Genomic DNA, 144,179 nt, shown 5'->3' with positions numbered 1-144,179 from the left:
GCATTTTATCATTTCCAGTTCAAATACAATCTTCTTACTTGCTACAGATATTTACATGCTCCAATTTAGATCTGGTGGAAACATTCTCAACAGTACCAAACCACCTTTGCATACACTGTATAGGAGTTGACTGTATCACCAATCAATGAGTGTAGTAGAGATATCAAAGGGTGTCAAAGGATGTTACTTAATAATCTTTGACAGTCAGTCTTTGATGTCAAGTCACATATAAGAACAATATCAAATGCTCATATTTGACTGTTGTTCCCTTATATGGGTCCCAAAAGAGGGAAGTGAAGTGGGTCTTTTCAGTGATTCAACCAGCTGTCACTCAAAAACTCAACCAATCAGGTTCATTAGGAGAGATGTGGGCTGTGGCAAATTATGTTGCCATCTCATCCTCACTGGTTAAGACTACCCACCCTCAAAATCCACTTGGAGCAGTTTGTACTGTCAAATCTATTGTATGAACATGATAATGACCCATGTTTGTAGTCCTAGACCTCCTGAACATGTGGATGTATATTTGGGAGTAAACAAATTGTCCAAATCAGCAGAAAGGAGAAAGGAATAGGGTTTTCTGGAAACTCCCTGAATTATTTTGGGGCTGTTACATATGATATTTAATATATGTTAACAGCTAGCCTTTGTTCTCCACTTCCCCTGTATGATCTATATCTTCCTGGTATGAGAGTCTCCTGTCCATCATCACAAATAGCAAGTCCCATTCCCTGGGCAGGAGAACTATGTTGAGATATTCTCTGGTCAAGATGACCATGTAGAGATATGGAATGATTTATATTGTGCTGCAGAAAATTGTTTAACAATAACCACTGTAACAATCTCTCACAAGTACACGTGAACACAAGCACAGACACAGTATGCAAACTTGTTGTATTTTTTGTATTAGCATAGCCACAACTACCCGTGTCATTTTGTTGATACTTCCCTAGAGTTAACACCTACAGCAGTCCCACAGACAGCGACACACAGATCACTCAGAGACAGAGATATCACAAGAAGCAGAGACTTAACGTATAGAGGGCTTGCATTTGATGTACGACACCTCCTGGTGGCCATGTTGGTTGGAAGACCACCACATTAATTCTAGAAGCAGAGACTTAATGTATAGTAGACCTACATAGAAAGAAAGACCCAGGCATTGTTAAAGATGTCAAATGTCATCTATGCTGAGCCAGATATGAACAAGAAGGTCAAGTTTGACAGAGGTGAGATGGAGGAGAGGATTGTGGATATCTACGTCAGTGCAGACACCCTGAGAGATGGTGAGACCAGCACCAAGAGAGAAGAGACAGCAGACACTGCTCCTAATAATGGACCAGGAGACCATCAAACAGGTAACACACACACACACACACACACACACACACACACACACACACACACACACACACACACACACACACACACACACACACACACACACACACACACACACACACACACACACACACACACTTCCTAGTTGCTACAGTGTGTCTGGGGCTGCTGTGTGCTCTCCTACTGGCTGGGATCATAGGCCTGCCTGTCTGTCTACTGTGAGTTTGTGTCCAAGTTCAACTAGTGAAAATAAGTGCTGGTTACTAGGCCTGTTTACCTGGTGTTTTACCTAGTAACTATGTGTTTATACTTTGTAGATAACAGAGCAATTAAGGATTCTGAGGATAAAAGGAACACCTTGTTTCAGAGTTTCTCTCTCTATAAAATTAACTATAATTAACAATGTATTTGGTCTGTAACTGCAGACAACAACCTGACTAAAGAGAGAGACGAGCTTCAGACCAGATACAACAACCTGACTGAAGAGAAAGGCCATCTTCAGGCTAAGCTTTTTGTGATAGGTGAGATATAAACCGTGATAAATTAGAAGTAAAATCAACAATAATTATGTATCAATGGGTTTATGAGTATAGAGATACTGGCTAAGTTTCTGAAAGTGTTCACATTTGCTCTTCAACAGAGCAGCATTGCCAGGAGGGATGGAGATACTTTGACTCCAGTTTGTACTTCCTCTCTACTGAGAAGAAAACCTGGGAGAAGAGCAGACAGGACGAGAGAGAGGTGGAGCAAGTATAATTTTCATCAGTACATGTCACGGCTGCCAAAAGGAGAGGACCAAGGTGCAGCATGTGTGTAGTTCCACATTTTATTTAATCTGTGAAACTTTGCAATACATAAATAAACTGAGTTGACAAAACAACAAACCGTGACAGGAGAAAGGAGAAACAAACACTACTCAAAAATAATCACCCACAAAACCCAGGTAGAAAGACCCCTACTTAAGTATGATCTCCAATTAGAGACAACGAGGACCAGCTGCCTCTAATTGGAGATCATTCCAAACAAACCAACATAGAAATACAACAACTAGAACCTAAGAACATAGAAATAGAAAACATAGAAAAACACAAAACACCCCCTGTCATGCCCTGACCTACTCTAGCATAGAAAATAACATCTTACTATGGTCAGGACGTGACAGTACACTAATATGTGTGCAGTGTTTTATAAATATATAAAAAGTTACATTATCTTTATCTTTCTCAACAACATTCTTCATTCTTCATTATTTTTATTAGAAACATGTCATGTGATTTGCCATAGACTTATGCTTAGTGAAAAATAATAAAAATTATTAACCTATGATTATCACTTTAATAATAAGAATAACAAAGTCACAGATTTTTGTTAAAGGAATAATGTCCTTTAACAAGGTCTACCAGCTTCCTGATTGAATGTGATTGGATACTTAAAACAGTGTCACCTGGATACACACAGAGGACAGAACAGTGGGAAAGAGGAAACACACACACACTTCCAAAAATATGCTAATGAAAGGTGATAATGACTCGCAACCTTCACTGTACAAGAGACAATGTGTAGGTTACCAATAGCAACACCAATCACAATGCACCTTTGGACCTGCCTGCTACATACCCACACACTCATCATGGTGTCTATCTGCTGTTGTGTCTCTTCCTGGAGGTTGCTGTCTGTTCAAACCACTGGTTAAGGTATGAAGTCCTCCCTACACCTATAACACTGTACGTTCTCAGGCACAACAGACTGTTAAACTAAAGCAGTTGTATAACAGGATATACAACATAATATACTGTTGTATATGCAGATCCATAAAGTACCAAAGTATATTTTAAGGGGGCATTTAGAATGAGCCTTTATATGGAGCAGTCTGAGGAGATTTATGCTAATGTTGACAGGAAGAGCTGTGGACAGGATACGGTGTACAGGAGCTCAAATCAACAATCTGAATCTCAGAACACTGGTAAGTACACTGAAGTCATAGAGACACAAACATGGAAGTTTAAACCAATGGTTATTATCCCTCCACAAGCCACACAAACTATTAACCTTAAGATAATGAGGTTGTTTGATGTCCAATGCCACAAACACAAGTCTTCCAAACTCAACTGATGAAAATAATAAACTGGAACAAACAGATTACTATTTTTTTTTAAATAGAATACAACTTGTCTTCCAAGTGATGGTGTCTTACTTCACAAGGGAAAGGTTTTGAAACAGTCATTAAAATGATTTATTTGTGGATATTGATACATGAAATGCTACATGCTATGTGTCCCAGGTTAAATGTTCTGAAATGTTGGAGGCTCCTAAGGTGTATTTTAGGATGTATACTAACTGCTGAAAGTTATTTCAATGTTCATATAATCCTATTAAACTGGCCACTGTCTACTTCCTGTTGCTGTGAAAACCTGTATGGTTTAACAACCACATGCATGTCCCCTCAACAGGAAGAGAGATGTGGGTGAGAAACCAGCATTTTAAAAGTGCAGCTATTTTTTTTTTCATTAACAGATGATACAGAAGAGAATCTTTAAACTTCACTCATTATGGGGTGAATTCTATCTTCTACTTAAGTCACATTTTAACTTAATGATACTGGGAGACTAAGTGACATTTGACTAAAGCTGAAGTTAGGGTTCACCCCTATATCAATCACTATAGTTCATGTTTGATTGTGTCTCATTGATGATGCTATGTACTGTACCTGTCTCCACAGAGCCTGACAGCTCATGGAAGAGACCCTTCCCATTTGCTGCAGTGTGTCTGGGGCTGCTGTGTGTTTTACTGGCTGGGATCATAGGCCTGTCTGTCTACTGTGAGCAACTCAACTTTATGTTACACTAAACCTCACATAGACTGTGTCATATCAGTATGTGATTTCTCTGGAGCAGTGTATGTTAGTGGTTAGGGCTGTTTGTTTGGTTATTATTCCTCTCCACCAGTGGTGGTCGGTGCCGTTTAAGATAAGGGAGGACGATATTATTTTTCATGAGCATGGCCTTTTTCTATTTCAGAATACTGGATGACTGTCATTCATATTCCATTCACCCAGTTCAATGTAACAGTGATAGGTTTAGGCTACTACATGATACTCAAAATGTCCCTTTACCCATCATGATGTTGCTACGACCTAGCCTATAAATGAAAATGTACAACGTAGGTGCACGCAGGTCGAGAGAACATTTTGAGGTGACAGACACATTCAATACCGCTTTGCACACTCTTGCCTGTATCTAGCTTATCTAGGTTGTACTTATTAGTCCAACAGTTCTGTTGGACAAATTCAGGTATGTTTTTCCCCATTTCTTCCATTTGCTTCCGTTTAAGAAAAATGTTTCAACAGAATCATCAGAATGAATACACCCCTGATCACTTGTAAACACAGTTCACTTTCATATCAGCCACTTTGTATTCCTTCTCGCAACTATGCGCTCTCCTCTTCTCACCATTTCCCTTCGCTTGTGGACTTCAATGCACATCACATCAGCTGTATGTGACCAGCCGAAAAACCTTTCCAAGCCAAACCATATCATAACCGCTACAAACAGCCCACATCGTTGTCACCATATTAGCTAAAGTAACGTCATAGTCAACATCAGTGGTGATTTTGCAATGTAAATCTTGGTGGGAAACATCGAATTCAAACTCCAGCAAATCCAATACAAAACACTACACAACACTAAACAATACATTAATTGGACTATAACGGTGACAAATGGTGCCCACAAATTGTTAGGGCCTACATAAAGCTGTCCCAACAGCAGTCCCAACACCTTACCACTACTACACCTGGCTATCAGCAGAGCCTTGTCTGGCAGTGAAACAGTTAATTTCGCTGGCTGCCCCACCACCACAGAAAGCTCTGAGCTAGGCTGAAACACCTGCAGTTTGGATCTGCCTTACTCAACAAACCATGTTTGTATGCGGCTTTATGAACTCATTGCTTTCTTTTTTACATTGTTTGCAAACTGATATGCAACACGAATGAATGCCACAGTAACACTAACAAAATAGGCCAATTACGGGTCACCACTGCAACAGAGATAGTTTTGTATTGTTCATCTTCAGGACTTGTGTTTGCAGACTGTCTGCTAAAATCTACTTAAACCTGGTCAGACATCTGACTTTACAAGCAGACATGACTACAAACCATGTTCCGACACTGAAACACCACATACTCTCACAAAGTCATACAAACCATGGCTGCACATCAGTGGTGGCTGGTGGGAGGAGCAAATGGATGACGGGCTCATTGTAATGGTTGGAATGGAATTCATGGAACAGAGGCCAACATGTGGTTTCCTTATGTTTGATGTGTTTGATACCGTTCCAGAAATTCCATTCCAGCCATTACAATGAGCCCGTCCTCCTATAACCAGCCTCTTCTGCTGCACATGTACACACACACACACGCACACACGCGCACACACATGCGCACGCGCGCACGCACATACTCACGCAAACACACACACGCACACACACATACTTATGCATGCATGAGAATGTACACAGCTCTACCTTGGTTCACCACAGGCCCATTTCAACTAAAAATGATGCTGCTGAGAAAGAGTTAACTCTCCCCCGTTCTGTCTTTCTGACACTCCCCTCAACCCCAAGTCAACCACTACACCGGTTGGTCAGTTGTCATGGTCACAGTCTCTCGGGTTGTGTGACTGGTAGTGGATGAGTTCTAGCTATTTCTCAGTAACAGGTTTTATTTAAAAATGTTGTGGCAGTATCATAATTTCAATAGAATAACATGGAATATTGTCCATTAAAATATTTTATAAAAATATCACATTAGGTACATATGGAATGATACCAGTCATCAGTCAGTCATCAGGGGGACTTCACTCATAACCTCTGACTGCTGTTTATCTCTTTCCTAGCCTGAGTCCCAGATCTGTTTGTACAGTCTTGATAACTCCTATATTGTTGAAACATCAAACACTGACAGCACATACATTTCTGAGACTCAGGCTAGCTGTTTCCAACTAACAGGTATATTTTTCTGATGTTTTCGAGCTCAGAACCCACATTAAAGTTTGAGGCCCTCTTGTTGGTGTGACACAGTCATCATCAGACTGAGTTTGATACAAACCACAACCACAACACAAACAACCTGACAAAGATACATGTCATTCAGACTCCCAGATGTAACTATGCAGGTGTCATTATTGCTGTAACAGATATAAATGATAATTTCCATCTCTTAGAGATAGTGTGTTTTATAGTAGTGTCAAAGTAACCTGTGGATAGACAGTAGATGTTATGACAGTTAACCTGTGGAAAGACAGTAGATGCTATGACAGTTAACCTGTGGATAGACAGTAGATGTTATGACAGTTAACCTGTGAATAGACAGCATATGTTATGACAGTTAACCTGTGGATAGACAGTAGATGTTATGACAGTTAACCTGTGGATAGACAGTAGATGTTATGACAGTTAACCTGTAGATAGACAGTAGACTCTATGACAGTTATCCTGTGGATAGACAGATGATGTTATGACAGTTAACCTGTGGATAGACAGTAGATGCTATGACAGTTAACCTGTGGATAGACAGTAGATGTTATGACAGTTAACCTGTGGATAGACAGTAGATTTTATGACAGTTCAATGCCACCATATGACCTCTGTTGTCTCTGCTAGTCAGCAAGATGGCTGCTGAAAGCTTCGTTCATAACCAAGTCCAACTTCCTCTCTCCTCCAACCCCACTCATGACAATGGCCACGTTCCAGGCTGGCTACATTGTTGTTGCCTGCCAGATCTCACAACGCCTGAATTGGTGTTTAACACATCAAATCAAATATTATTTTTCACATGCGTTGCCATACCAGGCAGTTTTGCAACCAGTCAGGATGTTCTCGATGGTGCAGCTGTAGAACTTTTTGAGGATCTGAGGACCCATTCCAAATCTTTTCAGTTTCCTGGGGGGGAATAGGTTTTGTCTTGCCCTCTTCACAACTGTCTTGGTGTGCTTGGACCATGATCATTTGTTGGTGATGTGAACACCAAGGAACATGAAGCTCTCATTCTGCTCCACTACAGCCCCGTCGATGACAATGGGGGTGTACTCGGTCTTCTTTTTCCTGTAGTCCACAATCATCTCCTTTGTCTTGATCACGTTGAGGAAGAGGTTGTTGTCCTGGAACCACACGGCCAGGTCTCTGACCTCCTCCCTATTGGCTGTCTCATCGTTGTCGGTGGCCTACCACCGTTGTGTCATCAGCAAACTTAATGATGGTGTTGGAGTCGTGCCTGGCCATTCAGTCATGAGTGAATAGTGAGTATAGGAGGGGACTGAGCACGCACCCCTGAGGGGCCCCCGTGTTGAGGATCAGCGTGGCGGATGTGTTGTTACCTACCCTTACCACCTGGGGGCGGCCCGTCAGGAAGTCTAAGATCCAGTTGCAGAGTGAGGTGTTTAGTCCCAGGATCCTTAGCTTAGTGATGAGATTTGAGGGCACTATGGTGTTGAATGCCGAGCTGAAGTATATGAATAGCATTCTCACATAGTGTTCCTTTTTTCCAGGTGGGAAAGGGCAGTGTGGAGTGCTATAGAGATTGCATCATCTGTGGATCTGTTGGGGTGGTGGGTCTAGGGTTTCTGGGATAATGGTGTTGATGTGAGCCATGACCAGCCTTTCAAAGCCCTTCATGGCTACAGACGTGAGTGCTACAGGTCTGTAGTCATTTAGGCAGGTTACCTTAGTGTTCTTGGGCACAGGGACTATGGTGCTGCTTTGAAACGTGTTGGTATTACAGACTCACTTAAAAAAATAAAGGAGAGCCGCACATTCTAGGAGCTCAGATGCAAAAAAATGTTATGTCCAACGTTTTGAAAGACAAGCTGTCTTCATCAGGGTATTACAGACTCAGACAGAGAGAGATGGAAAATGTCAGTGAAGATACTTGCCAGTTGGTCAGCGCATGCTCGGAGTACACGTCCTGGTAATCCATCTGGCCCCCCTGCCTTGTGAATGTTGATCTGTTGAAAGGTCTTACTCACATCGGCTACGGAGAGAGTGATCACACATTCATCCGGAACAGCTGATGCTCTCGTGCATGTTTCAGTGTTACTTGCCTCGAAGCGAGCATAGAAGTAATTTAGCTTGTACAGTAGTTTGTCTATTTTATTGTCCAATGACGAGTTGGCTAATAGGACCGATGGTAAAGATAAATTACCCACTCGCCTCCAGATCCTTACAAGGCACCCCGACCTTCGTCCTCGATATCTCTGTCTCCTTCTCCTGCGGATGACAGGGATGAGGGGCTTGTCCGGTGTCTTGAGTAAATCCCTCTTGTCTGAATCGTTAATGAAAAAAAACATCTGTCAATACGAGGTGAGTAATCGCTGTCCTGATTTCCAGAAGTTATTTTCGGTCATAAGAGACAGTGGCAGATACATTATGTACAAAATAAGCTACAAATAACACAAAAAAATGCACACAATAGCATTGTTGGTCAGGAAACAGTAAAACATATTGAATAACATTGTCCACATTCCAGGCTGACAGATCTCACAACGCCTGGATTCCTGTTTAACATATCAGTTAACCAAATCATATGGTATAGCAATCAAATGGTCATTGGTTGCTGTGTGCAACTCAACTGCAATATAGTTGGCCTGGAACGAGACCGCTCTCTCCTTGCTGTAGTTGACAGATTGAGCGGGTATGGAGCTCTGACCTCACAAACACAGGAAACTACTAACCCTGCTACTGTTCTCCCTCCCATCTCACTCTGACCTCACAGATACAGGAAACTATTAACCCTGCTACTGTTCTCCCTCCCATCTCACTCTGACCTCACAGACACAGGAAACTACTAACCCTGCTACTGTTCTCCCTCCCATCTCACTCTGACCTCACAGATACAAGAAACTACTAACTCTGCTACTGTTCTCCTTCCCATCTCACTCTGACCTCACAGACACAGGAAACTACTAACCATGCTACTGTTCTCCCTCCCATCTCACTCTGACCTCACAGATACAGGAAACTACTAACCCTGCTACTGTTCTCCCTCCCATCTCACTCTGACCTCACAGATACAGGAAACTACTAACCCTGCTACTTACTGCTATTCCCTCCCATCTCACTCTGACCTCACAGACACAGGAAACTACTAACCCTGCTACTGTTCTCCCTCCCATCTCACTCTGACCTCACAGATACAGGAAACTACTAACCCTGCTACTGTTCTCCCTCCCACCTCACTCTGACCTCACAGACACAGGAAACTACTAACCCTGCTACTGTTCTCCCTCCCATCTCACTCTGACAGCCACAGTTTCCTCTTCTCTCTCTGGTTAGACAGCCTTCTTGTTACTATTTGGCCTCAAGTTTATTTCAAAGCCATGACTAAGTGTTACTTCTCTATAAAACTATGTCTAATGGTTAATCTGAAAGTTAACAATGTGTTTTCTGTATTTGCTACCTGCATGTAAATGGAATGACAGTGTTGATCAGATTAGCCATATAGCTAACTAGGTGAGGTTGTTGCTAGGGGCTGGTGCAGCTGCTGCAGTGAAGTTGTGAAGTTGTTTTTATTGAGATGGAACATATCCTCTGTAGATGGCCTTCTGCGTGGTAACACATAACGGATCAAGAGGACATGAGATGTAATTGTAACATATACACAGGGAGTCAGGAAGGAGGTGCATTAGGTGAGTTTAATAATAAACATCAAGAAAATACACAACAGGAGAAGCGTACTGAACGTAACCAGAACCAATACTGCCTGATGATTGAAGCTTACTGAGAGCTATAGGAAGGGTGTGTAATCAGATTAAGTCTAGGTGTGCGTAATGATGGGGAGCAGGTGTGCACAATGTGGGTTGCCAGGACCGCTGGTTAGTAGACCGGCAACTTCGAGCACCAGAGTAATACCGTCTTTGTTTGTTTCAACACAAGATCCAGTGCACATGATAACCAATCAGAACTTGCCAATATATTATATTTACAAATGGCCAAACAATGTCAAGAGGACAAAATTAATCAATTCAGGTTAAGCCATTTTACACAGTATCTGTCACGCCCTGACCTGAGAGAGACGGTTTATTTCTCTATTTTGTTAGGTCAGGGTGTGGGGTGGGCATTCTATGTTTTATATTTCTATGTTTTGGCCAGGTATGGTTTCCAATCAGAGGCAGCTGCCTATCGTTGGCTCTGATTGGGAACCATACTTAGGCAGCCCTTTTTCCCTCCTTGAGTTGTGGGATATTATTTTTGTACTGCTCGGTAAGCCTGCAAGACGTGACGGTTGTTTACCATTGTTTATTATTTTGTTTAAGTGTTCTGAGTAAAAATAAATATCAAGATGAACACTTACCACGCTGCACCTTGGTCTACTCCTTTGGACAACCGTTACAGAAGATCCCACCACCAAAGGACCAAGCAGCGTGGTCAGGAGGACTGGACCTGGGAGGAAATCCTGGATGGGGCAGGACCCTGGACAAGGCCTGGGGAGTATCGCCGTCCGCAAGAGGAGATAGAGGCAGCGAAAGCGGAACGGCGATACTATGAGGAACAAGCACGACAACAACGGAAGCCTGAGAGGCATCCCCCCCAAATTCTTTGGGGGGGACACACGGGGAGATTGGCAAAGTCGGGGTTGAGAGCTGAGCCAACTCCCCGTGCTTACCGTGGGGAGCGAGTGATGAGGCAAGCACCGTGTTATGCGGTGATGCGCACTGTGTCGCCAGTGCGCACTCACAGCCCGGTGCGCTCGGTGCAAGCTCCTCACAGTTGCCATGCTAGAGTTGGCAGTCAGCCAGGAAGAAGTATGCCGGCTCAGCGTTCCTGGTCTCCAGTGCGTCTCTTCGGCCCAAGTTATCCTGCGCCAGCTCCACGCACGGTACCCCCCGTTCACCAGCATAAACCAGTTCATCCTGTGCCAACGCTCCGCCCTTGCTGGGCTAAAATAAATATCCAGCCAGGACGGGGTGTACCAGCCCTAAGCTCCAGACCTCCAGTGCGCCTCCACGGCCCAGTATACCCTGTGCCTGCTCTGCGCACCCAGTCTCCTGTGCGTCTTCCCAGTCCAGTGAGACCGGTTCCAGCTCCACGTAGGAAGCCTCCAGTGATGATCCATGGCCCGGAGACTGTAGGGATGATCCATGGCACGAAGCCTCCAGTGATAATCCATGGCCCGTAGCCTGTAGGGATAATCCATGGCAAGAAGCCTGTAGGGATGATCCATGGCCCGGAGCCTGTAGAGATGATCCATGTCACGAAGCCTCCAGTGATAATCCATGGCCCGGAGCCTCCAGTGATGATCCATGGCACAAAGCCTCCAGTGATGATCCATGGCGCGGAACCTGTAGTGATGATCCATGGCATGCAGCCTACAGTGACGCTCCCCAGTCCGGAGCCTCCAGCCCACCCGGACCCTCCCCTATAGGTTCAGGTTTGCGGCCGGGAGTCCGCACCTTTGGGGGGGGGGGTACTGTCACGCCCTGACCTGAGAGAGACAGTTTATTTCTCTATTTTGTTAGGTCAGGGTGGGGGGTGGGCATTCTATGTTTTATATTTCTATGTTTTGGCCAGGTATGGTTTCCAGAGGCAGCTGCCTATCGTTGTCAATGATTGGGAACCATACTTAGGCAACCCTTTTTCCCTCCTTGAGTTGTGGGATCTTTTTTTTGTACTGCTCGGTAAGCCTGCAAGACGTGACGGTTGTTTTCCATTGTTTATTATTTTGTTTAAGTGTTCTGAGTAAAAATAAATATCAAGATGAACACTTACCATGCTGCACCTTGGTCTACTCCTTTGGACAACCGTTACAGTATCATTACAATGGAAAGAAAGATAGTAACAAATATCAACAAATTACCTACCTATTAGATTAAATGTAAAAAAAGATATATATTAAATCCCTCCCACCCATCGTTGTACATTGATGGAGTGGAGGGAATCATTAACATAATGATAATTACAAACACAATATTGACAGAGGGAATCAGTAACATAATGGTGAATATAAACACAATATTTATGAGTGGAGGGAATCAGTAACATAATGGTGAAAATAAACACAATATTGATGGAGGCAATCAGTAACATAATGGTGAATATAAACACAATATGGATGAGTGGAGGGAATCAGTAACATAATGGTGAATATAAACACAATATTTATGAGTGGAGGGAATCAGTAACATAATGGTGAATATAAACACAATATTGATGGAGGGAATCACTAACATAATGGTGGATATAAACACAATATTTATGCAGGGAATCAGTAACATAATGGTGAGTATAAACACAATATTGATGTGGTGGAGGTGTCACGGTTGTCGTCGGGAATGGAGGACCAAAACGCAGCAGGAATGTGAATACTCATCTTGATATTTATTTTAAACAACAAGAACACCAAAAACAACAAAATGAAATCACGAACAACAAAAGTCTTGTAAGGCTCACACAGGCAAAACAAGAAACAATCTCCCACAAACACTAAACCAAACAATTACCCATATCAGAGGCAACGAGAAAGCACCTGCCTCCAATTGAGAGTCCAACTCCCCATTAACCTAAACATAGAAATACAACTAACTAGACTAAACATAGAAATACATTAACAAGGAACAGTGCCCAAAAACCCCGGAATACATAAATCAAATACCCTTTGCCACGTCCTGACCAAACTACAATAACAAATAACCTTTATACTGGTCAGGACGTGACAGGAGGGAATCAGTAACAATATGGTGCATATAAACACAATATTGATGGAGGGAATCAGTAACATAATGGTGAACATAAACACAATATTGATGGAGGGAATCAGTAACAATGGTGAATATAAACACAATATTGACAAGGGTTAATCAGTAGCACCAGTGTGTAGATGACATCACAGAACAGTTTATTCTCTGTTGACTTCGTCTGGATGTTGGATACTGTGAATACCTCAAAGGGAGGAATTAAGATTTTTCTCTCTTCAGGAAACCGTGAGTGATATGTATAGATCTCAAGGCAGGATGTGGATCCAAATTCATGTCTGCTTATTTCCCTGCCTAGGTGTCGGAAATCTTATTTTTGTTGACCGTGTTTTGATCAAAATACACTTTGGCTCTATGGTAGGTGGTCCTACCAACTCATTGTACATGTAGTTACCGCAGCCATCATATTGATAATCAACAGAATCAGGGGCCATGTTCAGTGGATAAAGTTACTGTAAAAGTAACATTCAATTACAGTACATTACCTTATAAGACTTACTAGTCTGAATCTCCAATTGAGAACATACTGTAGTCTGCTAACTCCTTTGTGCATTAGATTAGTGTCGTTCCACGAATAAAGTTTAATTTATGTCTTTGTAATATTATGTATATTTTGATAAAACAATATCCCCATCATAAGATTATAAAGGTCTTATAGTTTTAACTTACCAGACTCGAGCACAATAGAGCAGTGGTGATTTTAACATGTAAAATTTGGTGGGACAAACTCAACCAATTTTCACAAAAGCCACTACACAACACAAAGAAATACATGAATTGCACTATAACGGTGACAAACAATGCCCACAAACTGTTAGGGCCTACATAAAGCTGTCCTGACAGCAGAGATTTTGTTTCAGCACCATGGAGTAAATCCTTACCACCACTACACCTGGATGTCAGCGAAGCTTCGTCTGGCAGCGAAACAATTAATTCAGCCTCATTTACTGCCTTTTTAAAAACAATAGCTGATACGGCTAACTTGCTCAAATAAATATGGTTTCTCTTTGTGGATTTCTACTGACTAATTGTGGATTTGTGTAACTGGCTTTGAACTGAATTCTTCTTCAATACTAATGAATGCCGACGGGAGTTTGAACCATACACCAACAACATTACATTTACGTTCAGGAGATTCATAATGTTTGTTCTTATATAATTAACACTAAGCTCTAAGTATAATGAACAAAAATGTTAAATCAACAAGCAATAATTTCAAAAATTTCACTGAGTTACAGTTATATGAGGAAAACAGTCAATTGAATTAAATGCATTAGGCCCTAATCTAAGGATTTCACATGACTGGGAATACAGATATGCATCTGATGATCACAGATACCTTTAAAAATAATGGGCCTCACAAAGGTCACAAAGGTCCTCAAGATTTCTTCACGTTATTTTTGTGCATTCAACTTTTCATCGATAAAATGCAATTGTGTTTGTTGACCGTAGCTTATGCCTGCCCATATCATAACCATGGGGCACTCTGTTCACAACGTTGACATCAGCAAAACCACTCGCCCACACGACACCATGCACATGGTCTGCGGTTGTGAGGCCGGTTGGACGCTTATGGTAGAGAAATGAACATTCCATTTTCTGGCAATAGCTCTGATGGACGGACATTCCTGCAGTCAGCATATCAATTGTACACTTCCTCAAAACTCAAGACGTTGTGTTGTGTTGTGTGACAGAACTGCACATTTTTGAGTGGCATTTATTGTCCACAGTACAAGGTGCACTTGTGTAATGATCATGCTGTTTAATCAACTTCTTGATATGTCACACCTGTCAGGTGGATGGATTATCTTGGCATAGGAGAAATTCTCACCAGAAGGATCTAAAAAATGTGTGCACAGAATTTAAGAGAAATACACTTTTTGTGCATATGGAAAATTTCGGGGATCTTTTATTTCAGCTCATGAAACATGTGACCAACACTTTACATGTTGAGTTTATATTTTTGTTCAGATTATAAGCAAGTTCAAGCAAATGAGCTGCAACAAGGTAGGCTTCTTTCAGGACTTTCAAAATTGACACGGACAGAAATTCAAATAGGTGTGAGTTAAGATAAATTCAGCAAGATGTTGAAGCCTTAACTTTACCCCTCTTTAAGTCACCACAGAGAGAGAGAGAGAGAGAGAGAGAGAGAGAGAGAGAGAGAGATGCGTGGTTAGCATATCAAGTCAAATCAAATCAAATGTATTTATATAGCCCTTCTTACATCAGCTGATATCTCAAAGTGCTGTACAGAAACCCAGCCTAAAACCCCAAACAGCAAGCAATGCAGGTGTAGAAGCACGGTGGCTAGGAAAAACTCCCTAGAAAGGCCAAAACCTAGGAAGAAACCTAGAGAGGAACCATGCTATGAGGGGTGGCCAGTCCTCTTCTGGCTGTGCCGGGTGGAGGTTATAACAGAACATGGCCAAGATGTTCAAATGTTCATAAATGACCAGCATGGTCAAATAATAATAATCACAGTTGTCGAGGGTGCAACAAGTCAGCACCTCAAGAGTAAATGTCAGTTGGCTTTTCATAGCCGGTCATTGAGAGTATCTCTACCACTCCTGCTGTCTCTAGAGAGTTGAAAACAGCAGGTCTGGGACAGGTAGCACGTCCGGTGAACAGGTCAGGATTCCATAGCCGCAGGCAAAACAGTTGAAACTGGAGCAGCAGCAAGGCCAGGTGGACTGGGGACAGCAAGGAGTCATCATGTCAGGTAGTCCTGAGGCATGGTCCTAGGGCTCAGGTCCTCCGAGAGAGAGAAAGAAAGAAAGAGAGAGAGAAAGAAAGAAAGAGAGAATTAGAGAGAGCATACTTAAATTCACTCAGGACACCGGATAAGATGAACGTTGTTGTTGTTCTGACAGATTATGGGGTTTCTATGAGCTTCCTAGCCTATAAAACCAACTAATCTGCAGAGAGAGACCAGCTACAGACCAGCTACAACGCCCTGACTACTGAGAGAGACCAGCTACAGACCAGTTATAACAACCTGACTAAACAGATAGACCAGCTACAGACTGAGAGAGATTTTCTTAGTGGGAGGCTTACCAACTGCAGTGAGTACACCTACAGTAATACATTATAATTAATACCACACACCTGATAATGAGTCTGTATTCTTTCATTAACCTGTTAGGGCTAGGGGGCAGCATTGACACGGCTGGATAAAAAACATACCCGATTTAATCTGGTTACCACTCCTACCCAGTAACTAGAATATGCATATACTTATTACATATGGATAGAAAACACCCTAAATTTTCTAAAACTGTTTGAATGGTGTCTGTGAGTATAACAGAACTCAAATGGCAGGTCAAAACCTGAGAGATTCCTTTACAGGAAGTGGCCTGTCTGACCATTTGTTGAACTTCTTTTCCATCTCTATCATTTACTAAGGATCTCTGCTCTAACGTGACACTTCCCACGTCGTCCATAGGCGCTCAGAGCCCGGGAAAAAACAGAATGTCGTCATTCCAGCCCCAGGCTGAAACACATTATCGCCTTTCTCAAGTGGCCGATCAAGAGACACTGGCTTATGCGCGTGACCCCGACCGCCCCCGCCTTTGGGATTTTTTCCTCTGTTTGCCGAAAAGGAGATTCCCTGTCGGAATATTATCGCTTTTCTACGAGAAAAATGTCGTAAAAATTGATTTTAAACAGCGGTTGACATGCTTCGAAGTACGGTAATGGAATACTTAGAATTTTATGGTCACGAATTGCGCCATGCGCGTGACACTTCTTTACTATTTCGGATAGTGTCTGGAACGCACGAACAAAACGCCGATATTCGGATATAACGATGGATTATTTTGGACCAAACCAACATTTGTTATTGAAGTAGCAGTCCTGGGTGTGTATTCTGACAAAGACAACAAAAGGTAATGAAACTTTTATAATAGTAAATATGATTATGGTGAGTGCTAAACTTGCCGGGTGTCTAAATAGCGAGCCCGTGATGCCTGGGCTATGTACTTAGAATATTGCAAAATGTGCTTTCACCAAAAAGCTATTTTAAAATCGGACATATCGAGTGCATAGAGGAGGTTTGTATCTATAATTCTTAAAATAATTGTTATGCTTTTTGTGAACGTTTATCGTGAGTAATTTAGTAAAATGTTAGCGAATTCCCCGGAAGTTTGCGGGGGGGTATGCTAGTTCTGAACGTCACATGCTAATGTAAAAAGCTGGTTTTTGATATAAATATGAACTTGATTGAACAAAACATGCATGTATTGTATAACATAATGTCCTAGGGTTGTCATCTGATGAAGATCATCAAAGGTGAGTGCTGCATTTAGCTGTCTTCTGGGTTTTGGTGACATTATATGCTGGCTTGAAAAATGGGTGTCTGATTATTTCTGGCTTGGTACTCTGCTGACATAATCTAATGTTTTGCTTTCGTTGTAAAGCCTTTTTGAAATCGGACAGTGTGGTTAGATTAATGAGAGTCTTGTCTTTAAATGGCTGTAAAATAGTCATATGTTTGAGAAATTGAAGTAATAGGATTTTTAAGGTTTTGAAAATCGCGCCACAGGATAGCAGTGGCTGTTACGTAGGTGGGACGAATTCGTCCCGCCTAGCCTAGAGAGGTTAACCTCTCTTGGGTAGGGGGCAGTTTATTGAAGTTTGAATGACAAACGTGCCCAAAGTAAACTGCCTGTTACTCAGGCCCAGAAGCAAGGATGTGCATATGATTGGTACCTTTGGATATAAAACACTCTGAAGTTTCTAAAACTGTTAAAATATTGTCTGTGGGTATAACAGAACTGATTTGGCAGGCGAAACCCCGAGGACAACCCATCCAGGATTCTTTGTTGTTGTTGAGGCATTGGAATTTTCAATGCTTTTCTATGGGGAAAGTCTAATTATTAAGACACCGTTTATTCCATCGTAAATTGTATCGATTATTTAAATATTAGGGTATCTGAGGTTGGATTAGAAACATTGTTTGAATTATTTGGACGATGTTTACAGATAACTTTTTAGATTAGTTTGTTGGCATGTTGGGCGAATTGGAACAGGTGGATTTCTGAATCAAACGCGCCAAATAAACTGACATTTTTAGGATATAAAGAAGGACTTTATCGAACAAAACGATGATTCATTGTGTAACTTGGACCCATTGCCTTGCAAAAAGATGAAGATCTTCAAAGGTAAGTGATTTACTTTATCGTTATTTGAGTTTTGTGACACCTGTGCAGGTTGTGAATTTATGTTAATGCAGGAAGTATGTGAGGCGCTGTCCTCAGACAATCAATGCTATGCTTTCACCATAAAGCTTATTGTAAATTGGACCACGTGGTTTGATTACCAAGATTTTAAGCTAAAGAATGGTGTATAACAGTTGTATTTTTATGAATGTTTAATATTACTACTTTTGCTTTTTGAATTTTGCGCTCTGCAATTTCACCGGATGTTGGCCAAGTTTATTCTTCCCAGAAGGTCAATACAGCTGCATTAGACAAAAACAATTTCACACAAGCACTGATACAGTGCCTTGCAAAAGTATTCACCCCCTTGGCATTTTTCCTATTTTGTTGCATTACAACCTGTAATTTAAATGGATTTTTATTTGGATTTCATGTAATGGACATAAACAAAATAGTCCAAATTGGTGAAGTGAAATAAAATTTAAATAACTTGTTTAAAACAATTTTTAAAAATGGTGGTGCGTGCATATGTATTCACCCCCTTTGCTATGAAGCCACTAAATAAGATCTGGTGCAACCAATTACCTTCAGAAGTCACATCATTAGTTAAATAATATCCTCCAGTGTGCAATCTAATTGTCACATGATCTGTCACATGATCTCAGTATATATACACCTGTTCTGAAAGGCACCAGAGTTAAAAAATGGAAAGAATATGGCACCACAACAAACCTGCCAAGAGAGGGCCGCCCACCAAAACCCACGGAGCAGGCAAGGGAATTAATCAGAGATAACACTGGAGGAGCTGCAAAGCTCCACAGCGGAGATTGGAGTATCTTTTATATTTTATTTTTATTTTACCTTTATTTAACTAGGCAAGTCATTTAAGAACAAATGATTATTTTCAATGATGACCTAGGAACAGTGGGTTAACTGCCTTGTTCAGGGGCAGAATGACAGATTTGTATCTTGTCAGCTTGGGGATTCAATCGTGCAACCTTTTGGTTGCTAGTCCAAAGCTCTAATCACTGTCCATAGGACCACTTTAAGCCGTACACTCCACAGAGCTGGGCTTTACGGAAGAGTGGCCAGCCATTGCTTAATAATGCATGTAGGAATAATTCGTCCACAAACAGTGTGTGTGAACCTCAAAACCCTCCCTAACCGGCTGAAGAAAGAGCAACAAAGACGTTCAATGCGACAGTGATTTTTAATCACTCCTATCTGAGTCCGAGCCAAACCTGGGTAAGGGCGGCAGGAGTGCTGAGACTGCTCGTGTGGAGTGAGCGTGGCGCGAGATAATGGCTCAGCTGAGAGACTTGGGTGTACGTGGGAGAAAAGAATGTATCTATTTAGATATTGAAGTCAGGACCATCAAATGTGACAGGTAAGAGTTACATGTGCCGTTGGGAAGATGAACTGTAACGCTACCTGAAGAAGACATGCTAGAATGATAAGTGCCAGGAGAAGGGGGGGGGGGGGGCTACACACTGCAAACAATGTGGACTAAGTATGCATTAAGATACTGATCTTTCATTACCAGGCTACTCACGACAGGAAAACAGGGACAAAGGGGGTTTGTAATGAGAAGAGTTATTACAGGCAATGATAGGTTCCGTTTATAAATGTACAGTGGCTTGCAAAAGTATTCAGCCCTCTTGGCATTTTTCCTATTTTGTTGCCTTACAACCTGTAATTCAAATGGATTTTTTGTGGGTTTGTATCATTTGATATACACAACACACTTTGAAGATGCAATATATTTTTAATTGTGAAACAGACAAGAGATAAGACAAAAAAAACAATTCACCCCAGAAAGTCAATACTTTGTAGAGGCACCTTTGGCAGCAATTACAGCTGCAAGTCTCTTGGGGTATGTCTCTATAAGCTTGGCACATCTAGCCACTGGGATTTTTGCCCATTCTTCAAGGCAAAACTGCCCAAGCTCCTTCAAGTTCGATGGGTTCTGCTGGTGTAAAGCAATCTTTAAGTCACAGATTGTCAATTGGATTGAGGTCTGGGTTTTGACTAGGCCATTCCAAGACATTTAAATGTTTAACCTGTTAGGGCTAGGGGGCAGTATTTACACGGCCGGATAAAAAACGTACCCGATTTAATCTGGTTACTACTCCTACCCAGTAACTAGAATATGCATATAATTATTGGCTTTGGATAGAAAACACCGTAAAGTTTCTAAAACTGTTTGAATGGTGTCTGTGAGTATAACAGAACTCATATGGCAGGCAAAAACCTGAGAGGATTCTATATGGGAAGTGGCCAGTCTGACAAGTTGTGGTTCATCTTGGCTCTTTTTATTGAAGACTGAGGATCTTTGCTCTAACGTGACACTTCCTACGGCTCCCATAGGCTCTCAGAGCCCGGGAAAAAGCTGAACGATATCGAGGCAGCCTCTGGCTGAAACACATTATCGCTTTTGGCAAGTGGCCGATCAGAGTACTATGGGCTTAGGCGCGTGCCGAGTCGACCCCATGCTTTATTTTCTTTCGTCTGTTTACCTAAACGCAGATTCCCGGTCGGAATATTATCGCTTTTTTATGAGAAAAATGGCATAAAAATTGATTTTAAACAGCGGTTGACATGCTTCGAAGTACGGTAATGGAATATTTACAAATTTTTTGTCACGAATTGCGCCATGCTCGTCACCCTTATTTACCATTTCGGATAGTGTCTTGAACGCACGAACAAAACGCCGCTATTTGGATATAACAATGGATTATTTGGGACCAAACCAACATTTGTTATTGAAGTAGAAGTCCTGGGAGTGCATTCTGACGAAGACAGCAAAGGTAATAACATTTTCTTATAGCAAATCTGACTTTGGTGAGTGCTAAACTTGCTGGGTGTCTAAATAGCTAGCCCTGTGATGCCGGGCTATCTACTGAGAATATTGTAAAATGTGCTTTCACCGAAAAGCTATTTTAAAATCGGACATATCGAGTGCATAGAGGAGTTCTGTATCTATAATTCTTAAAATAATTGTTATGCTTTTTGTGAACGTTTATCGTGAGTAATTTAGTAAATTCACCGGCAGTGTTCGGTGGGAATGCTAGTCACATGCTAGTCACATGCTAATGTAAAAAGCTGGTTTTTTATATAAATATGAACTTGATTGAACAAAACATGCATGTATTGTATAACATAATGTCCTAGGTGTGTCATCTGATGAAGATCATCAAAGGTTAGTGCTGCATTTAGCTGTCTTCTGGGGTTTTGTGACATTATATGCTAGTTTGAAAAATGGGTGTCTGATTATTTCTGGCTGGGTACTCTGCTGACATAATCTAATGTTTTGCTTTCGTTGTAAAGCCTTTTTGAAATCGGACAGTGTGGTTAGATTAACGAGAGTCTTGTCTTTAAAATGGTGTAAAATAGTCATATGTTTGAAAAATTGAAGTTTTTGCATTTTTGAGGTATTTGAATAACGCGCCACGGGATTACACTGGCTGTTGAGTAGGTGGGACGCAAGCGTCCCACCTAGCCCATAGAGGTTAGTTATTTATGTCCCAATAGCTCCTTCTTGTTAGCGCGTTCCCGAAGGCTACTCAAAATGTACTGTAGCGCGCGGGACTTGTCGTCATGAATGTGCAAAAGAAATATATTTAAGTTCGTTCAAACATGTCAAACGTTGTATAACATAAATCTTTAGGGCCTTTTTCAACCAGAGCTTCAATAATTTTCAAGGGGGACGATTGCATTGTCTTACTAAACGTTTCGGAAGGGGAGGGTACCCATGGGCGCCCGTGTCATAGTAGTAATGGCCCTCCGCCTTATGACCAACTTTCCAAGCCTCTCTTTCGGTCAGTTTCTACCATAGAAGACTCAAACCACTTTGTAAAGACTGTTGACATCTAGTGGAAGCCTTAGGAAGTGCTCAATGAATCCTAACTCACGGTGTATTTCATAGGCAAAGTGTTGAAGGTGATTCCACAATTCAGATTTCCACTTCCTGTTAGGATCTGTCTCGGGGTTTTGGCCTGCCATATGAGTTCTGTTATACTCACAGACAGCATTCAAACAGTTTTTGAAACTTTAGAGTGTTTTCTATCCAAATCTACTAATTATATTCATATCCTAGCTTCTGAGTTTGAGTAGGAGGCCGTTTAAAATGGGCACATATTTTTTTCAAAATTCGCTGTAGCGCCCCCTATCCTTAACGTGCGTCAAGAGGTTTTTTTAAGAGTGATATCTTTATCTTTCTCAACAACAGACATGTGTCTTCAACCTCCACCTGAAAGCCTGGAGGCCTGGAGGTTGACTCTGTTACTGAGGGGACCTGGAAGTGGGTGGACGACACATCACTGACCACAGGGTGAGAGATTTGACCATTTTACCAGGTGATATGGAGATCCAAAACAATGATATATGGCTTCTAATCATGTTCATCAAAATGTGTGTTTCTACTCATTGATTTAATTCCATGAGAACTATAGATGTATCATAATATTTTGATATTAAAATGTCAATATATCAATGATATTGTTAATGGCCTATTCTTGATAATGGTATGATCATCTTACAGAGTGTTTCTTTAAAACTGTAAAAACATAGGACTATGTATATAATTGAGGAGGATGTTTGTACCACAGTGTCTGACTGTCTGGATCTCTGTGTTGTTTAGGTACTGGGGGACAGGACAGCCTGATAATGGTCGTCTGTTCTCTGGGCAGGAGGACTGTGTTGAGATATACTATGGACAAGATGACCCTGTAATGACATGGAATGATGACAAATGTGGCACAAATCATAACTGGATCTGTGAGAAAGTGGTGTGACAATAACCCACAGAAACAATGTCTCTCTTGCGCTCTCTCTCTCTCTCTCTCTCATTATTATGTTTATGGTTGGATACAGTACCTGAATGGTTAAGTGATGATTCCACCGACTGGTTAAAGTGAGAGATGAACTCACCATAGAGGTGAAATAGTGGTATTACAGACTTGTCTATGAGCTCTTTTTCAATTCAGATTTACTCGATTCCTCACATCCTCTCTCCTCCCCTCCTTCTCAAAACACATTGGAGAATACAATCCTAAGGGAGGGACCTTGGACCTTCTCCTATAATAGGGTTGAGAAGGAGGAGAGAAGAAGTGAGGAATCTATGAAAACTAATTGAGATAGAGCTTTAGTGTCAAAGAGAGACAGAGGAAGAAGAAGACAATGAAGAGAATAAATAAAGATATAAAAAATTAAGAGATAATTAATAAGACAAATCATTGTTGTGTTTAGATTTAGAGGGGAGTATGTAGACATACTGTACTCTGTAAAATGCTTCTTCATTATTTTTATTAGAAACATGTCATGTGATTTGCCAGGCTTATTGTAATGATTTCAATAGGAGAAGTATCAGAGTCAGGCGCAGGACACAGGGATGAGTGCAAACAAAACGTGTTTACTCAAAACCACAATAATCTTCTCCCACAGCAAAATAACAGGGTTGGGAGAAACACCAACAACCACAAAACAGGAAACAATCACGGACAAGACAAACAGGGAAGCCAGAGGGTTAAATAATGAACATAATCAGGGAATCATAAACAGGTGTGTATAATTAAGACAAAAGCAAACGAACAGGGAAACATAGATCGGTGGTAACTAGTAAGCCGGTGACGTCGAACGCCTCCCGAACAAGGAGAGGGGCCGACTTCGGCGGAAGTCGTGACACTTATGCTTAGTAAAAAAAAGTGGGACCAATTATTAAACTATGATTATCACTTTAAGAATAACAAAGTCACAGATGAAATAAATAAAGGACAATGTCTAGCAGCTTCCTGATTGATAGTGATTGCATACTTAAAACAGTGTGACCTGGACACACACAGAGAGCAGAAAGAGTACTGAGAGGAAACACACACAATGCTAATGAAAGGTGAGAATGACTCACAACCTTCACTGTACAAGAGACAACGTGTAGGTGACCAATACTAACACCAAGCACCAGAGGACCTGTCTGCTACACACTCATCGTGGTGTCTAATGGGGTCTCCACCCTCTCCCTCTCCTTTCTCTGTCTGTGGACCACAGCAGGTGACAGGATGTTTCAAGGCTCTATCCACAAATAAGAAGGAGACTTGATATGTGTCCATAATGGCACCCTATTCTCTATATAGTGCATTATATCTTCTCACATAAACGGCAGTAGCGTCCGAACGGTTCGGTCTACACCTCTTTGGAAAGATGACTCTCACGAAAGCGTACATGTTGGTTGCTTTGCTCTAGAACGCCCACAAGCCTCTTCTGAATGTAGCCCAGTACAAGTTAAAAACAATTCTGGAAGTATACAAAACATTAAGGACACCTTCCTAATACTGAGTTGCACCCCCTGCCCTTTTGCACTCAGAATAGCTTCAATTCAGACTCTACAAGATGTCGAAAGCGTTCTACAGGAATGCTGGCCCATGTTGACTCCAATAATTGCCATAGTTGTGTCAAGTTGACTGGATGTCCTTTGGGAGGTGGACCCTTCTTGATACACACGGGAAACTGTTTAACGTGAAAAACCCAGCAGTGTTGCAGTTCTTGACACAAACCGTTGAGCTTGGCACGTACTACTATACTCCATTCAAAGGTACTTCAATCTCTTGTATTATCTATTCAAACTCTGAACGGCACATGTACACAATCCATGTCTGAATTGTCTCAAAGCTTAAAAAATATTATTTAACCTGTCTCCTCCCCTTCATCTACACTGATTGAAATGGATTTAACAAGTGACATCAATAAGGGATCATAGCTTCCACCTGGAATCACCTGGTCAATCTATGTCATGGAAAGAGCAGGTGTTCTTATTTTTTTGTATACTCAGTGTACATGTGTGACCCGATTCAGGAAACTAGGCATATGTCGCAAGTCACGACTTCACAGGTGAGCCGTTTGAACGTAAAATATATATTTGTTATCAAAATGCAGTTTTTACATTTACATTTTAGTAATTTAGCAGACGCTCTTATCCAGAGCGAATTACAGTAGTGAATGCATACATTTCTTTTAATGTATTTTTTTTTGTACTGGCCACCTGAGGGAAATCGAACCCACAACCCTGACGTTGCACACACCATGCTGGCGTTGCAAACACCATGCTCTACCAACTGAGCCACAAAGTGCAGAAATGCCTCCTCTAACATGTGAACATTCTAATTGACCTTAATAACAAACTTGTATGGCATCTGTCAAAACAAATAAAACTGTTTACGAACCTTGTTGGTCCACAGAAAAAGCCAACAGCCTTCCCAATAGCCATGATTGGCTGAGCTAATGAGTGGGCTGGACATGCCGAGTGATGAGTTCGTATTGGACTTGGTAATCCTGTTAAACATGGCTTTTTTTATTATATACTGGAGCAGCATAAGTCTTGCTCTCCACTTTCTGGAGGATCTAGTTTTGAAATCAGTGGCGTTAGAGTATGATAGCTAAATAGATGGAGAAAACACCTGTCTCCGGATTACATCTTCAAACTAAGGGCAAAGGTGGCATGGCATTCCTGACAGGGAGACATTGTTTACCTAGGTAGCAAGCTACATGTCTTAACCTCTCTGGGCTAGGTGGGACGCTTGCGTCCTACCTACTCAACAGCCAGTTGAATCCCGTGGCGCGTTATTCAAATACCTTAGAAATGCTATTACTTCAATTTCTCAAACATATGACTATTTTACAGCATTTTAAAGACAAGACTCTTGTTAATCTAACCACACTGTCCGATTTCAAAAAGGCTTTACAACGAAAGCAAAACATTAGATTATGTCAGCAGAGTACCCAGCCAGAAATAATCAGACACCCATTTTTCAAGCTAGCATATAATGTCACATAAACCCAAACCACAGCTAAATGCAGCACTAACCTTTGATGATCTTCATCAGATGACCAATCTTAGGACATTATGTTATACATGCATGTCTGTTCAATCAAGTTCATATTTATATCAAAAACCAGCTTTTTACATTAGCAGGTGACTAGCATGTGACTAGCATTCCCACCGAACACTTCCGGTGAATTTACAAAATTACTCACGATAAACGTTCACAAAAAACATAACAATTATTTTAAGAATTATAGATACAGAACTCCTCTATGCACTCGATCTGTCCGATTTTAAAATAGCTTTTCGGTGAAAGCACATTTTGCAATATTCTAAGTAGATAGCCCGGCATCACAGGGCTAGCTATTTAGACACCCAGCAAGTTTAGCATTCACCAAAGTCAGATTTACTATAAGAAAAATGTTATTACCTTTGCTGTCTTCGTCAGAATGCACTCCCAGGACTTCTACTTCAATAACAAATGTTGGTTTGGTCCCAAATAATCCATTGTTATATCCAAATAGCGGCGTTTTGTTTGTGCGTTCAAGACACTATCCGAAAGGGTAAATAAGGGTTATGAGCACGGCGCATTTCGTGACAAAAAAAAATCTAAATATTCCATTACCGTACTTCGAAGCATGTCAACCGCTGTTTAAAATCAATTTTTATGCAATTTTTCTCGTAAAAAAGCGATAATATTCCGACCGGCAAAGCCTGTTTACATTCAACGAGAGAGAAAGTAAAAGCATGGGATCCCCTCGTGCACTAGCCTTAGTCTGATGGCCCTCTGATCGGCCACTATCCAAACGCGCTAATGTGTTTCAGCCAGGGGCTGCCTCGATATCATTCAGCTTTTTCCCGGGTTCTGAGAGCCTATGGGAGCCGTAGGAAGTGTCACATTACACCAAAGATCCTCAGTCTTCAATAAAAAGAGCCAAGATGAACATGAACTTGTCAGACAGGTCACTTCCTGTATGGAATCTTCTCAGGTTTTTGCCTGCCATATGAGTTCTGTTATACTCACAGACACCATTCAAACAGTTTTAGAAACTTTAGGGTGTTTTCTATCCAAAGCCAATAATTATATGCATATTCTAGTTGCTGGGCAGGAGTAGTAACCAGATTAAATCGGGTATGTTTTTTATCCAGCCGTGTCAATGCTGCCCCCTAGCCCTAACAGGTTAAAACTGAAACTATGGAGATATTGTCAGAACTTCTGCTTTTTCATTCTGAGTAACTCTTCATAGTCAGCATCGATAGACCAAAGAATCCTATGTGGTCATCGGTGGCCGGTCACACTTCGGGGGGAAGTTTCCCCTTGGTACAGATCTAGGATCAGCTTTCCCTCCCCCAATCTTAACCTTAACCATTAGTGGTGGAAATGTAAAACCAACCTAAGACCAGCATCTAGGGGACACTTCTCCCTACACCACCGTAGGGAGCCATAATGTGTTCTCCATTTGAAGGCTGGTGGTGCTGTAAACTCAGTCAGGATATATGTAGTGTATATGTCAATTAACAGGATCCCAATTTATTTTAGCACATCCAAAATTCAGACCCTGTGAATTCACACGTACATCATATAGCATGATATATAGTCATTCAATGTAGTTTATTATCAAACTAAGGCTGGTGGGAGTCATATCATGTATTATATTATCTAACTAAGGCTGGTGGGAGTCATATAATGTGTTATATAATCAAACTAAGGCTGGTGGGAGTCATATAATGTATTATATTATCAAACTAAGGCTGATGGGAGTCATATCGTGAAGTATATTATAAACTAAGACTGGTGGGAGTCATATCATGTAGTATATTATCACACTAAGGCTGGTGGGAGTCATATCATGTAGTATATTATCAAACTAAGACTGGTGGGAGTCATATCATGTATTATATTATCACACTAAGACTGGTGGGAGTCACATCATGTATTATATTATCACACTAAGACTGGTGGAAGTCACATGGTGGCCAGTGTTGTGTTGATTTCACAATGTATCATTCACTGTGGTTGACTGATAAAGAGTTTCACTACCTAAAGTCACACAAACACAGGACAATGCAGGGAGAAGACACAGCTACAGACGTATATTAGAGTTTAGGTTAGAAGTAGAAGTTACTGTTCTTGATCACAAGTGTGTTAAGATGTCAGAGGGAGTCTATGAAATCCCAGATAGATTTGAAGATGATGAGCCTGATGCAATGAAGAACACAGACATTGATGGCCAATTATATTCCAACATAAATGCCTTCAAGCCCAGTCGAAGAGATGGAATTGTTGCTTCAGGTAAGATTGCACGAACACACACACACACACACACACACACACACAAATTACACACACACACACACACACACACATTAAACAGGTGAGATTACCCTGTAGTACTAGACCTTTGTGTCCCATTCCTGGATGATACAGTACAACACATTACCAAAGATTTAGCTTTAATAATTTGTGATACAGTACATTTTCAGTGGTGGAAGAGACCCTCTGGAGTTGCTGCAGTGTGTCTGGGGCTGTTGTGTGATCTCCTAATAATCTTTGACAGTCAGTCTTTGTTGTGAAGTTATATATAAGCACAATATGAAATGCTCATATATGATTGTTGTTCCCACATATGGGTCCCAAAAGAGGGAAATGAAGTGGATCTTTTCAGTCATTCAACCAGCTGTCACTCAAAATCTCCTCGACCAATCAGGCTCATGAAGAGAGAGGGCTGCAGGACATCTAGCAGTTAAGATTGCTAGGCCAGTAACAGAAAGGTTGCTGGTTAGAATTCCTGAGCCGACAAAGTGAAAAATCTGTCGATGTGCCCTTGAGCAAGGCACTTAAACATAATTGCTTTTGTAAGTCACTCTGGATAAGAGCGTCTGCTAAATTGGGGGGCTGAGTGGCACAGTGGTCTAAAGCACTGCATTGAAGTGCAACAGCCGTCACTACAGACCTGTGTTTAATCCCAGGCTGTATAACAACAGACCATGATCGGTAGTCCCATAGGGTGGCGCACAATTGGCCCAGCGTCGTCCGGGTTAGGGGAAGGTTTGGCTGGGGTAGGCTGTCATTGTAACTTGTTCTTAACTTACTTACCTAGTTAAATACGTTTTTTAAATAAAAAACATTTTAAAAAATGGCTAAAGGGTAAATGTAGAGGAGTTACTGTTGTCATCTCATCCTCACTGGTTAAGACTACCCACATTCAATATCTACTTGGATCTGTTTATAGTGTCAAATCTATTAAATGGACATTATAAGGACCCATGTTTGTAGTCCTGGACCTCCTGAACATGTTGATGTATATTTGGTAGTAAACAGAGGGTCCAAATCAGCAGAAAGGTGAAAGGAATGTGGAGTTCTGGAAACTCCCTGAATTATCGTGAGGCTGTTACATATGATATTTAATATATGTTAACAGCTAGCCTTTGTTCTCCACTTCCCCTCTATGATCTATATCTTCCTGGTATAATAGTGTCCTGTCCATCATTACAAATAGCATACATACATACACATACACACATACACAAGCACGGACACAAGAAGGCAAACTTGTTATATTTTTTGTATTAGCATAGCAACAACTACCCGTGTTATATTTATGATACTTCCCTAGAGTTAACACCTACAGTAGTCACACAGACAGAGACACACAGATCACTCAGAGACAGAGATATCACTGGAAGCAGAGACTTAACATGTAGAGGGCTTGCAGTTGTCGTACAACGCCTCCATGTGGCCATGTTGGAAGACCACCACATTAATTCTAGAAGCAGAGACTTAATGTATAGTAGACCTACATAGAAAGAAAGACCCAGGCATTGTTAAAGATGTCAAAGGTAATCTATGCTGAGCCAGATATGAACAAGAAGGTCAAGTTTGACAGAGTTAAGATGGAGGAGAGGATGGACCAGGAGTGGAACAGGAGACCAGTACTCGGGTAACACACACTCAACCCTATTAGAGCAGAAGGTCCAAGGTTGCTCACCTAGGATTGTATTCTCCAATGAGTTCTGAGTAGGAGGGGAGGAGAGAGGATGTGAGGAGGAATTGAGGAAATATTAGTTGAGAAAGAGCCCATAGGTAAGTCTATCATACCGCTATTTCACCTCTATGGTGACTTCCTCTCTCACTTTAACCACTAGGTGGAATCATCACTTAACCATTCAGCACTGTATTCCACCATCAACATGACAGAGAGAGAGAGAGAGAGAGCGAGAGAGAGGGGGTGAGGGGGGTGGAAGAGAGGGACAGAGGGAGAGAGAGAGAGAGAGAGAGAGAGAGAGAGAGAGAGAGAGAGAGAGAGAGAGAGAGAGGACGTTGTCATAGTAGGTTGATGTTACATCACTTTCTCACAGATCCAGTTTTGATATTTTCCACAATTGTAATCATTCCATGTCTTTACAGGGTCATCTAGTCCTATGGTTTTACAGCATTAAAGACACTGTCAAAGATGAGCATACCATTATCAAAAAAAAATGTATCTCTCTCTTAGCATTACATTTTCAAATGCAATTAGTACTTGGCTTCTATGATACATCTACAGTTCTCATGGAATGACATCCATGAGTCAAAACATATATTTTTAAGAACATGATTGGAAACTCTCACTCTCAGTGTTTTTCTTGGAGTCTAGTAATTACTATGCTGATAAAGTCCTACAGTATGTACTGTAACTCGCCACTCTGTATTTCCAACCTAGTCTCAAAACATTTCGTATTATTCTGTATGTAAATCAGAGACACTCCATTTGAATATGATACATTACCTTTCATATGGTATGTATCAATTTGTGGATGCCCGTCATCCATTTTGTATGATATGTTACAAATTACAATGTGTATGATATGTTACGAATTTGCAAAAACATACAATATGCTACGGAATGTCCTAAACATTTGAATTCTACTAACATTAGCTAGCTGGTAGTAATTACTATGTTGACGGTTGCATTCAGTGATATGGAGGAGAGGAGATAAGAGGAGAGGAGACAGGAGGAGAGGAGATAAGAGTATAGGACGAGAGGAGATCAGAGGAGAGGAGATAGGAGGAGATATGAGGAGGTGAGGAGCTAGGAGGAGAGGGGAGACTAATTGAGATAGAGCCTTAGTGTCAGAGAGAGACATAGAGGAGGAAGAAGAAAATTAAGAGAATGAGGAAGAGAGAGAAAAAATAAGACAAATAATTGTTGTGTTTATACTGTGAACCATCAGATCCTCCTCTCCACCCTCTCCGAGTTGGGTATCTCCGGCGCGGCTCACTCTTGGATTGCGTCCTATCTGACAGGTCGCTCCTACCAGGTGGCGTGGCGAGAATCCATCTCCGCACCACGTGCTCTCACCACTGGTGTCCCCCAGGGCTCAGTTCTAGGCCCTCTCCTATTCTCGCTATGCACCAAGTCACTTGGCTCTGTCATATCCTCACATGGTCTCTCCTATCATTGCTACGCAGACGACACACAATTAATCTTCTCCTTTCCCCCTTCTGATAACCAGGTGGCGAATCGCATCTCTGCATGTCTGGCAGACATATCAGTGTGGATGACGGATCACCACCTCAAGCTGAACCTCGGCAAGACGGAGCTGCTCTTCCTCCCGGGGAAGGACTGCCCTTTCCATGATCTCGCCATCACGGTGGACAACTCCATTGTGTCCTCCTCCCAGAGTGCTAAGAGCCTTGGCGTGACCGTGGACAACACCCTGTCGTTCTCCGCTAACATCAAGGCGGTGACCCGATCCTGTAGGTTCATGCTATACAACATTCGCAGAGTACGACCCTGCCTTACACAGGAAGCGGCGCAGGTCCTAATCCAGGCACTTGTCATCTCCCGTCTGGATTACTGCAACTCCCTGTTGGCGGGGCTCCCTGCCTGTGCCATTAAACCCCTACAACTCATCCAGAATGCCGCAGCCCGTCTGGTGTTCAACCTTCCCAAGTTCTCTCACGTCACCCTGCTCCTCCACACTGGCTTCCAGTTGAAGCTCGCATCTGCTACAAGACCATGTTGCTTGCCTACGGAGCTGTGAGGGGAACGGCACCTTCGTACCTTCAGGCTCTGATCAGGCCCTACACCCAAACAAGGGCACTGCGTTCATCCACCTCTGGCCTGCTGGCCCCCCTACCTCTGCGGAAGCACAGTTCCCGCTCAGCCCAGTCAAAACTGTTTGCTGCTCTGGCACCCCAATGGTGGAACAAGCTCCCTCACGACGCCAGGACAGCGGAGTCAATCACCACCTTCCGTAGACACCTGAAACCCCACCTCTTTAAGGAATACCTGGGATAGGATAAAGTAATCCTTCTAAACCCCCCCCCCCCCCCCCCCCCCTTCCCACCGAAAATATATAGATGTACTATTGTAAAGTGCTTGTTCCACTGGATATCATAAGGTGAATGCACCAATTTGTAAGTCGCTCTGGATAAGAGCGTCTGCTAAATGACGTAAATGTAAATGTTTAGATTTAGAGGAGAGTATGTAGACATACTGTACTCTGGAAAATGATTCTTCTTTATTTTTATTAGAAACATGTCATGTGATTTTGCAAAAAAAGCGTGACCAATTATTAGCCTATGCTTATCACTTTAATATTAAGAATAACAAAGCACAGATTAATAAATGAAGGAACAAAGTTCTTTAACAAGGTCTACCAGCTTCCTAATTGAATGTGATTGGATACTTAAAACAGTGTGACCTGGACACACACAGAGGGCAGAACATTACTGAGAGGAAACACACACACTCACACAAAATCAATGCTAATAAAAGGTGAGAATGACTCACAACCTTCACTGTACAAGGGACAACATGTAGGTTACCAACAGCAACACAATGTACCATACACCAGTGGACCTGTCTGCTACATACCTACACACTCATCATGGTGTCTATCTGCTATTGTGTCTCTTCCTGGAGGTTGCTGTCTGCTCAAACCACTGGTTAAGAAAATGTTGAGTGGTCTGAATACTTTCCAAAAGCACATAGCATATATGCTTGGTATCTAACTGTGCATCTCTGAGGTTAACTGAATAATTGAATGCTAGACATTGATTGCAAAATATTAGCTCCTTGTTCCTCAGCCTCTTAATAATTGCATAACGGTAAACCTAGACACGTGCATTTTATAGTATTCCGAGTGGTGACGCAAGGCTTGCAACCTTGGCTATATTCCCTCTGGATACCATTCTGGGCCTATAGCATTCACATGATAATGTAGTCAGATTGACTAATGTAGTTTATTATTATTATATTCAAATAATGTTTGGATAATTTCCATCCACCTACATAATAGTGACTCATCCAATTGATGGGGATTTTCTGTATTACACTACAATGTTATCAGCATCAGCTCTTTCTCCCTATTCTTCACATTCATTTTAGAGCACCGGGGTTGGTGACACAAAGGGTTAAGGTGTGAAGTCCTCCCTACATCTATAACACTGTACGTTCTCAGACACAACAGACTGTTAAACTAAAGCAGCAGTTTAACAGGATGTATGAGGTGTGAAGTCCTCCCTACATCTATAACACTGTACGTTCTCAGACACAACAGACTGTTAAACTAAAGCAGCTGTTTAACAGGATATGCAACATAATATACTGTCTGTTGTACTGTGTGTAGATACATAAAGTACCAAAGTATACTTTAAGGGGGCAATTAGAATGAACCTTTATACGGAGCAGTCTGAGGAGATTTATGCTAATGTGGACAGGAAGAGCTGTGGACAGGATACAGTGAACAGGATCATAGATAAACAACCTGAATCTCAGAACACTGGTAAGTACACTGTAGTCATAGAGACACACACATGTAAGTTTAAACTAATGGTTATTATCCTTCCACTTGCTGCATAAACAATTGTGCCTATGTTAATGTGATGAGGAAGGCCGATGCCCTACGCTCCAAGGCTTCAAAATTCAACTGAGTAAAATAAACTGTAACAAACAGATTATTAAATATTCAAAAACGGAATACATTGTGTCTTCCAAATATAGGTCTTACTTCACAAGGGAAAGCTTTTGAATTGATATACTTGTGGAAAAGGATACATGAAACGTTGTTCCTTTAAGACTAGAGGTTAAATGTTCTGAAATGTTTGAGGCTCTGTATTTTAGGATGTATACTAACTGCTGAAACATTCATTTCCATGTTCATAAAGTCCAATGCAAATCGCCACTGTGTATTTCCAACCTGGTCTCAATGCATTTTTTATTATTATGTACGTAAATCCGAGTCACTCCATTTAGTGTAATATGATAGGTTTAATATGACATGTATCAATTTGTGGATGTCCATGATCCATTTTGTATGTTATAAATTACAATTTCTATTATGTTACGAATTACATTTTGTATGACATGTTACGAATTACAATTTGTATATGTTACGAATTTGCAAAATGTACAATACGTTACGAATGTCCTAAACATATAAATTCTACTAACATCAGATAGCTGGCTAACGTTAGCAAGGCTAGGAGATAACTGTAACTGGTCACTATATCTCCTGTTAATGTGTGAAGCTGTATCTTTAACCTGTTGGGTCTAGGGGGCAGCATTTGCACGTCTGGATAAAAAAAATGTACCCGATTTAATCTGGTTACTAATCCTACCCAGTAACTAGAATATGCATATACTTATTATATATGGATAGAAAACACTCTAAAGTTTCCAAAACTGTTTGAATGGTGTCTGTGAGTATAACAGAACTCATTTGGCAGGCAAAACCCTGAGACATTTTCTGACAGGAAGTGGATACCTGATGTGTTGTATTGACTTTAAACCTATCCCATTGAAAAACACAGGGGTTTAGGAATATTTTGGCACTTCCTATTGCTTCCACTAGATGTCACCAGCCTTTACAAAGTGTTTTGAGTCTTCTGGAGGGAGATCTGACCGAACAAGAGCCATGGAACGGTGATGTCCCATTAGACACCTGGCGCGCTACTTCATGTTGGGTACCCTCGTTCCAATACGTTATAAAAGACTATGCATTCGTCCACCTTGAATATTATTCATGTTCTGGTTAAAAAAGGCCCTAATGATTTATGCTATACAACGTTTGACATGTTTGAACGAACGGAAATATATTTTTTCCCCTCGTTCATGACGAGAAGTCCGGCTGGCTTACATCATGTGCTAACGAGACGGAGATTTTTGGACATAAATGATGAGCTTTTTTGAACAAAACTACATTCGTTATGGACCTGTGATACCTGGAAGTGACATCTGATGAAGAGAATCAAAGGTAATGGATTATTTACATAGTATTTTCGATTTTAGATCTCCCCAACATGACGTCTAGTCTGTATCGCAACGCGTATTTTTCTGGGCACAGTGCTCAGATTATTGCAAAGTGTGATTTCCCAGTAAGGTTATTTTTAAATCTGGCAAGTTGATTGCGTTCAAAAGATGTAAATCTATAATTCTTTAAATGACAATATAATATTTTACCAATGTTTTCTAATTTTAATTATTTAATTTGTGACGCTGACTTGACTGCCGGTTATTGGAGGGAAACGATTTCCTCAACATCAATGCCATAGTAAAACGCTGTTTTTGTATATAAATATCAACTTGATAGAACTAAAAATGCATGCATTGTCTAACATAATGTCCTAGGAGTGTCATCTGATGGAGATTGTAAAAGGTTAGTGCATCATTTTAGCTGGTTTTATGGTTTTGGTGACCCTGTCTTTGACTTGACAAAACATTACACACAACTCTTGTAAATGTACTGTCCTAACATACTCTAAATTTATGCTTTCGCCGTAAAACCTTTTTGAAATCGTAAAACGTGGTTAGATTAAGGAGATGTTTATCTTTCAAATGGTGTAACATAGTTGTATTTTTGAAAAATTTGAATTTTGACATTTATTTGGATTCAAATTTGCCGCTCTTGAAATGCACCTGCTGTTGATGGAGTGCACCACGGGTGGCACGCTAGCGTCCCACCTAGCCCCAAGAGGTTTTAACAACCACAAGTCCCCACCAACAGGAAGAGAGATGGGTTGAGAAAACATAACTTTAAAAGTGTGATTGTGTCTCATTGATGATGCTATGTACAGTACCTGTGTCCACAGAGCCTGATAGCTCAGGGAACAGATCCTCCAGAGTTGTTGCAGTGTGTCTGGGGCTGCTGTGTGTTCTACTGGCTGGGATCATAGGCCAGTCTGTCTACTGTAAGTCTTAAATTACAATTCCTACAATTCACCAGCATTCACCTACAATTCACCAGATTATCTATTTTATTGATACACTTGGTTGTTGTTATAACAGATGATGGGGTCTCTAAGAGCTTCTTAGCCTATAAGACCAACTCATCTGCAGAGATAGAAGAGCTACAGACCAGCTACAACAACCTGACTAAAGAGAGAGACCAGCTACAGACCAGTTACAACACCCTGACTAAAGCGAGAGACCAGCTACAGACCAGTTACAACACCCTGACTAAAGAGAGAGACCAGCTACAGACCAGTTACAACACCCTGACTAAAGAGAGAGACCAGCTACAGACCAGTTACAACACCATCACTAAAGAGAGAGACCAGCTACAGACCAGTTACAACACCCTGACTAAAGAGAGAGACCAGCTACAGACCAGTTACAACACCATCACTAAAGAGAGAGACAAGCTACAGACTGAGAGAGATTTTCTTAGCGGGAGGCTTACCAATCTCGGTGAGTAAACCTACAGTAATAAATTATCATTAACAATACACAACTGATCATGAGTCTGTGTTCTTTCATTAAGTGTCCAGTGTGATAAATTGAAGGAAATTCGTATTTTCATCAATATTTTCAAACCTGTCCGGAAGGCTGGCAGAAGTTTGAATCCAGTTGGTACTTCCTGTCTACTGAGTCTAAAACCTGGAAGGAGAGCAGAGAGGACTGTCTGAAGAGAGGAGCAGACCTGGTGATCATAAACAGTGATAAGGAACAGGTGAGAGGCAGAGGGAGAGGGATGAGTGTGCAGGGGTAGATATGATCAAACCAATACATCTCTATATTTATCTTTATGAACAACAGGAGTTTCTCTTCAACCTCAAGAGGAGAGTCTGGATTGGTCTGACTGACTCTGTTAATGAGGGGACCTGGAAATGGGTAGACGACACCCCACTGACCACAAGGTGAGAGATGATAACTAATCTGTCAATAAGGCTCCATTCAACCTTTTTCTATGCAGGTTACTGATATTGATGATAGCAGTCAACAGTTAACTATCAGATGACAAATGTCTACATATTATTTAGTATTATGATGTTGTAACTGATGTTTGACTGTTTTTAACCCTGTAGCTACTGGTATTCACCATGATATCTGATTGTTTTAACCCTGTAGGTACTGGTATAAACCATGATATCTGACTGTTTTTAACCCTGTAGGTACTGGTATTAACCATGAAATCTGACTGTTTTTAACCCTGTAGGTACTGGTATGAACCATGATATCTGACTGTTTTTAACCCTGTAGGTACTGGTATTAACCATGATATCTGACTGTTGTTAACCCTGTAGGTACTGGTATTAACCATGATATCTGACTGTTTTTAACCCTGTAGGTACTGGTATGCCAAACAGCCTGATAATGCAGGTCCTAATGGGGACGAGGACTGTGCTGAGATACACAAAGATCAGAGTCCTCTAAAGGCATGGAATGACATGTCATGTGGCAGCAAACTCAACTGGGTTTGTGAGAAAGTGTTTTAAAATCACCATGACAACATGCTGTAACACATACAGTAGACTACAGTGCACAGAACTTCCTCCTCTGTCTCTGTCTCTCTCTCTCTTTGTCTCAAACTCATGCACACAAATGTTGTATTTGTTTGTATTAATATATTAATAAAAGTCCTACTTGTTTCCTGACGTTGTAGCTTCCTGTTTACCAGAGTCAACATGAAGATAGTACATCAGACTCTACTATATGGGTCTCAAAAAAGGGAAGTGAAGTTGTTATTTTCAGTGGTTCAACTAGCTGTCACTCAAAACCTCCTCGACCAATCTGGTTCATTAAGAGAGAACAGAGCTGCATCCGTTTCTGTCGCCATTTCCTCCTCACTGGCTAAGACTACCCTACCTCAATATCCACTTGGAGCAGTTTGTAGTCTCAAATCTATTGTATGGACATTGTAATGACCCATGTGTGTAGTGCTGGACCTCCTGAACATGTTGATGTATATTTGGAAGTAAACAAACGGTCCAAATCAGCAGAAAGGTGAAAGGAAGGGGGAGTTCTGGAAACTCCCTGAATATATTTGTTAGCAGCTAGCCTTTGTTTTCCACTTCCCCTCTATATCTTCCTGGTATTATAGTGTCCTGTCCATCATCACAAATAGCAAGTCCCATTCCCTCGGCAGGAGGACTGTGTTGAGATATATTCTGGACAAGGTGACCATGTAGAGACATGGAATGATTTATATTGTGCTGCAGAAAATATTTTAACAATAACCTCTGTAACAATCTCTCACATGCACACTTCCACAAAGGTACACACACAAGTATGCAAACTTGTTATATTTTTTATATTAGCATAGCCACAACTACCCATGTCATCATGTTGATACTTCCCTAGAGTTAACACCTACAGCAGTCACACAGACAGAGACACACAGATGACTCAGAGACAGAGATATCACTGGAAGCAGAGACTTAACGTATAGAGGACTTGCAGTTGACGTACGACAACTCCTGGTGGCCATGTTGGAAGACCACCACATTAATTCTAGAAGCAGAGACTAGTTGACCTACAAACAGTGGGGAGAACAAGTATTTGATACACTGCCGATTTTGCAGGTTTTCCTACTTACAAAGCATGTAGAGGTCTGTCATTTTTTATCATAGGTACACTTCAACTGTGAGAGACGGAATCTAAAACAAAAATCCAGAAAATCACATTGTATGATTTTTAAGTAATTAATTTGCATTTTATTGCATGACATAAGTATTTGATCACCTACCAACCAGTAAGAATTCCAGCTCTCACAGACCTGTTAGTTTTTCTTTAAGAAGCCCTCCTGTTCTCCACTCATTACCTATATTAACTGCACCTGTTTGAACTCGTTACCTGTATAAAAGACACCTGTCCACACACTCAATCAAACAGACTCCAACCTCTCCACAATGGCCAAGACCAGAGAGCTGTGTAAGGACATCAGGGATAAAATTGTAGACCTGCACAAGGCTGGGATGGGCTACAGGACAATAGGCAACAACTGTTGGCGCAATTATTAGAAAATGGAAGAAGTTCAAGATGACGGTCAATCACCCTCGGTCTGGGGCTCCATGCAAGATCTCACCTCGTGGAGCATCAATGATCATGAGGAAGGTGAGGTATCAGCCCAGAACTACACGGCAGGACCTGGTCAATGACCTGAAGAGAGCTGGGACCACAGTCTCAAAGAAAACCATTAGTAACACACTATGCCATCATGGATTAAAATCCTGCAGAGCACGCAAGGTTCCCCTGCTCAAGCCAGCGCATGTCCAGGCCCGTCTGAAGTTCGCCAATGACCATCTGGATGATCCAGAGGAGGAATGGGAGAAGGTCATGTGGTCTGATGAGACAAAAATTTAGCTTTTTGGTCTAAACTCCACTCGCTGTGTTTGGAGGAAGAAGGATGAGTACAACCCCAAGAACAGCATCCCAACCGTGAAGCATGGAGGTGGAAACATCATTCTTTGGGGAGGCTTTTCTGCAAAGGGGACAGGACGACTGCACCGTATTGAGGGGAGGATGGATGGGGCCATGTATCGCTAGATCTTGGCCAACAACCTCCTTCCCTCAGTAAGAGCATTGAAGATAGGTCGTGGCTGGGTCTTCCAGCATGACAACGACCCGAAACACACAGCCAGGGCAACTAAGGAGTGGCTCCGTAAGAAGCATCTCAAGGTCCTGGAGTGGCCTAGCCAGTCTCCAGACCAGAACCCAATAGAAAATCTTTGGAGGGAGCTGAAAGTCCGTATTGCCCAGTGACAGCCCCGAAACCTGAAGTATCTGGAGAAGGTCTGTATGGAGGAGTGGGCCAAAATCCCTGCTGCAGTGTATGCAAACCTGGTCAAGAACTACAGGAAACATATGATCTCTGTAATTGCAAACAAAGGTTTCTGTACCAAATATTAAGTTCTGCTTTTCTGATGTATCAAATACTTATGTCATGCAATAAAATGCAAATGAATTACTTAAAAATCATACAATGTGATTTTCTGGATTTTTGTTTTAGATTCCGTCTCTCACAGTTGAAGTGTACCTATGATAAAAATTACAAACCTCTACATGCTTTGTAAGTAGGACAACTGCCAATTTTATAGGTTATCAAATACTTGTTCTCCCCACTGTAGAAATAAAGACCCAGGCATTGTTAAAGATGTAAAAGGTCATCTATGCTGAATCAGATATGAACAAGAAGGTCAAGTTTGACAGAGGTGAGATGAAGGAGAAGATTGTGGATATCTACGTAAGTGCAGACACCCAGAGAGACGGTGAGACCAGCACCAAGAGCGAAGAGACAGCAGACACTGCTCCAAATAATGAACCAGGAGACCAGCATTCAGGTAACACACACACACACACACACACACACACACACACACACACACACACACACACACACACACACACACACACACACACACACACACACACACACACACACTCACAAAACTTAAAAGTATGTTGTATGTGTCCACAGAGCCTGATAGCTCAGGGAAGAGACCCTTCCTAGTTGCTGCAGTGTGTCTGGGGCTGCTGTGTGTTCTACTGGCTAGGATCATAGGCCTGTCTGTCTACTGTGAGTTTGTGTACAGGTTCATTGCTTTTCACATAGTTGTACTAAGTGCTTGTTACTAAGCCTATTTACCTGGTGTTTTACCTAGTAACTATGTGTTAATACTTTGTAGATAACAGAACCATCAAAGATTCTGAGGATGAAAGGAACAACTTGTCACAGAGTTTTTCCCTTTATAAGACCAACACAACTGCGGAGAGAGACCAGTTACAGACCAGATACAATAACCTGACTACAGAGAGAGACCAGTTACAGACCAGATACAACAACCTGACTGAAGAGAGAGACCAGCTACAGACCAGATACAACAACCTGAATACAGAGAGAGACAGGCTTCAGAATTTCCGTTGTGGTCAGTGAGTTGGTTTTCATACCTTTCTTCATTATGAAGTACATGTGTTAATTGAGATCGAATCCAGTGAATCATGGAAAATAAAATGTGATGTTTATTGTATTGTATCAGTGTTGTGTTGTCATCAAACAGAAAAAACATGTTGTTCTGACGGATGGAAGAAGTTTGACTGCAGTTGTTACTTCCTCTCTACTAAGAAGAAAACCTGGGAGGAGAGCAGACAGTACTGTCTGGAGAGAGGAACAGACCTGGTGATCATAAACAGCAAAGAGGAACAGGTGAGAGGAGAGAGCGCGAAAGAGAAGGGGGAGGTGGGGGGAGGGGGATATAGGTCTGTCGGGGGTAGATATGGTCAAACAATGAGCTCAAAGTATTGGGACGTTAACAAATGTTTTTTGGTGGGGCTTTGTGCTCCAGCACTTTGGATTTGGAATGATACAGTGTCTATGAGGTTAACGGGCAGACTGACAGCTTTCACTTTATGGGATTTGTGCATCTTTAACTTTCTCACTCATCATTATTGACAATTCATTCAGCACTATCCATGATCATGGTAGCATCCACATTTAAGTAGAAGTGTTTAGTAGACATATTATATACTTATTTACATGTAATGTTACTCCAAATTGACACAATACATTATTAACCATTCATTTCTATTGGGCACAAAATAATCTGAAACACAACCAAAACAAAAAGCAAATTCATCCAACAAGTTTGTAGAGTCACAAGCTAGATGTAGTCATTGCGGAATATGGGACCAAATACTAAACTTTGACTGCTTTAAAACACATATGTGAATTTGTCCTAATACTTTTGGTCCCCTACAATGGGGGACGATGTACAAACAGTGCTGTCATTTCTAAACCGTTCACTCGATATGGATGAAAAAACCCGAAACTGAAAGCTGATGGTCCGCACTTTAACCTTTAATGTATCACTTCAATTCCAAAGTGCTGAAGTACAGAGCCAAAACAACACAAAATGTGTCAGCGTCCCAAAACTTTTGGAGCTTACTCAATTCAGTGTATATTGTATCTTTCTCAACCATAGGAGTTTCTCTTCAACTTCAAGAAGAGAGTCTGGATTGGTCTGACTGACAGAGAGACAGAGGAGACCTGGAAATGGGTGGATGGAACACCACTGACCACAGAGAAGAGATGTTAACTACTCTGACAATAAGGCTCCAATAAAAATGTTTCTATACAGGTTATTGTCAATGATTGCAGCAGTCAACAAAGATATCTTTATTTATGTATATTAATATGTATATTATTTAGGATTGTAATGTTCTAACTGTGATATCGCAATTATTAACCCTGTAGGTACTGGTATTAACCATGAGATCTGACTGTTTTTAACCCTGTAGGTACTGGTATTAACCATGATATCTGACTGTTGTTAACCCTGTAGGTACTGGTATTAACCATGATATCTGACTATTTTTAACCCTGTAGGTACTGGTCTCCACCATATCAGCCTGATAATGGCGATGGCAATCAAAAATATGGTGAGAAGGACTGTACTGAGACACTTAAAGATAAGAGTCCTCTGGAGGCCTCAAATTACTTGTTATGTGAACAGAGGCGGAAATCCCAGGGGGGACGGGGGGGACACGACCCCCCCATCCTGGTAAAAATATGATTTGTCCCCCCAATATATCACTGTAAACATAACTATGTCATTTAAATAATATTGATAATACACAGTGAAAGAACTTGTGCTGATTATAGACACTTAATAGCTCATTTTTAAGTTTCAAAAGATTGAGACCCCCCGACTTTTGCCTCACAATGGTTTGATCCACTGCCAGTGGCACATGATACAGGTACTGCGCATGTGTGGGAATGTAACAGAGCCTGTCGTTGGTGGCTGACCTACAGTAAGTAGTTCAAATAAAGGGGTGCTAGATGATAGAAGCCCATATAGAAGATAATAGAAACCCATATAATAGATAATAGAAGCCCATATAGAATGATAGATGATGATAGAAGCCCATATAGAAGATCATAGAAGCCCATATAATAGATAATAGAATCCCATATAGAATGATAGATGATGATAGAAGCCCATATAGAAGATAATAGATAATAGAAGCCCATATAGAAGATAATAGATGATAGAAGCCCATATAGAAGATAATAGAAGCCCATATAGAAGATAATAGATAATAGAAGCCCATATAGTAGATAATAGAAGTCAATCTCTTACTGTAAATAACCTGCAAACTGTGTGTATGTAGCCAGCCAGGTAGAAAAATGACATAAAAAAGACGAACATCAAGAGTATTTTCAGTACACCAAAACGCAAGGTAAGAACCCTAGTAGCCTAATATCTCAAAGACTAGTTGATAAAATGTTCATAAGAAAGAAGTGAAATGCTAATGGTAATGTTTCACAATGGTGTCATTAGGCAGAGCAGGCAACAAATGGCACAGAGACAGCAGCACTGGGGACAGATCGGCAGGGATAGACTGGCAGAGACAGGGAGTCTCAGGTAAGTTTGAGTCTTATGTTTTTTTAGACTTGTAAAATAAGGACATAATTGGAAAATGCCATGGATACCCCCACTCTCAACTTAAACTGGTGACTGAACTAAGATTTGTTTAACTTTTTAGTGACGGGGCAGTATTCTGAAATTCAGACGAATGAAGTGCCCAAATTTACCTGTTAGGGTTAGGGTGCAGTATTGACACGGCTGGATAAAAAACGTACCCGATTTAATCTGGTTACTACTCATGCCCAGTAACTAGAATATGCATATAATTATTGGCTTTGGATAGAAAACACCCTAAAGTTTCTAAAACTGTTTGAATGGTGTCTGTGAGTATAACAGAACTCATATGGCAGGCAAAAACCTGAGAAGATTTCATGCAGGAAGTGGCCTGTCTGACAAGGTGTCGTTCTTCTTGTCTCTGTTTATTGAAGAGTGAGAATCTTAGCTGTCCCGTGACACTTCCTACGGCTGCCATAGGTTCTCAGAAGGCGGCAAAATGCTGAATCGTGGCTTTGCAGGCTCTGGCTGAAACAAAGTAGCGCGTTTGGGTAGTGGCTGGTTACAGTACTGTGAGACTCAGGCTCGTGCCCGCGTCGACCGAAAGCTTTGTTTTCTTTCCTCTGTTTAGCTAAATGGACATTCCCGGTCGGAATATTATCGCTTTTTTACGAGAAAAATGGCATAAAAATGGATTTTAAACAGCGGTTGACATGCTTCGAAGTACGGTAATGGAATATTTAGATTTTTTTTGTCACGAATTGCGCCATGCGCGCGACCCTGATTTACCATTTCGGATAGTGTCTGGGACGCACGAACAAAACGCCGCTATTCGGATATAACGATGGATTATTTTGGACCAAACCAACATTTGTTATTGAAGTAGCAGTCCTGGGAGTGCATTCTGACGAAGACAACAAAAGGTAATCAAACTTTTGTAATAGTAAATCTGATATTGGTGAGTGCTAAACTTGCCGGGTGTCTAAATAGCTAGCCCGTGATGGCTGGGCTATGTACTTAGAATATTGCAAAATGTGCTTTCACCAAAAAGCTATTTTAAAATCGGACATATCGAGTGCATAGAGGAGTTCTGTATCTATAATTCGTAAAATAATTGTTATGCTTTTTGTGAACGTTTATCGTGAGTAATTTAGTAAATTGTTAGTGAATTCGCCGGACGTTTGCGGGGGGTATGCTAGTTCTGAACGTCACATGCTAATCTAAAAAGCTGTTTTTTGATATAAATATGAACTTGATTGAACAAAACATGCATGTATTGTATAACATAATGTCCTAGGGTTGTCATCTGATGAAGATCATCAAAGGTTAGTGCTGCATTTAGCTGTCTTCTGGGTTTTTGTGACATTATATGCTAGCTTGAAAAATGGGTGTCTGATTATTTCTGGCTTGGTACTCTGCTGACATAATCTAATGTTTTGCTTTCGTTGTAAAGCCTTTTTGAAATCGGACAGTGTGGTTAGATTAACGAGAGTCTTGTCTTTAAATAGCTGTAAAATAGTCATATGTTTGAGAAATTGAAGTAATAGCATTTCAAAGGATTTGAAAATCGCGCCACAGGATTCAACTGGCTGTTACGTAGGTGGAACGAATTCGTCCCGCCTGCCCCAGAGAGGTTAAACTGCCTTCTACTCGGGCCCAAAAGGTAGGATATGCATATTATTAGTAGATTTGGATAGAAAACACTCTGACGTTTCTAAAACTGTTTGAATGATGTCTGTGAGTATAACAGAACTCATATGGCAGGCAAAAACCTGAGAAAAATCCAACCAGGAAGTGGTTTGTAGCTTTTCAAGTGATAGGCTATCCAAACTAGTGTCTGTGGGGTCATTTTGCACTTCCTAAGGCATCCGCTAGATCTCAACAGTCTTTAGAACCTAGTTTCATGCTTCTACTGTTACTGGGGAGAGAATAAGAGCTGACTCAAGCCTGAGACCTATGAGTTGTTTACTGCGCGGTCACGCAGGCCCGCCATTCCTTCTTTTTTCCTCTGTAATGAATATTGTCCGGTTGGAATATTATCGAAGATTTATGTTAAGACCCTAAGGATTGATTGTAAACATCGTTTGACATGTTTCTACGAACGGTAATAGAACCTTTTGACTTTTCGTCTTGGGTTTTGCGTTCGCGCATTATGCCTTTGGAATAGTGATCTGAACACGTGAACAAAACGGAGGTATTTGAACATAAATATGGAGTTTATCGAACAAAACGAACAGTTCTTGTGGGAGTCCTGGGAGTGCAATCCGACGAAGATCAGCAAATGTAAGTGAAGATTTATAATACTATTTCTGAGTTTTGTTGACTCCAGAACTTGGTGGGTAACGGTATAGCTTGCTTTGATGGCTGAGCTCTGTACTCAGAATGTACTCAGAATATTGAACAATGTGCTTTCGCCGTAAAGCTATTTTGAAATCTGACACAGCGGTTGCATTAAGGAGAAGTGTATCTATAATTCTTTCAATAACTGTTGTAAATTTTATCAACGTTTATGATGAGTATTTTTGTAAATTGATGTGCTCATTCACCGGAAGTTTTGGGAGGCAAACCATTTCTGAACATCACGCGCCAATGTAAAATGGGGTTTTTGGATATAAATATGAACTTTATCGAACAAAACATAAATGTATTGTCTAACATTGAGTCCTGGGAGTGTCATCTGATGAAGATCATCAAAGGTTAGTGATTAATTTTAGCTGTATTTGTGGTTTTTGTGACGCCTCTCCTTGCTTGGAAAATGGCTGTGTGGTTTTTCTTGTTTAGGCGCTGTCCTAACATAATCTAATGTTATGCTTTCGCCGTAAAGCCTTTTTGAAATCGGACAATGTGGTTGGATTAACGAGAAGTGTATCTTTAAAATGGGATATAATAGTTGTATGTTTGAGAAATTAGAATTATGAGATTTTTGTTGTTTTGAATTTGCCGCCCTGCTATTTAACTGGCTGTTGATTAGTGTGTCCCGCGCATGTCCCAGAGAGGTTAAGGCAATGGTATTGCTGTTGTGATTAATTGTGTAGTTTTGGGTACCAGTAGTTAGGAGTATGGCAAACACCTTATTTATTTTCTAGGAGACACACTGTGAGTCAGTGAGGGTGGTGAAAGGGAAAGAACCAGGGAGAGAGACTTCAGAGGACAGTGTTACAGCCACGCAGGACCAGGTTTCAACCTTGTTGCCAGCAGCACCAGTATAAGGGACAGTGGCAGAGCATTGTCCAGTTACCTCAGTGATGGTACAAAACCATATCAGCCACACGCACAATTTATAGAACCGCAAACTCTTGCTAGCAGAGTGTTGATGTTTCAAGAGAGATGGTATCACGATTTCCCCTGGCTACATTATAATACATCAATAAAAGGAGTGTTGTGTTTTCACTGTAGCCAAGGGTTTTCAAGCCATCCATCTTTTGGCCAAAGAGCAGATGCTGCCTTCATTAGTGCAGGATTTAGGAACTGGAGAAAAGCCATTGAAAAATTCACAGCACATCAAAACTGCCAAACCCACTGCCACTTTATAACTGTAACAGCACACCAGCTAAATCCAGTCAGTGTCCAGTTATCCAGAACGTGGGGTAAACTGCAGAAATGACGAAAGCTACCTTGCACTGTATGAGAAAGCAACAACATTGATTGAATCCATTGAGACACACTCAAGCCGATTTGCTGGCAGAATTTTTTTAGTGTTGGACGGTGTGGAGGTTCAGTTTGGCGACCGTTTTGACCAGGACAGTCTAAACGTCCTGCAAAAGTTGGAAAGAGTGCTTCTCACGGGGGAGTTGGATGTGTCTCTAAATTAGTACCCTGAGCTGAACATAGATTCTCTTTCAGTGCAGATCCCTCTCTTTCGCAACAAATACCCCTGTAGCAGCAGTGGAGAGGCAGCAGAGGTCCTCAGGAGGCTTCCGGTGGAGGTGCAGGGGGTTGTTTGACCAAGTTGAGGTGCTGATCAGAATTTTGTCTGTAATATACATAAAGACAGGCTGACAGTCTCGAGGGAAAATATCTGCCAGCAATTTGTTGGATCCAGTGAAACCCGCAAACATATGTTCTGTTCAGTAGTGTGTATAGCAGTGGTTCTCAACCTTTTTTGGGTACTGGTGTCACGTCCTGACCAGTATTAGGGATTATTTGTAATTGTAGTTTGGTCAGGACGTGGCAGAGGGTATTTGTTTTATGTGGTCCGGGGGTTGTGTGTATTGTAGAGGGGTGTTTTATTTATGTGTTCCAGGGTTTGGGTGTATGTTCTGGTTATTGGTATTCTAGGGTTTTCTGGTTTGTGTATTTCTTTGTTGTCTGTGTGGCTCTCGATCAGGAACAGCTGTACTTTGTTGTTCCTGATTGAGAGTCATATATAAGGACCTTGTTTTCACCTGGGGTTTTGTGGGTAGTTGATTTTGCACTGCTAGTTGTCATAGCCTGCAAAACTGTCCCCTGTCGTGTTGTCTGCATTTCTTGTTTTTTCCGTATTCAACATGTTTAATAAATATCATGATGAGCACGCAACCCGCTGCATATTGGTCCGAAGTGATTTCTCTTTATCATCAGACGACGAAGAATGTGACAACTGGAACCCCTGCATATTTTAAGTCAAGGCCTGCAAGGTTTTGAGCTGTCCTCAGGGACCCCCACCCCCTCTATTATATGTAAAGTTAATGGAATCCTTGTGGTGCTGAATACGTTCATTACACTTTCACGGACCCCTTGCAATTACACCAGGGACCCCTAGGGGTCCACGGACCCATTTGAGAACCCCTGGTGTATAGTATGATATTTGTTCTTTTGTTTAGTAGTTTTCACTTTCTAGTACATGACAGTAGACTTACTAATTATTTATTTTATGTTATTTTATTTAAAATTGCATACTTTGTGACATGCTTGTCCATAGCTGCTGTTTGAAGAGTTGAGACACTGACTGAACAATAAATAAGTATTTTTGAGGATATTTTGGTTGATTTATTTGGGTTATTCATTGAAGTAGTTCTTTCGCTTTTAGAACTGTACTTATTTTGAGCTTTTGTTCTTGTAAACTATTGTAGTAGACTCAGGCCAGTGGCACATATTTATTGACTATATAAATGTATCAGAAAAAGTAAAATAAAAAGGTCAATTCAATGCGGAGGCCAACTTTGTGATGGTTCTCAATGGAGATTATTTTAGATGAGAACGCGAAAACTGCACCCATACAGTGTACAGTACCATTGTCACCTACGGGCCTTTCTTGGTATTGCTGGTTGCGATTACAAATACCTGCATACATACTGGACTGATAAGGAACACTGCTATAACTAATATTATTATTATTAGTATTATAATGATTTAAACATTTGAACAAGTTGTGACAACCCTTCAGTTAGCTACTATACCTATCAGTTATCCAGTTGTAGTAATTATGGTTCCTCAATATACACTTAACATATTACAACATAGGCTATGTGTTACAGCAATACTTTTGGTGTCCCCCTCAGGAATTGCTCTTGAGAGAATTTCATGTAATTGTCCCCTCCAAAGTTGATATCAGATTTTCGCCCCTTCATGTGACAACAAAGGAAACTGGATTTGTGAGAAATTGTTTTAATTTCTCTCGCATTGTTTCGCTATGTTGTCATTTGTATCATTAATGCAATGACGATTATTTTATCAACTCAATTAACTACCATGTGCAATTAAATTAATCATAACTAATTAAGTAGTAATCTTGGGGCACCATGGAAGTTTGTTTGTTTAATGAGTTACCGTTTCCCGAATTCACTTAATATCAGAATTTATCATTTTAGTCATCCATGAATTATTATTTACCTCATCAGTCTCATTCTGAATGTTGCAAAATTATTGGATATCTGCACAAACCCTAGCATAAATGATGAATCAGCGATATACAAATTGGCTTAACGTTTTACATTAAAGGGCTTGACATTAATGTTTTTTTTTTTTTTTGTCTGTAACACCATGGGCCAAATAGGTGACTGTAAATGGCATTGTGTTGTATTATGCAAGACACCACTCTACAAAATAGTGTTACTAACATAGAGAATTACACAATGTAGGCAGAGGGGACACCTATTGGCTTATTTGCATATTCAAACATGTCTCAAAATACAACATCGCCCCTTTAATTAAGACAAGCTTTTTACCTGACTGGTTTTTCAAAGACAGCTTGAAATGTAGCCTACACGTTGTGTGCTCTTGTAGGAAGCAGTAACTCCCCATTACTGACCTATACTAATGCATAACTAATGAACACGAGGGGAGGCAGAGAGCTGGTTTCAAACGCAGGGCGCAGCAGGTGTTTATTGCAACGGACCACAGGAGGAGGCAGGTAGCTGGGTCAAGGGGCAGCAGAAGGTCATACACAGGGGGTTCAAAAAGGCAACAGTACAGGCAGGGAAACGGCTAGTGACGTAGTCCAGGAGATCAGGAAATAGGTAGGTAACAGGAAATCAGATAGGCTAAAGTACATGCAGGGAATAGGCAAAAGGCATTGTTAGTGAGGCAGGCAAAATATATATGGGTTTGAGAGTATAACGATACTTGCTAACTTTCTCAATGTGTTCGCCTTTGCTCTCCAACAGAGCAGCATTGTCATGAGGGATGGAGATACTTTGACTGCAGTTACTACTTCCTCTCCTCTGAGAAGAAAACCTGGGTTTCCACCAGCCTTCCACCATTTCAAAGTAGTCAAGGTTGTCAACTGGGTTGCGTTTTCTATGGATTTTAGCTATAATGGGACAGATAAAGATGAATCCTCTATCTATCTCTAAGGGTCAAGGTCACGGTAATAGAAGGAAGAAACTGAGTTTGTAGAAAACAGCCAGTAGGGGAAGACAAACACTTATAAAAGTAGGTATTATACCCAACATGAGGGACTTTTCTGACCAGCATCACATTGACAAGCAGATTATAGACAAAACCTAAAACTGACCCCTACCTTAACCCTAACCTTCACGAAATTTGAACTAATTCAGAAACTGAACAGATGATGAATGTATGATTAAATAAAATGATGTTCTTAAAGTTTAAAATGAAGCATTTTCCTTTCTAGATGTCCTGTTGTACTTATGGTGACCTTATATCCATGGATGAAAAGTGGCCTGTGTTTTTAGGACAGATGCAGTGCATAAGGCCTACATAGAATGTGAATAATGACATGACCAGAATCCATCAATATGTAGGAAAAAGGGTTCCATTTGGGATACAGTAAGTTTAGGGAAGTTTTTGCTGCAACACCTATTGGATTGTAATTTCAGTTGATTCAGCATGCGTTGCTGTGCCAACTCATATTTAGCCATACCACTGACTTCCTTTAATAACAGCTTCCTGTAGGTGTGTCTGTCTGTCAGTGGTTGGTGGTTATTAGCAGACCTGCGCCACTGTATTAGGGCACACCATAGCAACAGCAAATGAAAACACATTCTTATTGGACAGGTACAGTTAGTCCCACCCTGTTTCAGTTTGCTTTCTTCCGTTTGTGCCTAATGAATATGACCCACATACTTTAGCTGTGCTTGGTTGACCTTGCCTGGCTTAATGGAATCAACAGAATTGTCCCAAATGTTCAAAGTATTTTATAGATATTAGATCGTTTTTAAACCCAGGTCTGGTTATTAGTTATTTATTAAAGCATCCAGAGATATTATTAAGCTGTATAAATTCAATATGTTAATCAGTGATATAGAGTAGTAAGAGACCATATAAGAGGGTGTGTGTGTCTGGTCTATGTATTTGTATTTATTATGGATCCCCATTAGTTCCTGCCAAGGCAGCAGATACTCTTCCTGGGTCGAGAAAAATTATGGCAGTTATACCATTTTAACAACATTACAAGACATTCACAACAGATTTCATCACAAATTAAGTGTGTGCCCTCAGGTCCCTACTCTACTACTACATATCTACAACACAAAATCCATGTGTACGTGTGTGTATAGTGGTGAATGTTATCGTGTGTGTGTCTGCATGTGTCCGTGCCTATGTTTGTATGTGGGTGGAACAGTAAGTGGGTGGAACTTCCCCCAGTAGACCAGGCAGTTTCTCAGGAATCAGATAACAAGGTGAAAAGAAGAAGAAAGTGTCCCAACTATAACCAGCCAGGACATGTTACTGTATAACCAGCCAGGACATGTTACTGTATAACCAGCCATGACATGTTACTGTATAACCAGCCAGGACATGTTACTGTATAACCAGCCAGGACATGTTACTCTATAACCAGCCAGGACATGTTACTGTATGACCAGCCAGGACATGTTACTGTATAACCAGCCAGGACATGTTAGTGTATAACCAGCCAGGACATGTTACTGTATAACCAGCCAGGACATGTTACTGTATAACCAGCAAGGAAATGTTACCGTATAACCAGCCAGGACATGTTACTGTATAACCAGCCAGGACATGTTACTGTATAACCAGCCTGGACATTTTACTGTATAACCAGCCAGGACATGTTACTGTATAACCAGTCATAACATGTTACTGTATAACCAGCCAGGACATGTTACTGTATAATCAGCCAGGACATGTTACTGTGTAACCAGCCAGGACAGGTTACTGTATAACCAGCCAGGACATGTTACTGTATAACCAGCCAGGACATGTTACTGTATAACCAGCAAGGACATGTTCCTGTATAACCAGCCAGGACATGTTACTGTATAACCAGCCAAGACATGTTACTGTATAACCAGCCATGACATGTTACTGTATAACCAGTCATGACATGTTACTGTATAACCAGCCAGGGCATGCTACTGTATAACCAGCCATGACATGTTACTGTATAACCAGCCAGGACATGTTACTGTATAACCAGCCAGGACATGTTACTGTATAACCAGCCAGGATATGTTACTGTATAACCAGCCATGACATGTTACTGTATAACCAGCCAGGACATGTTACTGTATAACCAGCCATGACATGTTACTGTATAACCAGCCAGGACATGTTACTGTATAACCAGCCAGGACATGTTACTCTATAACCAGCCAGGACATGTTACTGTATGACCAGCCAGGACATGTTACTGTATAACCAGCCAGGACATGTTAGTGTATAACCAGCCAGGACATGTTACTGTATAACCAGCCAGGACATGTTACTGTATAACCAGCAAGGAAATGTTACCGTATAACCAGCCAGGACATGTTACTGTATAACCAGCCAGGACATGTTACTGTATAACCAGCCTGGACATTTTACTGTATAACCAGCCAGGACATGTTACTGTATAACCAGTCATAACATGTTACTGTATAACCAGCCAGGACATGTTACTGTATAATCAGCCAGGACATGTTACTGTGTAACCAGCCAGGACAGGTTACTGTATAACCAGCCAGGACATGTTACTGTATAACCAGCCAGGACATGTTACTGTATAACCAGCCAGGACATGTTCCTGTATAACCAGCCAGGACATGTTACTGTATAACCAGCCAAGACATGTTACTGTATAACCAGCCATGACATGTTACTGTATAACCAGTCATGACATGTTACTGTATAACCAGCCAGGGCATGCTACTGTATAACCAGCCATGACATGTTACTGTATAACCAGCCAGGACATGTTACTGTATAACCAGCCAGGACATGTTACTGTATAACCAGCCAGGATATGTTACTGTATAACCAGCCATGACATGTTACTGTATAACCAACCAGGGCCTGGTTTCCCAAAAGTATCTTCAGGCAAAGTCCATCGTTTCAATGATGTTCTAAGATTAACTTAGCCTTAATATGCTTTTGGAAAACTGTGCCCAGGTCTCTGTCACCAACTCTACAGCTGTACCTGTAGTTAGTACTACATCCACCCAGGTCTCTGTCACCAACACTACAGCTGTACTTGTAGTTAGTACTACATCCACCCAGGTCTCTGTCACCAACACTACAGCTGTACCTGTAGTTAGTACTACATCCACCCAGGTCTCTGTCACCAACACTACAGCTGTACCTGTAGTTAGTACAACATCCACCCAGGTCTCTGTCACCAACACTACAGCTGTACCTGTAGTTAGTACTACATCCACCCAGGTCTCTGTCACCAACACTACAGCTCTACCTGTAGTTAGTACTACATCCACCCAGGTCTATGTCACCAACACTACAGCTGTACCTGTAGTTAGTACTACATCCACCCAGGTCTCTGTCACCAACACTACAGCTGTACCTGTAGTTAGTACTACATCCACCCAGGTCTCTGTCACCAACTCTACAGCTGTACCTGTAGTTAGTACTACATCCACCCAGGTCTCTGTCACCAACTCTACAGCTGTACCTGTAGTTAGTACTACATCCACCCAGGTCTCTGTCACCAACACTACAGCTGTACCTGTAGTTAGAACTACATCCACCCAGGTCTCTGTCACCAACACTACAGCTGTACCTGTAGTTAGTACTACATCCACCCAGGTCTCTGTCACCAACACTACAGCTGTACCTGTAGTTAGTACTACATCCACCCAGGTCTCTGTCACCAACACTACAGCTGTACCTGTAGTTAGTACTGCATCCACCCAGGTCTCTGTCACCAACACTACAACTGTACCTGTAGTTAGTACTACATCCACCCAGGTCTCTGTCACCAACACTACATCTTTACCTGTAGTTAGTACTACATCCACCCAGGTCTCTGTCACCAACACTACAGCTGTACCTGTAGTTAGTACAACATCCACCCAGGTCTCTGTCACCAACACTACAGCTGTACCTGTAGTTAGTACTGCATCCACCCAGGTCTCTGTCACCAACACTACAGCTGTACCTGTAGTTAGTACTACATCCACCCAGGTCTCTGTCACCAACACTACAGCTGTACCTGTAGTTAGTACTACATCCACCCAGGTCTCTGTCACCAACTCTACAGCTGTACCTGTAGTTAGTACTACATCCACCCAGGTCTATGTCACCAACACTACAGCTGTACCTGTAGTTAGTACTACATCCACCCAGGTCTCTGTCACCAACACTACAGCTGTACCTGTAGTTAGTACTACATCCACCCAGGTCTCTGTCACCAACTCTACAGCTGTACCTGTAGTTAGTACTACATCCACCCAGGTCTCTGTCACCAACTCTACAGCTGTACCTGTAGTTAGTACTACATCCACCCAGGTCTCTGTCACCAACACTACAGCTGTACCTGTAGTTAGAACTACATCCACCCAGGTCTCTGTCACCAACACTACAGCTGTACCTGTAGTTAGTACTACATCCACCCAGGTCTCTGTCACCAACACTACAGCTGTACCTGTAGTGACTACTACATCCACCCAGGTCTCTGTCACCAACACTACAGCTGTACCTGTAGTTAGTACTACATCCACCCAGGTCTCTGTCACCAACACTACAGCTGTACCTGTAGTTAGTACTACATCCACCCAGGTCTCTGTCACCAACACTACAGCTGTACCTGTAGTTAGTACTGCATCCACCCAGGTCTCTGTCACCAACACTACAACTGTACCTGTAGTTAGTACTACATCCACCCAGGTCTCTGTCACCAACACTACATCTTTACCTGTAGTTAGTACTACATCCACCCAGGTCTCTGTCACCAACACTACAGCTGTACCTGTAGTTAGTACAACATCCACCCAGGTCTCTGTCACCAACACTACAGCTGTACCTGTAGTTAGTACTGCATCCACCCAGGTCTCTGTCACCAACACTACAGCTGTACCTGTAGTTAGTACTACATCCACCCGGGTCTCCGTCACCAACAGTACAGCTGTACCTGTAGTTAGTACTACATCCACCCAGGTCTCTGTCACCAACACTACAGCTGTACCTGTAGTTAGTACTACATACACCCAGGTCTCTGTCACCAACACTACAGCTGTACCTGTAGTTAGTACTACATCCACCCAGGTCTCTGTCACCAACACTACAGCTGTACCTGTAGTTAGTACTACATCCACCCAGGTCTCTGTCAAACACTACAGCTGTACCTGTAGTTAGTACTGCATCCAACAGAGGGCCACCTTTGACTCTGTCCCTGTATTTAAAGATCTTTGTGATGCTTTCTCTCCTCCTGTGGAGTAGAGTAGAGCTATAGAGTTGTATAATAGTTAATGTAGGTAGATATCATGTGGAACAGTGGAGTCAGAGCAGAGAGAGTTGTGTCATTAGATGTAACCAGTATGTGTATGTTATGTTGTAGTGAAAGACAGGGTGGAAATGTATTTTTATCATAAAACATGTGAAGGCTTTTTATTCTTCTTTCTGTTCTCTTAAAACCGAAACTATGGAGATATTGTCAGAACTTCTGCTTTTTCATTCTGAGTAATTCTTCACAGTCAGCAAAGATAGAACAAAGACCCCTACATGGCCATCGGTGGCCGGTCACACGTCGGGGGGATGTTTCCCCTAGGTACAGATCTAGGATCAGGATTCCCTCCCCAATCTTAACCGTAACCATTAGTGGTGGAAATGTAAAACCAACCTAAGATCAGCATCTAGGAGCAACTTCCCCCCCACACCACCAGTCACAGAGTGAGAGCCATAATGTGCTCTCCATTTGAAGGCTGTGGGTGCTGTAAATTCAGTCAGGATATATGTAGTCTATATGTCAATTAACAGGATCCCAATTTACTTCATCACATCTAAAATTTGGACCCTGTGAATTCACACATACAACATATAGCATGATATACAGTCATTCAATGTAGTTAATTATCACACTAAGACTGGTGGGAGTCATATCATGTATTATATTATCAAACTAAGGCTTGTGGGAGTCATATCATGTATTATATTATCACACTAAGACTGGTGGGAGTCATATCATGTATTATATTATCAAACTAAGGCTGGTGAGAGTCATATCATGTATTATATTATCACACTAAGGCTGGTGGGAGTCATATCATGTATTATATTATCAAACTAAGGCTGGTGGGAGTCATATCATGTATTATATTATCACACTAAGGCTGGTGGGAGTCATATCATCTATTATATTATCAAACTAAGGCTGGTGGGAGTCATATCATGTATTATATTATCAAACTAAGGCTGGTGGGAGTCATATCATGTATTATATTATCAAACTAAGGCTGGTGGGAGTCAAATCATGTATTATATTATCAAACTAAGGCTGGTGGGAGTCATATCATGTATTATATTATCAAACTAAGACTGGTGGGAGTCATATCATGTATTATATTATCACACTAAGACTGGTGGGAGTCATATCATGTAGTATATTATCACACTAAGGCTGGTGGGAGTCATATCATGTAGTATATTATCAAACTAAGGCTGGTGGGAGTCATATCATGTATTATATTATCACACTAAGACTGGTGGGAGTCATATCATGTAGTATATTCTCACACTAAGGCTGGTGGGAGTCATATCATGTAGTATATTATCACACTAAGGCTGGTGGGAGTCATATCATGTAGTATATTATCAAACTAAGGCTGGTGGGAGTCATATCATGTATTATATCATCACACTAAGACTGGTGGGAGTCAAATCATGTATTATATTATCAAACTAAGGCTGGTGGGTGTCATATCATGTAGTATATTATCAAACTAAGGCTGGTGGGAGTCATATCGTGTATTATATTATCAAACTAAGGCTGGTGGGCGTCATATCATGTATTTTATTATCAAACTAAGGCTCATGGGAGTCATATCATGTATTATATTATCAAACTAAGGCTGGTGGGAGTAATATCTTGTATTATATTATCAAACTAAGGCTGGTGGGAGTCATATCTTGTATTATATTATCAAACTAAGGCTGGTGGGAATCATACCTTGTATTATATTATCACACTAAGGCTGGTGGAAGTCATGTGGTGACCGGTGTTGTGTTGATTTCACAATTTATTATCCACTGCGGTTGACTGACAAGGAGTTTCACTACCTAAAGTCACACAGACCCAGGACAGTGCAGGGAGAAGACACAGCTACAGACGTATATTAGAGTAGAGGTTAGAATTAGAAGTTACTGTATTTTACCACAAGTGTGTTAAGATGTCAGAGGGAGTCTATGAAATCCAAGATAGATTTGAAGACGATGAGCCTGATGCAATGAAGAACATAGACATTGATGGCCAATTATATTCCAACGTAATAGCCTTCAAGCCCAGTCCAAGAGATGGAGTTGTTGCTTCAGGTAAGATTGCACGAACACACACACACACACACACACACACACACAAATTTTCAGTAGTGGAAGAGACCCTCTGGAGTTGCTGCAGTGTGTCTGGGGCTGCTGTGTGTCCTAATAATGTTTGACAGTCAGTGTTTGTTGTCAAGTTATATATTAGCACAATATCAAATGCTCATATTTGATTGTTGTTCCCCCATATGGGTCCCAAAATAGGGAAGTGAAGTGGATCTTTTCAGTCATTCAACCAGCTGTCACTCAAAATCTCCTCGACCAATCAGGTTCATGAAGAGAGAGGGCGGCAGGACATCTAGCAGTTAAGATCGCTAGGCCAGTAACGGAAAGGTTGCTGGTTCGAATTCCCGAGCCGACTACGTGAAAAATCTGTCGATGTGCCCTTAAGCAAGGCACTTAAACATAATTGCTTTTGTAAGTCACTCTGGATAAGAGCGTCTGCTAAATTGGGGGGGCTGAGTGGCGCAGCAGTCTAAAGCACTGCATTGAAGTGCAAGAGCCGTCTCTACAGACCTGTGTTCAATCCTAGGCTGTTTAACCTTTCTGTGACCGGTGGTGTATTGAATAGTTTGGATGAAAAACGTACCCAAATTAAACGGCCTACTACTCGGGCTCAGAACGTAGGATATGCATATTATGCTTTGTTTGAACTACTTATTGGAGGTCAGCCACCAACAACAGACTCTGTCAGACTCCCACACATGCACAGTACCTGCATCATGTGCCACTGCTGGGGGGTGGGAGGCAGTGGATCAAACCATTGTGAGGCAAAGGGCGGGGGGTCGCAATCTTTTGAAACTTAAAAACACGCTATTACTGTTTGGGATAGGGGGCAGTATTTTCACGGCCGGATAAAAAACGTACCCGATTTAATCTGGTTATTACTCCTGCCCAGAAACTAGAATATGCATATAATTAGTAGATTTGGATAGAAAACACTCTGAAGTTTCTAAAACTGTTTGAATGATGTAGCTCAGTTGGTAGAGCATGGTGCTTGCAACGCCAGGGTTGTGGGTTCAATTCCCACGGCGGGCCAGTATGTAAAAATGTAATAAAAATGTATGCACTCTACTGTAAGTCGCTCTGGATAAGAGCGTCTGCTAAATGACTAAAAATGTTGTTTTTTTTAATTACAGAACTCATATGGCAGGCAAAAACCTGAAAAACATCCAACCAGGAAGTTGGAAATCTGGTGCTTGTAGTCTTTTCAAGTCATTGCCTGTCTAACACACAGTGACTTAGGGTTAATTTTACACTTCCTAAGGCTTCCACTAGATGTCAACAGTCTTTAGAACCTAGTTTCAGGCTTTTGCTGTGAACACAGAGCGAACAAGAAGGCCGGGAATTTGGTGACATGAGTTCATTGGCGCGCATTTACATGATGAGGTTGCTATGTTCCATAACATTTTTCAAGACATTGGAATCGTCCGGTTGGAATATTATTGAAGTTTTAAGTTAAAAGGGCCCTAAAGATTGGTGCTAAACAACGTTTGATATGTTTCAACGAACGTAAATATAACTTTTTTTGTCGTGACATTTTGGCTGCGCTTCCTACATTTGGAGTAGCTTACTGAACGCGTAAACAACATAGAGGTATTTGGACATAAATTATGGACTTTATGGAACAAAACAACATTTATTTTGGACCTGGGATCCCTGGAAGTGCCTTCTGATGAAGATCATCAAAAGGTAAGTGAATATTTATAATGCTATTTATGATTTTAGATGACTCCAAAATGGCGGGTATCTGTATTGCTTGATGTCTTTTTCTGAGCGCCGTACTCAGATTATTGCAGTGTGCTTTCCCCGTGAAGCTTTTTTGAAATCTGTCACAGCGGTTGCATAAAGGAGATGTTCATCTATAATTCCTTGAATAACAGTTTAATAGTTTAATATTTTATCAACGTTTATGATGAGTATTTTTGTAAATTGTTGTGCTGATTCACCGCCAGTATTGGAGGCAAAATATTTTCTGAACATCACGCGTCAATGTAAAATGCTGTTTTTGGATATAAATATGAACTTTATCGAACAAAACACACATGTATTGTCTAACATTGAGTCCTAGGAGTGTCATCTGATGAAGATCGTCAAAGGTTAGTGATTAATTTTAGCTGAATTTATGGTTTTTGTGACCCCTCTCCTGCTTGGAAAATGGCTGTGTGGTTTTTCTTGTGTTATCACTGTCCTAACATAATCTAACTTTATGCTTTCGCCGTAAAGCCTTTTTGAAATCGGACAATGTGGTTACATTAAGGAGAAGTGTATCTTTAAAATAGTGTAAAGTAGTCGTATGTTTGAGAACTTTGAATTACGACATTTTGTTGTTTTGAATTTGGCGCTCTGATTTTTCACTGGCTGTTGAATAGTGTGAACCGTGGGTCTGATGGTAGCTTCCCACGTAGCCCTGAGAAGATAACAACCGACCATGATCGGTAGTCCCATAGGGCGGCACACAATTGGCCCAGTGTCGTCCGGGTTAGGGGAAGGTTTGAACGGGGTAAGCCGTCATTGTAAATAAGAACTTGTTCTTAACATACTTACCTAGTTAAATACATTTTTTAAATAAAAAACATTTTAAAAAATGACTAAAGGGTAAATGTAGAGGAGAGCCACGGTGGTTACTGTTGTCATCTCATCCTCACTGGTTAAGACTACACACCCTCAATATCCACTTGGAGCAGTTTATAGTGTCAAATCTATTGTATGGACATTATAATGACCCATGTTTGTAGTCCTGGACCTCCTGAACATGTTGATGTATATTTGGGAGTAAACAGAGGGTCCAAATCAGCAGAAAGGTGAAAGGAAGGTGGAGTTCTGGAAACTCCCTGAATTATCTTGGGGCTGTTACATATGATATTTAATATATGTTAACAGCTAGCCTTTGTTCTCCACTTCCCCTCTATGATCTATATCTTCCTGGTATGATAGTGTCCTGTCCATCATCACAAATAGCAAGTCCCATTCCCTGGGCAGGAGGACTGTGTTGAGATATACTCTGGACAAGGTGACCATGTAGAGACATGGAATGATTTATATTGTGCTGCAGAAAATGGTCTATCAATAACCATTGTAACAATCTCTCACACGCACACACACACATTCACATACACACACACACAAGCACGGACACAAGAAGGCAAACTTGTTATAATTTTTGTATTAGCATAGCAACAACTACACGTGTCTTATTTATGATACTTCCCTAGAGTTAACACCTACAGCAGTCACACAGACAGACACACAGATGACTCCGAGACGGAGATATCACTAGAAGCAGAGACTTAACGTATAGAGGGCTTGCAGTTGACGTACGACGCCTCCTGGTGGCCATGTTGGAAGACCACCACATTAATTCTAGAAGCAGAGACTTAATGTATAGTAGACCTACATAGAAAGAAAGACCCAGGCATTGTTAAAGGTGTCAAAGGTCATCTATGCTGAGCCAGATATGAACAAGAAGGTCAAGTTTGACAGAGTTGAGATGGAGGAGAGGATTGTGGATATCTACGTCAGTGAGAAGACAGCAGACACTGCTCCTAATAATGGACCAGGAGATCCGTACTCAGGTAATACACACTCAACCCTATTAGAGCAGAAGGTCCAAGGTCACCCCCCTAGGATTGTATTCTCCAATGAGTTTTGAGTAGGAGGGGAGGAGAGAAGATGTGAGGAGCAATTGAGGAAATATTAGTTGAGAAAGAGCCCATAGGTAAGTCTGTCATACCACTATTTCACCTCTATGGTGACTTCCTCTCTCACTTTAACCACTAGGTGGAATCATCACTTAACCTTTCAGCACTGTATTCCACCATCAACATGACAGAGAGAGAGGGGGGTGGAAGAGAGAGAGAGAGAGAGAGAGAGAGAGAGAGAGAGAGAGAGAGAGAGAGAGAGAGAGAGAGAGAGAGAGAGAGAGAGAGAACGTTGTCATGGTAGGTTGATTTTACATCACTTTCTCACAGATCCAGTTTTGATATTTTCCACAATTGTAATCATTCCATGTCTTTACAGGGTCATCTAGTCCTATGTTTTTACAGCATTAAAGACACTGTCAAAGATGAGCATACCATTATCAACACATTTTTTTTCTCTCTCTCTTTCCATTACATTTTTAAATGCAAATAGTACTTGGCTTCTATGATACATCTACAGTTCTCATGGAATGACATCCATGAGTCAAAACATATACTTTTAGGAACATGATTGGAAACTCTCTCTCTGTGTTTTTCTTGTAGTCTAGTAATTACTATGCTGATAAAGTCCGACAGTATGTACTGTAACTCACCACTGTGTATTTCCAACCTAGTCTCATTGCATTTTTTTATTATTCTGAACGTAAATCCGAGTCACTCCATTTAGTGTAATATGATAGGTTTCATATGACATATATCAATTTGTGGATGTCCATGATCCATTTTGTATGTTATAAATTACAATGTCTATGATGTTACGAATTACATTTTGTATGATATGTTACGAATTACAATTTGTATATGTTACGAATTTGCAAAAGGTACAATATGTTACGAATGTCCTAAACATATGTATTCTACTAACATTAGCTAGCTGGCTAACATTAGCAAGGCTAGGAGATAACTGTAACTGGTCACTATATTTCCTGTTAATGTGTGAAGCTGTATCTTTAACAACCACAAGTCCCCCTCAACAGGAAGAGAGATGGGGTGAGAAAACATCACTTTAAAGTGTGATTGTTTCTCATTGATGCTATGTACAGTACCTGTGTCCACAGAGCCTGATAGCTCAGGGAAGAGATCCTCCAGAGTTGCTGCAGTGTGTCTGGGGCTGCTGTGTGTTCTCCTACTGGCTGGGATCATAGGCCTGTCTGTCTACTGTACGTCTTAAGTTACAATTCCTACAATTCACTAGCATTCACCTACAATTCACCAGATGATCTATTTTATTGATGCACTTTGTTGTTATAACAGATGATGGGGTCTCTAAGAGCTTCTTAGCCTATAAGACCAACTCATCTGCAGAGATAGAACAGCTACAGACCAGCTACAACAACCTGACTAAAGAGAGAGACCAGCTACAGACCAGTTACAACACCCTGACTAAAGAGAAAGACCAGCTACAGACCAGTTACAACACCCTGACTAAAGAGAGAGACCAGCTACAGACCAGTTACAACACCATGACTAAAGAGAGAGACCAGCTACAGACCAGTTACAACAACCTGACTAAAGAGAGAGCCAACCTACAGACTGAGAGAGATTTTCTTAGCAGGTGGCTTACCAATCTCGGTGAGTAAACCTACAGTAATAAATTATCATTAACAATACACAACTGATCATGAGTCTGTGTTCTTTCATTAAGTGTCCAGTGTGATAAATTGAAGGAAATTTGTATTTTCATCATTATTTTCAAACCTGTCTTGAAGGCTGGCAGAAGTTTGAATCCAGTTGGTACTTCCTGTCAACTGAGTCTAAAACCTGGAAGGAGAGCAGAGAGGACTGTCTGAAGAGAGGAGCAGACCTGGTGATCATAAACAGTGATATGGAACAGGTGAGAGGGAGAGGGAGAGGGTGTGCAGGGGGTAGATATGATCAAACATAAACATCTGTTTATTTATCTTTCTCAACAACAGACATTTCTCTTCAACCTCAAGAAGAGAGTCTGGATTGGTCTGACTGACTCTGTTAATGAGGGGACCTGGAAATGGGTGGACGGCACCCCACTGACCACAGGGTGAGAGATGATAACTAATCTGTCAATAAGGCTCCTTTCAACCTTTTTCTATGCAGGTTACTGATATTGATGATAGCAGTCAACACAGTTAACTATCAGATGACAAATGTCTACATATTATTTAGTATTATGATGTTATAACTGTGATGTCTTATTGTTGTTAATCCTGTAGGTACTTGTATTAACAAGGTAGGTACTGGTATTAACCATGATATCTGACTGTTGTTAACCCTGTAGGTACTGGTATTAACCATGATATCTGACTGTTGTTAACCCTGTAGGTACTGGTATTAACAATGATATCTGACTGTTGTTAACCCTGTAGGTACTGGTATTAACCATGATATCTGACTGTTTTTAACCCTGTAGGTACTGGTATTAACCATGATATCTGACTGTTGTTAACCCTGTAGGTACTGGTATTAATCATGATATCTGACTGTTTTTAACCCTGTAGGTACTGGTATTAACCGTGATATCTGACTGTTTTTAACCCTGTAGGTACTGGTATTAACCGTGATATCTGACTGTTTTTAACCCTGTAGGTACTGGTATTAACCATGATATCTGACTTTTTTTAACCCTGTAGGTACTGGTATGCCAAACAGCCTGATAATGCAGGTCCTAATGGGGACGAGGACTGTGCTGAGATACACAAAAATCAGAGTCCTCTAAAGGCATGGAATGACATGTCATGTGGCAGCAAACTCAACTGGGTTTGTGAGAAAGTGTTTTAAAATCACCATGGCAACATGCTGTAACACATACAGTAGACTACAGTGCACAGAACTTCCTCCTCTGTCTCTGTCTCTCTCTCTCTTTGTCTCAAACTCATGCACACAAATGTTGTATTTGTTTGTATTAATATATTAATAAAAGTCCTACTTGTTTCCTGATATTGTAGCTTCCTGTTTACCAGAGACAACATGAAGATAGTACATCAGACTCTGCTATATGGGTCTCAAAAGAGGGAAGTGAAGTTGTTATTTTCAGTTGTTCAACCAGCTGTCACTCAAAACCTCCTCCACTAATCAGGTTCATTAAGAGAGAACAGAGCTGCGTCCGTTTCTGTCGCCATCTCCTCCTCATTGGTTAAGACTACCCACCCTCAATATCCACTTGGAGCAGTTTGTAGTGTCAAATCTATTGTATGGACATTGTAATGACCCATGTTTGTAGTCCTGGACCTCCTGAACATGTTGATGTATATTTGGGAGTAAACAGAGGGTCCAAATCAGCAGAAAAGTGAAAGGAAGGGGGAGTTCTGGAAACTCTCTGAATTATCTTGGGGCTGTTTCATATGATATTTAATATATGTTAGCAGCTAGCCTTTGTTCTCCACTTCCCCTCTATATCTTCCTGGTATGATAGTGTCCTGTCCATCATCACAAATAGCAAATCCCATTCCCTGGGCAGGAGGACTGTGTTGAGATATACTCTGGACAAGATGACCATGTAGAGACATGGAATGATTTATATTGTGCTGCAGAAAATATTTTAACAATAACCACTGAAACAATCTCTCACATGCGCACTTGCACACAGGTACGCACACAAGTATGCAAACTTGTTATATTTTTTGTATTAGCATAGACACAACTACCCATGTCATCATGTTGATACTTCCCTAGAGTTAAAACCTACAGCAGTCCCACAGACAGAGACACACAGATCACTCAGAGACAGAGATATCACAAGAAGCAGAGACTTAATGTATAGTTTACCTGCATAGAAAGAAAGACCCAGGCATTGTTAAAGATGTCAAAGGTCATCTATGCTGAACCAGATATGAACAAATCTGATTTTGGTGAAGGCTAAACTTGCCGGGTGTCTAAATAGCTAGCCCGTGATGGCTGGGCTATGTACTTAGAATATTGCAAAATGTGCTTTCACCAAAAAGCTATTTTAAAATCGGACATATCGAGTGCATAGAGGAGTTCTGTATCTATAATTCTTAAAATAATTGTTATGCTTTTTGTGAACGTTTATCGTGAGTAATTTAGTAAATTGTTAGTAAATTCCCCGGAAGTTTGCTAGTTCGCTAGTTCTGAACGTCACATGCTAATGTAAAAAGCTGTTTTTTGATATAAATATGAACTTGATTGAACAAAACATGCATGTATTGTATAACATAATGTCCTAGGTATGTCATCTGATGAAGATCATCAAAGGTTAGTGCTGCATTTAGCTGTCTTCTGGGTTTTTGTGACATTATATGCTAGCTTGAAAAATGGGTGTCTGATTATTTCTGGCTGGGTACTCTGCTGACATAATCTAATGTTTTGCTTTCGCTGCAAAGCCTTTTTGAAATCGGACAGTGTGGTTAGATAAAGGAGAGTCTTGTCTTTAAAATGCTGTGAAATAGTCATATGTTTGAAAAATTGAAGTTTTTGTATTTTTGAGGAATTTGTCATTCGCGCCACGCCTATCATTGGATATTGGAGCAGGTGTTCCGCTAGCGGAACGTCTAGATGTAATGGTGTAAAATAGTCATATGTTTGAAAAATGTAAGTTTTGGGATTTTTTAGGAATTTGTAATTCGAGCCACGCCTATCATTGGATATTGGAGCAGGTGTTCCTCTAGCGGAACGTCTAGATGTAAGAGGTTTAACCCATCAGAGTCTAAGCCCCATTTTAGTCCCCTTCAACGTAGAAACGGCCAACAAAAATGGAGGAACCTTTACCGTCCAAGCCACCAACAATCGCAGATTCACTTCTTCCTTCCCTGCCATCATCTCCATGGTGACTGGGGGCGGTGGGGCCAACGGTACGGTGAGCCTCATGGCGCCCACCAGCACCTCGTCAGGAACAGATGTTACCCTGTCCGTTGTCAGTAAAGTAAAGGTCTTGTTTCAAAACTCTACAATGGCATCCCTTTCTCATATCCTCTCTCCCTCACAGTCACTGATTTGAAAGGAATTGGTTGCTGTAAGATACCAGTTGTTTTCAGCTACATTAGCTCTCTCTCTCTCTATCCCCTCTTCCCTCTTCCTCCCTTCTTCTTCCCTCCCTTCCTCCCTCCAGGTGACAGATTTTACCACTCCCCACAACGGGCTACCAGGCATCTCCTCCAAGGGGCCAGGGATCGATTGCTCCTACAGTTTTGTTTCGGTACTGCAGTTAAACGGATGCCCGGCCCCATAAAACATCTCCCACACACGGCCACACAGACAATTCAGATTAGAAAATGACCTAATAAGACTCTTTAGTCATCACCTTTGCGCAGAAAAAACATCCATTGTATCATTCAAATAATTGTCGCTGAGGCCGATTATTCATCCAATGTCTGCCATGTTTTTGGATGACGTCGTTGCTGCTTGCGCTGCTCCCTGTGCACACTGAGTGCTTGTGCGCATGTGATGTTGGGCTGTGTAAACTGGATGCAACCCAGATATGGATGTCCATGAACCTGCGTATAAGAATGTGAATAGCTTGAAAACAACGGGAAGACATCTTGGACACAGTCTTCAGTTCTTAAAATACCTCAGTGGTTTCCTCCAACTGCCCGTTAGCATGCAGCTCCTCAAACTGGCAGCTCTCTGCCAACCTCACCGACGGTATCAACAGAACGGGCATCGTCTGTGTCACCCTATGCCAGGGCAACGGGACCCTCAACACTTCTACGTGGTGGGCCCCAGGGCCGATAACATGACCCAGGTGGCCAACAGCAACACCTGCTTTTCAAAGAAGGTAGAACTGATGGTGGTGGACAGCGCAGGCAACGTGGGTGTGTGTCTGGGCTCAGTGAAGGACTCTGTTGGAGTGGTTGTGAGCTCTACAGCCCAGGGACAGGTTTCCATTCTTAAGGCTAAGTCCATTATTATTACCATAGCATCCTATTGTTCTAAGATTAACTTAGCCTTAATATGCTTTTGGGGAAAAGGGCGCAGGTCTCTGTCACCAACACTACAGCTGTACCTGTAGTTAGTACTGCATCCACCCAGGTCTCTGTCACCAACACTACAACTGTACCTGTAGTTAGTACTACATCCACCCAGGTCTCTGTCACCAACACTACATCTTTACCTGTAGTTAGTACTACATCCACCCAGGTCTCTGTCACCAACACTACAGCTGTACCTGTAGTTAGTACAACATCCACCCAGGTCTCTGTCACCAACACTACAGCTGTACCTGTAGTTAGTACTGCATCCACCCAGGTCTCTGTCACCAACACTACAGCTGTACCTGTAGTTAGTACTACATCCACCCGGGTCTCCGTCACCAACAGTACAGCTGTACCTGTAGTTAGTACTACATCCACCCAGGTCTCTGTCACCAACACTACAGCTGTACCTGTAGTTAGTACTACATACACCCAGGTCTCTGTCACCAACACTACAGCTGTACCTGTAGTTAGTACTACATCCACCCAGGTCTCTGTCACCAACACTACAGCTGTAACTGTAGTTAGTACTATATCCACCAGAGGGACACCTTTGACTCTGTCCCTGTATCTAAGGATCTGTGTGATGCTTTCTCTCCTCCTGTGGAACAGAGTAGAGCTATAGAGTTGTATAATAGTTCATGTAGGAAGATGTCATGTGGAACAGTGGAGTCAGTGCAGAGAGAGTTGTGTCATTAGATGTAACCAGTATGTATATGTTATGTTGTATTGAAAGTCAGGGTGGAAATATGAACGTTTTATCATAATACATGTGAAGGGTTTTTATTCTTCTTTCTATTCTCTTAAAACTGAAACTATGGAGATATTGTCAGAACTTCTGCTTTTTCATTCTGAGTAACTCTTCATAGTCAGCATCGATAGAACAAAGAATCCTATGTGGTCATCGGTGGCCGGTCACACTTCGGGGGGAAGTTTCCCCTTGGTACAGATCTAGGATCAGCTTTCCCTCCCCCAATCTTAACCTTAACCATTAGTGGTGGAAATGTAAAACCAACCTAAGACCAGCATCTAGGGGACACTTCTCCCTACACCACCGTAGGGAGCCATAATGTGTTCTCCATTTGAAGGCTGGTGGTGCTGTAAACTCAGTCAGGATATATGTAGTGTATATGTCAATTAACAGGATCCCAATTTATTTTAGCACATCCAAAATTCAGACCCTGTGAATTCACACGTACATCATATAGCATGATATATAGTCATTCAATGTAGTTTATTATCAAACTAAGGCTGGTGGGAGTCATATCATGTATTATATTATCAAACTAAGGCTGGTGGGAGTCATATAATGTGTTATATTATCAAACTAAGGCTGGTGGGAGTCATATAATGTATTATATTATCAAACTAAGGCTGATGGGAGTCATATCGTGAAGTATATTATAAACTAAGACTGGTGGGAGTCATATCATGTAGTATATTATCACACTAAGGCTGGTGGGAGTCATATCATGTAGTATATTATCAAACTAAGACTGGTGGGAGTCATATCATGTATTATATTATCACACTAAGACTGGTGGGAGTCACATCATGTATTATATTATCACACTAAGACTGGTGGAAGTCACATGGTGGCCAGTGTTGTGTTGATTTCACAATGTATCATTCACTGTGGTTGACTGATAAAGAGTTTCACTACCTAAAGTCACACAAACACAGGACAATGCAGGGAGAAGACACAGCTACAGACGTATATTAGAGTTTAGGTTAGAAGTAGAAGTTACTGTTCTTGATCACAAGTGTGTTAAGATGTCAGAGGGAGTCTATGAAATCCCAGATAGATTTGAAGACGATGAGCCTGATGCAATGAAGAACACAGACATTGATGGCCAATTATATTCCAACATAAATGCCTTCAAGCCCAGTCGAAGAGATGGAATTGTTGCTTCAGGTAAGATTGCACGAACACACACACACACACACACACACACACACAAATTACACACACACACACACACACACACACACATTAAACAGGTGAGATTACCCTGTAGTACTAGACCTTTGTGTCCCATTCCTGGATGATACAGTACAACACATTACCAAAGATTTAGCTTTAATAATTTGTGATACAGTACATTTTCAGTGGTGGAAGAGACCCTCTGGAGTTGCTGCAGTGTGTCTGGGGCTGTTGTGTGATCTCCTAATAATCTTTGACAGTCAGTCTTTGTTGTGAAGTTATATATAAGCACAATATGAAATGCTCATATATGATTGTTGTTCCCACATATGGGTCCCAAAAGAGGGAAATGAAGTGGATCTTTTCAGTCATTCAACCAGCTGTCACTCAAAATCTCCTCGACCAATCAGGCTCATGAAGAGAGAGGGCTGCAGGACATCTAGCAGTTAAGATTGCTAGGCCAGTAACAGAAAGGTTGCTGGTTAGAATTCCTGAGCCGACAAAGTGAAAAATCTGTCGATGTGCCCTTGAGCAAGGCACTTAAACATAATTGCTTTTGTAAGTCACTCTGGATAAGAGCGTCTGCTAAATTGGGGGGCTGAGTGGCACAGTGGTCTAAAGCACTGCATTGAAGTGCAACAGCCGTCACTACAGACCTGTGTTTAATCCCAGGCTGTATAACAACAGACCATGATCGGTAGTCCCATAGGGTGGCGCACAATTGGCCCAGCGTCGTCCGGGTTAGGGGAAGGTTTGGCTGGGGTAGGCTGTCATTGTAACTTGTTCTTAACTTACTTACCTAGTTAAATACGTTTTTTAAATAAAAAACATTTTAAAAAATGGCTAAAGGGTAAATGTAGAGGAGTTACTGTTGTCATCTCATCCTCACTGGTTAAGACTACCCACATTCAATATCTACTTGGATCTGTTTATAGTGTCAAATCTATTAAATGGACATTATAAGGACCCATGTTTGTAGTCCTGGACCTCCTGAACATGTTGATGTATATTTGGTAGTAAACAGAGGGTCCAAATCAGCAGAAAGGTGAAAGGAATGTGGAGTTCTGGAAACTCCCTGAATTATCGTGAGGCTGTTACATATGATATTTAATATATGTTAACAGCTAGCCTTTGTTCTCCACTTCCCCTCTATGATCTATATCTTCCTGGTATAATAGTGTCCTGTCCATCATTACAAATAGCATACATACATACACATACACACATACACAAGCACGGACACAAGAAGGCAAACTTGTTATATTTTTTGTATTAGCATAGCAACAACTACCCGTGTTATATTTATGATACTTCCCTAGAGTTAACACCTACAGTAGTCACACAGACAGAGACACACAGATCACTCAGAGACAGAGATATCACTGGAAGCAGAGACTTAACATGTAGAGGGCTTGCAGTTGTCGTACAACGCCTCCATGTGGCCATGTTGGAAGACCACCACATTAATTCTAGAAGCAGAGACTTAATGTATAGTAGACCTACATAGAAAGAAAGACCCAGGCATTGTTAAAGATGTCAAAGGTAATCTATGCTGAGCCAGATATGAACAAGAAGGTCAAGTTTGACAGAGTTAAGATGGAGGAGAGGATGGACCAGGAGTGGAACAGGAGACCAGTACTCGGGTAACACACACTCAACCCTATTAGAGCAGAAGGTCCAAGGTCGCTCACCTAGGATTGTATTCTCCAATGAGTTCTGAGTAGGAGGGGAGGAGAGAGGATGTGAGGAGGAATTGAGGAAATATTAGTTGAGAAAGAGCCCATAGGTAAGTCTATCATACCGCTATTTCACCTCTATGGTGACTTCCTCTCTCACTTTAACCACTAGGTGGAATCATCACTTAACCATTCAGCACTGTATTCCACCATCAACATGACAGAGAGAGAGAGAGAGAGAGCGAGAGAGAGGGGGTGAGGGGGGTGGAAGAGAGGGAGAGAGGGAGAGAGAGAGAAAGAGAGAGAGAGAGAGAGAGAGAGAGAGAGAGAGAGGACGTTGTCATAGTAGGTTGATGTTACATCACTTTCTCACAGATCCAGTTTTGATATTTTCCACAATTGTAATCATTCCATGTCTTTACAGGGTCATCTAGTCCTATGGTTTTACAGCATTAAAGACACTGTCAAAGATGAGCATACCATTATCAAAAAAAAATGTATCTCTCTCTTAGCATTACATTTTCAAATGCAATTAGTACTTGGCTTCTATGATACATCTACAGTTCTCATGGAATGACATCCATGAGTCAAAACATATATTTTTAAGAACATGATTGGAAACTCTCACTCTCAGTGTTTTTCTTGGAGTCTAGTAATTACTATGCTGATAAAGTCCTACAGTATGTACTGTAACTCGCCACTCTGTATTTCCAACCTAGTCTCAAAACATTTCGTATTATTCTGTATGTAAATCAGAGACACTCCATTTGAATATGATACATTACCTTTCATATGGTATGTATCAATTTGTGGATGCCCGTCATCCATTTTGTATGATATGTTACAAATTACAATGTGTATGATATGTTACGAATTTGCAAAAACATACAATATGCTACGGAATATCCTAAACATTTGAATTCTACTAACATTTGCTAGCTGGTAGTAATTACTATGTTGACGGTTGCATTCAGTGATATGGAGGAGAGGAGATAAGAGGAGAGGAGACAGGAGGAGAGGAGATAAGAGTATAGGACGAGAGGAGATCAGAGGAGAGGAGATAGGAGGAGATATGAGGAGGTGAGGAGCTAGGAGGAGAGGGGAGACTATTTGAGATAGAGCCTTAGTGTCAGAGAGAGACATAGAGGAGGAAGAAGAAAATTAAGAGAATGAGGAAGAGAGAGAAAAAATAAGACAAATAATTGTTGTGTTTATACTGTGAACCATCAGATCCTCCTCTCCACCCTCTCCGAGTTGGGTATCTCCGGCGCGGCTCACTCTTGGATTGCGTCCTATCTGACAGGTCGCTCCTACCAGGTGGCGTGGCGAGAATCCATCTCCGCACCACGTGCTCTCACCACTGGTGTCCCCCAGGGCTCAGTTCTAGGCCCTCTCCTATTCTCGCTATGCACCAAGTCACTTGGCTCTGTCATATCCTCACATGGTCTCTCCTATCATTGCTACGCAGACGACACACAATTAATCTTCTCCTTTCCCCCTTCTGATAACCAGGTGGCGAATCGCATCTCTGCATGTCTGGCAGACATATCAGTGTGGATGACGGATCACCACCTCAAGCTGAACCTCGGCAAGACGGAGCTGCTCTTCCTCCCGGGGAAGGACTGCCCTTTCCATGATCTCGCCATCACGGTGGACAACTCCATTGTGTCCTCCTCCCAGAGTGCTAAGAGCCTTGGCGTGACCGTGGACAACACCCTGTCGTTCTCCGCTAACATCAAGGCGGTGACCCGATCCTGTAGGTTCATGCTATACAACATTCGCAGAGTACGACCCTGCCTTACACAGGAAGCGGCGCAGGTCCTAATCCAGGCACTTGTCATCTCCCGTCTGGATTACTGAAACTCCCTGTTGGCGGGGCTCCCTGCCTGTGCCATTAAACCCCTACAACTCATCCAGAACGCCGCAGCCCGTCTGGTGTTCAACCTTCCCAAGTTCTCTCACGTCACCCTGCTCCTCCACACTGGCTTCCAGTTGAAGCTCGCATCTGCTACAAGACCATGTTGCTTGCCTACGGAGCTGTGAGGGGAACGGCACCTTCGTACCTTCAGGCTCTGATCAGGCCCTACACCCAAACAAGGGCACTGCGTTCATCCACCTCTGGCCTGCTGGCCCCCCTACCTCTGCGGAAGCACAGTTCCCGCTCAGCCCAGTCAAAACTGTTCGCTGCTCTGGCACCCCAATGGTGGAACAAGCTCCCTCACGACGCCAGGACAGCGGAGTCAATCACCACCTTCCGTAGACACCTGAAACCCCACCTCTTTAAGGAATACCTGGGATAGGATAAAGTAATCCTTCTAAACCCCCCCCCCCCCACCGAAAATATATAGATGTACTATTGTAAAGTGCTTGTTCCACTGGATATCATAAGGTGAATGCACCAATTTGTAAGTCGCTCTGGATAAGAGCGTCTGCTAAATGACGTAAATGTAAATGTTTAGATTTAGAGGAGAGTATGTAGACATACTGTACTCTGGAAAATGATTCTTCTTTATTTTTATTAGAAACATGTCATGTGATTTTGCAAAAAAAGCGTGACCAATTATTAGCCTATGCTTATCACTTTAATATTAAGAATAACAAAGCACAGATTAATAAATGAAGGAACAAAGTTCTTTAACAAGGTCTACCAGCTTCCTAATTGAATGTGATTGGATACTTAAAACAGTGTGACCTGGACACACACAGAGGGCAGAACATTACTGAGAGGAAACACACACACTCACACAAAATCAATGCTAATAAAAGGTGAGAATGACTCACAACCTTCACTGTACAAGGGACAACATGTAGGTTACCAACAGCAACACAATGTACCATACACCAGTGGACCTGTCTGCTACATACCTACACACTCATCATGGTGTCTATCTGCTATTGTGTCTCTTCCTGGAGGTTGCTGTCTGCTCAAACCACTGGTTAAGAAAATGTTGAGTGGTCTGAATACTTTCCAAAAGCACATAGCATATATGCTTGGTATCTAACTGTGCATCTCTGAGGTTAACTGAATAATTGAATGCTAGACATTGATTGCAAAATATTAGCTCCTTGTTCCTCAGCCTCTTAATAATTGCATAACGGTAAACCTAGACACGTGCATTTTATAGTATTCCGAGTGGTGACGCAAGGCTTGCAACCTTGGCTATATTCCCTCTGGATACCATTCTGGGCCTATAGCATTCACATGATAATGTAGTCAGATTGACTAATGTAGTTTATTATTATTATATTCAAATAATGTTTGGATAATTTCCATCCACCTACATAATAGTGACTCATCCAATTGATGGGGATTTTCTGTATTACACTACAATGTTATCAGCATCAGCTCTTTCTCCCTATTCTTCACATTCATTTTAGAGCACCGGGGTTGGTGACACAAAGGGTTAAGGTGTGAAGTCCTCCCTACATCTATAACACTGTACGTTCTCAGACACAACAGACTGTTAAACTAAAGCAGCAGTTTAACAGGATGTATGAGGTGTGAAGTCCTCCCTACATCTATAACACTGTACGTTCTCAGACACAACAGACTGTTAAACTAAAGCAGCTGTTTAACAGGATATGCAACATAATATACTGTCTGTTGTACTGTGTGTAGATACATAAAGTACCAAAGTATACTTTAAGGGGGCAATTAGAATGAACCTTTATACGGAGCAGTCTGAGGAGATTTATGCTAATGTTGACAGGAAGAGCTGTGGACAGGATACAGTGAACAGGATCATAGATAAACAACCTGAATCTCAGAACACTGGTAAGTACACTGTAGTCATAGAGACACACACATGTAAGTTTAAACTAATGGTTATTATCCTTCCACTTGCTGCATAAACAATTGTGCCTATGTTAATGTGATGAGGAAGGCCGATGCCCTACGCTCCAAGGCTTCAAAATTCAACTGAGTAAAATAAACTGTAACAAACAGATTATTAAATATTCAAAAACGGAATACATTGTGTCTTCCAAATATAGGTCTTACTTCACAAGGGAAAGCTTTTGAATTGATATACTTGTGGAAAAGGATACATGAAACGTTGTTCCTTTAAGACTAGAGGTTAAATGTTCTGAAATGTTTGAGGCTCTGTATTTTAGGATGTATACTAACTGCTGAAACATTCATTTCCATGTTCATAAAGTCCAATGCAAATCGCCACTGTGTATTTCCAACCTGGTCTCAATGCATTTTTTATTATTATGTACGTAAATCCGAGTCACTCCATTTAGTGTAATATGATAGGTTTAATATGACATGTATCAATTTGTGGATGTCCATGATCCATTTTGTATGTTATAAATTACAATTTCTATTATGTTACGAATTACATTTTGTATGACATGTTACGAATTACAATTTGTATATGTTACGAATTTGCAAAATGTACAATACGTTACGAATGTCCTAAACATATAAATTCTACTAACATCAGATAGCTGGCTAACGTTAGCAAGGCTAGGAGATAACTGTAACTGGTCACTATATCTCCTGTTAATGTGTGAAGCTGTATCTTTAACAACCACAAGTCCCCACCAACAGGAAGAGAGATGGGTTGAGAAAACATAACTTTAAAAGTGTGATTGTGTCTCATTGATGATGCTATGTACAGTACCTGTGTCCACAGAGCCTGATAGCTCAGGGAACAGATCCTCCAGAGTTGTTGCAGTGTGTCTGGGGCTGCTGTGTGTTCTACTGGCTGGGATCATAGGCCAGTCTGTCTACTGTAAGTCTTAAATTACAATTCCTACAATTCACCAGCATTCACCTACAATTCACCAGATTATCTATTTTATTGATACACTTGGTTGTTGTTATAACAGATGATGGGGTCTCTAAGAGCTTCTTAGCCTATAAGACCAACTCATCTGCAGAGATAGAAGAGCTACAGACCAGCTACAACAACCTGACTAAAGAGAGAGACCAGCTACAGACCAGTTACAACACCCTGACTAAAGAGAGAGACCAGCTACAGACCAGTTACAACACTCTGACTAAAGAGAGAGACCAGCTACAGACCAGTTACAACACCCTGACTAAAGAGAGAGACCAGCTACAGACCAGTTACAACACCATCACTAAAGAGAGAGACCAGCTACAGACCAGTTACAACACCCTGACTAAAGAGAGAGACCAGCTACAGACCAGTTACAACACCATCACTAAAGAGAGAGACAAGCTACAGACTGAGAGAGATTTTCTTAGCGGGAGGCTTACCAATCTCGGTGAGTAAACCTACAGTAATAAATTATCATTAACAATACACAACTGATCATGAGTCTGTGTTCTTTCATTAAGTGTCCAGTGTGATAAATTGAAGGAAATTCGTATTTTCATCAATATTTTCAAACCTGTCCGGAAGGCTGGCAGAAGTTTGAATCCAGTTGGTACTTCCTGTCTACTGAGTCTAAAACCTGGAAGGAGAGCAGAGAGGACTGTCTGAAGAGAGGAGCAGACCTGGTGATCATAAACAGTGATACGGAACAGGTGAGAGGCAGAGGGAGAGGGATGAGTGTGCAGGGGTAGATATGATCAAACCAATACATCTCTATATTTATCTTTATGAACAACAGGAGTTTCTCTTCAACCTCAAGAGGAGAGTCTGGATTGGTCTGACTGACTCTGTTAATGAGGGGACCTGGAAATGGGTAGACGACACCCCACTGACCACAAGGTGAGAGATGATAACTAATCTGTCAATAAGGCTCCATTCAACCTTTTTCTATGCAGGTTACTGATATTGATGATAGCAGTCAACAGTTAACTATCAGATGACAAATGTCTACATATTATTTAGTATTATGATGTTGTAACTGATGTTTGACTGTTTTTAACCCTGTAGCTACTGGTATTCACCATGATATCTGATTGTTTTAACCCTGTAGGTACTGGTATTAACCATGATATCTGACTGTTTTTAACCCTGTAGGTACTGGTATTAACCATGAAATCTGACTGTTTTTAACCCTGTAGGTACTGGTATGAACCATGATATCTGACTGTTTTTAACCCTGTAGGTACTGGTATTAACCATGATATCTGACTGTTGTTAACCCTGTAGGTACTGGTATTAACCATGATATCTGACTGTTTTTAACCCTGTAGGTACTGGTATGCCAAACAGCCTGATAATGCAGGTCCTAATGGGGACGAGGACTGTGCTGAGATACACAAAGATCAGAGTCCTCTAAAGGCATGGAATGACATGTCATGTCACCAACACTACAGCTGTACCTGTAGTTAGTACTGCATCCACCCAGGTCTCTGTCACCAACACTACAACTGTACCTGTAGTTAGTACTACATCCACCCAGGTCTCTGTCACCAACACTACATCTTTACCTGTAGTTAGTACTACATCCACCCAGGTCTCTGTCACCAACACTACAGCTGTACCTGTAGTTAGTACAACATCCACCCAGGTCTCTGTCACCAACACTACAGCTGTACCTGTAGTTAGTACTGCATCCACCCAGGTCTCTGTCACCAACACTACAGCTGTACCTGTAGTTAGTACTACATCCACCCGGGTCTCCGTCACCAACAGTACAGCTGTACCTGTAGTTAGTACTACATCCACCCAGGTCTCTGTCACCAACACTACAGCTGTACCTGTAGTTAGTACTACATACACCCAGGTCTCTGTCACCAACACTACAGCTGTACCTGTAGTTAGTACTACATCCACCCAGGTCTCTGTCACCAACACTACAGCTGTAACTGTAGTTAGTACTATATCCACCAGAGGGACACCTTTGACTCTGTCCCTGTATCTAAGGATCTGTGTGATGCTTTCTCTCCTCCTGTGGAACAGAGTAGAGCTATAGAGTTGTATAATAGTTCATGTAGGAAGATGTCATGTGGAACAGTGGAGTCAGTGCAGAGAGAGTTGTGTCATTAGATGTAACCAGTATGTATATGTTATGTTGTATTGAAAGTCAGGGTGGAAATATGAACGTTTTATCATAATACATGTGAAGGGTTTTTATTCTTCTTTCTATTCTCTTAAAACTGAAACTATGGAGATATTGTCAGAACTTCTGCTTTTTCATTCTGAGTAACTCTTCATAGTCAGCATCGATAGAACAAAGAATCCTATGTGGTCATCGGTGGCCGGTCACACTTCGGGGGGAAGTTTCCCCTTGGTACAGATCTAGGATCAGCTTTCCCTCCCCCAATCTTAACCTTAACCATTAGTGGTGGAAATGTAAAACCAACCTAAGACCAGCATCTAGGGGACACTTCTCCCTACACCACCGTAGGGAGCCATAATGTGTTCTCCATTTGAAGGCTGGTGGTGCTGTAAACTCAGTCAGGATATATGTAGTGTATATGTCAATTAACAGGATCCCAATTTATTTTAGCACATCCAAAATTCAGACCCTGTGAATTCACACGTACATCATATAGCATGATATATAGTCATTCAATGTAGTTTATTATCAAACTAAGGCTGGTGGGAGTCATATCATGTATTATATTATCAAACTAAGGCTGGTGGGAGTCATATAATGTGTTATATTATCAAACTAAGGCTGGTGGGAGTCATATAATGTATTATATTATCAAACTAAGGCTGATGGGAGTCATATCGTGAAGTATATTATAAACTAAGACTGGTGGGAGTCATATCATGTAGTATATTATCACACTAAGGCTGGTGGGAGTCATATCATGTAGTATATTATCAAACTAAGACTGGTGGGAGTCATATCATGTATTATATTATCACACTAAGACTGGTGGGAGTCACATCATGTATTATATTATCACACTAAGACTGGTGGAAGTCACATGGTGGCCAGTGTTGTGTTGATTTCACAATGTATCATTCACTGTGGTTGACTGATAAAGAGTTTCACTACCTAAAGTCACACAAACACAGGACAATGCAGGGAGAAGACACAGCTACAGACGTATATTAGAGTTTAGGTTAGAAGTAGAAGTTACTGTTCTTGATCACAAGTGTGTTAAGATGTCAGAGGGAGTCTATGAAATCCCAGATAGATTTGAAGACGATGAGCCTGATGCAATGAAGAACACAGACATTGATGGCCAATTATATTCCAACATAAATGCCTTCAAGCCCAGTCGAAGAGATGGAATTGTTGCTTCAGGTAAGATTGCACGAACACACACACACACACACACACACACACACAAATTACACACACACACACACACACACACACATTAAACAGGTGAGATTACCCTGTAGTACTAGACCTTTGTGTCCCATTCCTGGATGATACAGTACAACACATTACCAAAGATTTAGCTTTAATAATTTGTGATACAGTACATTTTCAGTGGTGGAAGAGACCCTCTGGAGTTGCTGCAGTGTGTCTGGGGCTGTTGTGTGATCTCCTAATAATCTTTGACAGTCAGTCTTTGTTGTGAAGTTATATATAAGCACAATATGAAATGCTCATATATGATTGTTGTTCCCACATATGGGTCCCAAAAGAGGGAAATGAAGTGGATCTTTTCAGTCATTCAACCAGCTGTCACTCAAAATCTCCTCGACCAATCAGGCTCATGAAGAGAGAGGGCTGCAGGACATCTAGCAGTTAAGATTGCTAGGCCAGTAACAGAAAGGTTGCTGGTTAGAATTCCTGAGCCGACAAAGTGAAAAATCTGTCGATGTGCCCTTGAGCAAGGCACTTAAACATAATTGCTTTTGTAAGTCACTCTGGATAAGAGCGTCTGCTAAATTGGGGGGCTGAGTGGCACAGTGGTCTAAAGCACTGCATTGAAGTGCAACAGCCGTCACTACAGACCTGTGTTTAATCCCAGGCTGTATAACAACAGACCATGATCGGTAGTCCCATAGGGTGGCGCACAATTGGCCCAGCGTCGTCCGGGTTAGGGGAAGGTTTGGCTGGGGTAGGCTGTCATTGTAACTTGTTCTTAACTTACTTACCTAGTTAAATACGTTTTTTAAATAAAAAACATTTTAAAAAATGGCTAAAGGGTAAATGTAGAGGAGTTACTGTTGTCATCTCATCCTCACTGGTTAAGACTACCCACATTCAATATCTACTTGGATCTGTTTATAGTGTCAAATCTATTAAATGGACATTATAAGGACCCATGTTTGTAGTCCTGGACCTCCTGAACATGTTGATGTATATTTGGTAGTAAACAGAGGGTCCAAATCAGCAGAAAGGTGAAAGGAATGTGGAGTTCTGGAAACTCCCTGAATTATCGTGAGGCTGTTACATATGATATTTAATATATGTTAACAGCTAGCCTTTGTTCTCCACTTCCCCTCTATGATCTATATCTTCCTGGTATAATAGTGTCCTGTCCATCATTACAAATAGCATACATACATACACATACACACATACACAAGCACGGACACAAGAAGGCAAACTTGTTATATTTTTTGTATTAGCATAGCAACAACTACCCGTGTTATATTTATGATACTTCCCTAGAGTTAACACCTACAGTAGTCACACAGACAGAGACACACAGATCACTCAGAGACAGAGATATCACTGGAAGCAGAGACTTAACATGTAGAGGGCTTGCAGTTGTCGTACAACGCCTCCATGTGGCCATGTTGGAAGACCACCACATTAATTCTAGAAGCAGAGACTTAATGTATAGTAGACCTACATAGAAAGAAAGACCCAGGCATTGTTAAAGATGTCAAAGGTAATCTATGCTGAGCCAGATATGAACAAGAAGGTCAAGTTTGACAGAGTTAAGATGGAGGAGAGGATGGACCAGGAGTGGAACAGGAGACCAGTACTCGGGTAACACACACTCAACCCTATTAGAGCAGAAGGTCCAAGGTCGCTCACCTAGGATTGTATTCTCCAATGAGTTCTGAGTAGGAGGGGAGGAGAGAGGATGTGAGGAGGAATTGAGGAAATATTAGTTGAGAAAGAGCCCATAGGTAAGTCTATCATACCGCTATTTCACCTCTATGGTGACTTCCTCTCTCACTTTAACCACTAGGTGGAATCATCACTTAACCATTCAGCACTGTATTCCACCATCAACATGACAGAGAGAGAGAGAGAGAGAGCGAGAGAGAGGGGGTGAGGGGGGTGGAAGAGAGGGAGAGAGGGAGAGAGAGAGAAAGAGAGAGAGAGAGAGAGAGAGAGAGAGAGAGAGAGGACGTTGTCATAGTAGGTTGATGTTACATCACTTTCTCACAGATCCAGTTTTGATATTTTCCACAATTGTAATCATTCCATGTCTTTACAGGGTCATCTAGTCCTATGGTTTTACAGCATTAAAGACACTGTCAAAGATGAGCATACCATTATCAAAAAAAAATGTATCTCTCTCTTAGCATTACATTTTCAAATGCAATTAGTACTTGGCTTCTATGATACATCTACAGTTCTCATGGAATGACATCCATGAGTCAAAACATATATTTTTAAGAACATGATTGGAAACTCTCACTCTCAGTGTTTTTCTTGGAGTCTAGTAATTACTATGCTGATAAAGTCCTACAGTATGTACTGTAACTCGCCACTCTGTATTTCCAACCTAGTCTCAAAACATTTCGTATTATTCTGTATGTAAATCAGAGACACTCCATTTGAATATGATACATTACCTTTCATATGGTATGTATCAATTTGTGGATGCCCGTCATCCATTTTGTATGATATGTTACAAATTACAATGTGTATGATATGTTACGAATTTGCAAAAACATACAATATGCTACGGAATATCCTAAACATTTGAATTCTACTAACATTTGCTAGCTGGTAGTAATTACTATGTTGACGGTTGCATTCAGTGATATGGAGGAGAGGAGATAAGAGGAGAGGAGACAGGAGGAGAGGAGATAAGAGTATAGGACGAGAGGAGATCAGAGGAGAGGAGATAGGAGGAGATATGAGGAGGTGAGGAGCTAGGAGGAGAGGGGAGACTAATTGAGATAGAGCCTTAGTGTCAGAGAGAGACATAGAGGAGGAAGAAGAAAATTAAGAGAATGAGGAAGAGAGAGAAAAAATAAGACAAATAATTGTTGTGTTTATACTGTGAACCATCAGATCCTCCTCTCCACCCTCTCCGAGTTGGGTATCTCCGGCGCGGCTCACTCTTGGATTGCGTCCTATCTGACAGGTCGCTCCTACCAGGTGGCGTGGCGAGAATCCATCTCCGCACCACGTGCTCTCACCACTGGTGTCCCCCAGGGCTCAGTTCTAGGCCCTCTCCTATTCTCGCTATGCACCAAGTCACTTGGCTCTGTCATATCCTCACATGGTCTCTCCTATCATTGCTACGCAGACGACACACAATTAATCTTCTCCTTTCCCCCTTCTGATAACCAGGTGGCGAATCGCATCTCTGCATGTCTGGCAGACATATCAGTGTGGATGACGGATCACCACCTCAAGCTGAACCTCGGCAAGACGGAGCTGCTCTTCCTCCCGGGGAAGGACTGCCCTTTCCATGATCTCGCCATCACGGTGGACAACTCCATTGTGTCCTCCTCCCAGAGTGCTAAGAGCCTTGGCGTGACCGTGGACAACACCCTGTCGTTCTCCGCTAACATCAAGGCGGTGACCCGATCCTGTAGGTTCATGCTATACAACATTCGCAGAGTACGACCCTGCCTTACACAGGAAGCGGCGCAGGTCCTAATCCAGGCACTTGTCATCTCCCGTCTGGATTACTGAAACTCCCTGTTGGCGGGGCTCCCTGCCTGTGCCATTAAACCCCTACAACTCATCCAGAACGCCGCAGCCCGTCTGGTGTTCAACCTTCCCAAGTTCTCTCACGTCACCCTGCTCCTCCACACTGGCTTCCAGTTGAAGCTCGCATCTGCTACAAGACCATGTTGCTTGCCTACGGAGCTGTGAGGGGAACGGCACCTTCGTACCTTCAGGCTCTGATCAGGCCCTACACCCAAACAAGGGCACTGCGTTCATCCACCTCTGGCCTGCTGGCCCCCCTACCTCTGCGGAAGCACAGTTCCCGCTCAGCCCAGTCAAAACTGTTCGCTGCTCTGGCACCCCAATGGTGGAACAAGCTCCCTCACGACGCCAGGACAGCGGAGTCAATCACCACCTTCCGTAGACACCTGAAACCCCACCTCTTTAAGGAATACCTGGGATAGGATAAAGTAATCCTTCTAAACCCCCCCCCCCCCACCGAAAATATATAGATGTACTATTGTAAAGTGCTTGTTCCACTGGATATCATAAGGTGAATGCACCAATTTGTAAGTCGCTCTGGATAAGAGCGTCTGCTAAATGACGTAAATGTAAATGTTTAGATTTAGAGGAGAGTATGTAGACATACTGTACTCTGGAAAATGATTCTTCTTTATTTTTATTAGAAACATGTCATGTGATTTTGCAAAAAAAGCGTGACCAATTATTAGCCTATGCTTATCACTTTAATATTAAGAATAACAAAGCACAGATTAATAAATGAAGGAACAAAGTTCTTTAACAAGGTCTACCAGCTTCCTAATTGAATGTGATTGGATACTTAAAACAGTGTGACCTGGACACACACAGAGGGCAGAACATTACTGAGAGGAAACACACACACTCACACAAAATCAATGCTAATAAAAGGTGAGAATGACTCACAACCTTCACTGTACAAGGGACAACATGTAGGTTACCAACAGCAACACAATGTACCATACACCAGTGGACCTGTCTGCTACATACCTACACACTCATCATGGTGTCTATCTGCTATTGTGTCTCTTCCTGGAGGTTGCTGTCTGCTCAAACCACTGGTTAAGAAAATGTTGAGTGGTCTGAATACTTTCCAAAAGCACATAGCATATATGCTTGGTATCTAACTGTGCATCTCTGAGGTTAACTGAATAATTGAATGCTAGACATTGATTGCAAAATATTAGCTCCTTGTTCCTCAGCCTCTTAATAATTGCATAACGGTAAACCTAGACACGTGCATTTTATAGTATTCCGAGTGGTGACGCAAGGCTTGCAACCTTGGCTATATTCCCTCTGGATACCATTCTGGGCCTATAGCATTCACATGATAATGTAGTCAGATTGACTAATGTAGTTTATTATTATTATATTCAAATAATGTTTGGATAATTTCCATCCACCTACATAATAGTGACTCATCCAATTGATGGGGATTTTCTGTATTACACTACAATGTTATCAGCATCAGCTCTTTCTCCCTATTCTTCACATTCATTTTAGAGCACCGGGGTTGGTGACACAAAGGGTTAAGGTGTGAAGTCCTCCCTACATCTATAACACTGTACGTTCTCAGACACAACAGACTGTTAAACTAAAGCAGCAGTTTAACAGGATGTATGAGGTGTGAAGTCCTCCCTACATCTATAACACTGTACGTTCTCAGACACAACAGACTGTTAAACTAAAGCAGCTGTTTAACAGGATATGCAACATAATATACTGTCTGTTGTACTGTGTGTAGATACATAAAGTACCAAAGTATACTTTAAGGGGGCAATTAGAATGAACCTTTATACGGAGCAGTCTGAGGAGATTTATGCTAATGTGGACAGGAAGAGCTGTGGACAGGATACAGTGAACAGGATCATAGATAAACAACCTGAATCTCAGAACACTGGTAAGTACACTGTAGTCATAGAGACACACACATGTAAGTTTAAACTAATGGTTATTATCCTTCCACTTGCTGCATAAACAATTGTGCCTATGTTAATGTGATGAGGAAGGCCGATGCCCTACGCTCCAAGGCTTCAAAATTCAACTGAGTAAAATAAACTGTAACAAACAGATTATTAAATATTCAAAAACGGAATACATTGTGTCTTCCAAATATAGGTCTTACTTCACAAGGGAAAGCTTTTGAATTGATATACTTGTGGAAAAGGATACATGAAACGTTGTTCCTTTAAGACTAGAGGTTAAATGTTCTGAAATGTTTGAGGCTCTGTATTTTAGGATGTATACTAACTGCTGAAACATTCATTTCCATGTTCATAAAGTCCAATGCAAATCGCCACTGTGTATTTCCAACCTGGTCTCAATGCATTTTTTATTATTATGTACGTAAATCCGAGTCACTCCATTTAGTGTAATATGATAGGTTTAATATGACATGTATCAATTTGTGGATGTCCATGATCCATTTTGTATGTTATAAATTACAATTTCTATTATGTTACGAATTACATTTTGTATGACATGTTACGAATTACAATTTGTATATGTTACGAATTTGCAAAATGTACAATACGTTACGAATGTCCTAAACATATAAATTCTACTAACATCAGATAGCTGGCTAACGTTAGCAAGGCTAGGAGATAACTGTAACTGGTCACTATATCTCCTGTTAATGTGTGAAGCTGTATCTTTAACAACCACAAGTCCCCACCAACAGGAAGAGAGATGGGTTGAGAAAACATAACTTTAAAAGTGTGATTGTGTCTCATTGATGATGCTATGTACAGTACCTGTGTCCACAGAGCCTGATAGCTCAGGGAACAGATCCTCCAGAGTTGTTGCAGTGTGTCTGGGGCTGCTGTGTGTTCTACTGGCTGGGATCATAGGCCAGTCTGTCTACTGTAAGTCTTAAATTACAATTCCTACAATTCACCAGCATTCACCTACAATTCACCAGATTATCTATTTTATTGATACACTTGGTTGTTGTTATAACAGATGATGGGGTCTCTAAGAGCTTCTTAGCCTATAAGACCAACTCATCTGCAGAGATAGAAGAGCTACAGACCAGCTACAACAACCTGACTAAAGAGAGAGACCAGCTACAGACCAGTTACAACACCCTGACTAAAGAGAGAGACCAGCTACAGACCAGTTACAACACTCTGACTAAAGAGAGAGACCAGCTACAGACCAGTTACAACACCCTGACTAAAGAGAGAGACCAGCTACAGACCAGTTACAACACCATCACTAAAGAGAGAGACCAGCTACAGACCAGTTACAACACCCTGACTAAAGAGAGAGACCAGCTACAGACCAGTTACAACACCATCACTAAAGAGAGAGACAAGCTACAGACTGAGAGAGATTTTCTTAGCGGGAGGCTTACCAATCTCGGTGAGTAAACCTACAGTAATAAATTATCATTAACAATACACAACTGATCATGAGTCTGTGTTCTTTCATTAAGTGTCCAGTGTGATAAATTGAAGGAAATTCGTATTTTCATCAATATTTTCAAACCTGTCCGGAAGGCTGGCAGAAGTTTGAATCCAGTTGGTACTTCCTGTCTACTGAGTCTAAAACCTGGAAGGAGAGCAGAGAGGACTGTCTGAAGAGAGGAGCAGACCTGGTGATCATAAACAGTGATACGGAACAGGTGAGAGGCAGAGGGAGAGGGATGAGTGTGCAGGGGTAGATATGATCAAACCAATACATCTCTATATTTATCTTTATGAACAACAGGAGTTTCTCTTCAACCTCAAGAGGAGAGTCTGGATTGGTCTGACTGACTCTGTTAATGAGGGGACCTGGAAATGGGTAGACGACACCCCACTGACCACAAGGTGAGAGATGATAACTAATCTGTCAATAAGGCTCCATTCAACCTTTTTCTATGCAGGTTACTGATATTGATGATAGCAGTCAACAGTTAACTATCAGATGACAAATGTCTACATATTATTTAGTATTATGATGTTGTAACTGATGTTTGACTGTTTTTAACCCTGTAGCTACTGGTATTCACCATGATATCTGATTGTTTTAACCCTGTAGGTACTGGTATTAACCATGATATCTGACTGTTTTTAACCCTGTAGGTACTGGTATTAACCATGAAATCTGACTGTTTTTAACCCTGTAGGTACTGGTATGAACCATGATATCTGACTGTTTTTAACCCTGTAGGTACTGGTATTAACCATGATATCTGACTGTTGTTAACCCTGTAGGTACTGGTATTAACCATGATATCTGACTGTTTTTAACCCTGTAGGTACTGGTATGCCAAACAGCCTGATAATGCAGGTCCTAATGGGGACGAGGACTGTGCTGAGATACACAAAGATCAGAGTCCTCTAAAGGCATGGAATGACATGTCATGTGGCAGCAAACTCAACTGGGTTTGTGAGAAAGTGTTTTAAAATCACCATGACAACATGCTGTAACACACAATATTAATATATTAATAAAAGTCCTACTTGTTTCCTGACGTTGTAGCTTCCTGTTTACCAGAGTCAACATGAAGATAGTACATCAGACTCTACTATATGGGTCTCAAAAAAGGGAAGTGAAGTTGTTATTTTCAGTGGTTCAACTAGCTGTCACTCAAAACCTCCTCGACCAATCTGGTTCATTAAGAGAGAACAGAGCTGCATCCGTTTCTGTCGCCATTTCCTCCTCACTGGCTAAGACTACCCTACCTCAATATCCACTTGGAGCAGTTTGTAGTCTCAAATCTATTGTATGGACATTGTAATGACCCATGTGTGTAGTGCTGGACCTCCTGAACATGTTGATGTATATTTGGAAGTAAACAAACGGTCCAAATCAGCAGAAAGGTGAAAGGAAGGGGGAGTTCTGGAAACTCCCTGAATATATTTGTTAGCAGCTAGCCTTTGTTTTCCACTTCCCCTCTATATCTTCCTGGTATTATAGTGTCCTGTCCATCATCACAAATAGCAAGTCCCATTCCCTCGGCAGGAGGACTGTGTTGAGATATATTCTGGACAAGGTGACCATGTAGAGACATGGAATGATTTATATTGTGCTGCAGAAAATATTTTAACAATAACCTCTGTAACAATCTCTCACATGCACACTTCCACAAAGGTACACACACAAGTATGCAAACTTGTTATATTTTTTATATTAGCATAGCCACAACTACCCATGTCATCATGTTGATACTTCCCTAGAGTTAACACCTACAGCAGTCACACAGACAGAGACACACAGATGACTCAGAGACAGAGATATCACTGGAAGCAGAGACTTAACGTATAGAGGACTTGCAGTTGACGTACGACAACTCCTGGTTGCCATGTTGGAAGACCACCACATTAATTCTAGAAGCAGAGACTAGTTGACCTACAAACAGTGGGGAGAACAAGTATTTGATACACTGCCGATTTTGCAGGTTTTCCTAATTACAAAGCATGTAGAGGTCTGTCATTTTTTATCATAGGTACACTTCAACTGTGAGAGACGGAATCTAAAACAAAAATCCAGAAAATCACATTGTATGATTTTTAAGTAATTAATTTGCATTTTATTGCATGACATAAGTATTTGATCACCTACCAACCAGTAAGAATTCCAGCTCTCACAGACCTGTTAGTTTTTCTTTAAGAAGCCCTCCTGTTCTCCACTCATTACCTGTATTAACTGCACCTGTTTGAACTCGTTACCTGTATAAAAGACACCTGTCCACACACTCAATCAAACAGACTCCAACCTCTCCACAATGGCCAAGACCAGAGAGCTGTGTAAGGACATCAGGGATAAAATTGTAGACCTGCACAAGGCTGGGATGGGCTACAGGACAATAGGCAACAACTGTTGGCGCAATTATTAGAAAATGGAAGAAGTTCAAGATGACGGTCAATCACCCTCGGTCTGGGGCTCCATGCAAGATCTCACCTCGTGGAGCATCAATGATCATGAGGAAGGTGAGGTATCAGCCCAGAACTACACGGCAGGACCTGGTCAATGACCTGAAGAGAGCTGGGACCACAGTCTCAAAGAAAACCATTAGTAACACACTATGCCATCATGGATTAAAATCCTGCAGAGCACGCAAGGTTCCCCTGCTCAAGCCAGCGCATGTCCAGGCCCGTCTGAAGTTCGCCAATGACCATCTGGATGATCCAGAGGAGGAATGGGAGAAGGTCATGTGGTCTGATGAGACAAAAATAGAGCTTTTTGGTCTAAACTCCACTCGCTGTGTTTGGAGGAAGAAGGATGAGTACAACCCCAAGAACAGCATCCCAACCGTGAAGCATGGAGGTGGAAACATCATTCTTTGGGGAGGCTTTTCTGCAAAGGGGACAGGACGACTGCACCGTATTGAGGGGAGGATGGATGGGGCCATGTATCGCTAGATCTTGGCCAACAACCTCCTTCCCTCAGTAAGAGCATTGAAGATAGGTCGTGGCTGGGTCTTCCAGCATGACAACGACCCGAAACACACACCCAGGGCAACTAAGGAGTGGCTCCGTAAGAAGCATCTCAAGGTCCTGGAGTGGCCTAGCCAGTCTCCAGACCAGAACCCAATAGAAAATCTTTGGAGGGAGCTGAAAGTCCGTATTGCCCAGTGACAGCCCCGAAACCTGAAGTATCTGGAGAAGGTCTGTATGGAGGAGTGGGCCAAAATCCCTGCTGCAGTGTATGCAAACCTGGTCAAGAACTACAGGAAACATATGATCTCTGTAATTGCAAACAAAGGTTTCTGTACCAAATATTAAGTTCTGCTTTTCTGATGTATCAAATACTTATGTCATGCAATAAAATGCAAATTAATTACTTAAAAATCATACAATGTGATTTTCTGGATTTTTGTTTTAGATTCCGTCTCTCACAGTTGAAGTGTACCTATGATAAAAATTACAAACCTCTACATGCTTTGTAAGTAGGACAACAGCCAATTTTATAGGTTATCAAATACTTGTTCTCCCCACTGTAGAAATAAAGACCCAGGCATTGTTAAAGATGTAAAAGGTCATCTATGCTGAATCAGATATGAACAAGAAGGTCAAGTTTGACAGAGGTGAGATGAAGGAGAAGATTGTGGATATCTACGTAAGTGCAGACACCCAGAGAGACGGTGAGACCAGCACCAAGAGCGAAGAGACAGCAGACACTGCTCCAAATAATGAACCAGGAGACCAGCATTCAGGTAACACACACACACACACACACACACACACACACACACACACACACACACACACACACACACACACACACACACACACACACACACACACACACACACACACACACACACACACACACACACACACACACACTCACAAAACTTAAAAGTATGTTGTATGTGTCCACAGAGCCTGATAGCTCAGGGAAGAGACCCTTCCTAGTTGCTGCAGTGTGTCTGGGGCTGCTGTGTGTTCTACTGGCTAGGATCATAGGCCTGTCTGTCTACTGTGAGTTTGTGTACAGGTTCATTGCTTTTCACATAGTTGTATTAAGTGCTTGTTACTAAGCCTATTTACCTGGTGTTTTACCTAGTAACTATGTGTTAATACTTTGTAGATAACAGAACCATCAAAGATTCTGAGGATGAAAGGAACAACTTGTCAGAGTTTTTCCCTTTATAAGACCAACACAACTGCGGAGAGAGACCAGTTACAGACCAGATACAATAACCTGACTACAGAGAGAGACCAGTTACAGACCAGATACAACAACCTGACTGAAGAGAGAGACCAGCTACAGACCAGATACAACAACCTGAATACAGTGAGAGACAGGCTTCAGAATTTGCGTTGTGGTCAGTGAGTTGGTTTTCATACCTTTATTCATTATGATGTACATGTGTTAATTGAGATCGAATCCAGTGAATCATGGAAAATAAAATGTGATGTTTATTGTATTGTATCAGTGTTGTGTTGTCATCAAACAGAAAAAACATGTTGTTTTGATGGATGGAAGAAGTTTGACTGCAGTTGTTACTTCCTCTCTACTAAGAAGAAAACCTGGGAGGAGAGCAGACAGTACTGTCTGGAAAGAGGAACAGACCTGGTGATCATAAACAGCAAAGAGGAACTGGTGAGAGGAGAGAGCGCGAAAGAGAAGGGGGAGGTGGGGGGAGGGGGGATATAGGTCTGTCGGGGGTAGATATGGTCAAACGATGAGCTCAAAGTATTGGGACGTTAACAAATGTTTTTTGGTGGGGCTTTGTGCTCCAGCACTTTGGATTTGGAATGATACAGTGTCTATGAGGTTAACGGGCAGACTGACAGCTTTCACTTTATGGGATTTGTGCATCTTTAACTTTCTCACTCATCATTATTGACAATTCATTCAGCACTATCCATGATCATGGTAGCATCCACATTTAAGTAGAAGTGTTTAGTAAACATATTATATACTTATTTACATGTAATGTTACTCCAAATTGACACAATACATTATTAACCATTCATTTCTATTGGGCACAAAATAATCTGAAACACAACCAAAACAAAAAGCAAATTCATCCAACAAGTTTGTAGAGTCACAAGCTAGATGTAGTCATTGCGGAATATGGGACCAAATACTAAACTTTGACTGCTTTAAAACACATATGTGAATTTGTCCTAATACTTTTGGTCCCCTACAATGGGGGACGATGTACAAACAGTGCTGTCATTTCTAAACCGTTCACTCGATATGGATGAAAAAACCCGAAACTGAAAGCTGATGGTCCGCACTTTAACCTTTAATGTATCACTTCAATTCCAAAGTGCTGAAGTACAGAGCCAAAACAACACAAAATGTGTCAGCGTCCCAAAACTTTTGGAGCTTACTCAATTCAGTGTATATTGTATCTTTCTCAACCATAGGAGTTTCTCTTCAACTTCAAGAAGAGAGTCTGGATTGGTCTGACTGACAGAGAGACAGAGGAGACCTGGAAATGGGTGGATGGAACACCACTGACCACAGAGAAGAGATGTTAACTACTCTGACAATAAGGCTCCAATAAAAATGTTTCTATACAGGTTATTGTCAATGATTGCAGCAGTCAACAAAGATATCTTTATTTATGTATATTAATATGTATATTATTTAGGATTGTAATGTTCTAACTGTGATATCGCAATTATTAACCCTGTAGGTACTGGTATTAACCATGATATCTGACTGTTTTTAACCCTGTAGGTACTGGTATTAACCATGATATCTGACTGTTGTTAACCCTGTAGGTACTGGTATTAACCATGATATCTGACTATTTTTAACCCTGTAGGTACTGGTCTCCACCATATCAGCCTGATAATGGCGATGGCAATCAAAAATATGGTGAGAAGGACTGTACTGAGACACTTAAAGATAAGAGTCCTCTGGAGGCCTCAAATTACTTGTTATGTGAACAGAGGCGGAAATCCCAGGGGGGACGGGGGGGACACGACCCCCCCATCCTGGTAAAAATATGATTTGTCCCCCCAATATATCACTGTAAACATAACTATGTCATTTAAATAATATTGATAATACACAGTGAAAGAACTTGTGCTGATTATAGACACTTAATAGCTCATTTTTAAGTTTCAAAAGATTGAGACCCCCCGACTTTTGCCTCACAATGGTTTGATCCACTGCCAGTGGCACATGATACAGGTACTGCGCATGTGTGGGAATGTAACAGAGCCTGTCGTTGGTGGCTGACCTACAGTAAGTAGTTCAAATAAAGCATATGTTAGACATTTTCTTTACTTCTACCACTCAATACAAGAAAACATATTTATAACCGTCACCAGTCCTCATTTTCGCTGCATTAAATGACAGGTCACTCTATATGTTAGCTAGCGGTTAGCTTATGTTTGCTAGCTAGCTACAGTATAATCAACCAGTTTTTGCAGCTATTTGAATTTGAGTCAATGAGAGAGGCTAGCAATGCAATGTAGTGTTCCTTAGCTGGCAAGGTAACAGAGGGTTCATGTCTACCGTCTGAAAGGCCCTCAATGCACATAACTAATGTGAGGTTGACCCAGTCAATCTCACCATAGCGATTTTGTTTTATGTTGGCAGGGTTCACACACACAATAGCTACATTTGCAGAGCTAGTGCGCAAACTAAAGCAAACATTAACTATCAAGCTAGCTAGTACCTATTCCATTTATGTGGCGTGGTCAAAGATGAATCTTTGCAATCGTCAGTTTATTCCAAGATCAGCATGCAGCTGTAGTGCTTCGAAGTCCCTGTGATAAGGTTAGCGATAAACTGAACTCCCAACTGAACAGAACTACACTTTCTTCTACCATTGTCTTAAATATCTTTAATGGTCTCATTGCAAAACACTAAATTGTTGCTAGGGGACTTTGAAGCACCTGTGTGCCGTTCTTGGAGTAAACTGACGATAGCAAAGATTATAGCAAACACCACAGAAACGGAATTGGTGCTCGCTAGCTCTGATAATTCAGCTATTGTTGGAAGCCAGACAATATAAAACATAAACTATATTAAAATTACAAAAGGTTGCAGCACACGTTGTGTAAATGGTGAACTCATACAGCTGTCAACCCTTGTCACTGCAATTTGTTTCACATTTGCTAGCTGACTAGCTAGCTACCTTTTAGATCGAAGCCCATCTAGAATGATAGAAGATGATAGAAGCCCATATAGAAGATAATAGATGATAGAAGCCCATCTAGAATGATAGATGATAGAAGCCCATATAGAAGATAGGATAATAGAAGCCCATATAGAAGATAATAGATGATAGAAGCCCATATAGAATGATAGATGATGATAGAAGCCCATATGGAAGATAATAGATAATAGAAGCCCATATAGAATGATAGAAGATGATAGAAGCCCATATAGAAGATAATAGATGATAGAAGCCCATATACTCCTCTAAATCTAAACATTTACATTTACATTTACGTCATTTAGCAGACGCTCTTATCCAGAGCGACTTACAAATTGGTGCATTCACCTTATGATATCCAGTGGAACAACCACTTTACAATAGTACATCTATATCTTTTTTTGGGGGGGAGGGTTTAGAAGGATTACTATATCCTATCCCAGGTATTCCTTAAAGAGGTGGGGTTTCAGGTGTCTACGGAAGGTGGTGATTGACTCTGCAGTCCTGGCGTCGTGAGGGAGCTTGTTCCACCATTGGGGTGCCAGAGCAGCGAACAGTTTTGACTGGGCTGAGCGGGAACTGTGCTTCCGCAGCAGTAGGGGGGCCAGCAGGCCAGAGGTGGATGAACGCAGTGCCCTTGTTTGGGTGTAGGGCCTGATCAGAGCCTGAAGGTACGGAGGAGCCGTTCCCCTCACAGCTCTGTAGGCAAGCACCATTGTCTTGTAGCAGATGCGAGCTTCAACTGGAAGCCAGTGGAGTGTGCGGAGGAGCGGGGTGACGTGAGAGAACTTGGGAAGGTTGAACACCAGACGGGCTGCGGCGTTCTGGATGAGTTGTAGGGGTTTAATGGCACAGGCAGGTAGCCCCGCCAACAGGGAGTTGCAGTAATCCAGACGGGAGATGACAAGTGCCTGGATTAGGACCTGCGCCGCTTCCTGTGTAAGGCAGGGTCGTACTCTGCGAATATTGTATAACATGAACCTACAGGATCGGGTCACCGCCTTGATGTTAGCGGAGAACGACAGGGTGTTGTCCAGGGTCACGCCAAGGCTCTTAGCACTCTGGGAGGAGGACACAATGGAGTTTTCCACCGTGATGGCGAGATCATGGAAAGGGCAGTCCTTCCCCGGGAGGAAGAGCAGCTCCGTCTTGCCGAGGTTCAGCTTGAGGTGGTGATCCGTCATCCACACTGATATGTCTGCCAGACATGCAGAGATGCGATTCACCACCTGGTTATCAGAAGGGGGAAAGGAGAAGATTAATTGTGTGTCGTCTGCGTAGCAATGATAGGAGAGACCATGTGAGGATATGACAGAACCCAGTGACTTGGTGTATAGCGAGAATAGGAGAGGGCCTAGAACTGAGCCCTGGGGGACACCAGTGGTGAGAGCACGTGGTGTGGAGATGGATTCTCGCCACGCCACTTGGTAGGAGCGACCTGTCAGGTAGGACGCAATCCAAGAGTGAGCCGCGCCGGAGATACCCAACTCGGAGAGGGTGGAGAGGAGGATCTGATGGTTCACAGTATCAAAGGCAGCAGATAGGTCTAGAAGGATGAGAGCAGAGGAGAGAGAGTTAGCTTTAGCAGTGCGGAGAGCCTCCGTGACACAGAGGAGCAGTCTCAGTTGAATGACCAGCCTTGAAACCTGACTGATTTGGATCGAGAAGGTCATTCTGAGAGAGATAGCAGGAGAGCTGGCCAAGGACGGCACGTTCAAGAGTTTTGGAGAGAAAAGAAAGAAGGGATACTGGTCTGTAGTTGTTGACATCGGAGGGATCGAGTGTAGGTTTTTTGAGAAGGGGTGCTAGATGATAGAAGCCCATATAGAAGATAATAGAAACCCATATAATAGATAATAGAAGCCCATATAGAATGATAGATGATGATAGAAGCCCATATAGAAGATCATAGAAGCCCATATAATAGATAATAGAATCCCATATAGAATGATAGATGATGATAGAAGCCCATATAGAAGATAATAGATAATAGAAGCCCATATAGAAGATAATAGATGATAGAAGCCCATATAGAAGATAATAGAAGCCCATATAGAAGATAATAGATAATAGAAGCCCATATAGTAGATAATAGAAGTCAATCTCTTACTGTAAATAACCTGCAAACTGTGTGTATGTAGCCAGCCAGGTAGAAAAATGACATAAAAAAGACGAACATCAAGAGTATTTTCAGTACACCAAAACGCAAGGTAAGAACCCTAGTAGCCTAATATCTCAAAGACTAGTTGATAAAATGTTCATAAGAAAGAAGTGAAATGCTAATGGTAATGTTTCACAATGGTGTCATTAGGCAGAGCAGGCAACAAATGGCACAGAGACAGCAGCACTGGGGACAGATCGGCAGGGATAGACTGGCAGAGACAGGGAGTCTCAGGTAAGTTTGAGTCTTATGTTTTTTTAGACTTGTAAAATAAGGACATAATTGGAAAATGCCATGGATACCCCCACTCTCAACTTAAACTGGTGACTGAACTAAGATTTGTTTAACTTTTTAGTGACGGGGCAGTATTCTGAAATTCAGACGAATGAAGTGCCCAAATTTACCTGTTAGGGTTAGGGTGCAGTATTGACACGGCTGGATAAAAAACGTACCCGATTTAATCTGGTTACTACTCATGCCCAGTAACTAGAATATGCATATAATTATTGGCTTTGGATAGAAAACACCCTAAAGTTTCTAAAACTGTTTGAATGGTGTCTGTGAGTATAACAGAACTCATATGGCAGGCAAAAACCTGAGAAGATTTCATGCAGGAAGTGGCCTGTCTGACAAGGTGTCGTTCTTCTTGTCTCTGTTTATTGAAGAGTGAGAATCTTAGCTGTCCCGTGACACTTCCTACGGCTGCCATAGGTTCTCAGAAGGCGGCAAAATGCTGAATCGTGGCTTTGCAGGCTCTGGCTGAAACAAAGTAGCGCGTTTGGGTAGTGGCTGGTTACAGTACTGTGAGACTCAGGCTCGTGCCCGCGTCGACCGAAAGCTTTGTTTTCTTTCCTCTGTTTAGCTAAATGGACATTCCCGGTCGGAATATTATCGCTTTTTTACGAGAAAAATGGCATAAAAATGGATTTTAAACAGCGGTTGACATGCTTCGAAGTACGGTAATGGAATATTTAGATTTTTTTTGTCACGAATTGCGCCATGCGCACGACCCTGATTTACCATTTCGGATAGTGTCTGGGACGCACGAACAAAACGCCGCTATTCGGATATAACGATGGATTATTTTGGACCAAACCAACACTTGTTATTGAAGTAGCAGTCCTGGGAGTGCATTCTGACGAAGACAACAAAAGGTAATCAAACTTTTGTAATAGTAAATCTGATATTGGTGAGTGCTAAACTTGCCGGGTGTCTAAATAGCTAGCCCGTGATGGCTGGGCTATGTACTTAGAATATTGCAAAATGTGCTTTCACCAAAAAGCTATTTTAAAATCGGACATATCGAGTGCATAGAGGAGTTCTGTATCTATAATTCGTAAAATAATTGTTATGCTTTTTGTGAACGTTTATCGTGAGTAATTTAGTAAATTGTTAGTGAATTCGCCGGACGTTTGCGGGGGGTATGCTAGTTCTGAACGTCACATGCTAATCTAAAAAGCTGTTTTTTGATATAAATATGAACTTGATTGAACAAAACATGCATGTATTGTATAACATAATGTCCTAGGGTTGTCATCTGATGAAGATCATCAAAGGTTAGTGCTGCATTTAGCTGTCTTCTGGGTTTTTGTGACATTATATGCTAGCTTGAAAAATGGGTGTCTGATTATTTCTGGCTTGGTACTCTGCTGACATAATCTAATGTTTTGCTTTCGTTGTAAAGCCTTTTTGAAATCGGACAGTGTGGTTAGATTAACGAGAGTCTTGTCTTTAAATAGCTGTAAAATAGTCATATGTTTGAGAAATTGAAGTAATAGCATTTCAAAGGATTTGAAAATCGCGCCACAGGATTCAACTGGCTGTTACGTAGGTGGAACGAATTCGTCCCGCCTGCCCCAGAGAGGTTAAACTGCCTTCTACTCGGGCCCAAAAGGTAGGATATGCATATTATTAGTAGATTTGGATAGAAAACACTCTGACGTTTCTAAAACTGTTTGAATGATGTCTGTGAGTATAACAGAACTCATATGGCAGGCAAAAACCTGAGAAAAATCCAACCAGGAAGTGGTTTGTAGCTTTTCAAGTGATAGGCTATCCAAACTAGTGTCTGTGGGGTCATTTTGCACTTCCTAAGGCATCCGCTAGATCTCAACAGTCTTTAGAACCTAGTTTCATGCTTCTACTGTTACTGGGGAGAGAATAAGAGCTGACTCAAGCCTGAGACCTATGAGTTGTTTACTGCGCGGTCACGCAGGCCCGCCATTCCTTCTTTTTTCCTCTGTAATGAATATTGTCCGGTTGGAATATTATCGAAGATTTATGTTAAGACCCTAAGGATTGATTGTAAACATCGTTTGACATGTTTCTACGAACGGTAATAGAACCTTTTGACTTTTCGTCTTGGGTTTTGCGTTCGCGCATTATGCCTTTGGAATAGTGATCTGAACACGTGAACAAAACGGAGGTATTTGAACATAAATATGGAGTTTATCGAACAAAACGAACAGTTCTTGTGGGAGTCCTGGGAGTGCAATCCGACGAAGATCAGCAAATGTAAGTGAAGATTTATAATACTATTTCTGAGTTTTGTTGACTCCAGAACTTGGTGGGTAACGGTATAGCTTGCTTTGATGGCTGAGCTCTGTACTCAGAATGTACTCAGAATATTGAACAATGTGCTTTCGCCGTAAAGCTATTTTGAAATCTGACACAGTGGTTGCATTAAGGAGAAGTGTATCTATAATTCTTTCAATAACTGTTGTAAATTTTATCAACGTTTATGATGAGTATTTTTATAAATTGATGTGCTCATTCACCGGAAGTTTTGGGAGGCAAACCATTTCTGAACATCACGCGCCAATGTAAAATGGGGTTTTTGGATATAAATATGAACTTTATCGAACAAAACATAAATGTATTGTCTAACATTGAGTCCTGGGAGTGTCATCTGATGAAGATCATCAAAGGTTAGTGATTAATTTTAGCTGTATTTGTGGTTTTTGTGACGCCTCTCCTTGCTTGGAAAATGGCTGTGTGGTTTTTCTTGTTTAGGCGCTGTCCTAACATAATCTAATGTTATGCTTTCGCCGTAAAGCCTTTTTGAAATCGGACAATGTGGTTGGATTAACGAGAAGTGTATCTTTAAAATGGGATATAATAGTTGTATGTTTGAGAAATTAGAATTATGAGATTTTTGTTGTTTTGAATTTGCCGCCCTGCTATTTAACTGGCTGTTGATTAGTGTGTCCCGCGCATGTCCCAGAGAGGTTAAGGCAATGGTATTGCTGTTGTGATTAATTGTGTAGTTTTGGGTACCAGTAGTTAGGAGTATGGCAAACACCTTATTTATTTTCTAGGAGACACACTGTGAGTCAGTGAGGGTGGTGAAAGGGAAAGAACCAGGGAGAGAGACTTCAGAGGACAGTGTTACAGCCACGCAGGACCAGGTTTCAACCTTGTTGCCAGCAGCACCAGTATAAGGGACAGTGGCAGAGCATTGTCCAGTTACCTCAGTGATGGTACAAAACCATATCAGCCACACGCACAATTTATAGAACCGCAAACTCTTGCTAGCAGAGTGTTGATGTTTCAAGAGAGATGGTATCACGATTTCCCCTGGCTACATTATAATACATCAATAAAAGGAGTGTTGTGTTTTCACTGTAGCCAAGGGTTTTCAAGCCATCCATCTTTTGGCCAAAGAGCAGATGCTGCCTTCATTAGTGCAGGATTTAGGAACTGGAGAAAAGCCATTGAAAAATTCACAGCACATCAAAACTGCCAAACCCACTGCCACTTTATAACTGTAACAGCACACCAGCTAAATCCAGTCAGTGTCCAGTTATCCAGAACCTGGGGTAAACTGCAGAAATGACGAAAGCTACCTTGCACTGTATGAGAAAGCAACAACATTGATTGAATCCATTGAGACACACTCAAGCCGATTTGCTGGCAGAATTTTTTTAGTGTTGGACGGTGTGGAGGTTCAGTTTGGCGACCGTTTTGACCAGGACAGTCTAAACGTCCTGCAAAAGTTGGAAAGAGTGCTTCTCACGGGGGAGTTGGATGTGTCTCTAAATTAGTACCCTGAGCTGAACATAGATTCTCTTTCAGTGCAGATCCCTCTCTTTCGCAACAAATACCCCTGTAGCAGCAGTGGAGAGGCAGCAGAGGTCCTCAGGAGGCTTCCGGTGGAGGTGCAGGGGGTTGTTTGACCAAGTTGAGGTGCTGATCAGAATTTTGTCTGTAATATACATAAAGACAGGCTGACAGTCTCGAGGGAAAATATCTGCCAGCAATTTGTTGGATCCAGTGAAACCCGCAAACATATGTTCTGTTCAGTAGTGTGTATAGCAGTGGTTCTCAACCTTTTTTGGGTACTGGTGTCACGTCCTGACCAGTATTAGGGATTATTTGTAATTGTAGTTTGGTCAGGATGTGGCAGAGGGTATTTGTTTTATGTGGTCCGGGGGTTGTGTGTATTGTAGAGGGGTGTTTTATTTATGTGTTCCAGGGTTTGGGTGTATGTTCTGGTTATTGGTATTCTAGGGTTTTCTGGTTTGTGTATTTCTTTGTTGTCTGTGTGGCTCTCGATCAGGAACAGCTGTACTTTGTTGTTCCTGATTGAGAGTCATATATAAGGACCTTGTTTTCACCTGGGGTTTTGTGGGTAGTTGATTTTGCACTGCTAGTTGTCATAGCCTGCAAAACTGTCCCCTGTCGTGTTGTCTGCATTTCTTGTTTTTTCCGTATTCAACGTGTTTAATAAATATCATGATGAGCACGCAACCCGCTGCATATTGGTCCGAAGTGATTTCTCTTTATCATCAGACGACGAAGAATGTGACAACTGGAACCCCTGCATATTTTAAGTCAAGGCCTGCAAGGTTTTGAGCTGTCCTCAGGGACCCCCACCCCCTCTATTATATGTAAAGTTAATGGAATCCTTGTGGTGCTGAATACGTTCATTACACTTTCACGGACCCCTTGCAATTACACCAGGGACCCCTAGGGGTCCACGGACCCATTTGAGAACCCCTGGTGTATAGTATGATATTTGTTCTTTTGTTTAGTAGTTTTCACTTTCTAGTACATGACAGTAGACTTACTAATTATTTATTTTATGTTATTTTATTTAAAATTGCATACTTTGTGACATGCTTGTCCATAGCTGCTGTTTGAAGAGTTGAGACACTGACTGAACAATAAATAAGTATTTTTGAGGATATTTTGGTTGATTTATTTGGGTTATTCATTGAAGTAGTTCTTTCGCTTATAGAACTGTACTTATTTTGAGCTTTTGTTCTTGTAAACTATTGTAGTAGACTCAGGCCAGTGGCACATATTTAATGACTATATAAATGTATCAGAAAAAGTAAAATAAAAAGGTCAATTCAATGCGGAGGCCAACTTTGTGATGGTTCTCAATGGAGATTATTTTAGATGAGAACGCGAAAACTGCACCCATACAGTGTACAGTACCATTGTCACCTACGGGCCTTTCTTGGTATTGCTGGTTGCGATTACAAATACCTGCATACATACTGGACTGATAAGGAACACTGCTATAACTAATATTATTATTAGTAGTATTATAATGATTTAAACATTTGAACAAGTTGTGACAACCCTTCAGTTAGCTACTATACCTATCAGTTATCCAGTTGTAGTAATTATGGTTCCTCAATATACACTTAACATATTACAACATAGGCTATGTGTTACAGCAATACTTTTGGTGTCCCCCTCAGGAATTGCTCTTGAGAGAATTTCATGTAATTGTCCCCTCCAAAGTTGATATCAGATTTTCGCCCCTTCATGTGACAACAAAGGAAACTGGATTTGTGAGAAATTGTTTTAATTTCTCTCGCATTGTTTCGCTATGTTTTCATTTGTATCATTAATGCAATGACGATTATTTTATCAACTCAATTAACTACCATGTGCAATTAAATTAATCATAACTAATTAAGTAGTAATTTTGGGGCACCATGGAAGTTTGTTTGTTTAATGAGTTACCGTTTCCCGAATTCACTTAATATCAGAATTTATCATTTTAGTCATCCATGAATTATTATTTACCTCATCAGTCTCATTCTGAATGTTGCAAAATTATTGGATATCTGCACAAACCCTAGCATAAATGATGAATCAGCGATATACAAATTGGCTTAACGTTTTACATTAAAGGGCTTGACATTAATGTTTTTTTTTTTTTTGTCTGTAACACCATGGGCCAAATAGGTGACTGTAAATGGCATTGTGTTGTATTATGCAAGACACCACTCTACAAAATAGTGTTACTAACATAGAGAATTACACAATGTAGGCAGAGGGGACACCTATTGGCTTATTTGCATATTCAAACATGTCTCAAAATACAACATCGCCCCTTTAATTAAGACAAGCTTTTTACCTGACTGGTTTTTCAAAGACAGCTTGAAATGTAGCCTACACGTTGTGTGCTCTTGTAGGAAGCAGTAACTCCCCATTACTGACCTATACTAATGCATAACTAATGAACACGAGGGGAGGCAGAGAGCTGGTTTCAAACGCAGGGCGCAGCAGGTGTTTATTGCAACGGACCACAGGAGGAGGCAGGTAGCTGGGTCAAGGGGCAGCAGAAGGTCATACACAGGGGGTTCAAAAAGGCAACAGTACAGGCAGGGAAACGGCTAGTGACGTAGTCCAGGAGATCAGGAAATAGGTAGGTAACAGGAAATCAGATAGGCTAAAGTACATGCAGGGAATAGGCAAAAGGCATTGTTAGTGAGGCAGGCAAAATATATATGGGTTTGAGAGTATAACGATACTTGCTAACTTTCTCAATGTGTTCGCCTTTGCTCTCCAACAGAGCAGCATTGTCATGAGGGATGGAGATACTTTGACTGCAGTTACTACTTCCTCTCCTCTGAGAAGAAAACCTGGGGTTCCACCAGCCTTCCACCATTTCAAAGTAGTCAAGGTTGTCAACTGGGTTGCGTTTTCTATGGATTTTAGCTATAATGGGACAGATAAAGATGAATCCTCTATCTATCTCTAAGGGTCAAGGTCACAGTAATAGAAGGAAGAAACTGAGCTTGTAGAAAACAGCCAGTAGGGGAAGACAAACACTTATAAAAGTAGGTATTATACCCAACATGAGGGACTTTTCTGACCAGCATCACATTGACAAGCAGATTATAGACAAAACCTAAAACTGACCCCTACCTTAACCCTAACCTTCACCTAATTTGAACTAATTCAGAAACTGAACAGATGATGAATGTATGATTAAATAAAATGATGTTCTTAAAGTTTAAAATGAAGCATTTTCCTTTCTAGATGTCCTGTTGTACTTGTGGTGACCTTATATCCATGGATGAAAAGTGGCCTGTGTTTTTAGGACAGATGCAGTGCATAAGGCCTACATAGAATGTGAATAATGACATGAAGGGTACATCTCAAATGGCACAATATTCCCTGTATAGTGCACTACTTTTGACCAGAGTCCATCAATATGTAGGAAAAAGGGTTCCATTTGGGATACAGTAAGTTTAGGGAAGTTTTTGCTGCAACACCTATTGTATTGTAATTTCAGTTGATTCAGCATGCGTTGCTGTGCCAACTCATATTTAGCCATACCACTGACTTCCTTTAATAACAGCTTCCTGTAGGTGTGTCTGTCTGTCAGTGGTTGGTGGTTATTAGCAGACCTGTGCCACTGTATTAGGGCACACCATAGCAACAGCAAATGAAAACACATTCTTATTGGACAGGTACAGTTAGTCCCTCCCTGTTTCAGTTTGCTTTCTTCCGTTTCGTGCCTAATGAATATGACCCACATACTTTAGCTGTGCTTGGTTGACCTTGCCTGGCTTAATGGAATCAACAGAATTGTCCCAAATGTTCTAAGTATTTTACAGATATTAGATCGTTTTTAAACCCAGGTCTGGTTATTAGTTATTTATTAAAGCATCCAGAGATATTATTAAGCTGTATAAATTCAATATGTTAATCAGTGATATAGAGTAGTAAAGAGACCATATAAGAGGGTGTGTGTGTCTGGTCTATGTATTTGTATTTATTATGGATCCCCATTAGTTCCTGCCAAGGCAGCAGATACTCTTCCTGGGTCGAGAAAAATTATGGCAGTTATACCATTTTAACAACATTACAAGACATTCACAACAGATTTCACCACACATTAAGTGTGTGCCCTCAGGTCCCTACTCTACCACCACATATCTACAACACAAAATCCATGTGTACGTGTGTGTATAGTGGTGAATGTTATCGTGTGTGTGTCTGCATGTGTCCGTGCCTATGTTTGTATGTGGGTGGAACAGTAAGTGGGTGGAACTTCCCCCAGTAGACCAGGCAGTTTCTCAGGAATCAGATAACAAGGTGAAAAGAAGAAGAAAGTGTCCCAACTATAACCAGCCAGGACATGTTACTGTATAACCAGCACAGGACATGTTACTGTATAACCAGCCAGGACATGTTACTGTGTAACCAGCCAGGACATGTTACTGTATAACCAGCACAGGACATGTTACTGTATAACCAGCCAGGACATGTTACTGTATACCAGCAGGACATGTTCTGTATAACCAGCCAGGACATGTTACTGTATAACCAGCCAGGACATGTTACTGTATAACCAGCCAGGACATGTTACTGTGTAACCAGCCAGGACATGTTACTGTGTAAACCAGCCAGGACATGTTACTGTTATAACCAGCCAGGGCATGTTACTGTATAACCAGCCTGGACATGTTACTGTATAACCAGCCAGGACATGTTACTGTGTAACCAGCCAGGACAGTCTACTGTATAACCAGCCAGGACATGTTACTGTATAACCAGCCAGGACATGTTACTGTATAACCAGCCAGGACATGTTTCTGTTCCACAAATCCCCATCTACAACAAGGTCAAAAGCAGTCACCTTCAGACTCAAACACTCTGTACTGTGGGCCTCCTCTGGGTGAACGTTTAGTTTTTTACCCAAGCACTACACAGCTGATTCTAATCATTAAAGCTTGATGATGAGTTGGTTATTTGAATCAGCTGTGTAGTGCTAGGGTAAAATACTAAATGTTCACTAAGGGGGGCCCCAGGACCGAGTTTAGGAAACCCTGCTTTTTTTTTTTACTTCTTCGGGAATGGTGTCCCTTCCACGGGACGGTTGAGCTATCTTAGACTAATGCGACTAGCATGAGGTTGTAAGGAACAAGAACATTTCACAGGACATAGACATATCTCATATTGGCAGAAAGCTTAAATTCTAGTTAATGTAACTGCACTGTCCAATTTACGGTAGCTATGACAGTGAACAAGTACCATGCCGTTGTTTGAGGAAAGTGCACAATTTTGAACATGAAAAGTTATTAATAAACAAATTAGGCACATTTGTGCAGTCTTGATACAACATTTTGAACAGACATGCAATTGTTCATTGGATCAGTCTAAAAGTATTGCACATACACTGATGCCATCTAGTGGCCAAAATCTAAATTGCACCTCGGCTGGAAATATACATTATGGCCTTTCTCTTGTATTTCAAAGATGATGGTACAAATAAATACATAATAATGTTTTTTTTTTGTATTATCTTTTAGCAGATCTATTGTGTTATATAATACTACATTCCTTTCACATTTCCATAAACCTCAAAGTATTTCCTTTCAAATGGTACCAAGAATATGCACATCAGTGCCTGAGGATATGAATTTTAGATGAAAATTGAAAAAAGGGGCTAATCCTTAAGATTGTTGAAAATGTCTGAGACAATCTATGCCAAGCCAGATATGACAAATACGTTTTGACAGAGGTGGGATGGAGGAGAGGAATGTGGATATCTACATCAGTGCAGACACAGTGGGGGAACAGTGAGATGAGCACCACGACACATCTGCAGAAAGGCTAGCTACATGACAGTTACAACAACCTAACTGAGGAAACTACAGACAAGCTAAAACAACCTGACTGAAGTGAGAGACCAGCTACAGACCAGTCACAACAACTTAACTGAAGAGAGAGACAAGCTACAAACCAGTTACAACACCCTGACTAAAGAGAAAGACCACATACAGACAAGCTACAACAAGTTGACTAAAGAGAGAGACCAGCTACAGAGGGAGAGAGATGATTTTGAAGTTTGGTACTACATCTCGACCAAGACTAAAAACTGGACAGACAGCAGACAGGACTGTACCAACAGAGCCTTGAGGCCTCATTTATCAATACTGCTACTACTTAACCCATCAGAGTCTAAGGCTTGTTTTATCCATAGTTTTCCACCATTTCAGTCCCCTTCACTGTAGAAACGGCCAACAGAACCTGAGGAACCTTTACCGTCCGAGTCACCAACGATCACAGATTCACTTCTTCCTTCCCTGCCAGCATCTCCATGGTGACTGGGGGCGGTGCGGCCAACAGTACGGTGAGCCTTTTGGCGCCCACCAGCACCTCGTCAGGAACGGATGTAACCCTGTCCGTTGGCAGCAAAGTAAGGGTCTTGTTTCAAAACTCTAAAATAAGCCTCCTTTTCTCATATTCTCTCTCCCACACAGCCACTGATTTGAACGAATTGGTGGCTGTAAGCTACCAGTTGTTATCAGCTACATTAGCTCTTGCTCTCTCTCTCCCTCTCTCCCTCTCCCTCTCCCCCCCTTCTCCTTCCCTTCCTTTCTTCCTCCAGGTGACAGACTTTACCTCTCCCAGTGCGGACTACCAGGCGTCTCCTCCTCGTTCCGGTCTAGAAGCCCAGTTTCGATTGCACCTACAGTTTTGTTTTGGTACTGCAGTTTAATGGAGGCTCAGCCCAGAAAGACAATTTTCCATACACGGCCACATTGAGAATCCAAATTAGACAATTCCAAATAAGACACTTTAGTCATCACATTTGTGCACAAAACATCCATTGAATTATTCAAATATATGTTGCTGAGACCAATATTTTAAAAACATTTAATCTTCATCCAATGTCTGTCATGTTTTTGGATGATTTAATGACGTTGTTGCTGCTAACACTTTTCCCTGTGCACTGAGTGCTAGTGAACATGTGATGTTGGGCTGTGTAAACCGGATGCACCCGGGATATAGACGCCCATCGATCTGATTATGCGAACATGATTACCTTGATAACAACGGGCGGACATCTTGGACGAAGTCTCCAGTTGTTATTGTACCTCAGTGGTCTCCTCTGACTTACCATTAGCATGCAGCTCCACAAACTGGCAGCTCTCTGTCAACCTAACCGAAGATGTCAAAGGGACGGGCTTCGTCATAGTCACCCTATGCCAGGGCAATGGGACCCTCAACACTTCTACAGAGGTGGGCCCCAGGGCCAAGAATGTGACCCGGGTGGCCTACAGAGCTACCAGCTGTTCAAAGAAGGTAGAGCTGGTGGTAGTGGACAGGGCAGGCAGCGTGGGTGTTTGTCTGGGCTCAGTGAAGGACTCTGTGGGGATGGTTGTGAGCTCTACAGGCCAGGGCCCGGTTTCCCAAAAGTATCTTCAGGCAAAGTCCATCGTTTCAATGATGTTCTAAGATTAACTTAGCCTTAATATGCTTTTGGAAAACTGTGCCCAGGTCTCTGTCACCAACTCTACAGCTGTACCTGTAGTTAGTACTACATCCACCCAGGTCTCTGTCACCAACACTACAGCTGTACCTGTAGTTAGTACTACATCCACCCAGGTCTCTGTCACCAACACTACAGCTGTACCTGTAGTTAGTACAACATCCACCAAGGTCTCTGTCACCAACACTACAGCTGTACCTGTAGTTAGTACTACATCCACCCAGGTCTCTGTCACCAACACTACAGCTCTACCTGTAGTTAGTACTACATCCACCCAGGTCTCTGTCACCAACACTACAGCTGTACCTGTAGTTAGTACTACATCCACCCAGGTCTCTGTCACCAACTCTACAGCTGTACCTGTAGTTAGTACTACATCCACCCAGGTCTCTGTCACCAACTCTACAGCTGTACCTGTAGTTAGTACTACATCCACCCAGGTCTCTGTCACCAACACTACAGCTGTACCTGTAGTTAGAACTACATCCACCCAGGTCTCTGTCACCAACACTACAGCTGTACCTGTAGTTAGTACTACATCCACCCAGGTCTCTGTCACCAACACTACAGCTGTACCTGTAGTGACTACTACATCCACCCAGGTCTCTGTCACCAACACTACAGCTGTACCTGTAGTTAGTACTACATCCACCCAGGTCTCTGTCACCAACACTACAGCTGTACCTGTAGTTAGTACTACATCCACCCAGGTCTCTGTCACCAACACTACAGCTGTACCTGTAGTTAGTACTACATCCACCCAGGTCTCTGTCACCAACACTACAGCTGTACCTGTAGTTAGTACTACATCCACCCAGGTCTCTGTCACCAACACTACAGCTGTACCTGTAGTTAGTACTACATCCACCCAGGTCTCTGTCAAACACTACAGGTGTACCTGTAGTTAGTACTGCATCCAACAGAGGGCCACCTTTGACTCTGTCCCTGTATTTAAAGATCTTTGTGATGCTTTCTCTCCTCCTGTGGAGTAGAGTAGAGCTATAGAGTTGTATAATAGTTAATGTAGGTAGATATCATGTGGAACAGTGGAGTCAGTGCAGAGAGAGTTGTGTCATTAGATGTAACCAGTATGTGTATGTTATGTTGTAGTGAAAGACAGGGTGGAAATGTATTTTTATCATAAAACATGGGAAGGCTTTTTATTCTTCTTTCTGTTCTCTTAAAACCGAAACTATGGAGATATTGTCAGAACTTCTGCTTTTTCATTCTGAGTAATTCTTCACAGTCAGCAAAGATAGAACAAAGACCCCTATATGGCCATCGGTGGCCTGTCACACTTCAGGGGGAAGTTTCCCCTAGCTACAGATCTAGGATCATGTTTCCCTCCCCAATCTTAACCGTAACCATTAGTGGTGGAAATGTAAAACCAACCTAAGATCAGCATCTAGGAGCAACTTCCCCCCCACACCACCAGTCACAGAGTGAGAGCCATAATGTGCTCTCCATTTGAAGGCTGTGGGTGCTGTAAATTCAGTCAGGATATATGTAGTGTATATGTCAATTAACAGGATCCCAATTTACTTCATCACATCTAAAATTTGGACCCTGTGAATTCACACATACAACATATAGCATGATATACAGTCATTCAATGTAGTTAATTATCACACTAAGACTGGTGGGAGTCATATCATGTATTATATTATCAAACTAAGGCTTGTGGGAGTCATATCATGTATTATATTATCACACTAAGACTGGTGGGAGTCATATCATGTATTATATTATCAAACTAAGGCTGGTGAGAGTCATATCATGTATTATATTATCACACTAAGGCTGGTGGGAGTCATATCATGTATTATATTATCAAACTAAGGCTGGTGGGAGTCATATCATGTATTATATTATCACACTAAGGCTGGTGGGAGTCATATCATCTATTATATTATCAAACTAAGGCTGGTGGGAGTCATATCATGTATTATATTATCAAACTAAGGCTGGTGGGAGTCATATCATGTATTATATTATCAAACTAAGGCTGGTGGGAGTCAAATCATGTATTATATTATCAAACTAAGGCTGGTGGGAGTCATATCATGTATTATATTATCAAACTAAGACTGGTGGGAGTCATATCATGTATTATATTATCACACTAAGACTGGTGGGAGTCATATCATGTAGTATATTATCACACTAAGGCTGGTGGGAGTCATATCATGTAGTATATTATCAAACTAAGGCTGGTGGGAGTCATATCATGTATTATATTATCACACTAAGACTGGTGGGAGTCATATCATGTAGTATATTCTCACACTAAGGCTGGTGGGAGTCATATCATGTAGTATATTATCACACTAAGGCTGGTGGGAGTCATATCATGTAGTATATTATCAAACTAAGGCTGGTGGGAGTCATATCATGTATTTTATTATCACACTAAGACTGGTGGGAGTCAAATCATGTATTATATTATCAAACTAAGGCTGGTGGGTGTCATATCATGTAGTATATTATCAAACTAAGACTGGTGGGAGTCATATCATGTAGTATATTATCAAACTAAGGCTGGTGGGAGTCATATCGTGTATTATATTATCAAACTAAGGCTGGTGGGCGTCATATCATGTATTTTATTATCAAACTAAGGCTCATGGGAGTCATATCATGTATTTTATTATCAAACTAAGGCTCATGGGAGTCATATCATGTATTATATTATCAAACTAAGGCTGGTGGGAGTAATATCTTGTATTATATTATCAAACTAAGGCTGGTGGGAGTCATATCTTGTATTATATTATCAAACTAAGGCTGGTGGGAATCATATCTTGTATTATATTATCACACTAAGGCTGGTGGAAGTCATGTGGTGACCGGTGTTGTGTTGATTTCACAATTTATTATCCACTGCGGTTGACTGACAAGGAGTTTCACTACCTAAAGTCACACAGACCCAGGACAGTGCAGGGAGAAGACACAGCTACAGACGTATATTAGAGTAGAGGTTAGAATTAGAAGTTACTGTATTTTACCACACGTGTGTTAAGATGTCAGAGGGAGTCTATGAAATCCAAGATAGATTTGAAGACGATGAGCCTGATGCAATGAAGAACACAGACATTGATGGCCAATTATATGTCAACATAAGAGCCTTCAAGCCCAGTCCAAGAGATGGAGTTGTTGCTTCAGGTAAGATTGCACGAACACACACACACACAAATTACACACACACACACACACACACACACACATTAAACAGGTGAGATTACACTGTAGTACTAGACCTGTATGTGTCCCGTTCCTGGATGATACAGTAGAACACATTACCAAAGATTTAGCTTTAATGATTTGTGATTCAGTACATTTTCAGTGGTGGAAGAGACCCTCTGGAGTTGCTGCAGTGTGTTTGGGGCTGTTGTGTGATCTCCTAATAATCTTTGACAGTCAGTCTTTGTTGTCAAGTTACATATATGCACAATATCAAATGCTCACGTTTGACTGTTGTTCCCCTATATGGGTCCCAAAAGAGGGCAGTGAAGTGGATCTTTTCAGTCATTCAACCAGCTGTCACTCAAAATCTCCTCGACCAATCAGGTTCATGAAGAGAGAGGGCGGCAGGACATCTAGTAGTTAAGATCGCTAGGCTACGCTCTGGATAAGAGCGTCTGCTAAATTGGGGGGCTGAGTGGCACAGCGGTCTAAAGCACGGCATTGAAGTGCAAGAGCCGTCACTACAGACCTGTGTTCAATCCCAGGCTATATAACAACCGACCATGATCGGTAGTCCCATAGGGCGGCGCACAAATGGCCCAGCGTCATCCGGGTTAGGGGAAGGTTTGGCCGGGGTAAGCCGTCATTGTAAATAAGAACTTGTTCTTACCTAGTTAAATACATTTTTTAAATAAAAAATGTTTAAAAAAATGACTAAAGGGTAAATGTAGAGGAGAGCCACGGTGGTTACTGTTGTCATCTCATCCTCACTGGTTAGGACTACACACCCTCAATATCAACTTGGAGCAGTTTGTAGTGTCAAATCTATTGTATGGACATTATAATGACCCATGTTTGTAGTCCTGGACCTCCTGAACATGTTGATTTATATTTGGGAGTAAACAGAGGGTCCAAATCAGCAGAAAGGTGAAAGGAAGGGAGAGTTCAGAAAAGTTGAAAAAGAGGCCATAGGTAAGTCTGTCATACCGCTATTTCACCTCTATGGTGACTTCCTCTCTCACTTTAACCACCAGGTGGAATCATCACATAACCATTCAGTAATGTATCCAACCATCAACATGACAGAGAGAGGGGGGGGGGGGGGGGTGGAAGAGAGAGAAAGAGAGAGAGAGAGAGGGAGAGAGAGAGAGAGAGAGAGAGAGGACATTGTCATGGTAGGTTGATTTTACATCACTTTCTCACAGATCCAGTTTTGATATTTTCCACAATTGTAATCGTTCCATGTGTTTACAGGGTCATCTAGTCCTATGTTTTTACAGCACTGTCAAAGATGAGCATACCATTATCAACACATTTTTTCTCTCTCTCTCTTTCCATTACATTTTTAAATGCAAATAATACTTGGCTTCTATGATACATCTACAGTTCTCATGGAATGACATTCATGAGTCAAAACATATAATTTTAGGAACATGATTGGAGACTCTCTCTCTCATTGTTTTTCTTGTAGTCTAGTAAATACTATGCTGATAAAGTCCTACAGTATGTACTGTACCTCACCACTGTATATTTCCAACCTAGTCTCATTGCATTTCTTATTATTCTGTACGTAAACCCGAGTCACTCCATTTAGTGTAATATGATAGGTTTCATATGACATGTATCAATTTGTGTATGTCCATGATCCATTTTGTATGTTACAAATTACAATTTCTATTATGTTACGAATTACATTTTGTATGATATGTTACAAATTACAATTTGTATATGTTACGAATTTGCAAAAGGTACAATATGTTAAGAATGTCCTAAACATATGAATTCTACTAACATTAGCTAGCTGGCTAACGTTAGCAAGGCTAGGAGATAGCTGTAACTGGTCACTATATGTCCTGTTAATGTGTGAAGCTGTATCTTTAACAACCACAAGTCCCCCTCAACAGGAAGAGAGATGGGGTGAGAAAACATCACTTTAAAGTGTGATTGTGTCTCATTGATGCTATGTACAGTACCTGTGTCCACAGAGCCTGATAGCTCAGGGAAGAGATCCTCCAGAGTAGCTGCAGTGTGTCTGGGGCTGCTGTGTGTTCTACTGGCTGGGATCATAGGCCAGTCTGTCTACTGTAAGTCTTAAGTTACAATTCCTACAATTCACCAGCATTCACCTACAATTCACCAGATTATCTATTTTATTGATACACTTTGTTGTTATAACAGATGATGGGGTCTCTAAGAGCTTCTTAGCCTATAAGACCAACTCATCTGCAGAGATAGAAGAGCTACAGACCAGCTACAACAACCTGACTAAAGAGAGAGACCAGCTACAGACCAGTAACAACACCCTGACTAAAGAGAGAGACCAGCTACAGACCAGTTACAACACCCTGACTAAAGAGAGAGACCAGCTACAGACCAGTTACAACACCCTGACTAAAGAGAGAGACCAGCTACAGACCAGTTACAACACCCTGACTAAAGAGAGAGACCAGCTACAGACCAGTTACAACACCCTGACTAAAGAGAGAGACCAGCTACAGACCAGTTACAACACCATCAAAAAAGAGAGAGCCAACCTACAGACTGAGAGAGATTTTCTTAGCGGGAGGCTTACCAATCTCGGTGAGTAAACCTACAGTAATAAATTATCATTAACAATACACAACTGATCATGAGTCTGTGTTCTTTCATTAAGTGTCCAGTGTGATAAATTGAAGGAAATTCGTATTTTCATCAATATTTTCAAACCTGTCTTGAAGACTGGCAGAAGTTTGAATCCAGTTGGTACTTCTTGTCTACTGACACTAAAACCTGGAAGAAGAGCAGAGAGGACTGTCTGAAGAGAGGAGCAGACCTGGTGATCATAAACAGTGATAAGGAACAGGTGAGAGAGAGAGGGAGAGGGAGAGGGTGTGCAGGGGTAGATATGATCAAACATAAACATCTGTTTATTTATCTTTCTCAACAACAGACATTTCTCTTCAACCTCAAGAAGAGAGTCTGGATTGGTCTGACTGACTCTGTTAATGAGGGGACCTGGAAATGGGTGGACGGCACATCACTGACCACAAGGTGAGAGATGATAACTAATCTGTCAATAAGGCTCCATTCAACCTTTTTCTATGCAGGTTACTGATATTGATGATAGCAGTCAACACAGTTAACTATCAGATGACAAATGTCTACATATTATTTAGTATTATGATGTTGTATCTGTGATGTCTTATTGTTGTTAATCCTGTAGGTACTTGTATTAACCATGATATCTGACTGATTTTAACCCTGTAGGTACTGGTATTAACCGTGATATCTGACTGTTTTTAACCCTGTAGGTACTGGTATTATAACCATGATATCTGACTGTTATTAACCCTGTAGGTACTGGTATTAAACATGATATCTGACTGTTGTTAACCCTGTAGGTACTGGTATTAACCATGATATCTGACTGTTTTTAACCCTGTAGGTACTGGTATTAACCATGATATCTGACTGTTTTTAACCCTGTTGGTACTGGTATTAACCATGATATCTGACTGTTTTAACCCTGTAGGTACTGGTATTAACCATGATATCTGACTGTTTTTAACCCTGTAGGTACTGGTATTAACCATGATATCTGACTGTTTTTAACCCTGTAGGTACTGGTATTAACCATGATATCTGACTGTTTTTAACCCTGTTGGTACTGGTATTAACCATGATATCTGACTGTTTTAACCCTGTAGGTACTGGTATTAACCATGATATCTGACTGTTTTTAACCCTGTAGGTACTGGTATTAACCATGATATCTGACTGTTTTTAACCCTGTAGGTACTGGTATTAACCATGATATCTGACTGTTTTTAACCCTGTAGGTACTGGTATTAACCATGATATCTGACTGTTTTTAACCCTGTAGGTACTGGTATTAACCATAATATCTGACTGTTGTTAACCCTGTAGGTACTGGTATTAACCATGATATCTAAATGTTTTTAACCCTGTAGGTACTGGTATTAACCATGATATCTGACTGTTTTTAACCCTGTAGGTACTGGTATTAACCATGATATCTGACTGTTTTAACCCTGTAGGTACTGGTATTAACCATGATATCTGATTCTTTTTAACCCTGTAGGTACTGGTGTTAACCATGATATCTGACTGTTTTTAACCCTGTAGATACTGGTATTAACCATGATGTCTGACTGTTTTTAACCCTGTAGATACTGGTATCAACCATGATATCTGACTGTTTGTAACCTGTAGGTACTGGTATTAACCATGATATCTAACTGTTGTTAACTCTGTAGGTACTGGCATAAACCACAGCCTGATAATGCAGGTCATACTGGGAACGAGGACTGTGTTGAGATACGTACCGATCAGCGTCCTCTGGAGGCATGGAATGACATGTCATGTGACAGCAAACTCAACTGGATTTGTGAGAAAGCGTTTTAACATCACCACGACAACATACTTTAACACATACAGTAGACTACAGTGCACACAACTTCCTCCTTCATTCTCTCTCTCTCTCTCTCTCTCTCTCTCTCTCCCTCTCTCTCTCTCTCTCAAACCCTCACACACACACACTCACATATGCATGCAAACACAGTTATTGTTGTATTTGTTAGTAGTATCATACTAATAAAAGGCTGACTTATTTCCTGTTTGTAGCTTCCTGTGTACCAGAAGTTATGTTTCACACATCATCAGAGTCAACATGAAGTCAGTACATTTGACTTTGTTCACACTCTGCATGCCGTGCACTTCATCAATCCAATTCAAATACGTTCTTCTTATTTACTACAGATATTTACATGCTCCAATTTTGACCTGGTGGAAACATTCTCAACAGTACCAAACCACCATTACATACATTGTATAGGAGTTGACTGTAGAGATGTCAAGGTATCAAAGGATGTTACTTAATAATCATTGACAGTCAGTCTTTGTTGTCAAGTTACATATAAGCACAATATCAAATGCTCATATTTGATTGTTGTTCCCCTACATGGGCCACAAAAGAGGGAAGTGATGTGGATATTTTCAGTGGTTCAACCAGCTGTCACTCAAAAACTCCTCAACCAATCAGGTTCATTGAAGAGAAGAGGGCTGCAGCCATTTCTGTCTCCATCTAATCCTCACTGGTGAAGACTACCCACCCACATTATCAACTTGGAGCAGTTTGTAGTGTCAAATCTATTGTTTGGACATTATAATGACCCATGTTTGTAGTCCTGGACCTCCTGAATATGTTGATGTATATTTGGGAGTAAACAGAGGGTCCAAATCAGCAGAAAGGTGAAAGGAAGGGAGAGTTCAGAAAAACTCCCTGAATTATCGTGGGTGTGTTACATATGATATTTAATATATGTTAACAGCTGGTCTTTATTTCCCACTTCCCCTGTATGATCTATATCTTCCTGGTATGATAGTGTCCTGTCCATCATTACAAATAGCAAGTCCCATACTCTGGACAGGAGGACTGTGTTGAGATATACTCTGGACAAGATTACCGTGTAGAGACATGGAATGATTTATATCGTGCTACAGAAAATGCTTTAACAATAACCACTGTATCTCTCACACGCACACAAGCACGGACACAAGTATGCACACATGTTTGCAAACTTGTTCCAATTTTTGTATTAGCATTGCCACAACTACCCGTGTCATTTTGTTGATACTTCCCTAGAGTTAACACCTACAGTAGTCACACAGACAGAGACACACAGATGACTCAGAGACAGAGATATCACTAGAAGCATAAACTTAACGTATAGAGGGCCTGCAGTTGACGTACAACGCCTCCAGGCGGCCATGTTGGAAGACCACCACATTAATTCTAGAACAAGAGACTTAATGTATAGTAGACCATAGGCGGAAATCCCAGGGGGGACGGGGGACACACGAGCCCCGCCATCCTGGAAAAAATATGATTTGTCCCCCCCAATATATCACTGTAAACATAACTATGTAATATCAATAATATTAGTAATACTCAATGAAAACACTTGTGCTGATTATAGACACTTAATAGCGTGTTTTTAAGTTTCAAAAGATTGTGACCCCCCGCCCTTTGCCTCACAATGGTTTGATCCACTGCCTCCCACCCCCCAGCTGTGGCACATGATGCAGGTACTGTGCATGTGTGGCTGACCGCCAGTAAGTAGTTCAAACAAAAGACATGTTAGACATTTTTTTACTTCTACCACTCAATACAAGAAAACACATTTATAACCGTCTCCAGTCTTTATTTTCGATGCATTAAATTACAGATCGTTCTCTGTTATCTAGTGGTTGGCTGATGATTGCTAGCTAGCTACAGTAACATCAACCAGTGTTTGCAGCTATTTGAATTTGAGTCAATGTGAGAAGCTAGCAATGCAATGTAGGAACACTACATTGCTAGCTGCAATGTAGGAACACTTAGCTGGCAAGGTAACAGAGGGTTCGTGTCTACCTTCTGAAAGGCACTCAATGCACATAACTAACGTGAGGTTGATCCAGTCAATCTCACCATAGCGATTTTGTTTTATGTTGGCAGGGTTCACACACACACACAATAGCTGAATTTGCAGAGCTAGCGTGCAAACTAAAGCAAACATTAGCTAGCAAGCTAGCTAGTACCTATTCCATTTATGTGGCGTCGTCATAGATGGAATCTTTGCAATCGTCAGTTTATTCCAAGATCAGCATGCAGCTGTAGTGCTTCGAAGTCCCTGTGATAAGGTTAGCGATAAACTGAACTCCAAACTGAACAGAACTACACTTTCTTCTACCATTGTCTTAAATATCTTTAATGGTCTCGTTGCAAAACACTAAATTGTTGCTAGGGGACTTTGAAGCACCTGTGTGCCGATCTTGGAGTAAACTGACGATAGCAAAGATTATAGCAAACACCACAGAAACGGTATTGGTGCTCGCTAGCTCTGCAAATTCAGCTATTGTTGGAAGCCACCCAATATAAAACATAAACAATATGAAAATTACAAAAGGTTGCAGCATACGTTGTGTACATGGTGAACTCATAGAGCTGTCAACCCTTGTCACTGCAATCCGTGTCACATTTGCTAGCTGACTAGCTAGCTACCTTTTAGATCGAAGCCCATATAGAAGATAATAGATGATAGAAGCCCATATAGAAGATAATAGATGATAGAAGCCCATATAGAAGATAATAGATAATAGAAGCCCATCTAGAATGATAGAAGATGATAGAAGCCCATATAGAAGATAATAGATAATAGAAGCCCATATAGAAGATGATAGATGATAGAAGCCCATCTCATACTGTAAATAACCTGCACACTGTGTGTGTGTGTGTGTGTGTGTGTGTGTGTGTGTGTGTGTGTGTGTGTGTGTGTGTGTGTGTGTGTGTGTGTGTGTGTGTGTGTGTGTGTGTGTGTGTGTGTGTGTGTGTGTGTGTGTATGTAGCCAGCCAGGTAGAAAAATGACAGAAAAAAGATTGACATCAAGAGTATTTTCAGTAAACCAAAATGCAAAGTAAGAACCCCCTTCTAGCCTAATATCTCAAAGACTTGTTGATAAAATGTTCATAAGAAAGAAGTGAAATGATAATGGAAATGTTTCATAATGATGTCATTAGGCAGAGCAGGCAACAGATGGCACACAGACAGCAGAGCTGGGGACAGATGGGCAGGGACAGACTGGCAGAGACTGAGAGGCAGGGACAGACTGGCAGAGACATGGAGTCTCAGGTAAGTTTGTTGAGTTTTTTTTGGCAACATTATGAAAGGTTCTCTCTTTTTTAGACTTGTAAAATTGGGACATAATTGGAAAATGCCATGGATACCCCCACTCTCAACATAAACTGGTGACTGAACTAAAGGCAATGATATTGCTGTTGTGATTAATTGTGTAGTTTTGGGTACCAGTAGTTAGGAGTATGGTAAACACCTTATTTATTTTCTAGGAGACAGACTGTGAGTCAGTGAGGGTGGTGAAAGTGAAAGAGCCACGGAGAGAGACTTCAGAGATCAGTGTCACAGCCACGCAGGACCAGGTGTCAACCTTGTTGCCAGCAGCACCAGTATAAGGGACAGTAGCAGAGCATTGTCCAGTTACCTCAGTGATGGTACAAAACCATATCAGCCACACCCACAATTTATAGAACCGCAAACTCTTGCCAACAGAGTGTTGAGGTTTCAAGAGAGATGGTTTCGCGATTTCCCCTAGCTACATTATAATCCATCAATAAAAGGAGTGTTGTGTTTTCACTGTAGCCAAGGGTTTTCAAGCCAGCCATATGTTGGCCGAAGAGTGGATGTTGCCTTCATTAGTGCAGGATTTAAGAACTGGTGGAAAAGCCATTGTGAAATTCACAGCACATCAAAACTGCCAAACCAACCGCCACTTTATAACTGTAACAGCACACCAGCTAAATCCAATCAGTGCCCAGTTATCCAGCACGTGGGGTAAACAGCAGAAATGACGAAAGCTACCTTGCACTGTATGAGAAAGCAACAACAGTGATTGACTCCATTGAATCCATTGAGACACACTCAAGATGATTTGCTGGCAAAGCAGTGGATCACTATAGGGCTGAATTTTTTTTAGTGTTGGACGGTGTAGAGGTTCAGTTTGGCGATCGTTTTGACCAGGACAGTCTAAACATCCTGCAAAAGTTGGAAAGAGTGCTTCTCACGAGGGAGTTGGATGTGTCTCTAAATTAGTACCCTGAGCTGAACATAGATTCTCTTTCGGTGCAGATCCCTCTCTTTTGCAACAAATACCGCTGTAGCAGCAGTGGAGAGGCAGCAGAGGTCCTCAGGAAGCTTCCAGTGGAGGTGCAGGGGGTTGGTTGACCAAATTGAGGTCCTGATCAGAATTCTGTTTGTGGTGCCAGTGTCTTCATGTGAGGCTGAGATGAGTTTCAGTGCACTCCGCAGGTTAAAGACTTGGCTACGGGCCAGCATGGACCAAGAGAAACTGAACGGCGTAGTTGTCTGTAATGTACATAAAGACAGGCTGGATAGTCTCGAGGGAAAATATCTGCCAGCAATTTGTTGGATCCTTTGAAACCTACCAACATATGTTTGTTTCTTCTGTTCAGTAGTGTGTATAGCAGTGGTTCTCAACTTTTTTGGGGTACTGGTACCCCTGCATATTTTGAGGCAAGGTGGGCAAGGTTTTCAATGGTCCTCAGGGACCCCCACCACTTCTATATTATATGTAAAGTTACTGGAATCCTTGTGGTCCTGAATACGTTCATTACACTTTTTTATTTCACGGACCCTTTGCAATTACACCAGGGACCCCTAGGGGTCCACGGACCCCTGTTTGAGAACCCCTGCTGTATAGTATGATATTTGTGCTTTTGTTTAGTAGTTTTCACTTTCTAGTACATGACAGTACACTTAATAATTATTTATTTTATGTTATTTTATTTTACTTTACTTGTCCATAGCTGCTGTTTGAAGAGTTGAGGCACTGACTGAACAATAAATAAGTATTTTTGAGGATATTTTGGTTGATTTATTTGAGTTTTTCATTGAAGTAGTTGTTTTGCTTTTACAACTGTACTTATTTTTTGCTTTTTGTTCTTGTAAAGCTATTGTAGTAGACTCAGGCCAGTGGCACATATTTAATGACTATATAAATGTATCAGAGAAAAAAAAATGTAAATTCAATACAGAGACCAACTTTGTGATGGTACTCAATAGAGATTATTTTAGATGAGATCACACTATGTTCATTCTATTTACGAAAAATCCACCCATACACAGAGTACAGTACCATTGCCACCTACTGGTCTTTCTTGGTATTGCATGTTGTAAATACCAATACCTGCATACATACTGGACTGATGAGGAACACTGCTATAACTATTATTAGTAGTTGTATTATAATGATTTAAAAGTTGGGACAACCCTTCAGTTAACTACTATGCCATCAATTATCCAGTTGTAGTAATTATGGTTCCTCAATATACATTTAACATATTACATTTAACATATTACAACATAATTGTCCCCTCCAAAGTTGATATCAGCTTTTCGCCCCTGCATTAGACCTACATAGAAAGAAAGACCAAGGCATTGTTAAAGATGCAAAAGGTCATCTATGCTGAGCCAGATATGAACAAGAAGGTCAAGTTTGACAGAGGTGAGATGGAGGAGAGGATTGTGGATATCTACGTCAGTGCAGACACCCTGAGAGACGGTGAGACCAGCACCAAGAGAGAAGAGACAGCAGACACTGCTCCTAATAATGGACCAGGAGACCAGCACTCAGGTAAAGCACACACTCACAAAAAATAACAGTGTATTGTATGTTTCCACATAACCTGATAGCTCAGGGAAGAGACCCTTCCTAGCTGCTGAAGTGTTTCTGGGGCTGCTGTGTGTTCTACTGGCTAGGATCATAGGCCTGTCTGTCTACTGTGAGTGTGTGTCCAAGTTCATTGCTTATCACCTAATTGTAAGAAGTACAGGTTACTCGGCCTGTTTACCTGGTGTTTAGCTAGTAACCTTATGTTTATATTTTGTAGATAACAGAGCCATCAAAGATTCTGAGGATAAAAGGAACCTCTTGTCACAGTTTTTCCCTTTATAAGACCAACACAACTACAGAGAGAGACCAGCTACAGACCAGATACAACAACCTGACTACAGAGAGAGACCAGCTACAGACCAGATACAACAACCTGAATACAGAGAGAGACCAGCTACAGACCAGATACAACAACCTGACTAAAGAGAGAGACCAGCTACAGACCAGATACAACAACCTGACTGAAGAGAAAGGCCATATTCAGGTAAAGCTTTTTGAGATATAAACTCTAATAAATTAGAAGTAAAATCAACAATAACTATATATCAATGGGTTTTGTGAGTATATAGATACTGGCTAAGTTTCTCAATGTGTTCACATTTGCTGTTCAACAGAGCAGCATTGTCAGGAGGGATGGAGATACTTTGACTCCAGTTTGTACTTCCTCTCTACTGAGAAGAAAACCTGGGAGAAGAGCAGACAGGACTGTCTGGAGAGAGGAGCAGACCTGGTGATCATAAACAGCAGAGATGAACAGGTGAGAGAGAGAGAGAGAGAGAGAGAGAGAGAGAGGTGGAGCAAGTATACTTTTAATCAGTACACTAATATGTGTGCAGTATTTTATAAATATATCAATTGTGACATAATCTTTATCTTTCTCGACAACAGACATTTCTCTTCAACCTCCACCTGAGAGCATGGATTGGTCTGACTGACTCTGTTACTGAGGGGACCTGGAAGTGGGTGGATGGCACATCACTGACCACAGGGTGAGAGATTTGACCATTTTACCAGGTGATATGGAGATAAAAAACAACAAAGATATTTTGCTTCCAATCATGTTCATAAAAATGTATGTTTCAACTCATGAATGTCATTCAATGAGAACTATAGATGTATTATGGAAACCAGGTAATATTTACATATGAAAATGTAAACTAAATGTGTTGATGGCCCATTCTTGATAATGGTATGATAATCTTACAGAGTGGTTCTTTAAAACTGTAAAAACATAGGACTACGTGTAAAATTGAAGATGATGTTTTTACCACAGTGTCTGACTGTCTGGTTCTCTGTGTTGTTTAGGTACTGGAGGGGAGGACAGTGTCGTGTCTTTGGCTATGCCGGATTAAGTGATATGACATGCTAACCTATAAAATTCTTTCTCTGTAATTAATATTACCTGATTAAGCTAATCATGTAAATGTAATTAACTAGAAAGTCGGGGCATCACGGAAGAACGTTTATAGAGCCGTTATCTTCCAAATAAACTCTTAAAATACTTAGTAATATTTTACATCGATAGCAGTCAATATTAACCCTTATCTTATTTTCAGTCTCATAATGAAAGTTGTAAATTCTTGGCTATCTTCACGAACCCTGGCTAACAAGTTGAATCAGCAATACAAAATTGGGTTTAATTATTTATTTACTAAATACCTAAACTAATCACACAGAATTACATATACACAGAATACAAATGATGTCATACAGAAAACGTCCTGGTGGACGGAACCTGTATGATGGCTGGTTACACAAAGGAAAGGGGGGTTGGGCTTGAATGAAAGAGCGGGAAGACTTAGGAACGAAGAAACAGCAGCTATGCTATCGTAAATACATTATCTTATGCATTACTAAATTACCGCCCATTTTGAAAAGGAAAACGCAATAAATATTTACTCTGAGCTGCGCTTCGGTATATTGGTCGTAGATGCTGGCCGGGTTGGCCAACAGATCTTCCTGTCCTCGGAAGAATGTCAATGGTGGTAAAGTGGATACGTGGTGGTATCTTCGTCTGGTTGTTAGACTGGATCCGTCGTCCGTCCTTTCCTAGCCCACGTCTACAGCGGCCGCTGCTAACTCAACGGCTAGGAAGTATCACTTCTGTAGTGAATAAGCTCAAAGTTCATACCATTTGCCACCAAAGCTCACGCCGAGGTTGGCTTAGTTCTGTACTTGACATGTGTGTCCTTCTAACGTAGAGGCTGCAGACCTCACGTACTGGAACATGTGGTTATCTTTTCGTCAAAGGCTTATATAGTGGAGAGGGGGAAGGATGTTTCATCATTTATAACCCCTGTCTCTTCACAGGGGTGGGCCACTGATCAAGCAGGGCACTTTCCTTATGAAAACCCAATTCTCTCATTTGGAAGCTAAAATTGCATTTAATCTCCTAACAAACAATTTCAATATCAAACATTTCAATTGCATAACAATTCCATGTGACTCTGATAACTAGAGGGTGTATACTTTCCCAGGTACAGTTTATGTCGTCCTGTCATCAGTCATAATGTCTCAGATGACAACCGAACTGACATCCATACTCATTACGTTCCAAAGCATATTTCCAACTGGTTTTATTACCAAAATATGGTTCCTTTCCCCATTTGTTTGATGTTCCCAGACTCTCTATATTTAACAGGACAGCAGTCCTTCAGGACAGCAGTCCTTCAGTAGGGTCAGAAAGAGAGGGGAAGGGAGAAAGGTATTTATGGGGGGGTCATAAACCTTACCCACAGGCCAACTTCATGACAGTAGCCTGATGATAGTGGGCAGGAAGACTGTGTTGAGATATACTATGGAGAAGGTGACCCTGTAAAGACATGGAATGAAGACAAATGTTGCACAAATCATAACTGGATCTGTGAGAAAGCGGTGTAACAATAACCCACAGTAACAATGTCTCTCTCGCTTTCTTTCTTTTGTAGTTTTTATGTTGATGGTTGGATACAGTACTGAAGGGTTAAGTGATGATTACACCTAGTTGTTAAATTGAGAGATGAACACACCAAAGAGGTGAAATAGTAGTATTACAGACTTGCCTAAGGCTCTTTTTTAATGCACCCTTACTCAATTCCTCCTCACATCCTCTCTCTTCGCCTCCTTCTCAAAACACATTGGAGAATACAATCCTAGGGGATTGACCTTGGACCTTCTCCTCTAATAGGGTTGAAAGGAGGAGAGGAGATAGGAGAAGTGAGGAATCTATGAAAGGTTAATTGAGATAGAGCCTTAGTGTCAGAGAGAGACATAGAGGAGGAAGAAGAATATTAAGTGAATGAGGAAGAGACAAAAAATAAGATGAATAATTGTTGTGTTTAGATTTAAAGGAGAGTATGTAGACATACTGTACTCTGTAAAATGCTTCTTCATTATTTGTATTAGAAACATGTCATATGGGACCAATTATTAAGCTATGCTTATCACTTTAATATTAAGAATAACAAAGTCACAGATTAATAAATAAAGGAACAAAGTTCTTTAACCAGGTCTACCAGCTTCCTGATTGAATGTGATTGGATACTTAAAACAGTGTGACCTGGACACACACAGAGGGCATAACAGTACTGAGAGGAAACACACACACAAAAAAAACTATGCTAGTGAAAGGTGAGAATGACTCACAACCTTCACTGTACAAGAGACAAAGTGTAGGTGACCAATGGCAACACCAAGCACAATGCAACAGTGGATCTGCCTGCTACAAATCCACACACTCATGCATGGTGTCTATCTGCTGTTGTGTCTCTTCCTGGAGGTTGCTATCTGCTCAAACCACTGGTTAAGGTGTGAAGTCCTCCCTACATCTATAACACTGTACGTTCTCAGACACAACAGACTGTTAAACTAAAGCAGCTGTTTAACAGGATATACAACATAATATACTGTCTGTTGTACTGTGTGCAGATCCATAAAGTACCACAGTATATTTTAAGGGGAAATTAGAATGAGCCTTTATATGAAGCAGTCTGAGGAGATTTATGCTAATGTTGACAGGAAGAGCTGTGAACAGGATACTGTGAACAGGAGCATAAATAAACTACCTGAATCTCAGAACACTGGTAAGTACACCGTAGTCATAGAGAGACAAACATGGAAGTTTGAACCAATGTTTATTATCCCTCCACAAGCCACACAAACTATTAACCTTAAGATAATGAGGTTGGTCGATGTCCAATGCCACAAACACAAGTCTTCCAAACTCAACTGATGAAAATAATAAACTGGAACAAACAGATTACTCATATTTTAAAAACAGAATAAGACTTACTTCACAAGGGAAAGGTTTTGAAACAGTCATTAAAATGATTTATTTGTGGAAATTGATACCTGAAATGCTACATACTATGTGTCCCAGGTTAAATGTTCTGAAATGTTGGAGGCTCCTAAGGTGGGATGTATACTAACTGCTGAATGTTATTTCAATGTTCATATAGTCCTATTAAACTGGCCACTGTCTACTTCCTGTTGCTGTGAAAACCTGTATGGTTTAACAACCACATGCATGTCCCCTTCAACAGGAAGAGAGATGTGGGTGAGAAACCAGCACTTTAAAAGTGCAGCTATTTACATTTTTTCATTAAAAGATGATACAGAAGAGAATCTTTATACTTGGGATCACTCATTATGTGGTGAATTCTATCTTCCACTTAAGTCATATTTTAACATAATGATACTGGGAGACTAAGTGACATTTGACTAAAGCTGAAGTTAGGGTTCACCCCTATATCAATCACTATATTGTCCATGTTTGATTGTGTATCATTGATGATGCTATGTAGAGTACCTGTGTCCACGGAATCTGAGAGCTCAGGGAAGAGACCCTTCCTAGTTGCTGCAGTGTGTCTGGGGCTGCTGTGTGTTCTACTGGCTGGGATCATAGGCCTGTCTGTCTACTGTGAGCAACTCAACTTTATGTTAGACTAAACCTCACATAGACTGTGTCATTTCAGTATGTGATTTCTCTGGAGCAGTGTATGTTATTGGTTAGGGACGCTGTGTTTGGTTATTATTCCTCTCTACCAGTGGTGGTCGGTGCCGTTTAAGATGAGGGAGGACGATTTAATTTTTCATGAACATGGCCTTTTTCTTTTGCAGAATACTGGATGACTGTCATTCATATTCCATTCACCCAGTTCAATGTAACAGCGATAGGTTTGGGCTTTTACATGATACTCAAAATGCCCCTTTACCCATCATGATGTTGCTACGACCTAGCCTATGAATGAAAATGTACAACGTAGGCTCACGCAGGTCGAGAGAACATTTTGAGGTGACCTCTTATCTATCTAGCTTATCTAGGGTGTAATTATTAGTCCAACAGTTCTATTGGACAAATTCAGGTATGTTTCTCCCCATTTCTTCCATTTGCTTCCGTTTAAGAAAAATGTTTCAACAGAATTGGCGGAATGAATACACCCCTGATCACTTGTAAACACAGTTCACTTTCATAGCAGCCACTTTGTATTCCTTCTCACAACTATGCGCTCTCCTCCTCTTACCGTTTCCCTTCGCTTGTGGACTTCAATGCACATCACATCAGCTGTATGTGACCAGCCGAAAAAACCTTTCCAAGCCAAACCATATCATAACCGCTACAAACAGCCTACATCGTTGTCACCATATTAGCTAAAGTAACGTCATAGTCAACATCAGTGGTGATTTTGCAATGTAAATCTTGGTGGGGAAAAATCTAATGCAAACTCCAGCGAATCCAATACGAAACACTATACAACACTAAACAATACATTAACTATAATGGTGACAAATGGTGCCCACAGACTGTTAGGGCCTACATAAAGCTGTCCCAACAGCAGAGTCCCAACAGCAGTCCCAACACCTTACCACTGTTACACCTGGCTATCAGCAGAGCCTTGTTTGGCAGTGAAACAGTTCATTTCGCTGGTTGCCCCACCACCACAGAAAGCTCTGAGATAGGCTGAAACAGCTGCAGTTTTGAGCTGTCTTACTCAAGCAACCATATACAGCTTTATTAACTCATTGATTACTTTTTTTACATTGTTTGCAAGCTGATATGCAACACGAATGAATGCCAAAATAACATGAACAAAATAGGCCAATAATAAATGACGGATCACCACTGCAACAGAGGTAGTTTTGTATTGTTCAGCTTCAGGACTTTGTTTGCAGACTGTCTGATGAGATCTACTTATACCTGATCAGAGATCTGACTTCACAAGCAGACATGACTACAAACCATGTTGCCACACTGAAGCACCACATATGTGCACAAAGTCATACAGACCTTCATGTCTGCACATCAGTGGAGGCTGGTGGGAGGAGCTATAGGAGGACAGGCTCATTGTAATGGTTGGAATGGAATTCATGGAATGGAGGCAAACATATGGTTTCCTTATGTTTGATGTGTTTGATACCGTTCCATAAATTCCATTCCAGCCATTACAATGAACCCGTCCTCCTATAACCAGCCTCTTCTGCTGCACATGCACACACGCACGCACACACACACACACATGCATGCACGCATGCACATACTCACGCATGCATGATAATGTACACAGCTCTACCTTGGTTCACCACAGGCCCATTTTCAACTCAATGTGATGCTGCTGAGAAAGAGTTAACTCTCCCCCGTTCTGACTTTCTGATGCTCCCCTCGACTTAGAGTCAACCACTACACCGGTTGGTCAGTTGTCATGGTCACAGTCTCTCAGGTTGTGTGACTGGTAGTGACGTCACTGGATGAGTTCTAGCTATTTCTCAGTAACAGGTTTTATTTAAAAATATTGTGGCAGAATCAAGTATCATAATTTCAGTAGAATAACATTGTCCATTAAAATATTTTGTAAAAATATCACATTAGGTACATATGGAATGATACCAGTCATCAGGGGGACTTCACTCATATCCTCTGACTGCTGTTTAGCTCTTTCCTAGCCTCAGTCCAAGATCTGTTTGTGCTGTCTTGATAATTCCTATATTGTTGTCACACCAAACAATGACAGCACAAACATATTTGGGACTCAGGCTAGCCGTTTCCAACTAACAGGTATATTTTTCTGATGTTTTCGAGCTCAGAACCCACACTAAAGTTTGAGGCCCTCTTGATGGTGTGACACAGTCATCATCCGACTGAGTTTGATGCAAACCACAACCACATCTCAAACAACCTGACAAAGATAAATGTCATTCAGACACCCAGATGTAATATGCAGGTGTCATCATTACTGTATAAGATATTCATTATCATTTCCATCTCTTTGAGATATTCTGTTTTATAGTGGTGTCAAAGCAACAGTTAGTGTCAAAATAACCTGTGGATAGACTGTAGATGCTAGACTGTAGATGCTATGACAGTTAACCTGTGGATAGACTGTAGATGCTATGACAGTTAACCTGTGGATAGACAGTAGATGCTATGACAGTTAACCTGTGGATAGACAGTAGATGTTATGACAGTTAACCTGTGGATAGACTGTAGATGCTATGACCATTAACCTGTGGATAGACAGTAGATGTTATGACAGTTAACCTGTGGATAGACCGTAGATGATATGACAGTTAACCTGTGGATAGACCGTAGATGTTACAACAGTTAACCTGTGAATAGACAGTAGATGTTATGACAGTTCAATGCCACCATATGACCTCTGTTGTCTCTGCTAGTCAACAAGATGGCTGCTGAAAGCTTCGTTCATAACCAAGTCCAACTTCCTCTCTCCTCCAACCCCACTCATGACAATGGCCACGTTCCAGGCTGGCTACATTGTTGTTGCCTGCCAGATCTCACAACGCCTGGATTGGTGTTTAACACATCAAATCAAATATTATTTTTCACATGCGTTGCCATACCAGGCAGTTTTGCAACCAGTCAGGATGTTCTCGATGGTGCAGCTGTAGAACTTTTTGAGGATCTGAGGACCCATTCCAAATCTTTTCAGTTTCCTGGGGGGGAATAGGTTTTGTTGTGCCCTCTTCACGACTGTCTTGGTGTACTTGGACCATGATAATTTGTTGGTGATGTGGACACCAAGGAACATGAAGCTCTCATTTTGCTCCACTACAGCCCCGTCGATGAGAATGGGGGTGTGCTCGGTCTTCTTTTTCCTGTCATCCACAATCATCTCCTTTGTCTTGATCACGTTGAGGAAGAGATTGTTGTCCTGGAACCACACGGCCAGGTCTCTGACCTCCTCCCTATTGGCTGTCTCATCGTTGTCGGTGATCAGGCCTACCACCGTTGTGTCATCAGCAAACGTACAACTTCTTTGGGATAGGGGGCAGTATTTTCACATCCGGATAAAAAACGTACCCGATTTAATCTGGTTACTACTCCTGCCCAGTAACTAGAATATGCATATAATTATTGGCTTTGGATAGAAAACACCCTAAAGTTTCTAAAACTGTTTGAATGGTGTCTGTGAGTATAACAGAACTCCTATGGCAGGCAAAAACCTGAGAAGATTTCATGCAGGAAGTGGCCTGTCTGACAAGGTGTTGTTGTTCTTGCTTCTGTTTATTGAAGAGTCAGGATCTTAGCTGTAACGTGACACTTCCTACGGCTCCAATAGGCTCTCAGAGCCCGGGAAAAACCTGAACGATGACGAGGCAGCCTCAGGCTGAAACACATAATCGCCTTTGCCAAGTGGTCTATCAGAGGACAATGGAATTAGGCGCGTGCCCGATTCGACCCCGTGCAGTATTTTCTTTCGGCTGTTTACCTAATTGCAGATTCCCGGTCGGAATATTATCGCTTTTTTACGAGAAAAATGGCATAAAAATTGATTTTAAACAGCGGTTGACATGCTTCGAAGTACGGTAAGGAAATATTTCGAAATCTTTTGTCACGAAATGCGCCGTGCGTGCGACCGTTATTTACCATTGGGATAGTGTCTGGAACGCACGAATAAAACGTCGCTGATGGAACATAACTATGGATTATTTTGGACCAAACCTACATTTGTTATTGAAGTAGAAGTCCTGGGAGTGCATTCTGACGAAGAACAGGAAAGGTAATCAAACTTTTCTAATAGTAAATCTGATTTTGGTGAGTGCTAAACTGGGTGGGTGTCTAAATAGCTAGCCCTGTGATGCCGGGATATCTACTTAGAATATTGCAAAATGTGCTTTCACCGAAAAGCTATTTTAAAATCGGACATATCGAGTGCATAGAGTAGTAATGTATCTATAATTCTTAAAATAATTGTTATGCTTTTTGTGAACATTTATCGTGAGTAATTTAGTAAATTGTTAGTAAATTCGCCGGAAGTTTGCGGGGGTATGCTAGTTCTGAACGTCACATGCTAATGTAAAAAGCTGGTTTTTGATATAAATATGAACTTGATTGAACAAAACATGCATGTATTGTATAACATAATGTCCTAGGTGTATCATCTGATGAAGATCATCAAAGGTTAGTGCTGCATTTAGCTGTCTTCTGGGTTTTTGTGACATTATATGCTAGCTTGAAAAATGGGTGTCTGATTATTTCTGGCTGGGTACTCTGCTGACATAATCTAATGTTTTGCTTTCGTTGTAAAGCCTTTTTGAAATCGGACAGTGTGGTTAGATTAACGAGAGTCTTGTCTTTAAATAGCTGTAAAATAGTCATATGTTTGAGAAATTGAAGTAATAGCATTTCAAAGGTATTTGAAAATCGCGCCACAGGATTCAACTGGCTGTTACGTAGGTGGGACGAATTCGTCCCGCCGGTCCTAGACAGGTTAATGATGGTGTTGGAGTCGTGCCTGGCCATTCAGTCATGAGTGAATAGTGAGTATAGGAGGGGACTGAGCACGCACCCCTGAGGGGACCTCGTGTTGAGGATCAGCATGGCGGATGTGTTGTTACCTACCCTTACCACCTGTGGGTGGCCCGTCAGGATGTCCAAGATCCAGTTGCAGAGGGAGGTGTTTAGTCCCATGATCCTTAACTTAGTGATGAGATTTGATGGCACTACAGTGTTGAACGCCGAGCTGAAGTCTATGAATAGCATTCTCACATAGTGTTCCTTTTGTCCAGGTGGGAAAGGGCAGTGTGGAGTGCTATAGAGTTTGCATCATCTGTGGATCTGTTGGGGTGGTGGGTCTAGGGTTTCTGGGATAATGGTGTTGATGTGAGCCATGACTAGCCTTTCAAAGCCCTTCATGGCTACAGACGTGAGTGCTACAGGTCTGTAGTAATTTAGGCAGGTTACCTTAGTGTTCCTGGGCACAGGGACTATGGTGCTGCTTGAAACGTGTTGGTATTACAGACACACTTAAAACAATAAAGGAGAGCCACACACTCTAGGAGCTCAGATGCAAAAATGTTTTTATGTCCAACGTTTTGAAAGACAAACTGTCTTCATCAGGGTATTACAGACTCAGACAGAGAGAGATGGAAAATGTCAGTGAAGATACTTGCCAGTTGGTCAGCGCATGCTCGGAGTACACGTCCTGGTAATCCGTCTGGCCCCCCTGCCTTGTGAATGTTGATCTGTTGAAAGGTCTTACTCACATCGGCTACGGAGAGAGTGATCACACATTCATCCAGAACAGCTGATGCTCTCGTGCATGTTTCAGTGTTACTTGCCTCGAAGCGAGCATAGAAGTAATTTAGCTTGTCTGGTAAGCTCGTGTCACTGGTCAGCCCGCAGCTGTGCTTCCCTTTGTAGTCAGTAATAGTTTGCAAGCCCTGCCACATCCGACGAGCGTCGGAGCCTGTGTAGTACGATTCAATCTTAGTGCTGTATTGATGCTTTGCCTGTTTGGTGGTTTGTTGGAGGGCATAGAGGGATTTATTTTAAGCTTCCAGCTACGAAGAATATAAATAAAAACTCCTGGTTTAATTGGTGTGGCGAGCAAAACCTTGAGACTTCCTTAGATATAGTGCACTAGCTGTTGTTTACAAATATACATAGACCGCCACCCCTTGTCTTACCAGAGGCTGCTGTTCTATCCTGCTGATACAGTGTAAAACCCGCCAGCTGCATGTTATTCATGTCGTCTTTCAGCCACGACTCTGTGAAACAAATGATATTACAGTATTTAATGTTCCGTTGGTAGAATATATGCGTGTTTGTACAGTAGTTTGTCTATTTTATTGTCCAAAATATTCACCATTATGTGTCTGATTCCCTCCATCAGTATTGTGTTTATATTCACCATTATATTACTGATTCCCTGCATCAATATTGTGTTTATATTCACCATTATCTTACTGATTCCCTCCACCCCATCAATATTGTGTTTATATTCTCCGTCCCTAATGCGGGATCAACATCCAGCGTAAAATTATTTCGCCATATTCATAACCGAACAATAGAAAAATTTCATTTTTTTTTTTTCAAATATAGGACTATTTTATATTGTTTTATAGATACACCTCTCCTGAATCGAACCACGTTGTCCGATTTCAAAAAGGCTTTACAGCAAAAGCAAAACATTAGATAATGTTAGAGGAGTATATCGTCAAAGTATTCACATAGCCATTTTCCGACCAACCACATGCATCACAAATAACAGCTAAATGCAGCACTAACCTTTGACAATCTTCATCAGATGACACTCCTAGGACATCATGTTACACAATACATGCATTCTTTTGTTCGATAAAGTTCATATTTATATATAAAAACAGCATTTTACATCGGCGCGTGACGTTGAGAAACTATTTTCCCTCAAATGCATCCGGTGGATCAGCGCTACAATTTACTAAATTACTATTCGAAAACATTTTTAAAATGTAATATTGTCAGTCAAAGAATTCTAGATGAAAATCTTGTGAAAGCACCTGCATTGCCAGATTTAAAAATAACTTTACTGGGAAAGCACACTTTGCAATAAAAGGGGATGCTATACTCAGAGAAATAGGCTAGCAATACTGGTCTGCGCCATCTTGGAACTATCGAATATCAAATCTACTCTTGTATATTATTGTAAATAATCCCTTACCTTTGATTATCTTCATCAGAAGGCACTTCCAGGAATCCCAGGTCCCCAACAAATGTAGTTTTCTTCGAAAAAGTTCATAATTTATGTCCCAATAGCTTTTTCTTGTTAGCGCGTTCCGAAGGCACCTCAAAATGTTCCGTCGTGCGCGGGACTTCTCCTAACGAAAGCCCCAAAAAATAATATTTAAGTTCGTTCAAACATGTCAAACGTTGTATAACATAAATCTTTAGGGCCTTTTTCAACCAGAGCTTCAATAATATTCCATGGGGACGGTTGCATTGTCTTTCAAAATGTTTCGAAAGGGGAGGGTAGCCAGGGGCGCCCGCGTCATAATGGTGATGGCTCTCCCCATGTGACCAAGATCAACAGCCTCTCTTTCAGTCAGTTTTCACAGTAGAAGACTCAAACCACTTTGTAAAGACTGGGGATATCTAGTGGAAGCCATAGGAAGTGCTCAATGAACCATAGCTCACGGTGTGATTTATAGGCAAAGTGCTGAAGTTGAGTCCGCAAATCAGATTTCCACATCCTGTTAGAAACTGTCTCGGGGTTTTGGCTGCCATATGAGTTCTGTTATACTCACAGACACCATTCAAACAGTTTTAGAAACTTTAGGGTGTTTTCTATCCACATCTATTAATTATATGCATATCCTAGCTTCTGAGTTTGAGTAGGAGGCCGTTTAAAATGGGCACATATTTTTTTCAAAATCGCTGTAGCGCCCCCTATCCTAGGCGACCGTCAAGAGGTTAAGTTACTGATTCCTTCCATCAATGTTGTGTTTATATTCACCATTATGTTTCTGATTCCCTGCATAAATATTGAGTTTATATCCGCCATTATGTTACTGATTCCCTCCATCAATATTGTGTTTATGTTCACCATTATTTATGATTCCCTCCACCCCATCAATATTGTGTTTATATTCACCATTATTTCTGATTCCCTCCACCTCCATCAATATTGTGTTTATAATTATCATTATGTTACTGATTCCCTCCACCCCATCAATATTGTGTTTATAACTATCATTATGTTACTGATTCCCTCCATCAATATTGTGTATATATTCACCATTATGTTTCTGATTCTCTCCATCAATATTGTGTTTATATTCACCATTATGTTACTGATTACCTCAATCAATATTGTGTCTATATTCACCATTATGTTTCTGATTCCCTCCATCAATATTGTGTTTATATTCACCATTATGTTACTGATTACCTCAATCAATATTGTGTTTATTTTCACCATTATGTTTCTCATTCCCTCCATCAATATTGTGTTTATAATTATCATCACGTTACTGATTCCCTCCACCCCATCAATATTGTGTTTATATTCACCATTATGTTACTGATTGCCTCCATCAATATTGTGTTTATATCCAGTTTAACTTACCAAACTCGAGCACAATAGAGCAGTGGTGATTTTAACATGTAAAACTTGGTGGGACAAACTCAACCAATTTTCACCAAAGCCACTACACAACACAAACAAATACATGAATTGCACTATAACGGTGACAAACAATGCCCACAAACTGTTAGGGCCTACATAAAGCTGTCCTGACAGCAGAGATTTTGTTTCAGCACCATGGAGTAAATCCTTACCACCACTACACCTGGATGTCAGCGAAGCTTCGTCTGGCAGCGAAACAATTCATTCAGCCTCATTTACTGCCTTTTTAAAAACAATAGCTAATACGGCTAACTTGCTCAAATAAATATGGTTTCTTTTTGTGGATTTCTACTGACTCCTTGTGGATTTGTGTAACTGGCTTTGAACCGAATTCTTCTTCAATACTAATGAATGTCGACGGGAGTTTGAACCACACCAACAACATTACATTTACATTCAGTAGACTCATAATGTTTGTTTTTATATAATTAACACTAAGCTCTAAGTATAATGAACAAAAATGTTAAAGCAACAAGCAATAATTTCAAAAATTTCACTGAGTTACAGTTATATGATGTAACGGCTGTCGAAGGGATGAGACCAAGGCGCAGTGGGTACGTGAATACTCATACTTTAATATGATTTTTTAAAGTGAGTAATGGAAAAAACAAGAAACAGAACGACAGCTAACAGATTTGCAGGCTAAAACAAACAGCAGTGCAAATACAACTACCCACAATCAGACAGGTGAAACCAAGCTCCCTAAGTATGACTCTCAATCAGGAACAATGATGTACAGCTGTTCCTGATTGAGAGCCACACCAGGCCAACAAAGAAATACAACAAACTAGAAAAACCTAGAACACCAACACCAGACCATATACCAAAAAAAAACGGAACACATAAATACAATACCCCTCTACATACACATAACCCCCAAACCATATAAAACAAATGCCCCCTGCCACGTCCTGACCAAACTACACACTAACAAATAACACCTTACAGGTCAGAACGTGACATATGAGGAAAAAAGTCAATTGAATTAAATGCAATAGGCCCTAATCTAAGGATTTCACATGACTGGAATACAGATATGCATCTTATGGTCACAGATACTTTTAATAAAAAATAATGGGCCTCACAAAGGTCCTCAAGATTTCGTCACGTTATTTTTGTGCATTCAACTTTATCGATAAAATGCAATTGTGTTCGCTGTCCGTAGCTTATGCCTGCCCATACCATAACCATGGGGCACTCTGTTCACAACATTGACATCCGCAAACCACTCGCCCACAGGGCCGCCATGCACATGGTCTGTGGTTGTGAGGCCGGTTGGACGCTTATGGTAGAGAAATGAACATTCCATTTTCTGGCAACAGCTCTGACAGCAGTTATAAATCAGTCACTAGGGGGACTTCACTCATGACCTCTGATTGCTGTTTAGCTCTTTCCTAGCCTGAGTCCCATATCTGTTTGTACTGTCTTGATAACAGATATATTGTTGTCACGCCTAACAATGACAGCACAAAAATATCTGGGACTAAGGCTAGCTGTTTCCCACTAAAAGGTATTTTTTTCTGATATTGCGCACTTCAGAACCCACACTAAAGTTTGAGGCCTTCTTGAAGGTGTCATCATCAAGCTGAGTTTTGTGCAAACCACAACCACAACACAAACAACCTGACAAAGAAAAATGTCATTCAATTACCCAGATGTAACTCAAATTAAAGATGAAAGTGTCACGTTCATTGGAATGAATATCAGACCAAGGCGCAGCGTATGTTGAGTTCCACATAATTTTTATGAATAAAGTGAAACTTAGCAATGACAAAAACAAATAAACTAACAACGAACCATGACTACAGAGATGTTATGTGCACTAACTCAAAACACATACATTCAAACAATATCCCATAACCCACAGGTGGAAAAATGCAACTTAAGTATGATCCCCAATTAGAGACAACGATTACCAGCTACCTCTAATTGGGAATCATACACAAACCCTAACATAGAAAATTAAACCTAGAACCTCACATAGAAATAATAAACTAGACAAAAAACCCTAGTCATGCCCTGACCTACTCTACCATAGAAAATATAGGCTTTCTATGGTCAGGACGTGAAAGAAAGTTTAAACTTAAAGCACACTTTGATTGTTTCCTTTCAAGTCCACTGTGGTGGCGTACCGAGCCAAAATGAGGCAAATTGTGTTACTGTCCAAATATTTAAGGACCTGACTGTACACAATATAGCATGGTATAGAGTCATATCATGTAGTATATTATCACTTCAGTTCAATCACATGTTTAAAACTTGTGAACACTGTGGGAAACAAACATGTTTAGATTAGAAACTAAGGCTGCTGCAAGTCACACGGTGGTCAGTGTTGTGTTGATTTCACAATTTCTCATCCACTGTGGTTGACAGATAGTTTCACTACTATAAGTCACACAGACGAAGGACAGTGCAGGGAGAAGACACAGCTACAGACGTATATTAGAGTTGAGGTTAGAAGTAAAAGTTACTGTATTTGAGCACAAGTGTGTTAAGATGTCAGAGGGAGTCTATTAAAACAGATGGATTTGAAGACGATGAGCCTGATGCAATGAAGAACACAGACATTTATGGCCAATTATATGCCAAAGTAAGAGCCTTCAAGCCCAGTCCATTAGATGGAGTTGTTGCTTCAGGTAAGATTGCATGCACGCACACACACACACACAAACACATACACAAAAATGAATTGCACACACACACACAATACATTAAACACGTGAGATTATCCTGGAGTACTATAGCTATATTTGTCCCAATCCTGGATTATACAGTAAAACACATTACCAAAGATCTAACTTGAATCATTTGTGATTCAGTACAGTCGTGGCCAATTGTTTTGAATGACACAAATATTAATTTCCACAAAGTTTGCTGCTTCAGTGTCTTTATATATTTTTGTCAGATGTTACTATCAAATACTGAAGTATAATTACAAGCATTCCATAAGTGTCAAAGGCTTTTATTGACAATTACATGAAGTTGATGCAAAGAGTCAATATTTGCAGTGTTGACCGTTCTTTTTCAAGACCTCTGTCCACCCGCCTCTTGAGGATTGACCAAAAGTTCTCAATGTGATTAAGGTCTGGGGAGTTTCCTGGCCATGGACCCAAAATATCAATGTTTTGTTCACCGAGCCACTTAGTTATCACTTTTGTCTTATGGCAAGGTGCTCCATCATGCTGGAAAGGCATTGTTCATCACTAAACTGTTCCTGGAGGGTTGGGAGAAGTTGCTCTGTGTTGGTAGCATTCTTTATTCATGGCTGTGTTTTTAGGCAAAATTGTGAGTGAGCCCACTCCCTCGGCTGAGAAGCAACCCCACACATGAATGGTCTCAGGATGCTTTACTGTTGGCATGACACAGGACTGAAGGTAGCGCTCACCTTGTCTTCTCCGGACAAGCTTTTTTCAGAATGCCCCAAACAATCGGAAAGGGGATTCATCAGAGAAAATGACTTTACCCCAGTCCTCAGCAGTCCAATCCCTGTACCTTTTGCAGAATATCAGTCTCTCCCTGATGTTTTCCCTGATGTTTTTCCTTTGCTGCCCTTCTTGACACCAGGAAATCCTCCAAAAGTCTTCGCCTCACTGTGCGTGCAGATGTACTCACACCTGCCTGCTGCCATTCCTGAGCAAGCTCTGTACTGGTGGTGCCCCGATCCCACAAGTGAATCAACTTTAGGAGACGGTTCTGGCGCTTGTTGGACTTTCTTGGGCGCCCTGAAGTCTTCTTCACAACAATTGAACGGCTCTCCTTGAAGTTCTTGATGATCCGATAAATGGTTGATTTAGGTGCAATCTTACTGGCAGCAATATCCTTGCCTGTGAAGCCCTTTTTGTGCAAAGCAATGATGACGGCACATGTTTCCTTTGCAGGTAACCATGGTGAACGGAGGAAGAACAATGATTCCAAGCACCACCCTCCTTTTCAACTTCCAATCTATTATTCGAACTCAATCAGCATGACAGATTGATCTCCAGCCTTGTCCTCGTCAACACTCACACCTGTGTTAACGAGAGAATGACTGACATGATGTCAGCTGGTCCTTTTGTGGCAGGCTGAAATGTAGTGGAAATATTTTTGGGGGATTCAGTTCATTTACATGTCAAAGAGGGACTTTGCAATTAATTGCAATTCATCTGATCACTCTTCATAACATTCTGGAGTATATGCAAATTGCCATCATACAAACTGAGGCAGCAGACTTTGTGAAAAGTAATATTTATGTCATTCTCAAAACTTTTGGCCACGACTGCACATGTTCACTGGCGGAAGAAACTCTCTGGAGTTTTTCTGGGGCTGCTGTGTGTTCTCCTACTGACTGGGATCATAGGCCTGTCTGTCTACTGTAAGTTTAGTATGTTGTCACTGAGACTTAAGTAGCCTACTTAATCATCCCTTAGGGCTAGGGGGCAGTATCCTGAATTTCCGCCTGTCTGAATAAAGAATGCTACCAACAGAGAGCAACTTCTCCCAACCCTCCAGGAACAGTTTGGTGATGAACATGGCAGGAGGCAGGTGTGAGTAAACTGTAAACTGCCTGTTACTCAGACCCAGAAGCTAGGATATGCATATAATTGGAAGCCTATGGGCTATACAAAAAAATAGCTCCCAGATTGCAGTACCTATGGCTTCCACTAGATGTCAACAGTCTTTATACAAGGTTTTAGGCTTGTTTCTTGAAAGACGAACAGGTAAATGTAGTTTATCTAAGGAGAGCCTCAATAGGAAAGTAGTCTTTTGGTGTGTGTGAATGAGGGTGACTCTTCGTTATTTATCTTCCCTATTGAACATACTAGTCTCCGTATTAAATATTATCATTTATTTCGATATTAGAGTACCTGAGGATTAATTAGAAACGTAGTTTGACTTGTTTGGACAAACTTTACCAGTACATTTTTGGATTCCTTTGTCTGCATGTTGAAATAGTTGATTTCTGAAATCAATGGTACCAACTAAACTGACTTTTTGGGATATAAAGAAGGACTTTATTAAACAAAACAACCATTCATTGTGTAGCTGGGACCCTTGGGATTGCAAACAGAGGAAGATCTTCAAAGGGAAGTGATTTATTTAATCGCTATTTGTGAGTTTGTGACGTCTGTGCTGGTTTGAAAAATATGTTGATTTGGGGCACTGTCCGCAGACAATCAAATGCTATGCTTTTGCCTTAAAGCCTGTTGTAAACCAGACAACACAGTTCGATTACCAAGATTCTAAGCTTTTGAATGATGTAAGACACTTGTATTTTCATGAATATTTAATATGACAATGTCTTTCTTTTTTATTTGGCGCTCTGCAATTTCACCGGATGTTGTCGCAGGTGGACCGCTAGTGGTTCGCAAGCCCTAAGAGGATTTATTAATCATCCATGGTGTGGTAGTTACATGTTTGTTTAACTTTTACCTTTTACATTGGTAATCACAAATCAACAGAGAGAGACCAGCTACAGGCCAGTTACAACACCCTGACTAAAGAGAGAGATCAGCTAGAGTCCAGGTACAACAACCTGAATAAATAGAGAGGCCAGCTACAGACTAGTTACAACAACCTGACTGAAGAGAGAGACCAGCTACAGACCAGTTACAACAATCTGACTAAAGAGAGAAATCAGCTACAGACCAGGGTTAGGTTCTATGGTGACTGCAGATCAATCATTTAATTTAGTACATAGAAAAGATGTAGTATCTTTGTATACTTTTGAATGCCTGCTGTTCTGTTGTGTTTATCTCAGAGAAACCGTGTCTATCTGGATGGTGGTCAGTCGGTCGGTTGGTCGGTCGGTCGGTCTCTCTCTCTCCTATTGGTCGATGTTCAACTCTGATTCTCTGTGTAGTTTATAGGTATTGGATGGAAGGGGAACCAAATAACATAAATGACAAGATGGCTTGTGTTGAGATCTCAGAGACATCAACAGACCCATTGAATAGTTGGAAGGATGGACCACGTGTTGAACAACACTGGGTCTGTGTGAAACCGATCACAGAGTAATTATTGGTTATCCTTGTGATAGGCATAAGCTCTTTTTGTTTTTTGCCCTAGCACCACACAGCTGATTCAAATAATAAAAGCTTGATGATGAGTTGGTTATTTGAATCACAGAGACATAAAATAATAAAACATGTTATGTTAAGATGTAGAGGAGAGTATGTAGATAAACTGTATTAAAAACATGTAATGTGAATACAGCTACAGACCATATAGATGTTTTTCAATCATTAGCATAAACAGCTTTTATCATGAGAACAATAGCAAAGATTAAGTAATACAGCAACAATGTCCTCCGCTGAGGTCTACCAGCTTGGACACACACAGACGTCAGAACAGTACTGAAAGGGCAGGCACATATATGCACACACACACATACACACATACACAGAATCACACACACACACACACACACACACACACACACACACACACACACACACACACACACACACACACACACACACACACACACACACACACACACACACACACACACACACACACACAAAGTCACTTTTTTTAAACTCTGAGAAATAGACAAGCATAGATTTCCCACACAGACTTCTGAATATTTCCTCACACAGACAATATAGATAGAAAAAAGGCCCCTATATGGCATCAGGCCATTGGTGATGTGTGATGAAATAGGTCGCTGATCACAGAGTACAAGCCATAACGTGACCTCTGTTTAAAAGCTTTTAGGGATAGGGGGCAGTATTGTCACTTTCGGATGAAATACGTGCCCATATTAACCTGTTAGGGCTAGGGGGCAGTATTTACACGGCCGGATAAAAAACGTACCCGATTGAATCTGGTTACTACTCCTGCCCAGTAACTAGAATATGCATATAATTATTGGCTTTGGATAGAAACCACCCTAACGTTTCTAAAACTGTTTGAATGGTGTCTGTGAGTATAACAGAACTCATATGGCAGGCAAAAACCTGAGAAGATTTCATGCAGGAAGTGGCCTGTCTGACAAGGTGTTGTTGTTCTTGCCTCTGTTTATTGAAGAGTCAGGATCTTTGCTGTAACGTGACACTTCCTATGGCTCCCATAGGCTCTCAGAGCCCGGGAAAAGCTGAATGATATCGAGGCAGTCTCAGGCTGAAACACATTTGCGCGTTTGGCAAGTGGTTTATCAGCGGACAAAGGGACTCATGCTCGTGCACGAGACGACACCATATTTTATTCTATCTTCTTTGAACGGATTCAACGACTCCCGGTCGGAATATTGATTTTAAACAGCGGTTGACATGCTTCGAAGTACGGTAATGGAATATTTAGAATTTTTTGTCATGAAATGCGCCATGCTCGTAACCCTTATTTACCATTCGGATAGTGTCTTGAACGCACTAACAAAACGCCGCTGTTTGAACATAACTATGGATTATTTGGGACCAAACCAACATTTGTTATTGAAGTAGAAGTCCTGGGAGTGCATTCTGACGAAGAACACCAAAGGTAATCAAACTTTTCTAATAGTAAATCGGAGTTTGGTGAAGGCTAAACTTGCTGGGTGTCTAAATAGCTAGCCCTGTGATGCTGGGCTATCTACTTAGAATATTGCAAGATGTGCTTTCACCAAAAAGCTATTTTAAAATCGGACATATCGAGTGCATAGAGGAGTTCTGTATCTATAATTCTTAAAATAATTGTTATGCTTTTTGTGAACGTTTATCGTGAGTAATTTAGTAAATTGTTAGTAAATTCGCTGGAAGTTTGCGGGGGGTATGCTAGTTCTGAACGTCACAAGCTAATGTAAAAAGCTGGTTTTTGATATAAATATGAACTTCATTGAAAAAAACATGCATGTATTGTATAACATAATGTCCTAGATGTGTCATCTGATGAAGATCATCAAAGGTTAGTGCTGCATTTAGCTTTCTTCTGGGTTTTTGTGACATTATATGCTAGCTTGAAAAATGGGTGTCTGATTATTTCTGGCTGGGTACTCTGCTGACATAATCTAATGTTTTGCTTTTGTTGTAAAGCCTTTTTGAAATCGGACAGTGTGGTTAGATTAACGAGAGTCTTGTCTTTAAAATGCTGTAAAATAGTCATATGTTTGAGAAATTGAAGTAATAGCATTTCTAAGGTATTTGAATAACGCGCCACAGGATTCCACTGGCTGTTACGTAGGTGGGACGATTTGGTGCCACCTAGCCCATAGAGGTTAATAATCTTCATCAGAAGGCACTTCCAGGAATCCCAGGTCCACAACAAATGTTGTTTTGTTCGATAAAGTTCATCATTTATGTCCAAATAACTTCAGAACTAGCATACCCCCCACAAACTTCCGGGGAATTTACTAACAATTTACTAAATTACTCACGATAAACGTTCACAAAAAGCATAACAATTATTTTAAGAATTATAGATACAGAACTCCTCTATGCACTCGATATGTCCGATTTTAAAATAGCTTTTCGGATGAAGCACATTTTGCAATATTCTAAGTACATAGCCCGGCATCACAGGGCTAGCTATTTAAACACCCACCAAGTTTAGCCTTCACCATAATCACATTTACTATAAGAAAAATGGTCTTACCTTTCCTGTTCTTCGTCAGAATGCACTCCCAGGACTTCTACTTCAATAACAAATGTTGGTTTGGTCCCAAATAATCCATCGTTATATCCGAATAGCGTCGTTTTGTCCGTGCGTTCCAGAAACTATCCGAAATGGTAAATAACGGTCGCACATATGGCGCATTTCGTGACAAAAAAATTCTAAATATTCCTTTACCATACTTCGAAGCATGTCAACCGCTGTTTAAAATCAATTTTTATGCCATTTTTCTCGTAGAAAAGCGATAATATTCCGACCGAGAATCTCCTTTTCGGCAAACAGAGGAAAAAATCACAAAGACGGGGGCGGCCAGGTCACGCGCCTAAGCCCAGAGTCCCTTGATCGGCCACTTGAGAAAGGAGATAAAGTGTTTCAGCCTGGTGCTGGGATGACGACATTCTGTTTTTTCCCGGGCTCTGAGCGCCCATGGAAGACGTAGGAAGTGTCACGTTAGAGCAGAGATCCTTTGTAAAAGATAGAGATGGCAAAGAAGTTCCAGAAATGGTCAGACAGGCCACTTCCTGTAAAGGAATCTCTCAGGTTTTGACCTGCCATTTGAGTTCTGTTATACTCACAGACACCATTCAAACAGTTTTAGAAACTTTAGGGTGTTTTCTATCCATATATAATAAGTATATGCATATTCTAGTTACTGGGTAGGATTAGTAACCAGATTAAATCGGGTATGTTTTTTATCCAGCCGTGAAAATACTACTAACAAATGTAGGTTTGTTCCAAAATAATCCATAGTTATGTTCCAACAGCGACGTTTTGTTCGTGCGTTCTAGACACTATCCCAATGGTAAATAATGGTCGTGCGCACGGCGCATTTCGTGACAAAAGATTTCTAAATATTTCATTACCATACTTCGAAGCATGTGTTGACATGTTTAAAATACATTTTTATGCCATTTTTCTCGTAAAAAAGCGATAATATTCCGACCGGGAATCTGCAATTAGGTAAACAGCCGAAAGAAAATACAGCACGGGGTCGAATCGGGCACGCGCCTAAGCCCTTTGTCCTCTTATCGGCCACTTGGCAAAGGCGATTATGTGTTTCAGCCAGAGGCTGCCTCGTCATCGTTCAGGTTTTTCCCGGGCTCTGAGAGCCTATTAGAGCCGTAGGAAGTGTCATGTTACAGCTAAGATCCTGACTCTTCAATAAACAGAAGCAAGAACAACAACACCTTGTCAGACAGGCCACTTCCTGCATGAAACCTTTTCAGGTTTTTGCCTGCCAAATGAGTTCTGTTATACTCACAGACACCATTCAAACAGTTTTAGAAACTTTAGGGTGTTTTCTATCCGAATCAAACAATTATATGCATATTCTAGTTACTGGGCAGGAGTAGTAACCAGATTAAATTGGGTACGTTTTTTATCCGGCTGTGCAAATACTGCCCCCTAGCCCCAACAAGTTAACAGGATCCAAATTTATTTTAGCAGATCAAAAATTGGGACCCTGTGAATTCACACATACATCATATAGCATGATATAAGGCTGGTGGGAGTGTTGTGTTAATATCACACTGTGGTTGACTGAAAAATATTGTCACTACCATTAGTCACACAGATGCAGGACATTGTAGGGAGAAGACACAAGTACAGACGGATATTAGAGCTGAGGTAAGAAGTAGAAGTTACTGTTTTGGACCACAAGTTTGTTAAGATGTCAGAGGGAGTCTATGAAAACGATTAGCCTGATGCAATGAAGAACACAGACATTGATGACCAATTATATTCCAACGTAGGAGCCTTCAAGCCCAGTCCAAGAGATGGAGTTGTTGCTTCAGGTAAGATTGCATGAAAACACACACACACACACACACACACAC

At 41.2% G+C, this 144,179-nt stretch overlaps 5 protein-coding genes and 1 pseudogene across 8 annotated transcripts; all 6 read left to right on the top strand.

Annotated features, from left to right (window-relative positions):
- Positions 1 to 28,103: 28,103 nt before the first annotated feature.
- On the top strand, positions 28,104 to 32,694 carry LOC145881533 (uncharacterized; annotated as a pseudogene). The gene is made up of 2 exons (XR_014393081.1): positions 28,104 to 28,344; positions 31,548 to 32,694. The product of XR_014393081.1 is annotated as an uncharacterized LOC145881533 (transcript).
- Positions 32,695 to 36,023: 3,329 nt separating this feature from the next.
- Positions 36,024 to 37,914, top strand: LOC123744210 (uncharacterized). Its single transcript, XM_045722958.2, has 5 exons — positions 36,024 to 36,228; positions 36,326 to 36,727; positions 36,865 to 36,989; positions 37,076 to 37,176; positions 37,608 to 37,914. The coding sequence occupies exons 1-5, from the start codon at positions 36,099 to 36,101 to the stop codon at positions 37,753 to 37,755; spliced, it is 906 nt and encodes a 301-aa protein (XP_045578914.2). The 5' UTR covers positions 36,024 to 36,098; the 3' UTR covers positions 37,756 to 37,914.
- Positions 37,915 to 57,578: 19,664 nt separating this feature from the next.
- LOC145881532 (uncharacterized) lies at positions 57,579 to 64,442 on the top strand. Its single transcript, XM_082978528.1, has 6 exons — positions 57,579 to 57,822; positions 62,588 to 62,689; positions 62,784 to 63,101; positions 63,239 to 63,363; positions 63,446 to 63,546; positions 64,136 to 64,442. Exons 1-6 carry the CDS (start codon positions 57,681 to 57,683, stop codon positions 64,281 to 64,283), a joined length of 936 nt encoding a protein of 311 aa, XP_082834654.1. The 5' UTR covers positions 57,579 to 57,680; the 3' UTR covers positions 64,284 to 64,442.
- A 4,664-nt stretch (positions 64,443 to 69,106) lies between these two features.
- On the top strand, positions 69,107 to 77,431 carry LOC145881531 (uncharacterized). 2 transcript variants are annotated; one of them, XM_082978526.1, is made up of 7 exons: positions 69,107 to 69,347; positions 72,545 to 74,807; positions 75,658 to 75,771; positions 75,869 to 76,270; positions 76,408 to 76,532; positions 76,619 to 76,719; positions 77,151 to 77,431. In XM_082978526.1, the coding sequence occupies exons 2-7, from the start codon at positions 74,693 to 74,695 to the stop codon at positions 77,287 to 77,289; spliced, it is 996 nt and encodes a 331-aa protein (XP_082834652.1). In that variant the 5' UTR covers positions 69,107 to 69,347; positions 72,545 to 74,692; the 3' UTR covers positions 77,290 to 77,431. The 2 variants fall into 2 exon arrangements, with proteins under 2 accessions (XP_082834652.1, XP_082834653.1); XM_082978527.1 differs by having other exon boundaries at positions 75,673 to 75,771; positions 77,151 to 77,430.
- Positions 77,432 to 78,921: 1,490 nt separating this feature from the next.
- Positions 78,922 to 87,133, top strand: LOC106602216 (uncharacterized). 2 transcript variants are annotated; one of them, XM_082978525.1, is made up of 7 exons: positions 78,922 to 79,162; positions 82,358 to 84,620; positions 85,486 to 85,584; positions 85,682 to 86,083; positions 86,221 to 86,345; positions 86,432 to 86,532; positions 86,964 to 87,133. In XM_082978525.1, exons 2-7 carry the CDS (start codon positions 84,506 to 84,508, stop codon positions 87,109 to 87,111), a joined length of 990 nt encoding a protein of 329 aa, XP_082834651.1. In that variant the 5' UTR covers positions 78,922 to 79,162; positions 82,358 to 84,505; the 3' UTR covers positions 87,112 to 87,133. The 2 variants fall into 2 exon arrangements, with proteins under 2 accessions (XP_082834651.1, XP_082834650.1); XM_082978524.1 differs by having other exon boundaries at positions 85,471 to 85,584.
- Positions 87,134 to 109,874: 22,741 nt separating this feature from the next.
- Positions 109,875 to 114,765, top strand: LOC145881530 (uncharacterized). The gene is made up of 6 exons (XM_082978523.1): positions 109,875 to 110,134; positions 112,141 to 112,239; positions 112,334 to 112,735; positions 112,873 to 112,997; positions 113,085 to 113,185; positions 114,412 to 114,765. Exons 1-6 carry the CDS (start codon positions 109,993 to 109,995, stop codon positions 114,557 to 114,559), a joined length of 1,017 nt encoding a protein of 338 aa, XP_082834649.1. The 5' UTR covers positions 109,875 to 109,992; the 3' UTR covers positions 114,560 to 114,765.
- Positions 114,766 to 144,179: the final 29,414 nt, after the last annotated feature.

Source organism: Salmo salar, chromosome 08, assembly GCF_965601325.2.
Source record: "Salmo salar chromosome 08, fSalSal1, whole genome shotgun sequence".
NCBI lineage: Eukaryota > Metazoa > Chordata > Actinopteri > Salmoniformes > Salmonidae > Salmo > Salmo salar.
This window is presented reverse-complemented; position numbering and strand designations above follow the sequence as displayed.

Coding starts and splice junctions, on each gene's coding strand:
- LOC123744210 (XM_045722958.2), top strand. CDS start 36,099: ATGATGCTATGTACAGTACCTGTGTCCACAGAGCCTGATAGCTCAGGG. Junction 36,229..36,325: donor CATAGGCCAGTCTGTCTACT/GTAAGTCTTAAA, acceptor TTGTTATAACAG/ATGATGGGGTCTCTAAGAGC. Junction 36,990..37,075: donor TAAACAGTGATAAGGAACAG/GTGAGAGGCAGA, acceptor TATGAACAACAG/GAGTTTCTCTTCAACCTCAA.
- LOC145881532 (XM_082978528.1), top strand. CDS start 57,681: ATGTCAGAGGGAGTCTATGAAATCCAAGATAGATTTGAAGACGATGAG. Junction 57,823..62,587: donor AGATGGAGTTGTTGCTTCAG/GTAAGATTGCAC, acceptor CTGTGTCCACAG/AGCCTGATAGCTCAGGGAAG. Junction 62,690..62,783: donor CATAGGCCTGTCTGTCTACT/GTACGTCTTAAG, acceptor TTGTTATAACAG/ATGATGGGGTCTCTAAGAGC.
- LOC145881531 (XM_082978526.1), top strand. CDS start 74,693: ATGAACCTTTATACGGAGCAGTCTGAGGAGATTTATGCTAATGTTGAC. Junction 74,808..75,657: donor ACCTGAATCTCAGAACACTG/GTAAGTACACTG, acceptor TGCTATGTACAG/TACCTGTGTCCACAGAGCCT. Junction 75,772..75,868: donor CATAGGCCAGTCTGTCTACT/GTAAGTCTTAAA, acceptor TTGTTATAACAG/ATGATGGGGTCTCTAAGAGC.
- LOC106602216 (XM_082978524.1), top strand. CDS start 84,506: ATGAACCTTTATACGGAGCAGTCTGAGGAGATTTATGCTAATGTGGAC. Junction 86,084..86,220: donor CGGGAGGCTTACCAATCTCG/GTGAGTAAACCT, acceptor CCTGTCCGGAAG/GCTGGCAGAAGTTTGAATCC. Junction 86,533..86,963: donor GACACCCCACTGACCACAAG/GTGAGAGATGAT, acceptor TTAACCCTGTAG/GTACTGGTATGCCAAACAGC.
- LOC145881530 (XM_082978523.1), top strand. CDS start 109,993: ATGTCAGAGGGAGTCTATGAAATCCAAGATAGATTTGAAGACGATGAG. Junction 110,135..112,140: donor AGATGGAGTTGTTGCTTCAG/GTAAGATTGCAC, acceptor CTGTGTCCACAG/AGCCTGATAGCTCAGGGAAG. Junction 112,736..112,872: donor CGGGAGGCTTACCAATCTCG/GTGAGTAAACCT, acceptor CCTGTCTTGAAG/ACTGGCAGAAGTTTGAATCC.